At 45.0% G+C, this 121,896-nt stretch overlaps 1 protein-coding gene across 1 annotated transcript; it reads left to right on the forward strand.

Moving 5' to 3' along the window:
* Positions 1 to 31,022: 31,022 nt before the first annotated feature.
* On the forward strand, positions 31,023 to 116,168 carry PTGFRN (prostaglandin F2 receptor inhibitor). Its single transcript, XM_027091127.1, has 9 exons — positions 31,023 to 31,332; positions 60,955 to 61,323; positions 63,942 to 64,355; positions 69,048 to 69,428; positions 79,590 to 80,015; positions 82,955 to 83,374; positions 106,233 to 106,340; positions 110,902 to 111,207; positions 112,698 to 116,168. Exons 1-9 carry the CDS (start codon positions 31,284 to 31,286, stop codon positions 112,862 to 112,864), a joined length of 2,640 nt encoding a protein of 879 aa, XP_026946928.1. The 5' UTR covers positions 31,023 to 31,283; the 3' UTR covers positions 112,865 to 116,168.
* Positions 116,169 to 121,896: the final 5,728 nt, after the last annotated feature.

The raw sequence follows: 121,896 nt of genomic DNA on the forward strand, positions 1-121,896 counted from the left end.
GCTGAGGAGCTGCAAGGGAGTGATAAACCTGCCATGCAATGATGTTATTACTTTAATGGATCCAGGACTGGTTGAGCACTTTATTTCCACCAGGGCTTTTTACGTTGTCTCTTTTTCCCTTTTCACAACATCCAGGTTTCCTCAGACACACCCCCTCCCCTTTATTAAGGAAACTTGTCCCCATTTCTAATCCCACTCTGGTGAAAGGGAAAGGAAGCATTACTTGAGATAATAGGTCTGTCTCCAGAACAAGGTATGTGAGACAATCACACGTGTGAACAGCCCTTCCCGCCAACCTCAAACACTCTTTTTGGTAAAGATTAGAAACCAGAAAAGAATAGGGGGTGTGGAGTGGTAGGGGTTGAGGGAGATCCTCTGGGGAGATTGAAGCTGATTTGTGCAAACGAGCTTGAGGGTTTTCTTAGCATCTGCTAGGGACCTTCTTCCTTGCCAGCAGCTGCCTTCCCTGTCCTTTCTTCTCCCTCCAACCTCGGTGTCCAGTCAACAGCAGCCTCAGGCACCTGCCCCCCACACTCCAGCCATCCCTGCCCTTGGCTGTCTGGGCATCTGTCCTCATTCCTGAAACCAAATGTTTTCTCCAGGTTGGATGTCTGTCTGGCTTTGCGTTGCATGGGGTCCCAGCAGAATCATCCTCACATGAGGATACAGTCAGATCTGGGGTTGTCCCACTGGCAAGTGGGAGGCGGGTGGCAAGAAGGCAGCTGGAGCCTCCTGGGAAAGAGGGGCAAGTCAGCCAGACACACACAGACTTCAGCTCGGGCTCTGACTCAGTGGTGGGAGGAGGGACAGTGTGAAGAGCAGCACAGTGTTGTTGTCACTCAGACTTTTCCCTGTCCCCATGGACTGAGGGTGAGTGGTCTGTATACATGTGAAAAGGGAGAGCCATGCTCTCCCCAGGACAGGTGGCAGGGCACAGAGGAGATGGACGTGGGGCAGCTGGCGTGGGACTCTGGGCATCCACAGGAATGAGCACCAGCTGCGGCATCTGCAGTAGTGGGCACCTTGACCGCCAGCCCCGCACCTTCAGCAGCGGGTGCCCTTCCGTCTTTGGGAGGGATAACCAGTCCCTCCACAGAGGCTGCGGGCCTCCAGCTAGCGTGGTTGCCTTTTTGCCAGCCAGCTGAGGCAGCGAGGACCCCCTCACTTGCCAAATACCCTTGAAGCATCCTAGAAAAAATCAGAGAAGACCTATGAGTGTGGGTCATGGTCAAGCCAGAGGAATTCCTCTGACTTAAGCTTTCTGCCCAGGTTGATGTGGCTTAGATCCACAATATAATCACGAGAGCTAATATTTACTGAATGCTCTGGGCCAGGAATTTTTTTTCTAAGCACTATACATACACTAACTCACGGAGACTTGCAATCACCTGTGAAACAGACACGATTCTTAACTCCACTTGACAGGTGAGATAAGAATATGCTCAAGGTCACGTAGCTAGAAAGTGGCAAAGTCGGGTCTCAACGCAGACAGTTAGAAGCCAGGGCCCACACTCCAGCCTGTCAGAGGGGGGTCTACGCGTTCACTGAATGACACAAATCTCCAACCTTCATCAGATCAGCTTCATTTTCTTCAAAGTGTTTAGGAATTTTTTGAATGCCAATATCATTATATAAATAACATCATAAAAAGCATGTTTAAATGAGAAAAAAAGTCACCAGTAAACTCACCACCCCCGTGCAACCAGTTTTACATATGCGTGTTTCTTCTGTCCATGCACTCACATATTTCACATAGTGAACATACAATTTTGTATTCTGCTTTTGTAAAGTGTAACACTACATTACAAAGATACTTCCATAGGTTATTTTCTTATTTTAATTGCTGTATAGCATTCCTTCAGGTTGCTGTACCGTAACTGACTTAGCCAGTCCCTTGTTTAGGGTATTTAGATTGTTTCCAGCTTGTCCCCATTTCAAAAGGAAGAAACAAAGCAAAACAATCTTTGCTTCCAGTTTTTCCTTTTATTGAGTACTTCAACTGTATTCAGACAGAGAGCTGCTTAATCTGTGCATTTGGAGCCATTTTGATACCCTTTGACCTACCCTCAAGGTTGACTCAAAGGTTAGAAGTGTGTGAGCTGGAAGAATTTCATGAGGTGCTATTCTTTACTGAAGGACCTGGAAGGAATGAAAGAGCGAATGGAATTACACTCAAACTGTTGCTGCCAATGGGCTAGAAGCTGAGCAGGCAGGCAGGGCAGCCAATTTGCAGAAGCAACATTTTTAACTCGGTAACAGATGGCCCACTGGTCAGAGCTCAAAAGACTAAGGCTCCTTAAACCAACAGGATGCAAACATATGACTCAAATGCTCCCACAAGCAGAGGAACTGCCACGGTCCACTTACCAAGGGCCATGACGACGTGTGCAAATGCAAGAGACATGGATTATTTCTCCTCCCCCAGTCTCTGCTATTTCATTTTCCTAGCCTAGATAGAGACTTTCAAAACTCTGAATCACGATGGGCTACATTCCCAACACCATCTGGGCTCAGCCCTTCTGGACTAATGGGAAAACCTCAGAATCTGGTATACACTTAGACCAGATGGGATTCAGCTTAATCCCTGGTAAAATTGATCCATCTTCCCATATCTCCAAAGCTCAATCCTGGGCACTAAGTCAGTCTAGAGAGGAAAGGGGGCCCCTAGAGCAAGGCAACATTCGAGGAGGCATCCCCCCCAGGCGCTGGCCCTGCACGTGAGTGATACTGAGACCGATACCTCCTCAAGCTGTGTGCCCTGGGTACCTCACTTGTCTCACCCTAGTCTGGCCCTAGAGTCACAGCAAGGCTCTGGCTTGATCATTGCCATGCATCTCAAGCCCACTTCCCCATTAGACTGAAAAGCTAGATAAACCTGAGTTCCCAACCTCAGCCAGTAAAAATAAAGAAATAAATAGGCCACATCCACTGAAAGGTAGCAGTAATGGAAGGGGATAGGCTGACAGGCTTTCCATGACCAGTTGGAAAGTGCAAGCCCACGGACTCCAACCAACAGCCAGCCCAGGGTTACTGACAAACAAGAGGACCAGACAGCCCAAAGCATGACCTCAGTGCACACTGGTACTTTTTTTTTTTAAAGATTTAATTTTATTTATTTTTGGCTGCATCTGGTCTTCGTTGCTGCGAGGGCTTTCTCTAGTTGCGGAAAGCGGGGGCTACTCTTCGCTGCGGTGCTCGGGCTTCTCATTGTGTGGCTTCTACTGTTGCAGAGCACCGGCTCTAGACATGCGGGCTTCAGTAGTTGCGGCTCGTGGGCTCTAGAGCTCAGGCTCTGTAGTTGTGGCACATGGGCTCAGTTGCTCCGCAGCATGCGGGATCTTCCCGAACCAGGAATTGAACCCATGTCCCCTGCATTGGCAGGCAGATTCTTATCCACTGCGCCACCAGGGAAGTCCCTGGTACTTGTTTTAAAGCCTGCCAAGAGAATTAACATTTGATAGCTGTGCGTATTCACACTGCTGACTGTTTATTACACAATATTATCCGATATTCTCCTACGCAGAGCAGCAGTATTGGCCCACTGGGTGATTCACAAAGTTCCAACACAAGCCGCCAGAGAAAGGGAGCTATCAAGATTTTGGTGATGAGAGAAATCGTATCACATGGTAACAGAGGAAGGCAGACCGGATATCTTTTCAGGCTGGGTCAAGAAAAAGCTTTGACAGAATGAGACATAATTTTCCTTTATTTGAAATGTTGCAGGTCTACAGATCTCCGTGCAATTTGTTCAGCGGCTGGAACAATGCAATGAGTATTCCAACCCTGAACAGCTGGGAAAGGAGAGAGATGGGAAAAGTGAGGAGGGAACCTGGTGAGTCCCCTCGTGAATAATAAATAGATTCTCTTGGTAACAAAACCACAGAGAGGGTTAGGACCTGCCCAGGTCTAGAGATAACAAGCACCTCTTGCTTGAGTCTCCAGCAGCTTAGATTTCCTCCTGTGCTGCCTTGACCATGCCTCTGCCGGCAGCAAGAAGACCCTTCAAAGATTTCCCGTCGTCTGAGCCAGTGGCCTCCAACATGAGATGTGTGTGCTGATCTGTCAGGGTACAGAAAAAAATACTGGAAGTATCTTTAATAATTATCTGGTCTCTGCCTTAATTCTATCCTTGAAAAGGCTGTATAATGTACATTGTATATTAGTGCAGACATGATGAGTATTCATTTCAAGGAGTGCTCAAAAAAAAAATGTCCTACTCATGTATTGCGTGATCAAAAATGTTCGGAAGCGACTGGTCTAAATGAGAAGATGAAACCCCTTAGCCTGATGTTCAAGGTCCTCTGCAATTTACCTATCTGAGCTCTTGTCCCACTGTTTCACTTCTCCGGCCACCTGCTGCAATAAAATGGATTTGGTCATCCAGAGAGTCCTGGGATTATTTTGGTATTTTTTTGTTTGTTTGGTTTTGCTTTGTAACACTTTCTTGCTTCTTTGTCTCGGCTGGTAGAAAACCAGCAAATGATGTCATGTATACCTGGATACACTGAGCCTCCAACCACTCTACTAAGAGATATTCCAGTCCTTTCCAGGATACTCCTTCCTAAATAGGCTCTCCAAGGGTAACTATTTCCTATGTTCGTAGTTCGCAATGAAACACAGCCTACTGGGGAGAGGTAGTGACTCCGGTGTAATCAAGTCTCAGGAACAAACACTATAACTACTGCCCCCCTCATAGCTGCCCCCACTTGCAGCTTCCCACAATGCTTGGTAGACTGGAGACCATCACATCACTGGAATTATTACTAGCTGTGCACCCAGCTGTGCACACAAGCCTTGGTGATAAGACCTTAGCAATGCAAGGTAAAAATTATTCCAGGTGGTTCAGTATGGAGATCCAGAAAACACTCCCTCCCTCTGTAATTCACTCAGTCAGGGACCCCCCCCCAAAGCAAAACTGATGGGGCCGAGGTTGCTGCATGTGTTTCTGCAGTTCATGCACTGCACGATGGGCCCAGCCATGCAGTGGGTAAAGCCTTCAATCTGTGGACCTTTTCCCAAGGTTTCCCAGGCAGATTGCCTTTTCCAAACATGGCAGCCACAATATCTCCCACCGCTCATGCTCTTCTGACAATGTGACATTATACTCTCCTCCCATCCACTGGTGAGGTCAAGTTCCTCTCCCTTTATTTGGAGATCTTTGGGACTGCTTTGATCTATAGACTAGGGCAGAAATGATGGTGGAGGTCATTTTAAAATGTCATGCACTTCTGCAAAAATCTCCCTAGATATTTCTTCATGATCTGTGGAACCTGCCGTGGTATGGGCCAGGTGAGCTGTGTGGCTGTGGACAAGCTGCCTAAGTTCTTCGAACCTCAATTTCCTCGTCCATAGAATGAGAGTAATATTAATGCCTATTTCATGAGGATTAAAAAAGGCAACCTCTAAAGTGCTTAGTGATATGCCTGGTATATAGTAAGCACTCATGATTAGCCATTATTATTATCAACACCTGGTATTTAGTAGGTGGCCAATTAACATTTGTCCACCAATTAATCAAATTGCGTTGTGCACAGACTGAAAAGATGAAGATGCAATTCCTATCCAAAGGCATGGAAAGCTCCTGGTGCATGTCCTGGTTCTGTTAATGTCTCTAGACTCAAGCCTTCTTTGCATCAGGTGCCCTGTGGGCTTCATCACGTCACATCCCCTCCCCTACTATTCCCCCCCCAACCCGCCCCCCATCTTCTCTGCATTTTGCCTCAAGCCTCCATAGCATGTCTTGACATATGCTTTTGCAATTCTCTCTTCTTTAAAGATGGCTTTCAATTTCTCATTTCTGTTTCAACTAATTTTTGCTGGTACTTCTGTTCTCAACTACAAGAGCGCCCCTTTGGAAGCCTTTCTTGACCTCAAGATTAGATAAAGTCCTCCTCTCCCCCTACCCTATCATGGTGGTAGCTCTCTGTAAAACACCTGCCTGCTAATTTGTGTGTCTCCCCATCACCTGGAAGCAGGATTTACGTACTGCTCACTGTTATATTCCCAGGGGTAAGGAGTGTCTACCCAATACTAGTTACATACAAAACACTTGTTGAACAAATGGTTGCAAATGAATAGTAACTTAAAGAAAGGCTACATAATGTTCAGACTATCATTTTAAGAAAACAGAGAGCTGTATAATACATTTTGAAAAGGTTTCCATCAAAACAGATTCAAATAAATCCTTGGCACTTACGGAGTAAGTAAGCTTCAATTATCTGGAAAAATATTTGCTTGCAATGCTTTAGTAGAAGATGTTAAATAGATGTGAACAGTTTTATTCACCTGTTTTTTAAATAGATAAGCTCTTGGGAGGATGGGGGATGGGAAGAAGAGACCACGTAACTTCCACAGTGCCAGGAATAGAGCCTTGAATACTTACTTGAGCAATGGGTATTTGATTACAGAGTCACAGAAATTTAGAGCAGAAAGGGATCTTGATGACTGACTGAAGGTTGTTTGATTGACAGCTGAACCGTTTAGACCGTGGGGAGTGGACCACAAGACAGCTATCACTGCCCAGGAGAAGAAGGGAATACCTCTTTTGCTCCAAGGATCTGGCCCCAGGTGTCTGCACCAAATGGCTTTCCAGGAACCCCAGCAGTCCCTGCCAACATTGCATTTTCTGGTTCACTGCTGAGGCTTTCTGTGTGGAACACGGAAATATCTGCCATGCTTTTTGTCCAAATGTGATTAGCACAGCATTCTGTAGTATTCCTTCCCAAGGAAAGCACACCCCACCTAACCTGGAAAAACACCCAAATTTTCCACTGTGATAGGATCCACCCGGGTGAGGCTAATGGTGATTTCTAACATAATCGAGGCCACTTTAATTTCTTACGGAAGGCTTTCTACCATTCAAGTCACCAGCTTGGTTTGTGTGGCCAGAACCTGTTGGAGCACTGCATGCTATAACCTGTGCTTCTCTGTATGTTGACTATTATCAACGAACCCAAGACCATGACATGATGGCAATAACTACAGAATGCTGAGTGAGCCTCCTATCTGCCTGGGAAAGCCCTCTTTTAGACAGGATATGACATGCTGGTCTGGGAAATCTTGTATTAATTTTTTTTCTGCCACCACCCAGGATAATACGGAGATAGGCATGTCCGCTCAGAGACTATGCCCGTTGCTTCTAACTCTTACTTAGTTTCTTTCCCCCCAGAAGATACCAGCGCTGACAGTCCTGTCCAATCAAGTCTAGTACAGGTGATTCAAACACACAGTCAAGTTTTAGTACAACACGAAGAGACATGGTGGGGGGGCAAAGAACCTGAGCTCTCTGTCACACAATTCCAAGGAGCACGCTTCACACTCAGCTTCTCCGCCAACAAGCTGGAGTTGGCGATCTCATCGCATTTCTTTGTTCTCTCGGCACAAGTGTAAAATCTCTCACTTTGGGTTCCTAGGTGACTCTCTCGTCCTAGTCTACAGCCCTTTCTCTTAGGCTGTGACCTTGGGGGTTGACTCTCTCCTGGTTAATACCTTACTTCATTTATAGCTAACAAAACATTTTCAAGTACTTTATATCACACGAAACTCAATACTCTTGGGAGGGGGTTAGGCAGTTATTATTGTCCTGTTCTACAAATGAGGAAACTGAGGATCAGAGAGGTCACTGAATGCCAATGGTCACCTGAGTAGGAAAAAGCAAAGGTCCTGACTCCTAGTTTATTGTTCATTTCATCAGAACAAATGAGCATAGGATATAAATAGACTTACCCTAATAGTGTTATTGCTGGCTCTCTGATCTTATTTTGGGGACCCCAGGAAGGCTCACTTGTGCTCATGGACAAGCCCTTCCAACTGCCATGTGACATCCTCCATCCTCCTCTCTCCTTCTCTGGTCCCCATTGGTCCCCTGATGCTCTGCTGTGGATGCCTGCAGAGAGGAACACTGAGCTGGCTACTCCTCAGTGCCAGAGCCACATTCTGGATCAGGTCCACCCTTACACAGTGAGAAGAGGAAGGGGGAGAAGCCAGGAAACATTCCAAAGGCCCCTGCTGTTGTCCTAGGGCAAATGGAGCTGCCACGAGAGAATGGGAAGTGCTGAGACAAGTTTGTGGGGCTGAGGCTTTAGGATGCCTCTTTTTCCCAATAGTCCCTTCTTCCCTGACACTCCTTGACCCTTCATGCAAATAGTCTCCTGGCAGCTTGTCCCTTTAATCCTCAAGATATGCCTAGATATATCTAGATTTCAGTCAGAGCTGGATGAATAAGATCCAGCCAAGCAACTGCCCAGGGTAACAGAACACCACTATTATAAATGGGAACGATTGTCACTTAATTTAGATTTCCCCTGAAGTCATGAGCATAGGCTATGCTTTGGTCTGTCTCCACAAAACACACAGCACCCTTGAGTAGTAAATTGAAAAACACTGTCAAAATAGATAAACAACAAGGTCCTACGGTATAGCACAGAGAACTATATTCAATATCCTGTAATAAACAGTAATGGAAAATACTATGAAAAAGAATATATGTATATAAATATATATAACTGAATCACTTTGCTGTACACCAGAAACTAATATAACATTGTAACTCAACTATACTTCAATTAAAAAAACAAAACAGAACACTCTGCCAAAGTGACCTGTCTCTGCGGATTGTACGCAGAAGTGACACGTACAGGTGCTTGATGCAACCATACCTGAAGCTAGAAGTCACAATTAGGTGAATTCTGAACCTAAATAAGGGAAACATAGTGCTTAATTACATTGTAAACCCTTTCATATTCCCATCATGAAGTTGTCTTGTTTAGAAAATTGTAAAAGAAAATGGAAGTGAGAATAAGAACATCAGAAGATGGAAAATATTTTTCCAGGTTTTTTTTGGTACCCAGACTCTGTTTTGGCCAGTAGGAATAAATTAACAAGAGGATCTGTTTCTATATGCAATTTTTATTAATAGAAGATCAGTTAATTCTTGGAATCCCATGTAAGTGTTGAACAAATATTTAAAAAATAACAATTTGAAGGGTTACCAACTCATTAATCTGCCAGGTGCTCACAGTTTCTGTCTAGCCTTGATCCTAGGGGCCAAATCAGCTCAAACTTCTCCAATCTCACTCGGCATTTGTTTTGCTCTCCTGTGAGATGAAGGAATGAATGCAGAAGCTTAACAAATGTTCGTTAACTGAGTACCTTTAACATCATAGTGCGAGAGTAGCATTGACATATATACACTACCAAATGTAAAACAGATAGCTTAGTGGGAAGCAGCCGCATAGCATGGGGAGATCAGCTCGGTGCTTTGTGACCACCTAGAGGGGTGGGATAGGGAGGGTGGGAGGGAGACGCAAGAGGGAGAGGATAAGGGGATATATGTATACATATAGCTGATTCACTTTGTTATACAGCAGAAACTAACACAACACTGTAAAACAACTATACTCCAATAAAGATGTTAAAAAAATACTATGAATCTTTGAAGTTCTTCCTTGAAAGAAGTAGAGAATCAGCTGGAAAGCAGAAATCTTTACTATGCGAGGGATTTTGCCATGTCAGTTTTGCTGTGGTAATAAGATTTGACGTGAGGAAGTAGTAACTGTTCCATTGTGCTGAGCGGAACCTTACCCAGGCTGGCTGGAATCCTCTCTATTACAGCTCATTTTCTTCTACTTCTTATTTAAATCCAGTTCAGCCACTGTTTAGGAGGAAAGTTGTGGGTGAGACTAGAGACAGATTGAATAATCAGAGGGGATGCTTCCAGAGGCTACCAATTAGGGTCTCCTTAGGGGGTGGTCAGACCCCATAAAAAGTGTGTGTGAATACACACACCCAAATACATGCTCACCTTCCACATATATTAACCTCTAACCCCAGGTTTCTCAAATGGAATGTGCACCCAGATCAACTGGGGGTCCTATAAAAATGCAGATTCTGATTAAATAGGTCTGGGGTGGGGTCTGAGCATCTACACTGCTAATAAGCTTCCAAGTGATGCTGACGCAGCTGGTCCTCAGACTACACTTTGAGTAGCAAGGCTCGTATCCCACATTCTCCGTCTGACACATGAATACAGCATTTCTGATGTTAGGGTCTAGGTACAGGGTGATTCAGGGAGATCAGAGTCTAGAAGATGAGACAGATATACAGGCCAGTGATTACATTATGATGTTATAAGTGTTAGTAAAGGTACATAGGTATGTATAAGTACAGGGGAGAAAGCGACTGAGTAGAGGGGACGAAGACTTGAGAAAAGAAAAGTTCTGGCAGAAATAGATGGATTTCTATCTATGGATTCCCTTAACAGTGTCTAGGAAGGAAATGAGTCTAGTTTGGCAAGACTGTATTTGGCACTTTGGATGGTGACCTCCCTGGGAGCAGTAAAATTTTTTACTCTCTTTTTGTATTCTGTCTAGTACAACACTGGCATATAAGTTCCTCGTAAATGCTCGTTGACTAAATGAATTACTAAATTACTTAATACGTTTCATTTAATTTTTGTTGTAGTAAAATCGACATAAGTTTACCATCTCAACCATTTTAGGTGGACAATTCAGTGGCATTAAGCACACTCACACTGTTGTGCAATCAGCACTAATATCCATTCCAGAACATTTTCATCATCGCAGCTGACACTGTGGATTTATTAACTCTCCATCCCCTCTTCCCCTGGCAACCACCATTCTTCTCTCTGTCTCTATCACTTTGACTACTCTAGGTACCTCATATAAGTAGGATCATAAGATATTGGGCTGGCCAAAAATTCCTTCAGATTTTTTAAGTAAAAATAAAAGACACAGTTTTCATTTACACCAAGAACTTTATTGAACAACGTATTCACCCTTTTGTTCCACTACCTTCTGCCATTTTTCAGGCAACTTCATAATTCCGTCTTCCCAAAACTTTTTATCTTTTTGAGCAAAGAACTGTTCCAGGTGCCTTTTACAGTCTTCCAGGGAATTGAAATTTTTTCCATTAAAAGAGTTTTGTAAAGACCGAAATAAATGGGAATCTAAAGGTACAATGTCTGGTGAATACGGCAGATGAATCAGAACTTCCCAGCCAAGTTGTAACAGTTTTTGCCTGGTCATCAAAGAAACATGCGGTCTTGGGTTATCATGATGGAAGATTATGCATTTTCTGTTGACTAATTCCGGATGCTTTTCATCAAGTGCTGCTTTCAGTTGGTCTAACTGGGAGCAGTACTTGTTGGAATTAATCATTTGGTTTTCTGGAAGGAGCTCATAATAGAGCTCCCTTCCAATCCCACCATATACGCAACATCACCTTCTTTGGATGAAGACTGACCTTTGGTGTGGTTGGTGGTGGTTCATTTCACTTTCACCACAATCTCTTCCATTCCACATTGTTGTACAGTATCCACTTTTCATCGTCCATCACAATTTGTTTTAAAAACGAAATGTTTTCATTACGTTTCAGTAGAGGATCGCATGTGGAAATATGGTCAAGAAGGTTTCTTTCGCGTAACTTATGTGGAACTCAAACATCAAAGTGATGAATGTCACCAAGCTGGTGCAAATGATTTTCAACGCTTGATTTGGATATTTTGAGTATGTCGGCTGTCTCCCACGTGGTATAGCGTTGATTGTTCTCAATTGTTGTTTTGATTTGATCGCTATCAACTTCAATTGGCCCACCCAACTGTGGAACATCGTCCACTGAGAAATCTCCAGCTCGAAATTTTGCAAACCACTTTTGACACGTTCGATCAGTCACAGCACCTTCTCCATACACTGCACAAATCTTTTTGTGCGTTTCAGTTGCGTTTTTACCTTTCTTGAAATAATAAAGCATAATATGCCGAAACCGTTGCTTTTTTCTTCCATCTTCAGTATTAAGATGGCTACACAAAAATTCACCAATTTTGATGTCTTTTTTTAAATGCACGCTGATAAGAAAGCTGTCACATACAATCTAATAAAATTGTTTCAAATGAAGTTAAAGACAAATAAGTGCTACTAGGGCCATCTTACAGAAAAAGCTGAATGAACATTTTAGCCCACCCAGTATTTGTCCTTTTGAGCTGTCTTCTTTCACTGAGCATGATATCGTCAAGGTCCATCCATGTTGAAGCCTATGTCAGGATTCCTTTCCTTTTTAAGGCTAAATAATATTCCGTTGTTTGTATATAACATGTTTTTTTATCCACCCACCTGTCAATGGACGTGTGGGTTGTTTCCACATTTTGGCTATTGTGAATAATGCTGCTGTGAATGCAGGTACACAAACACCTGTAAGAGTACTTGCTTTCAATTTTTTGGGGTAAATACCCAGAAGTGGAATTGCTGGGTGGTATGGTAATTTTTTGAGAAAACTCAAAGTCATTTCATTTAATTTAAAAGTTAAAAATGTAATTAATGCAGGAGATAAGAAATTTAAGCATCTAAATTGCTGGGAGAAAGGGGGAGGGATCTTCAAATCTGGTGATTTGTAAAATGGGTTAGTTTGCTGAACCTCCCCTATGAGATGCTGTGAAGGTGGAGCTGGACGACAGGCTACATGTCACATCGTTTTACCTGGGCTGGATGGACCACTTGGCATGGGGACTGTCAGGCCTTTGTACTCCTTGATCGACCAGCCCAGGCCTTCCAGCAAGTCTCCCTGCCCACCCTGCAGCTGCAGAGAAGAGAGGCCCACTACCTCCCTGCGGGAGAGCCCGGGAAGGTGAAGCCAGCAAGGGTCCTCATGCCAAAGGCAAGATGTCGGCTGCAACTGGTGACACTGGCAGTAACGTTTTCCAGGGAGCCGATCTAACTCCATCAGAGACAGCCAAACCTCAGGGAGCACAGACTGCCCAAAAGCAGAGCGTTCTGAGGGTGTGGCCAAGGCTAAGGCCGGGGTGGGGCTGGTCTGGCAGCTGGAGGCCATTAAAATGTGGCAAAGGCTCCCTTCTTTGTTCTCAGGATCAATTTAAAGTGCTACCAGCCCCTCCGGCAGGGAGTAAATTCCAAGACAGGGACTGCAGACCAAATCCTGACTCTCAAACAGAGGATGCCATTTTAAAAAAGCTATTTATTGAAATAACAGACTTTAAAAAAATCATCCATAATCCTACCCTCCCCCACCAGCAAATTCACTGTTTTCATTTTTCCACGTTCTGCTGCATAGCTAATGCAATTTTTATTGCTCTTTTTACTCAGTCTGTCATGCCTAGATGTCTCTTGTTTCCTCCTCACTTCTGAAGGCAGTTCTCCCCAAATTATTATCACGTTCAGGTTTCTTGGGATTGGGGAGAAGGGTGAGTCTCCGTCCTTCTCTCTGTCTTGTGGCTCACTCCCCTCAACACACACACACACACACACACTCCCTCCAACCCTCCAAGTGCCCTCCTTTCTATTGATGACTCCATGACTCACTCCAGTTTATTGCCCAACTCTTTTGGAAAAGGCACTAGTTAGGAACAGAAATGTGCTTTTTCAGCCTCGTGCCCGTTCCTTTTTTTTTTTTTTTAATATTTATTTATGTATTTACGTATCTTGGCTGTGCCGAGTCTTAGCTGCAACACGGGATCTTCACTGCAGCACGTTTGGCTGTGGCACGCACATGGCGGCTTCTTAGTTGCGGCATGTGGGATCTTGTTCCCCAACCAGGGCTCGAACCTGGCCCCACCGCATTGGGAGTGCGAGTCTTACCCACCGCACCATCAGGGAAATTCTTGTCTTTTTTTTTTTTTTAATTTATTCATTTATTTTTGGCTGTGTGGGTCTTTGTTGCTGCATGCAGGCTTTCTCTGGTTGCGGCGAGCGGGGGCTACTTTCACTGCGGTGCTTAGGCTTCTCCTTGCAGTGGCTTCTCTTGTTGTGGAGCACAGGTTCTAGGCACGCGGGCTTCAGTAGTTGTGGCACGTGGGCTCTAGAGCACAGGTTCAGTAGTTGTGGTGCAGGGGCTTAGTTGCTCGGCGGTCGGTGGGCTCTTCCTGAACCAGGGATCAAACCCGTGTCCCCTGCATTGGCAGGCAGATTCTTAACCACTGCACCACCAGGGAAGTCCCCCACCCCCTGTTCTTGTCTTGAGTCTGCCTAGAGTCGATCATTGCAGAAGGATCGACTGGATTCAGCGCCGTTGACCCACTGGAGACCAGCTCTAGTCTTGCTTCCCTGCTTCAGTATTGTCCATCTTCTTGCCCTGCCCCTGAGTTTTTCTCTCTCTGTCTCTCTATCTCTTTCTTCCTCTCTGCTGATAGCAGCTCTCAGAAACTTCATTTACACTAAGTGACTTAGGAAAGAGTTTCCTAAAGGATTTACTCTATTTGTATACCACCAGAATGCAGTCCATTTTTTTACATCCCTCAAAGTTTTAAAACTATGACTTTGGCATTCCTAGCACAGACAGAGTAAGCTTTAAGGATTGTGGCTCTTTCCAGCATCTCTAAATTAGCACCATTCTGGTTCCTGATAGCAGGGCCATGACATGGGACTTGGCTTTCTCCCAGCAACTTCTGTTTCCCACCTGCTGTGGCCCTGACTCTGACTTGAAAACTTCCCTCAACTCAGGTGGCCCTGATGAGACTCCCTGGCTGCTGTTTCAGCCTTTGCTGTACATCTGGATCTCTAGCTGCTGGGGACCGAACTCTAATTCCCAGGTGCTCGCTTGCTTCAGGTGGTCTTTATTCAGATGAAGCCAGCTGTGCTGACTTAGCAGAAAGCAGCCAAAACTTTATCCTCAGAAACAGGCAGGCAGGGGAAGTTAGGACCCGAGATTAGATTAGAACTTTCTCTCCCCCAGCTGAGCTAACATTTGGGTGTCCTGGATTCCCATCTTGAAAGGTACTTTTTTTTTTTTTTTTGCGGTACGCGGGCCTCTCACTGTTGTGGCCTCTCCCGTTGCGGAGCACAGCCTCCAGACGCGCAGGCTCAGCGGCCATGGCTCACGGGCCCAGCCACTCCGCGGCATGTGGGATCTTCCCGGACCGGGGCACGAACCCGTGTCCCCTGCATCGGCAGGCGGACTCTCAACCACTGCGCCACCAGGGAAGCCCTGAAAGGTACTTTTATCATTGATTGGTTTTCTCCTTTTTAATGAGAAGAACTATGGTCTAGATTAAGTTCAGGGACTTGAAAACCAATATTAGAAAGACTAACAGTGTAACTTTGAAGTCAGAGAGGCCTGTGATTAGATCCTGGCAGTGCCACAGATTAAATCTGTAAGCTTGAAAAACGTGCTTTTCTCTCAGCCTCAAGTTCTGCATCTGTAAAATGGGGTTTGTACTAACTACCTGCTAGGTAGTTAGTACGAACTAACTACTTACTACCTAACTAACTAACTACCATGATATTAAGTTAGTTAGTTAGAACTAACTAACTACCATGATATTAAGTGAGATAATATACATAAATCTCTCAGCACATGAACTAGTTAGCACACAGTGCTTTACAACTGTATTTTTTAAATTACTTACTAACAATGACTGAACATTAGCTATTTTATTAGTACATTAATTTGTATTAATTAGGATACTTTTGACATCAAATAACAAAAATTGCAAACTGACTGGCTTAAAAATTAAGAAGAAAAGTTTTTTCACATAGCAATATGTCTCCAAGGAGGCGGGGAAGTGTTTCCTGGGTTGATTAGTTCAGTGGATCAACCACGTCACCAAGGACCCGGGTAATTTCCCACTTTGTCCCTACCATTCTTATCATACTGGCTTTGTCTGCAAGCCAGCTTTTCTCCCACCTATAACCTGGCTAACACAACCATCATCACAACCAAGCACGGCAGCACCCAAGAAAGAAGACACCATGTGTGTATGTGTTTTGCTTTGTTTTTTTAATAAGAAAAAAGAAACTTCCATTTCTGGCCATCAAGCTGGAGCCAATACTGGAATTGCCTTCTGTCATAAACAGCTATCAAGCTGGATAAAATATAGGAAAAAACTGTTTTCCATCATTGTTCACAAGCAGTGCAGAGTGAGCCCCAAGATAAGGGGAAAAAAATGAGATGAGCCCTACCATTGCTTTGGCTTTCTTCCTGCAGACATTTCTGGATTACAGAGCAGGAGGGGGACCCATGCAGAGCAGGCAGCCACTCTGAGCTTGGGAGACACAATCAGAATTTGGGGATGTGGAGTTTGGAATGGGGGGCAGAGTGCTAGAGAGACTAAAGCTACAGAGAGAAAGAACCCCCCGTGATCTGTTTAAGGGGAAACTTTGGTCTTTGGTCGAATACTAAGCTGTATAAACTCAAGAGTAAAACTGTACAAGGCTGGACAATAAAACAACTCATGAAGCTGCACGACTCCCATTGTTCACACAGGAATGACAGCTGTTTGTGTTCAAGCCAGCTAGAACGGAGAGTGTTCTCTGTATACCTGAGCATTTAGTAGAGATTCCAGAAGGGTCATGCCTTAGCAGTAAGGCTAATAGTAAGGCTAAACTAACCCTAAAGGCTACCTGCCTTAGCAAAGGTTAAAAAATCCTCAAAAGAATCAATCTGTTTTGTAAAAATATGTATGTGTGTGTGTGTGTATATACATATACACACATGCCTCATGCAATATTTAGGACGTACTTGTTCTAAGAAATTGCTCACTCTTTGTCTGAGATTCAAGATTAACTATGTGTTCTGTGTTTTTATTTACTAAATCTGGCAGACAACTCAAGATAAAATGTACATGCATACATCAGCGATATTTCAGGTTAAGTTGCAGACCACTGAAGGCGACTATCACAATAAAGCAAGTCACATGAAATTTTTGTTTCTCAGCCCATATAAAAGTTATGTTTACACTATTCTGTAGTCTGTTAAGTGTGCAATAATGTCATGTCTAAAAATATATATATATACATAACTTAATTTAAAATGCTTTATTGCTAAAAAATGCTATTATCTGAGTCTTTAGCAATTTGCAATCTTTTTGCAATAGTAACATCAAAGACTACTGATCACAGATCACTGTAACAAATATAATAATAATGAAAACTTTTGAAGTATTGTGAGAATTACCAGAATGTGACACAGAGACGCAAAGTGAGAAAATGCTGTTGGAAAAATGGCGCCCATACACTTGCTCAATGCAGCGTTGCCACAAAACTTCAGTATGTAAAAAAATGCAATATCTGTGAAGTGCAGTAAATTGAAGTGCAATAAAGTGAGGTATGTCTGTATTGTGGTTATGGAAGGTGTTGATATCAAGGGAAGCTGGAAGAAGGAGACACAGGAACTCTGTGCTACCTTTGAAACTCTTCTGTAAATCTGAAATTATTTCAAAATAAAAGGCTAAAAAAGTTTATAAAAGACTTTTAATAACATGAGAAAATGCAATGTAAAAAACAGAGGAGGGCTTCCCTGGTGGCGCAGTGGTTGAGGGTCCGCCTGCCGATGCAGGGGACACGGGTTCGTGCCCCGGTCCGGGAAGATCCCACATGCTGCGGAGCGGCTAGGCCAGTGAGCCATGGCCGCTGACCCTGCGCGTCCGGAGCCTGTGCTCCACAACGGGAGAGGCCACAACAGTGAGAGGCCCGAGTACCACAAAAAAAAAAAGAAACAAAAAAACGCAGGAAACAGAGCTGTTTATTCATTATAATATTGTTTATGTATTTTTTTAATGAAATTTATCCTTAAGGGGTAAAAAACATTGAAAGGAAATATACAAATATTAATAGTGGTTATTGCTGGATAATTATATTCTGTGTTGTTTTATTTCCTTTTTTTATACTTTTTAGACTTCCAACTTTTGTATAATAAACATACATTACTTCTAAGAATTAAAAAAAAGTTTTTAATAGTTAAAAAAAAAAAAGAATCAAGCTTATCTGAAGGTAACTTAACTGCCTGCCCATATAAAGCCTATCAATCCTTAAAGGAAGATGACAAAATCCAGATACTCAACAATATAATACCCACAATGCCTAGCATCCAAGTGCTACTGAACATGCAAAGAAGCAGAGAAATGTGCCTCTTAACCAGAAGAAAAAACAGTCTGTAGAAACAGATTAAAAATGACATCAAGGTGGAATTTTCAAAAAAGGAATTTTAGGGACTTCCCTGGCAGTCCAGTGGTTAGGACTCCATGCTTTCACTGCTGGGGCCTGGGTTCAGTCCCTGGTCAGGGAACTAAGATCCTGCAAGCCATGTGGTGTGGCCAAAAGAAAACACAAACAAACAAAAATTTAAACGACTATTATAAATATGTTGAAGAATTCAAGATAGAACATGAAGATAATGAAGCAATAAATGGAAACTGCAAAAATAATGAAAAGAATCCTCTAGAGCTGAAAATACAATATCTGAAATGAAAAATTTGCTGGATGGGCTTACCAGCAAAATCAATACTGCAAAAGAAATGATCAATGAACTTGAAGAGATAGCAATAAAAGCTATCCAAATTGAAGCACAGACAGAATAATGTTTTTCAAACCATGGGCAGAGCCACAGTGACCTATGGGGTAATATCGTGACTAACATACATATAACTGGAGTTCAGAAAGACAAAAAGGGTAGCAGGGGCAAAAAATACATTTGAAAAAATAGTGGCCAAATTTTTTCAAAATTTGATGAAAACCATAAGCCACGGATCTTAAATATTTTAATAAACCCAAGAGAGGATAAATACAAAGAAAATCTCAGCAAAACACATCTTAATAAAATTTCTGAAAACCAGTGATAACGAGGAAATCTTTAAAGTAGCCACAGAAAGAGATATATAGTATACAGGAAAACAAAAATAAGGCTGACAAGGCTGACTTTTTGTCAAGGAAGCCAGAAAAAAATGAATGACATCTTTAAAGTGCTGAAAGAAAATGAAAACTTACAATCTAGAATTCTACATCCAGGGGAAATTGTTCCTTCAAAAAATGAAGACAAAATAAAGATATTTTCAGGCAAATAAAAACTGGAGAATTTATCACCTGCAGTAGTACACTTACAAGAAATATTAAGGAAGTTTTTCAAGTGGAAGGAAAACAATACCATATAGAAATTGGGAACCACACAAGGAAATGAAGAGCTCTGGAAATGTAAGCATGTGGATTAATATGAGACATTTTTCCTTATTTTTAAATTACTTTAAAAGGTAATTGATTGTGTAACCCAAAAATAACAATAATGTAGTCTGAGATTTATAACAAATGTAGAAGAAAATTAATGAAAACAATAGCACAAGGGAGGAGAAAGGGAAATGGAAGTAGTGTTGTAACCTCTTCTATTTATATGAGGCAGGCTGTGACAAGTTAAAGATGCAGACTGTAAACAGAGAAACCACTTTTAAAAAGAATAGCAAAGAGGTATACCTAAAAGCCAAAAGAAAAGATAAAATGGAATACTTAAAAACAAAATAAAACTCAATCCAAATAAAGGCAGGAAAAGAAAAGACCAGTTGAGATGAATAGAAAACAAACAGCATCATAGAATTAAACTCAACCATATTGAAGTTGCATTAAATGTAAATGTTTCAAACAATCCAATTACAAGGCAGAGATTGTCAGGACAGATTAAAAAGCACAACCCAACTAGATACAATCTACTAAACTTGCACTTTAAGTAAAAAGTCACAGATAGGTAAAGGTAAGAGGTGAAAAAGATACACTATGCAAACATGAATCTGAAAAAAATATCTGCAAAACATGTATCTGGTAAAGGACTTGTTTTCAAAACATATATTGAACTTCTATAAGCTATTCATAAGAAGAGAAATAACCCAATTAAAAATGGGCAAACCATTTGAATAGACACTTCACCAAAGAAGATATTCAGATGGCAAATAAACACGTGAAAAGATACTCCACATGATTAGTCACTAGAGATATGCAGATTAAAACCCCGTTAAAATTATACTACAGACCCACTAGGATAGCTTAAGTTAAAAATGTCTGACAATACCAAGTGTTGACAGGGTGTAGAAGAACTGAAACTCTCATATGTTTCTGGTAAGAATGCCAAATAATATATTCCAAAGTGTTATCTGGAAAACAGTTTGGCAGTGCTTTATAAATTTAAACATAAACCTAACATATGATCCAGTAATACCACTCCCAGGCATTTTCCCAAGAGAAAAAAATGTATGTCCACATAAATACTTGCTGGCAAATGTTCATAGTACCTATATTCGTAATAGACAAAAATTTAAAAGAACACAAGTATGCATCAACTGATGGATAACAAATTGTGTTATATCTATAATGGAATACTGCTCAGCAATAAAAATGGATGAACTGCTGATACATATAATAACATGGATGAATCTCAAAAGCATTATGCTATGTGAAAGAATCCAGACATACAAGACTATATCTGTATGATTCAATTTATATGACATTTTAGAGAAGGCAAAACTATAGTGATAGAAACCAGATCAGTGGTTGCCAGGGACAGGGTATAGAGGGAGGAGACTGACCTCAAAGGAGCATGGGAAACTTTTGGGGAGGTAGAAATATTTTTTATTATGATTGTGGTGGTTGTGATTATATGACTGTCTAGATTAGTAAAAACTCATCAAACTGTATATTTAAATTGGTGAATTTTATTATATGTAAATTAACACCTCAATAAAGCTTAAAAGTAATAATAAAAAGAAAATCAAAACAAAACAAAAACCCAGTAATGGTAAGAAAGCTAAAGTGGCTATATTTATATAAGAAAAAGAAGACTTTTCCAAGAACCCCTCCCAGAAGACCTCCTTTAACCTCTCATTGGCCAGAATTTGCTCACGTGTTCATGCTTAAACTAATCACTGACAAGGGAATAGAATTTATGAAGCTTAGCCTTGGAGCTTTAGAGAGCTCATGTTGTAGAGTGATCAGGGGTTACCCGCTGGGCCAGGGGAGGGAGGCAGTCTCCCTTGAGCTATATGGTTCAATAGAAGTGGGTGGACTTCTCAGCAACAGTGAAGTTCTGTTAGAAAAGTGGAAGGGAGGTATATTACTGAGAGTAACTGTAGCAGCTGTAACAAGTAAACCCTCACATTTCAGTGACTGAACACCTTCCAAGCTAATTTCTCCCTAGCATGACAGGACAAGGCAGGTGTTCCTGGTCGCGGGCAGCTTTCCTTCATGTAGAGATTCGGGGACTCATGTTTCTTCCCCATCTCGTGGTTCTGTCACCTTAGGTGTCTGCTTCCACTGAGCAGATGGGGGAAAGAGGCTATAAAGAAGCCACAGAACTACTTCTTAACCTGCTCCCCTCAAAGTTACACATGGAATTTCTGCTCATACTTACTCACATCTAGACGGAAAGGGAGTGGAAATACAGTTCCCGGCAGGAGAGTTGATTCTCAGTGATAACTCCACACGGTGGAATGGGACACACATTCTGGTGGCATCTGGGTGTCTGTCATGGTGGAGGTAGAGGTGGGGGCACTCACCGTTGAGTGACAAACCAACGGCTTCTACCACAGAAATGTGTAATTTACCATTGCTCAGTTATCCCGCAAACAATAGTATTTTTGTCCCCACTTTACCGATGTGGAAAAAGACCCAGAGAGTTTAAATAACTTGGGTCAGGTCAGAGAGCTTTTGTCAGTGGCAGAGCCTGAATGTTTACCTATGTTGTGTGACTCCAGTTCAGGTCTCTTAACTTTTATCATACATCGCCTGAAGAAAACCAGCACCATTGCTTTCTTCATCATTTGATTTTTGGTGCTTCTGGCTTAGATGAGTGTCCAAAGGAAAACTTTTAAGAATGGGCCACACAGATGAGGAGAAGGTGTCTGCCTTACACTCACCAAGTTCTTTTTTGTTTTTGTCATAGTGTCATGGACCATGGAAATGCTACACCAGCCTCTCTTTTCTAGAATAACATTGACCCATGTCTGGGCAAATAAAAGTTTAGTACGAGTAGGTCTGTTCACATAAATCCTAACTCTCTGTTTGGTTTTTTTGTTTGTTTTTTTTGTGTTTTTTTTGCAGTATGCGGGCCTCTCACCGTTGTGGCCTCTCCCACTGCGGAGCACAGGCTCCAGATGTGCAGGCTCAGCGGCCATAGCTCACGGGCCTAGCCACTCTGCGGCATGTGGGATCCTCCCGGGCACGAACCCGTGTCCCCTGCATCGGCAGGCGGACTCTCAACCACTGCGCCACCAGGGAAGCCCCCTAACTCTCTTATTTGGCAGGAATGACTAGTTCTCACGACTCACGTGACAACCCCCCTCCCCACAAAATAACGGGTCTCACGTTTTTTTGTTTTGTTTTGTTTTTAATACTAGCATGCAGTGAGAAGTGGTCAAATCTTATTTTTCTTGTTTTCATCATAATCTTTGACCACCCGTGGCATTCTGTATATCAAATATGTGCCCAAGACAGCAATAGAAGGATGGTCTAGAGGTAGGAAGGGAGCATGGGCAAAGGCAAGGGCTGGCAGAAAGCTTTTCCAGTTTATTAAGATACTAGTACCATTCACACCTCATTTTTTATTAAAAACAAACACAACATTCTTCCTATAGCTGCCACTGTCAGATGAACAGCCTGGTGGAAGGAAATGCTAAATGAGTTCCTTCTGATTCAAAGTCCTTGGTAGTTACCTGCAAATGTGTTTACAGAGGATGAATTTCTTCTCCTAGAAGAGAGAGCCTCACTCGAGCCATTCACCTCTTTAATCAGATCTCAAGAACGTTCCAAGTAAATTTATTTTAAGCAATTTCCTCCTGGAAACCCAGAACAGAGGTGGTCATACCCTCCGTTTGAAGTGCTAATAATTTACACTGTAACTCCAGTTGGCTCCCTTGTCTGCACTTGGCGTACTTGATGAAATCATTTTAATACTCCGTAATCACTTTAATATACTGTGATATCGTGGACAAGTTACTTGGGCTCTCTGGGCCTCAGATGCCTCCTCTGTAAAATGAGGGGGTTAGAGTAGATAGTGGTTTGGGATTATTTTTTCCTCAAATAAAATTTTATGAGGCACTTCAATAGATAAGGGATAAAATTACACTAACAGTTGGAGCGGAAGCATTTACTAAGCAGGCCTGCTATGTGTCGAACACCGTGCTGGGTGCTGGGTGAGTGGAACACAGCTTCTACTCTCATTCTGGTGGGGGAGACAGATGTAAATACAGGACAGTTGTGCAACTATACGGCACATGCATTAAATACAGAGCTAGAGATATGCACAAGGCATGGTGAGGACAGCAGCCTGGGGAAACAGGGAGGGCGGTAGTCATAGTAGATGCCCCGAGACACAGCCCTGGGCCCCTCCCATGGTTTCCATGCAGCCAAGGGGGACAGTTCAGTGCATGCTGCCAGTGGCCCAGCCCAAGCACACCCGTGTTTTTCCACCTGCCTGCATCAGGACTCTGGGCCCAGAAGCTGCAGACAGAGGCGTGGAGGAGTTAATGTCACTGGGGGCCAACCTCAGCTGTTGAGACATGACAATCAGAGGGCCAATGCCTGAGGCTTCTGTTCCTGGGGGACAGTTCTGAGGCACATGGGACACAGATGGCCCCCTGGAGAACACACTCTTTATTCTCTCTCTTTCCTTCCCCGACTTGCCCCCCCGCTCCCTCAGTACTGCTTTCTGAGATCACTTGCCAAATCAGCCACTCACACCCAAGTCAGGGTCTCAGGTTTTGCTTTCAAGGGAACCTAACCTAAGGGGTGGCTACATGTAGCAGTGTGAGAGGCACTGCAGAGGGAGGACAGGATGGCAGCAGAGCAGTTCAGGGCTGGCAGGACCGTCACACTGAGCGGTTGAGCGGTTGCCTGCATAGAATCTGGGGTCACTTACCATCCATCTGCCCAGGACACTCGCAGACCACTCCAACCCTCCAACCCTTGTGTCCTTGGAGAGAGCGAGCTCTTTCTCATATTTGCTAATCAGTGAAGACGAAGGAACAGCACACTTTTCAATGGTTAGCGGAGGAGAGGCCGCTGCCTGCTGCTCTTGGAAACGATGTGCTTTCTCAGGAGCTCCGAAGACTCTGATGGGTTTCAGTGCCCTCTTCATCCCAACAGTACTCCGAGTTCAAGGGTGGCTGACACAGGCGAATCACCTTCCAGCCTTTGCCTGGAAGCAGAGTTCGTTTCTTGTGATTATTACCTCATTGTATTTAATCTGCAAATGAGGAGTTAGAATTTAAAATGTCTCTTGAAGGGCAGGAGGTGTAGAATAGAATTTTACAGTAGGGAGGATAGGAAACTACTTCCTACATTGTGTCACTGCCTGAACAGAATAAAAGAAATGCAAATGAAAAAAGATAAAATGAGGGAAAGGGAAAATTATGGTGGCAAGGGAAGGAGGAGCTGGAAGTGAGGTAATTCAAACTTTATGCTGGGGCTTCTCTGGTGGCGCAGTGGTTGAGAGTCTGCCTGCCGATGCAGGGGACACGGGTTCGTGCCCCGGTCCAGGAGGATCCCACATGCCGCGGAGCGACTAGGCCCGTGAGCCATGGTCGCTGAGCCTGCGCGTCCGGAGCCTGTGTGCTCTGCAACGGGAGAAGCCACAACAGTGAGAGGCCCGCGTACTGCAAAAAAAAAAAAAAATTTATGCTGGAAGTCCTATTCCTTTCTGCTAGAGGAAGGCCACAGATTTGACCATAAGCTTTCTAACCACTACCATGAAAAGGAAAACTGCCAGTTATAATATTTACAAAGTCCATTAGGTAAAAAGAAACCAGTCGCTAAGGAAAAGCACAACTCTTTGTAGTACTGAGACCAGAGTAAAATTTCTCGCTGGGTCCTAAGTAGAGAGGCTGTTGCCTAATGCGATGAAGAGGATCTGTAAACCTGTCCTTAGGACTGTTCCTTAGGACATCCCTCAGTACAGACTGATGGCACATAGTGACAAAATGCAATTCCATGAAAGCACCTTTATGGGGGTGCCGATAGGATATAGCCAGATATCAAGCTCACTGACGGTCTGCTTCCTTCATAATTCAGGGGTAGATCTCAGGGTACCTAAAGAAACGTACCGACTGCATTGACGCCGGTAATCTTCCATAAATACTGCGCTAGCCATCAATCAGCCCACCTGGAGCAGCTTTGACATCCTCCAGTCAGAGGCTGGGGCCACACGAGCACACCCACCACGGCTGGGAAGCAGACCGCCAGGGTTTTCGTGGGCAGGCCGCCAAGATTCTCCTCAGAAAGTAACTTTGCATTCTTTCTAACTTAGAGGCAAATGGGTGATGCATGCCAGCCACAGAGGCTTTACGTCATAAAGCACGGATACAACAATTTCAGGCCAGAAAGAATTACTGAAGCAGGGGCTACAAACCGGCCTCTGCCCCAGGGAAAGGAAAGCCACTCAGTGAAGTATCCCTGACGCTGGCTTGCAAATTGCCATGCCCCATGTACCTTCCAGGAGAGACAAAGTTGCAAAAATGTATCTCTCTGCTCAGTGACTTGCTGAGGGCCATTATGAGCTACAAAATGGATAAAAATGGGGAGATATCTACCAAACATGGTAGCTTGGTTTTGCAATCATTGATCTGAGTCCCCAGCAGTACAGTAGGTAGGTAGCAGGGGTATTATCCTAGTTTTCCATACAGCTTTGACATCTGACCCTGCCCTGTTCTCTAATGCTGCAAGGGCACACACCAGCCCAGCCCAAACAGGTGGAAGTTAAGAAAAGGAAACGGCAGAGACAAAGACTTAACTTTGGAAGAGGAACTAGAAAAGAGAGTTGCCTGGATTTAGATAAATCACACAGTCTTGAGGTTGGAAAGGACTTCCTTTGAAGGCAGCTAGTCCAGTGCCCCACCCAATACAGTAATTCCCCCACGGCCCCCCTTACAGGTAGGCATGTAACCTTTCACTGAATGCTTTTTAGAGAAGAGAGGATAACACCAAGTAACATAGCTCCTCTCATCACTGATGACTAACTGGTAATGACAAATGAGGCCAATTCAGTCTCTTAGCAACTTTTACCCAGTGACTCAACATAACACCCGAAGCAAGTCTATTCCTCCTTTGAAACGCAAAACTTCACCATAATTTGAAGATAACTATTCAGAGCTCCCTGTTGTCTTCTCCAAGTCTTCCAGAAGAACCTATTTCCATATAAGGTAACTCCTCTCTGGATGAGGGTTGCCAGACTTAGCAAATAAAAATGTAGAATGTCCAGCTGAATTTGTGTTGCAGATAAACAAGGAATACTTTTTCAGTTTAAGTATGCTTCATATGATATTTGGGACATATTTATACTGAAAAAGTGTTCTTTGTTTATCTGAAACTCAGGTTCAACTGGGCATCTTGTATTTTAGCTAGTAGCTCTACTCTGGATGCATTTTAGTTTGCAAGTGTTTTTAAGATGTAGTGCCTAGAACTTAAGGCATTGTTCCATTTGAACCCTCAAGCAGAGCTCAAGTTGGGTGAGAAAGGCTGGTGGAGGAATGGTCAGGGGAAGGAAGGGGGACACTCCCACCCCCACCCATGCTTCTGTGTGAAGACTGGGGTACAGTACCTTCCAGGGCACAAGTTCAGGCCAGGTGGGCACCTTTGGGTACCATCACATTCGGCAGCCCTAGCTTTCGGTAAATCATCTCCCCCAACATCCCGAGCTCCCTCTATTTCCAACTTCTGTGATGTGGCTGCACTTCCTTCTTGTAATGGACTCTGCTGTCTCTATTCATTGTCGGAGGTATTTTCAGCCCGGATGATAGTAGTTTGGCACAATACTACACACAATAACCGGTGCCTCTCTAATCTACTTACCTCCCTTTCAATTTCCTTTGCTCTTCTGGCATCAATCTTCTCCCCTTCCTTTAGCATTCCAGGTCTTTTGATACATTAAACTAGATTATAAACTCCTCTAGGGCAAGGGCTATGCATACGCTTAATATAGTCATAATGCCTCACTTTTGTAGAAAGCTTTTATTGCAAAAGACTTGTCTCATTCCATTTTCTTATTTTTCTTCTCACATTTTCACCCCAGTATCCCTGCAAGAGTAAATGCTTGGAAGTCACTTCTGGCCAGGAATCAGGGGCAGTTCCAGGCATCTCAGGACACTTTCCTCACTATCTCCCATTTTGGTCTTTGAGGCCAGAGGTCACAGAGCACAGCCCTCGGCAGGACCATGCTTAACCCATTTCAAACAGATAAGGCCCCTTACTGTTTTTGAAGCTTGTCAGATGGGCATTCCACAACTTCCCTCACGGCTTCACCAGCACCGAATGACTCTCACTCATCAGGAAATGAAGGCTTCCTCTCACCACCCCTCCCTTTTTAACTCTTAATTCCATTCTCTAATTCCATGATTAAATCTTAAATTTCTTTTTGAAATTTAGTAATTACTTAGTAATTACTTTTAGTAATCCCCTGTTTAACTTCAATAGGGGAAATAGACACCTGGAAACAATTCAAGGACAATTTAATGAAATTGATTAGTGTAATGAAATGTTGCCATTGAACACACGCCTTTGCTGGCCATTCTGCTAAAGTAGCATCCAGGTCATCTGGAGAGACACAGAGAGAGACAGAAAGAGAGAGAGAGAGAGAGAGAGAGGGAGTATGGGCTGGTGGAGGTGGCAAAGCTAACACATAAGGTCTGGGTGAATCTTAGGACAATCGGCAAAATCAGCAAATTCATTCCATGGGACCTTTTAACATTTCCATGTTCAACTTTAAACAATGTGATTTTACTGATCTCAGAAGGAAAACCTGTTAGGAGTGAGTCTGTGGGACCCTCATGGAGTTTTCAGGGGTAATGTCTGCAGACAGATCCGTGTAATCAAGAGACAGTAATGGCTGGCTGTTGTGACCAGAGCCTCTGAGGGTCTCTGTGATCTGGTAGGAAACCCGCGGAGGCGGGACTCACCTCCTTGGGGATGGGTGTGGGTCAGAGTTGCTGGAGAGTGAGCCTTCCTGCCCCAGGCAATCTTACAGACTAAGCAAACTGAGAACAGTTCGTTGGGGCAGAAGCCTTACCTGTATAGGGGGTTACTCGCTCTGGCAAATAAATATCTTTCATAATAAAAGTATCATCAGATTCCAGAGTCATGACTTAACAAACTGTGCTGGTCTGCTTCAGGTGCTCTGTTCCTTTAGTTCGAAACATATTTTATCCTTTGGTAGTCAGGGCTATGCAAAGGGTGTGGTGTTATGACCAAGCATCTGGAGTTATTAATTTAGCCTCATTTTCTGCTACAACAACAGCTGTCTTGGGCTGACTTTCATGACACAGTTAACTGCCCACCACCAACAGGCCACCCGTTTTTAGTCCTCAGTCTACTGGCCCTGCCTGGACAGTCTTATTTCTTCTTTCCATTTCAACTAACCACCGTTGTTTCCATGATTGTAAGATGCACCATTAATTTAATAACATCTAGGTGTGGGGAAGGGAGGGGAGAAGAATCACTATCACATTAAATATACAACAGCTATTGTAAGATCACCCCTCCACCTCACAGCTAAAGACCTGTTGATCATTCAAGACTTGGTTCACAGTCATGCCCTCTGAGCTTTTTTGGACAAGCTTCCCCAGGACTGACCACTCCCTTGTGTCACAACTGCAAATGCTGTCACGCCTACTAAGTCAGGATGCACAGACTGTAAGCAGCTCAAGGGCAGGAACTGTTATATTTACCTCTGTATTCCCAGGCTCTAGCCCAGTGCCTAGCATTAATTCATTCTACAAATATGTACTAAAGACCTACCATATGCCAGGCACACACCCAGACTGCACTTTGTTTGTTAAACAGAAGAGTTTTTAGCAAACATCGACTTACATGAGAGATGTAAAATGAGCATGTGACAGTCTCTTCGGCCCTTCCATTATTAGACAGAGATGGGAGCAATGTGTATGTTGTTAGCTTGGGCTGATATAACACATATCATAAACCGGGTGGCTTAAAACAACAGACATTTATGTCTCACAGTTCTGGAGGCTGTGAAGGCCAAGATCAAGGTGCTGGTCCATTTAGTACCTGGTGAGGGAATCTCTTCCTAGTTTGCAGACAGATGCCCTCTTGCTATATCATCACGTAGCATAGGTATAATCTCTCATGTCTCTTCTTATAAGGGCACTAATCCCATGCATGAGGGCCCCATCCTCAGGACCTAATTACTCTCCAAAGTCCCCACTTCCAAACACCATTGGGGATTAGGGCTTCAATATATGAATTTGGGGGGTCCACAGACATTCGGTCCATAGCATGTGCTAAACCAATCGTGACCAAGTGCCAGAATGTGTGCTTCAGACATTAAGCACTGTGCATAGTTAAGAAAGGGAAAGATTTGAGCTTCTGGAGAAGCCAGGCCTTACTCTTCTCTGTAGTTCCAGCATCCCCCAAGGCCTAATATTAGGCTTGCATTTAAGGTTGATGGAATTAAATTGAAAAATTTGCCTGAAAAATTCTATGGGATGGGAAATGGAAAGGAATTGTAGGGTTGGTAAATGGCATGAAAAAAGGCTTGGTGACAAAAATGAATTGAAAAAAAAATTTTTTTGGATTCCCCTGGTGGCGCAGCAGTTAAGAATCCGCAGCGGTTAAGAACCCGCCTCCCAACGCAGGGGACATGGGTTCGATCCCTGGTCCGGGAAGATCCCACATGCCAGCAACTAAGGCCGTGTGCCACAACTACTGAGCCTGCACACCACAACTACTGAAGCCCGTGCGCCTAGAGCCAGTGCTCCGCCAAAGAAGCCACTGCAATGAGAAGCCAGCGCACCTGCACGCATCAGTGAAGACCCCCCAACAAAAATAAAATAAAATAATAAAAAATAAAATTTTTTTATTGTGTTAAAATATATATAACATAGAATCTACCATTTTGACTGTTTTTAAAGTGTACAGTTCAATGGCGTTAAGTACATTCACATTATTGTCCCACCAGGTATGAATTTTTAAGAGTCTCCTGCAGAAGGGTTGATACCTGGCTAAATTTAGGCACTTTTGTTAGTGGAAATAAGAAACACTTGTTAGTGGAAATAATGATTATCAGAGTAAAAGCAATGTTCCTCTCCCCAATTGGGGCAGTTTCCCATTAACATCTGTGATTTGTTTTGCATATATTAATGAAAGGCTGTGGTATTGGGGGGCGGGGGCACCAGTTCTGCTCCCTGTATGTTTGAATTATCCTTGTGAAGTTTTAATCAATGAACACTAATTTTTTTCCCCCAATACTGGGCCTTTTGTATTCAAATCAAAAGCACAAAGCCCCATTATGGGGGGAAAAAAGAATCTTTATTGGCAAACAGTTGTGTCCACTTAAAGCAATAAATAAAAAGTCTAAAGAGTGCATTCCATATGAAGTACTGTAGCTATTAATACACTTGGGTTCCCAGGGTCTGCCCCCCTCCCCCCATGGGTCTATTTGTGGGGAGTGTTAATCAGTGCCATAGGCACCCCTGAGAAGGAAGGAGCTGGGTGAGGAGAGGCGAGGCAGGCCCACCCAGCCTCAGGGCAGTGAGCAGAGCCTGTGAGATCTGGGTTCCGGTCTTGACACTTCGATGTGAATCCCAAGGCAAGGCACCAAACAATACGGCCTCTGCACCTTGGAGGCGAGAATCCGCAGCCTTTAAAGTCCTTTCCTCTCAGGACTTCCCTGGTGGCACAGGGGTTAAGACTCCGATGAAGGGGACCCAGGTTCAGTCCCTGGTGAGGGAACTAGATCCCACATGCATGCCTCAACTAAGAAGCCTGCCTGCTGCAACTAAGACCTGGTGCAACCAAATAAATAACTAAAATAAATAAAGAAATATTTAAAAACAAAGAAAGTCCTTACATCTCTTTCAGTCATATCTGAATAATATTTAGCCAGGTCCAAGCGGCTGGTTGGTGGGGTGCTTAGTTCAGGACAAGTGGGTGAAGGTGCGGGGAGTTAGCTGAGGGAATTGGAGCCCCGCGTGGGTGACTCCAGAGTGGTGGAACGCGGGGTGGCTCGGAATGGAGCTCAAGCGATGGGATTTCCAGATGAGTCTTTCTAAGGCCAACTTTTAAAGGTCGGAGGAAAGTTTGCCGCGGGGCGGGGGCCCCGAGGGGGGAGCTGGGTGGGCTTCGACGTCTCCTCCCCTTTAAGCGGGTGGCCCCGGCCCTGCCTCTGTTACCTGGAGCGGGGAGGGGCTTGGGAAAGTTTGTGTTTGTTGCTGGCAAAGCGCCGGATGGGAGGCGCGGGCGGGCGAGCGCTGCGGTTCCTCCCTCCTGCTTTCGGGAAGCGGTCGGGGCTACACGCTCGGCTCGGCGGGGCGGCCCTGGCGCCCGGCTCCCGGTGCCCGGCCGGCTGGAGGAGGAGGGCGGAGGCGGGCGGGCGGGAGCGGAGCGAGGGGCGCACGTCGGCCCCAGCGCTGGGATTTCTCGGCTCGCGAGGAGAGCGGAGCAGGCGCGCGGCCCAGGCGGAGGAGCGCTGACTCTGGAGCAGCCGGAGCTGGAGGAGGAGGAGGAGGAGAGGCGGCGGGAAAGGAGGAGGAGGGGGAGAGTCGCTCCCGCCCGGCGAGCATGGGGCGCCTGGCGCCGAGGCCTCTGCTGCTGGCGCTCCTGTCGCTGGGTGAGTGCGCGCGGGGCCCGGCGGGGCGCGGGGGGCTCGGCCAGGCGCGGGGGGACCGGTGGGGCGCGGCTGCCGCGCGCGGCCTGGGGCGCCGACGGTGCCGGGGCCACTCCCGGGAGAGCGGGCCGGGATCCGCGGGCGGCGGGGCCCGGCGGGGAGCGGGCGCGAATCGCGCGGGGTGCGAGTCGCCGTGCTCCAGGCCGAGCCTCGCCCGCACATGTGCGGGGGGGGAGTGGCCCCAGGCCGGCTTCCCCGGGCCCTCCCTACCTGTTAGCCTCCCGCGGCCGGCTCACCTTGAACTCCCGGCCCGGAAGGTGCCTGCGGTCCCGGCCCGCGTCCCCGGCTCGGGAGCGGAAATCCGCGGCTTTGATCTGCCCCGCCATGGCCGAGACCGGCCGAACCGCACTCCACACACAGTCCCCCGCGCCGGGCTGCCTTTCCAGGGAAGCGAGAGGATCCGCCAACTTCCTTCTGCGAAGGTCACCGGGTGGCCCCGAGCGCTACAGTAAAAATCGGTGCGCGGGTCCCTCTGTCATGTTAGTTGTGGCTAGCTCTTCTGCCTCAGTCTTCTCCTTCAGCTCCTCTGAAGCTGCCTCGCTGCATATTTGCACACAAAGACCTGGGAACCTTGGCTTCTTCAACTTTTCCTACCTGTTACTTTTTCTCCCTTGCTGTCCCCTGTTTTCCACCCTCTCTCAACCTTGGTGCCTCTTCATTATTTGGCCCAGCGCCCTCCCCCAACCCAAGGAATCTTTGGTGTGATTTTTTTTTTTCCCCTCTCCATCTTCCATTCACCCATACACACAGACACCATCTTCACATCGTATAATATGGTTATATTAATATAACCAAGTAGTTATCAGCCACAGAAATAATCTGCTGATTAAGTGCCCACCATGGATCAGGAAGGCTGACTCTTAAAAGCTTTGCTCTTCCTGAAGCCCTTTGGTCAGTGTCAACCAGAACAGAAGGAATTCTGTGACCTGACCAGGGGTTCTCTTCCACACCGCTAGAGAAGGCAGAGCTGAATCTTTTATAAAGCACATGGTGTGTGGTGTCTGTCCCAGCTGCACCCAGGGTAAATGACTACTCTGCACTTACGGTCAGAGGGTCCCAGTGGAGACCTTCCACAGCCACTCCCGTCCAGCTGGCACCAGGCTCCACACTGTCCCAACTCCCATGACTCCTGCTGCTGGGGGTGGGGGGGCAGGCTTTCTAGCTGCTACTGTGTTTTTTTCCTTCATGTCTGAGGGGTTTTCTGGAACTCCGTCCCTAAAAGAGCTCACCCAGACACATTGCTTTAGCTGCAGCCAGGTGCAGAAAGCTTCCAGATCTTTCACCTAATTTTGTAGCATCTCTTCTGTGGTCCTAGTGCTTTTATTCTCTTCCTTTCACTCTGGGACCCTTGTAAGTTTTCCGTTGGTTGCACACTGCTGGTGGTAGTCCACACCCCGTTGTTACATAATTGGCTGGTGTGTCTGGGTCAAGCAGGGCCACGGCTACTAGTTGCACAGATCGTGCACTGAGTGCACAACTCTAGGAGCTGCTGTTCACTTCGTCCTCTTTGTGAATGGCCCTCCCCAAAGTTGTGCAGTTCACAGCCCCTGTACTAGTTAAGAGGGTGAGGCCAGGTAGAAATTTAAAAGAATGTCCGTGAGTAACTATGGTGAGGGAGAAAAAGGGAGAGGGGGCAAAGAGAGACCAGCAAAAGCAAAAATAGAAGTGGGGAAAGTACAGCTTGGGGAAGTCTCGGAGGTATTCCAGTACATCCTGCCCTGGCTGGACATCTCATGTCAACTACACACAGGCAGTGTGTGTGGTGTCACCAGCCAATGCCTTGTCCCCTAACAGTCCCTGAACTTCATGTTCACCTGATAGCTTGCTGTACCGAATCTCACTTGGTGTGGCTTCCGTGTGACCTCCGGGAGGCCCTCCCTGTGGTACCACTACTCTAGCACTGTACTGATTCCTGAAACCCAATGTGTTGATATGCTAGATCATCTTTGCTCTTGTATTGCAACCTGGGCATGATCTTGCTGTCACTCTCTTTGACCTCTACGTTCACACTGTCGCCCAACTCTGTTCCTTTTCCCATAGTGCAGACTCGCGTCTTCCCTGTCCTTCCTGTATCTAAAGTTACGGTCCTAGCTCGGGTTCTGACAGCTCCCCACACAGATCTGACATCTGTACCTGTTTGACTTCTTCCTCCAGCCTCCCTTCTAAGTTCATCGTTTTCCCGAGGGATCGTTTCTGGAGGTCCCACCTTAGCTCATGAGTCCTTTATGATTTCCTTCTGAGGATGTTCTGCCCCTTGTATTCTCTCCCCTCTAGCCTTCTGTCTGATTCAGATGCTTCATTCTAAGGAACCTGTTTGCTATCCTTTACATAGAATGTATGTGAATCTTCTGGCCTTTCCATTTCTCATGACCTGGGAACGCCTCTCCTGCTTCTCTCCTCTTACCTGTGTATTTCCTTTTCCCCCTAAAACTACTTCCTCCATAAAGCTTCCCTAAATGAGTGTACCTATCACAGTCACAACAGAACCCACTCAGCTTCATAAAGCAGGTTTTCACTTCCATTGCCCATGTCTGACTCATCTCATCCATCCATTTAATACAGCATTTCTTGAATGCCCAGTGTGTCCGTAAGAGTGTCCCGGACAAATGATCAAGACCCAGTGTCTCACTGAGTGGTCAGTGGGGGTGGGCAGACAGTTAATAGAGCAGCCAACTACAAGCCGGAATGAAATACCTGACATACAACCAAGTGCTGGCAGGAAGCAAGGAACAGCATGGTTAATTTTGACTTGGGGTCAGGGTTGACTTTGCTGAAGAGATGACATTTGAGCTGAGCCTTGAGGATAATTAGTATTTTGAAAGAAAGGATGGAAGAGCCTTCCAGGCTCTGGGGAAAGGCATCCAGTGTGGATGAAAGTGCCTGGTTCATTCAAAAAGGGCATGTAAGTTCCATGTAAGTGAAGGTGGGAGGAGGGATACTAGGAGGGCAAACTGGAAAAGTGGGTCTGGGATGGATTCTGAAGGCTATTCTTGCAGTGCTGAAGTCTTCACTATGTGGGTGGGCTTGTTGGCCTGTGGGTGCTGCCACACAGCCTGTGCTTCTCCCATCAGAGCACTTCTTTATCTCTCTGTATATGATTATCTGTTCCTGGTCTAAATCCTCACCCTGATTATATCCCATGGGGCAGGGACCAGGTTGGTATTGTTCACTATAGTATTCCTCTTACTAATCGAGTGTCTGGCACAGAGTCAGGTGTTTCATAAATATTGGCTGACTGAATGAATGCGCGTGTATATCATTTTTCTGTGGGTCATAGGTTGCCATTGAAAATTTGCAGGGTGAGATTGATACAACGTGGTGATGTGTTTGAGGAGGCCAGTCCTAGCGTGGAGCATGAATTAGAGAGGAAGGTATGAAGATTGTGGAGGGGGATGAAGGTTCTCTCTCTCTCTTTTTTTTAAAAAAAATTTATTTATTTATTTGGCTGTGCCGGGCCTTAGTTGCGGCATGTGGGATCTTTGTTGCAGCATGCAGGATCTTTAGTTGCAGCATGTGGGATCTAGTTCCCTGACCAGGGATCGAACCCGGGCCCCCTGCATTGGGAGCGTGGAGTCTTAACCACTGGACCACCAGGGAAGTCACTAAGATACTCTCTTAATGTGTGTCTTTTAAAAAAAATACTTGGAAATCCATCGAAGTAGTTTTTAAACAACAAAAACATTACATCTATGTTTTAAAATCCAAATAACATAGAAGGGTAATGTATTATTGTATTGGGTAGGCTAAATTGCTCTAACAAATGGAATCAAAGAACAGTGGTTCAAACAATGGAAGTGTCTTTCCTAACTCTTCTTGGGGATGTTTCGGATGAAATGGTTGGGTCTGATCACTGTTGCACACAGGCATTCTGGCTCCCAGGCTGATGGGCAGTTCTGCTGTCTTCAGCCCCTAGTTTCTTTTTTTTTTTTCCCCTTAAATTTATTTATTTATTTATGTATGTATGTATGTATGTATGGCTGTGTTGTTTCTGTGCGAGGGCTTTCTCCAGTTGTGGCTCACGGGCCCAGTTGCTCCGTGGCATGTGGGATCTTCCCAGACCAGGGCTCGAACCCGTGTCCCCTGCATTGGCAGGCAGATTCTCAACCACTGCGCCACCAGGGAAGCCCCAGCCCCTAGTTTCTAAGATCACTTGGGTTGTCACCATCGCCCTTCCAGCCCTGTAAAGGGGAAAGAGCATGTAGTCTTCCTGGGCTAAGCCCGGCAGTGGCCTCCATCACTTCTGCACACATTCCATGGCAGAGGATTTAGTCCAGGCCACACTAACTGCAAGGGAAGCCGGGAAATGCAGAGGAATGTGGGAGCCGTGTGCTGGCTACTGTAGAAGAAGAGAAGAACAGATTTGGGGGACAGCTTGCAGTCTCGGTGTCACTTATAAAGGATATAAGGTAAAAGGATGAATGTGCCCACCCTCCCACTGCCCAGGCACAGCCACTCATAGATAAGGTACATGTGTCCGTATACTGATATTTTGTTTGGTCTTTTCTCATAGCTTCTACACAGGGCTCTGCACCTAACAGGCACAGAGTAATAATAGCTGCTATTTATAGTGTGCATACCAAGTGTCAGGCTCTTACGGACATTTTCTTATTGAATTCTCACGGCAACATTTTGAGAAAGGTACTGCTATTTTCTCCATATTACAGATGAGGAAACCGACACCCAGAAAAGTTAAATAACTTGTCCAGAATCATACAGCTACTCCATGGCTGAGCCAGAATTTGATCACAGGACCCAAATTTGGTCTCAACTAAGGAAAGATTGACCGATGTTCACCATCGTCTTATTTTGTGTATCACTCAAGATGAGTTTAGACGAAAAAGTATAATACTGGTTTGAAAGCAGAAGTGCGGTTAAAAAGAGGAAGGTCTGGGGTGAGTGCAGCCCAGGCACGATTCCGGAAGGGAGGGGCAGTGCCAGGATGCACCTCATAGATGTGACAGCTCTGCAACCCCTAAGGCGTCACCACCCCTGCTCTGAGGAAAGGGACCAAATTGCAGCTTCCTCCAGAAAGTGCTGGAGGAGAAAGGCTGGCAGGAGGAACCCCAGTCAATCCATCCAGCGCAACCGTCTTTGAAGTGCTGTGGACTTCAGAGAGTGCTCGGCTCTCATTTTAGCCTTGTTAACAGAATTCCTGTATCTGCCAAGCTGATTAATGCCTGCCCCGGCTGTAATTATTCTTATTAGCCTGCTGAATAGGAACTCTAGTTGTCAGTGATCATTCCTTACAAGGTAGTCGTGCTAGGCGGCATTTATATGTCTATTTTGTTTCTGTGCCGAGCCGCCGAGCTGATTTCTACCCCATAGGTTGAACGTACATTTCCATACTAGTGCAGTGTCTGGCAGTTAAATAAGGTGTGTGCTTGTCTGTCAGCGTGTCTGCGTCTCACTTTATCGAATGAAGTTGGGGGGAGCTGTCAGGGCAGTTCATAGCTATTCTGTTTAATTGCCTTGGTTTCTTAAAGGCAGGGTAGCAAGGCCCTTTGACCCTTCGCTTTGGGAAAATAACTTGAACCGGCAAAAATTCTCTGTAGTTTATCTTCTGGAAAAGGCAAAGCACTGCTGTTGGCACAGTCAGTGCTTTTGAGATCTTGGAATATTTTCCTCCACACCAACTGTAGTCTTTGCGAAGCAACAGAATTAGACCCAGTAGTTAACACTGTCGTGGACCAGCAATGCTATTTCCAGGAGACTAGAGATGCTGGCGCCGTGGGCACATTTGTGTTCTTCAAAGGCTGATTTCTCCACAACACTCCCTGTGTGTTTGTGCAGGATTATGCAGTCACTAAGCAGCCCGATTCAAGTTTAAGTGTGATGTTTGGGGACCTTAATTGCATCCTGCTTTGCACCTTTATAAGTGCCGAATGTGAAAGCATTTGCATCCCTCAGGGTATTTCAGGGGAATGGGGAAACAGTGTTTGGCCACTGTCGCACTGTCTAGGATAAATTTGGCTTAGAACCGTGGAGAACAGAATTGAGCGTAAGGGTTCAAGGCACATTTCAGGATGGGTGCTACCTTGGAATGCTACTGAAATAGAGGCAGTAATGCAGACAGATGGGTCACTTCTCAGACCTTACAAGTGACACCAAGCCAAGAACGTACTAATAATCTTGTTACTTCCTTGTTCTTACTTAGGGCTGGACTGGGCTAGAACCTCCCAGCTTGTGAGCCATGGTAAGGGACCCACATGGGGTTCAGGTGGGTTGTAGGTGTGTCAGAGTTAATTACTGGGTCTCATTCTGTTGCTTCACAAAGACTACAGTTGGTGTGGAGGAAAATATTCCAAGATCTCAAAAGCACTGACTGGGACAACTGACACCCTCAGACCCTGGAGCCCACAGGTCAGAGCAGCCTTGAAACCTGAAGCCCTGTCTACCCTGAGAGCCATACAGCTAGTCCCATTTCCTACGTGTGCTGTGATTGGCTGGAAATCGACAGTTCTGTCTGTCACTTGGGGAACCACAGCCCCTGAACCCCAGCCTGGCCTTAGGATGGGCAGTTTGAAGATGGAAGATGAGAAGCTCAGTGACATGGCGAGTAGCTCATTTTTATTCAGCAAATATTGAGAGAGTGCCTGCAGCTCTGGGCCAAGCATTGTTTTGAGTCCTGGGGATTCTGCGGCGAACAGAGCCAACTCAGATCTGCCCTCCAACGGTGGGACAGGATGCACTAGATGTGTGGTGGATGGTATCCCCGGAAGGTGCAGCACCACCCGGATGATGGAGGCGAGGGTCAAGAGCGAGTTCATGGGAATGCCTGTAGTTGGGGGACAGGAAATGGGAGAGTTCTAGAAGGAGTAGTCACAGGGATGGCAGAAGCACCAGGAGATCACTCTATCAGAAGCCAAGCAGAGATGGATGTAGGTAGATTTGTTAAAGAGGGAATAGTCAAATGCTGCACGAAAACCAGAGAGAGAAAGGGAAGCCTTGGATTTGGAGGCTGTGGAGAGGATGGAAGGGAGAGGTGGAGGGGGATAGGGCAGGAGCTGTGTGCTGAAGGACACATGATTTCTGCAGTGCTCTCAGCCTTTTTAGCCCTGCGAATGGCCGCAGAATCCCCGGACATATCAGCTGGAGGTCATCTATATGTTCCCTTTCATTCTCTGTATACATTTTTGAAAGTTTCCCCCATGTTCTTCTGGGTGTCCTCGTCCACGTTGATTGGTGGAATTAACCTTCTCCCTGACAGCTGCACTGAGGCCTTCAGCTGTCAGTTGGAATCTCCAGCACGGGGACTCCGGGGCAGTTTTATCACCCATCTTTCTCCCATCTTCATCAGCTAAGATTTCAGTAGTTTATATTACAAATAAACCATGACATGTGTGTTTCTAAACTGTTTCTGCTCTTCAAAATCACATATGGAGAGAAAAAATAGGGCTCAGGCTTTGGAATCAGCCCTCCATCTGAGTCCTACCCTTCAGCACCGTGAAACTGGACAGGTTTCTTAACCTCTTGGAACCTCGTTTTCTGCACACGTAAAAAGGGACTGTTACCTCTCTTGCAGGTTTGTCATGAAGATTAAAAATAATGTGTCTAGGAAAATGCGCACATTAAACTTCACGTATGTAAATCCCTCGAACTTTCCTACTCAGAGTGGGGTCTGGGGACTAACACTGTCGGCAGCACCTGGGAAGAATCTCAGGGCCCAGTCCAGTCTGCTGAATCAGAGTCTGTGGTTTAACCATATCCCCAGGGGATTCGAGTGCTAAATTTTGAGAAACGCTTGTCTGGTAGAGTGCTTCACACATGGGTTATGTGGTGGCCTGGGCTTCCTTGGCGAATTTTGAGGCAAAGGCCATGTTTAGAGCGTCAGAACTAGAAGAGAGTGGGACGGGCTGGGCTCTGTGGGAATGTGGTAGGCGGTCAGTTAGCCATGAAGGGTGGGGCTAGCTTAGGTCTGTAGTGGAGGTACTCAGCCTGGTTTCATGACTTTCTTCCACCAGGTTCAGCATCCGGGGAACAAGGCAGGGACGTGGTGTGATCTTGCCGTGAGAGGAGGGGTGCGGGAATCTGTAGAAAGCTCTGACAGCATCATGGAGACAGTTGGCCAAGGAGTCCAGGTGGGACAGGCAGCTGAGAGGCTGGAAGGCCTGGTGAGTCGCAGAAGGTTTGAGGGCCTGGAGGACAGGATGAGGGTAAAAAAGCAGATTCAGAGGCACAAGGGAGTGGGTGGGCCAGAAAGGTAGGAGGTGAGGGTCAAAAGAGGTAACTTCTGAGTCCAGGGTCTTGGAAGTGCCTATCCGAGGGGTAGTAGGCTGGGTGATTAGTAGCCAAAGTTTTCACCTCTCATGTCATTTTCGCCAATTTAACATCTGACTGGGTCTGGCCGAAGGGATTAGGAGACTAAGCAGTGACGTTTTAGAAGCATTAGTCCCAGGTGTTGTAGGGAAAAGGTCTTAACCTGTGACTAGGATGAATGGGAGTTGGGAGCAGGTAGGCCGGGGAGGAGCCAACATGAGGATTATTTCCTCCTTAAGAAATTCCTTCCTGGGACTTTCTGGTGGCACAGTGGTTAAGAACCCGCCTGCCAATGCAGGGGACATGGATTTGATCCCTGATCTGGGAAGATCCCACATGCCGCAGAGCAACTAAGCCCGTGTGCCACAGCTACTGAGCCTGAGCTCTAGAGCCCACGAGCCACAACTGCTCAGCCCGTGTGCCACAACTGCTGAAGCCCTCGCACGTAGAGCCTGTGCTTCACAACAAGAGAAGCCACGGCAATGAGAAGCCCGGGCACCGCAATGAAGGGTAGACCCCACTTGCTGCAGCTAGAGAAAGCCCGCACACAGCAATGAAGACCCAACGACGAAGACCCAACGCAGCCAAAAATAAATAAATTAATAAATTAAAAAAAATTCCTTCCTATCTTTTATATAACACTTATTTGGTGCCAGGCCCTGCATTTTCTATATATTAACTCATTTAGTAGGCTTCATAACCCCATGAGGTAGGTACTGTTAGGACCTCCATTTGATAGAAGAGAAAACTGAGTCATAGAGAGGTGAAGTAACTTGTTCAAAGTCACACAAGTGGTCCAGCTGCTTGGGTTCAAGCCCAGATGGCCTGGTTGCAGAGTCTGGGCTCATAACCACAATACACTAGACTGCTCTCTGTCTTAGTACAGATATTCAAATACATGTTGGAAAACATAGAAAGGGATTGATACAGTTAGTTAAGATGTGATAACATTTGTGTCCTTGTCTTTTAAAACAGGAGGCTGGGATTCTGACCCTTGATCTTCCACTCACTAGTTTTGTGACCTTGAACAAGTTGCTGAATAGCTCTTAGCCTCTGTAAGGTAAGGGGCTGGGCTAGCTGATCCCAAGGCCCCCTTCCATCTCCAGAATTCTTTGAGTTCATGCTGATCCCTGCTGCGGTCCAGATGGGCCGCTTGGTCCAGCCCTGGCTCCTCGCCCATCTTGCCCAGCACTCCTGTGTGCAGCCTGCGCCTTTTGTCTCATCTGCCTGGCACCTCTCTGCAACGGGGCTTTGGTGCCTCTGAGGGCTCTGGGAGCTGTTTGCTGTTCTGTCACTGCAGCAGCAACTACTTCCGCCTCCTAGCCCATCCCGTGTGGTGAAACTGGCATCTTTCCTCACAGTACTCTAGGTTACCGAGGTATCCCCACCACTAACTGCATTTTTTGATGGACCTCTGGGAAAAATCACAAAAACAGTAAAACCAATAAAGCGTTTCTAGATGGCAGACTGTTCCTTATTACTGATTTTTTTTTTTTTTTAAGTAAGTTTCGTTGAGGATATCAGCCACAAGTAACTTGCGGTTGAGTAATCCAGTTTCAGCCCTCAGCGATGTGACTTGTGTTTTCTTCCCCATTCAGCTCTCACGTCGAACCAGTAGACAGTTATGCACCACGGTTCTCCTTTTCCTGACACCCCAAACCACAGCGAGAAGAGACACGGACACCTTTAGCTGGGTCCAAACGTTGACACCACTTTGGATTTTCCGCCTTCCTGTAGAGTAGGAGAGTTGAAATTCCGACGTTGCCCATCAGTAGCCTTAATCGGCTAAGCGATGTGTTCTAGCATTTGGGGACTTCCTTCCTTTTCATTCTCTTAGCCCGAAAGGGGAGGGCGCAAGTGATGTTGGATACATTCACAGTGAAAAGGAAACATTCTGGAACACCTCCATGCTGTTGGTTGTGTGTTACGAGCTCAGTCCTTACTGCATGCCGGCTGCTGCCCAGCCCTCTGGCTACTTTGAGGTGCACCTGTAGATGCTGGTTTTGACCCATGTCTTGGACATGGGTCTTCTGGGGGCTCATCGAGAACACTCTGGGAGTGAATTCTCCACTGCATTTGAGGTGGCTTGCTGTCATATGCTATTCTGGGGGCCAAGGGGTGGATAGTGCTTTATAAATGCACTGCCCCTCTAGGATGTCCTCAGAACAGAATGTTAGCTGATCTGGTGTCTGTCCAGTGTGCTGCTATCGGCTTATGCTGCAGTGAGGAGTTTAAAAAAAGCAAACCCAAACCACTTTTGGCGCAGCTGTTCATGTTTTCCATTTTCTGAAGGCTGGCACATCCATATATTTTCTTATTTATTAGAAGGCATTATAGTCCATCATCTTTGATTGGGAAATCCATACAGTATGTTCCAAGTTAAGACCATAGTACCGTGGCAGGCACTCGGTCACGCTGGTCGAAGTGAACACAGTTGCAAATAAGTACACTGTGCCCAACTATTGATATATGACGTTCCTGCTTTTCCTTGTGGCCTTATTTTTTAGTACTTCAGCAGCAGTTAGAGACCCTTTACCATGTTTCTGACACTGTGAAAGAGGACAAAGGCATTAGGAAATGGAGTCCAAAATGGAAACCGAACCAGTTACAACTGAACAGCAGGATGGGTTGTTGGTGCTTTTTTAAACATCTGAGTGGATGCATTATGGGATTGCTGTGCGTATGGAGCTGTCAGAATTATAGGGATGAAACAGGCCGGGAGCTGCTTTATCGTAAGGCTCCGTGGAGCACATGGGTCTGGAAGGCGGTTTGAGCCAAGAGTAGGAAAAGCGTTTCAGGTAGGAAAATGGCCGGCACCGTTTCTCAGAGGCGGGCGTAAATCAGCGTGCGCGGGATGGTGTTACATTTGGGGATCAGCTGACTTAAGCTGGAACAGTAAGAGAGACCTCAGGGAGTGTGGATATCAAACTCTGGCAGAATCACCCTGAAAGTTGTCAGCAGCGTTGCCGGCACCCACAGAGAAGCTAAGAACCCACACGCGTGAGGCTGGCGAGGTCTGCTGGGGCCCACAGGAAGCTAGCCTGCTAAATTAAGGTGATAAGTCAGGCCATAATCCTATTGTTGGTGGTTTCTTAAGAGGCAAATGGCTCACAAAACCATTGCTGATGTTCCCCTTAGGTAGTTTATCAGAGCATCTCTTCAAAAGACTGTCACCAAATAAGAGACGCATAAGTTTTAGAGGAAGGATGGGGAATTTCTTCTGTGGAAACAAGGTTTATGCAATCATGTGGTCTATTCATCAGAGTCCCACTTTAATAACAGTTTATTCTGCAAACAAGTTTTTTCCGAACATCAATATGAGTCCCAGAAAGCTTTGTGTTGAACCCAGCTTGTAAGTAACTGGGGACAGTGCTTCTGTTACCACAGCTCGGGGGTGTCACAGAGGCAGCAAGGTGGTATATACTGCCCAGTGGTACCCCCCTGTACAGGCCTAACAGGAGTTATCCCACAGCAAGGTATGTTTGGTCCTACGGAAATGGCAATGGTAAAGCAAGCTCTGCCTTCTCTCCAGTGCGTTCATTGACACCATTTGGACCTCAGGGTAAAGAAGCCCATAATTAAGTTTCGATGACTCCGCTTGAAGTCTTCCCAAGCATCCGTCACTCTGTGCCCTTAGAAACAACTATGTCATCTGCATACACGTTGCCCCTCTCGTGTTTATATATTGTCTTGGAGTTACTTCTATTTGTTTGACTCTTTGGAGCCCAGTTCAAGCCTCACTTCCCGGGAGAGGTGAGCACGCATTCTGACCCGGGGGGAGGCTGCCTGTAAGGTAAGCACACAGCTGTGTCCATTCCTTTGTCCTGGGCTCTCGCTGGACCCATCCTTTCAGAGCATGGCCATCGACTTATAATGCTCTGTTTACTAGGTTGAGCGTCTGTCTCACCCCAGACTGTAATCACCATGAAAGCAGGGCCAGGTCTGCTTTTGTTTACCCGAGTGTCTTAGGACTTTGAGTTATTGAATGGTTAAATGATGTGTTTAGAAAACACCTATATATCTCATGTGTACATGTATAATGTATATGACATATACAACGCAGGTATGAAATACATATATGAAGTCTGTATTGTGGGCCTTAAGTCATAAAGGGGACAGAGGTTATCTGTGTGTCCTCACTATCTTTCGTCTGTGTGCGTACTATCTTTTTCTGTTACTACCGTAGTATTTCCGAAGTGATTGCAGGTGCCTTCATTTCTAAGACAGGTTGGTGGGATGGGGTAGGGGAGGAGAAATGGAGTCCACACGTGAAAAGGCAGGGATGAGAAAGTCCTCATTCTTCCTCATGTGATTTTCTCCATTTTCTCTTTGCCAGCACGTGTGGAAGACAAACGACTCATGCTTCTCACTGTTCTCTCTCTACCCCCTCCACCCCTTCCTCCCTTTGTGGGGTCGTCACAGCCTCTCCCATCCCCGACTGGCATCTGCTCCTTCCTGGGCTTCGTGTCAGTGGCTCACAGCGTGGGGAAGCATACTTCTTCGGTTCCAGTGCAGGCTTCACATGCCTGGTGGCTGGGTTCTTGCCATCGCTCTTCTCATAAGTGGCCAGCTCTGGCCACGTCTGCGGGAAGGGGCAGGGGGCTGCTGCCTTGTCTCATGTGCCTTGTCTCACTGTTGGCCTGGGTCGTAACTACTCCTTATTGACTACCCTGTGCCAGGCTTTAGTCTCGAGCTCCGGGCATATGAGGACATAGTCACAGACCCGACTCCTGTAGCTGCCAGTCTCTATGTGGAGGCATGACATATACCCAGGAAAAGAGGTGGCCTCGAAGAAGTGTCTAAGGGGAATCCCCTGGCGGTCCAGCTTCCACTGCAGGGGGCACAGGTGCGATCCCTGGTCGGGGCACTAAGATACTGCAGACTGCGCAGCACAGCCAAAAAACCCAAAAAAACCCAGAAGTGTCTAAGGATTGTTAGAAAAAAAAAATGCTGAAACTTTAATGAAAAAGGAGAGCATTCTGGGCTAGTTTAGACAGAGGTGCTCTTGCAGAAAAGGTGGGACAGCTGACACAATTCTCCATACCTGTTTGTATCACTACTTGTGTCCTCTCTACCTGTATATGCATTTTCTTTAGGCTTTAGTGCTGTGTCTGGATTGGGAAACTTTTGTAAGGATCCAAAACACCCAAGTTGTTGGCTCCTCTAGCCCCAAAGGGTGATAATAAAACGGATGTGGCAGAATGTGGGGTTTGGAGTATCGAGATGATATCACTTCCTGGGGTGCTGAGAACTGGTCTCTTGGTTGATGATGCTGTGCGTTAGGGTTGTTCAAACCGTATGCTTTTCACTTTCTGTGATGAGCTTATCGAAGAGCTTTTTTGAAAATTCATCAGTGAGGGGCAATTCCTGATACAAATGAGATTTAAGTAACTCCCGTTAACCCACTTAGATGATGGTCCAAAGATTAGTTCTGGCTCTAAAATTCCAGTTTGCAGAAGTTCATTGAGATAGGAGTGATCCCAGCCATTGCATCCGCAAGCACGTTGCTGGGCTAGGAGTGTGGTGATGAGCAGCGAGCCCTCTGCCCCGCCATGGAGCTCGCAGTCCCGCGAGGGCGGCGGACAAGCAAATGAGCCTGGGATGGTCACGGTGTCCATGCCGAGTCGATCCTCAGTAGGCACATTCTGAACTCTGCTTGGGGCTGGGGGCGGATCAGGAAAGGTTTCCACAAGATGGCCTTCATTAAGTCTGAGCCATCAGTAGGCTTTGTCTGGTAGAGAAAGCACGGGTTATTTGTTTCAGGCAGAGGGAAGAGCGTGAGTAAATACACCTGTTTACAAAAGCTTGCGTGTGAAGAAAACTTTTTGGTGGCTGGAATGGAGGGTTAAGTCGTAGGGGCTTCAGAGGGAAAGGGTTGAGGCTGGAGAGAGCGTCGTAAGATTGTGAAGAGCCTGGAATATCACCTAAAGGAATTTAAGCCTGATGTCCTGAGTGAATGTCTATTTTTTCTGGTTCTGCCTTCCCTAAGTCCCTCATGTCATTTATTAACTTAATATTGTAAAAGATTCTCATTGTTGGAGGACTCATCTCCTCCCAGCTTTTCTTCTCTCTTTTTTTTTTTTTGTGGGCCTCTCACTGCTGTGGCCTCTCCCGTTGCGGAGCACAGGCTCCGGACGCGCAGGCTCAGCGGCCATGGCTCACGGGCCCAGCCGCTCCGCACCATGTGGGATCTTCCTGGACTGGGGCACGAACCCGTGTCCCCTGCATCGGCAGGCGGACTCTCAACCACTGCGCCACCAGGGAAGCCCTCTTTTTTCTTTTTCTATTGGAGTATAGTTAATTTACAGTGTTGCGTTAGTTTCTGGTGTACAGAAAAGTGATTCAGTTATACATATATAACTTTTTCACGTTCTTTATTATAAGTTATTACAAGATATTGACTATAGTTCCCTGTGCTATACAGTAGGACTTGGTTGTTTGTCTGTTTTGTATGTAGTAGTTTGTATCTGCTAATCGCAGACTCCTAATTTATCCCTCCCCCCACTTTTCTATGAGGCTGCCACACTGTTCCATCGTCCTTAACTTTGACACCTGGCTAGGTGTCGGCTCATCGACTCACCTGATGATGTGGTTCTGCACCCAGTATGTGTGCTGTAAAGAGCTGCTGAGTGAAGGAATGAAATATTGGATCAATGGAGTCAAGGGTCTGTTCCTTGAAGGGCATGTGAACTCAGAGTCTTTTCTTGTTCAAGTCAAACTACCAAACTGTACTCCTCACTGGGCCTCACTGGGGAAGCTGGCATAGACCTCTGTACCACCCATGGCATCTGGCAGTGTGTCTGTAAATATCAAGGGCAGGCTTAAGGCCTTGTTGGGGAGAAAGGATGGACAAGGCAAAGGAAGAGCAGAAAGTGGGCATAGAAAACAGTAAAATTGGGGGAAAGAGGACAAAGTTCCTCAAGGGAAGGAGTCGGGGAGAATTTTACTAACAGCTCAGGTGCGTTCATGCCCAGATGCAAGTTTAAACTCATGTGAAGCTCCCATTCTCCTTCACCTAGACTGAAAGGAGGACCAGGTGTTCACACAGAACTTGGCAGACTCTGCTGGCCTGTTCAAACATGGGGAGGATTGAAAATGGCTGAGTAGTGAGGGGGGCTAGGCAGCGCTGGGGCCTCTAGCAGCTGTTAATTTTATAGAACACTCTAAAATAATCCTTGTGGCTAGATCTTGCCTCCGCTTTTTCTGTCTCTGATCCTTGGACAGAGAATTGTTTGAATCATTTCGTGTTCTGTTGAGTTATTTTGGTTACCCACCGGTACAGATTGGCACGAAGTGGCTTTTGCGTCTTTGTGTTGTTCTTTGGTCACCTGACTTCTCGGAACCTCAGTTTCCTTATTTAATCCTCTCAAGGTTGAGCATTAAATCATGTGAACAGGATTTGAAAACGCTAAAGCCATGCTGTAAATGTAAGGTGGGTTTTGTCACTTACGGAGTCCTCGAGGGCGAAGCTCTCTGCTCCGTACTTGGCTTATGTATCAGTGTTCCGTCAGAGGAGCAGCACCGCTGTGAATATTATGGAATAAGCCATTTAGTAGAGGAATTAGACTACACAGTTTTGGGAGGAGCTGGGGAAATGAAGGTCTGAAAAGGGATCAAGGAAAAGCCACTAGTCGTCCCTCTGAAGCACTGGTGGGGGTGGACAGGCTGTTTCTGGCAGAGGAATCGAGACGCCAGGCAGAGTGGGACTGCGAGTGGGGCACACGGGACTGGGAGGGGGGGCCTGGCATAAGAGTCTGTGTAAGGGTAGTTGCCTATTTATAGCTACCACCTATGAATTTGCAGTCAAGCATCTGGTGGTCTTGGAGCTGAGTCGGTCAGTAAAGATAGCATTTGGGAAGAAACCCAGAGCAGAAAGAAGAGCTAGAACACACTGGAGCCCACCAACACCTGTGCATCTGTCTCTTGCTGCCTTGAACCCTGACGACCACCAGAGCATAATGGCTGTTGCTTCCTTTCCACCTCCCAAATCTCACACACACTTACATCTCTTTTGTCCAACTCTAACCCAGAACTGCACAGGGAGAAGGTTTCCAGGAAGTGTAGTTCCAACTTAGCCATGTTGACTGAATACAAACCTGCACGATTTCATAATGTGGAATTAAGGATTTGGCATGACTGGCCTCCTGGGATCTCTCAAAGGCCATGGAACTGGAGCGACATCCTGGTTAGGTGATCTAGTGCTTCAGTGGTAAGAAGTTCACTTAGTTAATGATCCAGTCTTTAAGAAGTGACTTGCAGCTGTGTTCCTCAGTTGCATCTCCTGTCTTCCTTGCCTTTCCTGTCTGTAGTGCCAGAGGGCATGGTTATCTCAGCAGCAAAAGCTAAGGAAAGTTGCATTGACTGAAGAGCCTGTCAGTTCCCATGGAGCGTGAAGCCTTCTATCACCAAGGTTCTGTTTGACCTGGGGAAACAGATGCTTACTCTCCCTCCTCTCCTGGTATGAAGGCTAAAAGAAGATTTGCAGATATGAATGACTGCAGACCAGAGCCAGAAACTGTCGTGTAAATGTTAAGTGAGAGCAAGGTTTAGATCTCTGTACCTCCCTTCTTCACCCCCATGGTCTGTTAGTCATATTGTCCCTTCCTTGTGTTTCTGCAGCCAGCTCAGGTCAGCAAGGACTCAGGAAGTGCCTTCTATGGTCATCTTAGCTCCTGAGAAAATAACACACTTCGTGAGATTTAATGGCCACACCTGGACCATGTCATCACTCTGAATTCTTTCACCTTTTTTAAAAAAAATTTTTATTTTTTTAAATTATTATTTTTTAATATTTATTTATTTATATTTTAAAATTTTTTTTACTTAAAAATTTTTTTATTTTTATTTACTTTTTTATTTTTTTAATTTTTAAAAAATTTTTAAAAATTAAAAAATTTTTTTATCACCTTTTGATTGTCAACTCTGATATTTCCCTGTGTGACCACAAGTGCTTTGCCTTCCTCCTTTCAGATTCCCTCGTATGTGTTGAACCTATTCTTCATCCTCACTGTGATCCCCCTGACCTTTTTTCCGAAGCCACTTTCACTTCCTGGGCTCTCATCCTGGTGGTCAGCATGCCAGCAGTGAGCTTGTTAAGGACCCTCTGCCACATTTCTTTGCCAGTCCTCGTGTTGTAGTTGAGTAACCCACACCAACCGTAGTCTCTAAGTCTGAGCTTTATCATCTTGCTGGGGAAAATCCTACAACCTGCCCACCTGAGTTTCCTACCAGTTAGGGTGTCTTTACTGCCTCAGTGAACCTTGTGTTAGTTTTGTGATGGTTTTCCACTATATTCCTTCTAATTCTTATTCTAAACCTTGCCCACAATCTCCAGGATCTAAACCCCTCTCTGCTACTTCACTGAGACACTGGAGACCAACCTAAGGTTCCTCAAGCTTTTTGCCTCAAAACCTTGCTATAGTTTTACCCATCCTTTTCTCCTAAATTCTGAAAAAGGTAAGGGCTCCACCTTTGGCTCTTTTTTCCTTTGTATGTATACACTCTGTCCCTATGTGATCCCATGCCACTTGTGGCTTTGAATACCATTTATGTGCTGATGACTCCCCAGTGAATGTCTCTGCTTGGACCTCCCCCCTGAGCGCCAGACACATAAATTTACTGCCTACTCCACTGTACCCCCACTCACGTGTCCAGCAGGCATCTCAGACTTCAAAGGGCTGGAAGAAAACTCTAGCCTTGCCTGATACAAATTCCTTCCTGTCAGTTACGTTCCCCTCTCAGTCAGTGGCTTCACTATGCACCCAGGTGCTCAAGCCAGAGCCTGTATCATACCAGTTCCTGTGTTCCTCACTTTCCACATTCAAAATGGCAGTGTGTCTTTTCGTTTTATATCCAAAATATATCCTGGATCTGACCACTCCTGAGAATCACCACCACTACAAGCTGAGGCCAAACGTCCATCATCTTTTGCTTGGTCTGCCGTAACTTCTTCCATTCTGGTGTCCTTGCTTCCAAATTGGTCCCACAGTAATCCGTCTTTCACACAGCAACCAGTGGGCTTTCTACAATAAAGCAGGCTCTACCATTCCCTAGTTTTATGTGCTTCCTATTTCAACCAGAGTCCAAGGCCTCTGCCCCCTCGTTCATTATAATCCAGTCACACTGATCTCTTCTGCTATCCCTTGAACACCAGGCTTGCTCCATCTTAGTGCTTTTATGTTTGCGGGTCTCTCTGCCTGGAGCAGTCTTACCCCAGAGTTCTACCCCTGCCTCCTTCTCATTCTGGTCTGAACTCATAGGTGACCTGCTCAGAGGGGCCTTTCCTGACCACACTGGCTAAAAGCAGCCCTCCCCCGTCCCCAGTCACCAGCACGTTGGCCTATTTTATCTTGATAGCATTTATCAGCACTCTGGGCTTGTTTCCCCACTCTCCCCTTAACTGGAACACAAGCTTCTTTTGAGCAGGGACTCTTGGCCGAATGTCCGCAGTGCCTAGAAGGTGCTGAGAGGACCAACTGGCTGACTTTCCAGGATAAACTGCCCACTTGTGCCCTTCATCTCCTCTTGCCTGCTTTGGGGTCTTTTCACGGTTGTACGATCTCTTACTTACATCTTGATTATTCCTTTCTCCTGACTGTTACCCTCCAAATCCCATACCACATTACTGCAAATGCGCTTCTGTGGAGGTTACCAGTGGTTGCGTGGTCATCAGTGCAGAAGTCTTTTCGCAGCACCTGTCTGCCTTGACTTTTCTGCAGGTTTGACATGGTTGCTCATTTTTTCCAAACTGAAGCATAATAGGATTCTACTCTAGACATTGTGCAGGATGCAGATAGTATAGGAACCAGGTCTTGCCTTAGGAGCTCGTAGCCTCCCAGGAGCAAGTACATGGGTATGTCCTTAAGTAAAGCAGTAGGTATCACTGCAGCCTTTCCTTCTTGGAATTCTTGCATCCCTTGGCGGCTAGGACGTAAGCCATTTCTGGTTTTCTTCCTAACTGGCTACTATTCCTTTTTGCCTTTTTTCTTCTGCTTGTGTCTTAAATAATAGGAGCTCACTGTGATTTTGTCCCTTTCCCTCTTCTCTGTACTCTGTCCCCCGGTGACCCCGTGGACCTCCACATCGCCCATATCTTCACCAGATCTCCTCTCCAAGCATGTGACTCCACATTTATCTGGGGCTCAGATAGCTTTGGACTGGGGGGTTTCCATGCCTGGCGGACCTTTCAACTTGTCTGAATCTCACTGACTACTTTTCTCCTCTGTGTTTCCTTGGCAGCGCTCAGCTTCCCTTGGCATGTCTCTCATCTCGGGTCTATCAATGGATTCTTCTTCCAGCATGGCTCTTAGAACTGCTGCCTTTCCGTTCCTGCCCTTGCTCTTTTTTTTCTTTTTTTTCCCGTACGTGGGCCTCTTACTGTTGCGGCCTCTCCCGTTGCAGAGCACAGGCTCCGGACGCGCAGGCTCAGCGGCCATGGCTCACGGGCCCAGCCGCTCCGAGGCATGTGGGATCTTCCCGGACCGGGGCATGAAGCCGTGTCCCCTGCATCGGCAGGCGGACTCTCAACCACTGCGCCACCAGGCACTCCCTGCCCTTGCTCTTCTTTTGATTCTTGTACCAACCTTTCCCCCAACCCCTGGCCCCATCATCTCATAGAGGGCTCCCGACTGACCACGCGTGTGTGTGTCCACTCCAGCCTGCTCTTAACTGCACTGCTCTGCTCGCCCTACTCTTCACCACTCCCCACATGTCCCCGCCTAGGCCTTTGCTTATGCTCCTCCCTTTAACTCTGATCATCTTCCTCCGCAGTGTCCCCTGCCCAAACCCTACTCCCCAGCCATTTTTCAAAGGCCCGATTTAAATGTTGACACTGCATGAAGCTTTTCACTAATCCCTTTGGAGGGACGCACCCTCACTTTCTGAGGAACCCCACAGCACTTGCTAGTACCTCTTTTTGGCTACTATATATCGTTTCTCCTGTTAGAGTTTTCACGTGCCCCTTATGACTCAACATACCGTAAGTCCCTTAAAAGAAGGTCGAAGGCTGATTTACCTTCCTCTCTCACATATCATCCAGCACGAGGGCTTCTTACTCAGTAGTTGTTTGTTAAATGAGTCATACTGCATTTGTCTAGTTTATCTCTCTGAGGTCTTAGCTGAACCTTTTTTTAAAAAATGATTCTAAGGCCCGCTCTAGTAGAACCTTATTGGCGTTTGGATGGGATTTTGAAGTACTGCCATATGTGACTTCATTACACATTCTCTGCTGGCTGTAACTTGTTTAATGTGTACATTGCTGCATTTTCATCACTTAGGGACTGTCTAGATGAAAGCCGGCATGATCCCTTCCTGCCAGACCTCTCAGCGGCAGTCCAGCAGAGGAGACAAAGGTTTTGCATTCGTTAAGTCAGATACTGCAATAAAGGCTCTGTGAGAGTTTACAGGTTTAACCTTCTTGTGTATTCACTTCTAAATCACGTGTGGACTGGGAACTTCGTATAGAAATCCATAGGCCCCTGGTCTCTCTTAAAGGCCTTGTAAGGACTGGAGAAGGGGGATTTAGCTGTCATTTTACAAGGCAGAGTGAAATACCACAAGCTCTTCGGTTTCGGTATTTCCGTTCTGCCTGTTCTACTGGATTCAGTAACTTACAATACTTATCTTACAAATGGCTCCGTTTGTAAAATCAGATTGTTTGCTTCTAGGCAGCTCGGTGAGGTGATAAAATTGGAGCAATAATAGGAACAATTGCAAAAATCCTTTGCAGATCTGCTGTACTCTACAGGCCTTGATTTAGAATAATATTGATGATAACCCAGGAAATAAAATCTATTTCCCATGGATCTCATAAGGAGGTGGAAGAGGGTGGATAAATACAGTTTCATCTTCATTAGCTTGTCTCTCTTAATGATTCCTCGTTGTTGCCAATAGTGCTTGTTGAAATAAACATTGCAGGAATAATTGCACTGAAAAACTTGCCCGACTTTTCTTGCCTATCTCCATCCATTCTACATGATGGAAGAAAGTTGAAGGCATTTAATTATTTTCTGGAGGACTTCAGAGGTAGGCAAATAGGAATCTGGAAACAATTACCTCTTGCATGTTAATTATGTGCACCGCTGAAAAGTCAGAGAGGTGGGCTTCCAAAAGTCCTTCCCATATGTTTTTAGAATGAAGTTCTCTTCACCTTTTTTGAACATGAAAGTGTGAGATGTAGAGTTAGTATCACTTAAAATAATGAAGGCAGTCTATCAGAAAAAAATTTTTGAAGAAACTGGAAGTTATTTTTAACAATCCCGTTTCTCTAAAAACGGGATGTCTCTCCTCTAGTTCATGCCAAGAATATATATTTCTTCCCTTAGTAACTCATTTTGGTTACTTTGTTACCTATCTGGTTCACATTGCCCGTGGAGAATTGGAAGTATTTTATAGGGAATTTCAAGCCGTTGCTTCTTCCTACTCAGAGCAAAGACAAAATCAACAGAATATGGTTAGTATCAACAATGCAGTTGAAGACAAAACCAGCCCAGCCCATCTTTGCCTTGACGGTGCAGTGCATGGGCCAGATAAACCTGGGTTGAGTCCCTCACTTCATAGCTGTTACGACCTTCAGCAAGTTATTTAACTTCTCTGAGTCTCAGTTTCCTTGGTTCTGTGATAGGGGTGGTCTGGCATATAAGAGAGATGCAGTACGTTATTATTCCTCCTCTTACTCTATCCTAGCGTTGTGGAGAGAAATTTGATGATGAATCAAAGTGAACACATTACAAAGTAAATACTTGAGAAAAGCTTATATGATTTTAGCTGAAATTACAGATTCTTTGATTAATCAAGTATTTTTTATTGTCCCCCTCTCATTAGTTTGTTATCCACTCTTTCATTTTTATGGTTATTCTAGAGTTTAGAACATACATTGTCGACTTATTAGTGTCTACTGATGGTCCTTTTATCAAATGCAAGACCTTAGAAAACATTTAGGCTCCATTTATTTCACTCTTTCCCTTGCTTTCTGTGCTGTTGTTGTCATATGTTTTAATTATGCATATATTTTAAATTCCAGAAGACATTACTAATATAGTATTACATAGTCACCATTCAGTAGATTTACCCACACAGTTACCCTTTCTGTTGCTCTTTATGCCTCCCTACATTTCCATGATTCCATCTGGGGTCATCTTCCTCCTATTTGAAGAACTCCCTTTAGTATATCATTTTGGTATTTCGTTAGCATTTCTTTTTATTAATTCTCTTTCCCTGATTGAGAGTTGATTGAAAGCATATTGATTTTGCCTTCCTTTGTTAGCGATATCTTTTCTGTGTAGAATTCTCTGTTGGTAGTTACTTTCTTTCATCGCTTTAAAGATGTCATTCCAGGGACTTCCCTGGTGGTACAGTGGTTAAGACTCCCCGCTCCCAGTGCAGGGGGCCCGGGTTTGATCCCTGGTCAGGGAACTAGATCCCACGTGCATGCCGCAACTAAGAGTTCGCATGCCACAACTAAGGAGCCTGCATGCCTCAACTGAGGAGCCCACATGCTGCAACTAAGACCCGGTACAACCAAGTAAATAAATAAATAAAATAAATATTAAAAAAAAAAAAGATGTCATTCCATTGTCTTAAGAGCATTGTTTCTATTGAAAGTCAGGTATCATTGAATTCTTGCTCCCTTCCGTGCCTTTAGCAGTTTTACAATGATGCACCTAGGTGTGGTTTTCTTTGTATTTGTGCTGCTTTAGATATATAGTACTTCTTGAATCTGTGGCATGACGTCTTTTGTCGGTTTAAGAAATACCTTAACCATTATTTCTTCAGAAATTAATTCTAATTCTATCATATTCCTTCTCATCCTGGGACTCTGTTACACGTGTTTGACCTTTTTATCATCTCTCATGTGTCTCTTAGACTCTTTTCTGCATTTTTCATCTTTTTTACACCCTGTGCTTCAGTTTGGATATCTTATACTGACTAATGTTGCATCTAATCTGATATCAAACCCATTTATTGAGTTCTTAATTTTAGATTTTTTTTTTAGTCCTAGGATTTTAATCTGATTATTTTAATAAAGTTAAGAAGTGAAATCCTGTTGTCTATTTCTTTAATAAATTAATCATAGTTATTTTAAAGTCCACGTGTGATAACACCAATATCTGGATCCCTGTGCATCTGTTTCTATTGTCTGGGTTGTTGTCTTTTGTTTTCAGTCATTTGGTGCTGTACGGAATGTCTGGTAGGTTCTAATTGAATATTGAAAAATTGTAGAGGCTCTGTGTGATGTTATCTTCTTCACAAGAAGATTTACGTTTTATTTTTTTATTTTTCTTTCTAGCAGGCTCATACAGTAAGAGAAGCTCACTGTAATCCAGTGAGGAATTGAGATGTTTTGAGACAAGATTTCAGTATTCGTGAGAGCTGGTTGTTTGTTCAGCTTTGCTCTTACTCCAAAGGCATAGCCCTTTCCAGGGCTGTAATTCAGTCTGGGGTGTTTACTATTGTCCACCGTCTTTTGTAAACTCGGAATTCCAATTTTTGTTTCCCCAGTACTGTGAGATGGTCGAAAAATTTGCTTAAGCTCTTAGCCTCTTAATATTTATTTTCTGTTTAACTTCTAGGACACTTACCAATCTTCCCCCACCAACTCCCCCCACCTCAGCCTATGACTTTCTTTTTGTGTTTGTTTGCTTGTTTTAGACTATGACTTTCTTAATGGCCCTGAACTTCAGTTGCCGTCTTCTTGGCCCCATGAGGCATTGGCAGTTCTGAACTACTACCTTTTACTGCACAACTTAAAATGGGCAAATACTTGAAGAGAAAAAGCAGTGCATGTTGTCAGGCCCGCCTTGGGGTGTTTCTCTGATCTTGGCCCCTTAGTCCCGGATACCTGGATTGATCACCAGTGCATTCAATGATCTGTTTCTTGTGTTTTGTCCATCTTTTGTAGTTGTTCTGGGGTGGGGGCAGGGGGCAGGGAGTTGATCTGATACAAGCTAGTCCATCATAGCAGAAAGTATCTCATCTCCATTATTAGTCTTTTGAAATTTATACCTCACTTATCTCCCCTCCTCCCAAAAAACATATTTGAGGCAATTTACAGTGAAATACACACATACATGCAATAAACCTTAAACTAAGGGTAAAGAAATCAAAAGTACAAGGGTGACAGAGAAGGCACAGGAAGGTGTAGAGGTAGAGGAGAGAGATAATTATTAGAAATTTAGATTGTGAATGGTTTCCATATTTCACCATCATATTTCGTACTAGACTTCCTTGAAGCTAAGGTACAAAAGGACACATGAATTTTATATATGTTGGGGAAAACAGGACTTGGAAGTTGGAATACGGGTAAAAGAGATGATGAAGCAGTAACAATTGTATTCAGGGTTGTTTGTGTGTTCTTTGTTTTATTTTGTTTTGGTAGGTTTAGGCAGAAATTTTAAAAACAGGAATTAGGAAGCAGTGCAGGGTTCTGAGACCTATCTAAGAGGGTCTGGGCATCACCAGGGCATGGTGATGTGGTGCTGGGCCACTTAGTAATTGGGATTATGAGAGAGAGGTTTAGCATCAGAGCCTTAATATACTGCACAAAATGTGCTATTAAGGTACCCTAATTTGCATTGAGTATCAGAGGTACTTGGGTTGTGAGAGACGCCTATATAGTTCTTGTTTGCTGGGGAAAGAACACACAATGGTCCATCAACTGGTATTTTTTTCTGGTACTAAATTTTAAGAGACTTTTATCGTATGGATTCTTGCGTCATTGAACAACACAATAGTGGCCTCAATAGTCCTTTTAAAACTAATAAAGAAATGCTTTTCATATAATGGTTTCTTATATTGACCCCTGAAAACAAATTTAAATTGTTTCTTAGTAAAGACATTTTTATAGAAAGCTAACCTAACACAGTTCAGGTGCCAAAGTGTTTGGGACTCTTCATTTGAAATACCGGTAGGATTTGGAAAACCAGAGGAAAATTTTCTTTTTTTCCCCTTAGTCAACTGTTACAAGAGGTTTCAACTAAAATCGGTAATGTGTGGCTTTGCAGATATTCTTTTTGATTTGGAAAGAGCCATATGCTCTGTGTTTTACAAGTTGTGTTTATTTTTTAAATATCATTAGCTGTTATTTAACAATATTAAAGGAAATATGTGCTAAATAGCAGACTGCTGGTAGCAAATTGAAATTCTGTTAACTAAACTTCAGAATCTTGCTTTGCACAGATGAGGGGCCATCCCAGTTCTGCATGTACGGCACTGCTCGGGTTTATATTTTTTTTAGATTAGAATTTGATCTTTCAAGCATCTGTTCCTATCTGCTTGGCTTTTTCCAGTGGCACTGTAACACAGCCTGAGTCGAAGGTACTTCTGCAGGTTGAGTTGAGGCAGGAGTGCCTAAGTGACCCCAGGGGAGATGGGGAAGCCTTCCCACAGGAGGTGGTGCTGCAGCTGCTTCTTGCAAGAGGCTGAGAGATTGCCGGGAGGGCATTCCAGATGAAGGAAGCACAGAAGCAGAGGCTGTGAGGCCCAAGAGAGCATGGCATTTGCAGAGACTGAAGGGCCATTTGTTTTGTTGAAGTCTAAGGACTAAGGGCTGGGAGAATGGTAGCTGATGAAGCTGGAATGGTAGCCATGGACCAGACTATGAAGGATCTTGTGTGTCTTCCATTCGTTCATTTATTTAGCAAGTATTTATTGAACAACTACTATGTACCAGGCCCAGTTCTAGCAGGCACTGGCATTCAGCAGTGAACAAAACAGATAAAAAATCACTGCTCATTTAGACCTTGCATCCTGGTGGGAGAAGGCAGATAATAAATAATAGTAAAACTATAGGGATACACGTAAAGCATATTATTGGTAAGTGATAAGAAGAAAATTTGGCAAGAATGAGGGTGGGTGTGTACAATTTTAAGTGGTCAAGAAAGGCCTCACTAATAAGGCGACACTAGAATGAAATGTGAAGCTGGTGATGGAGTGGGGTTTACGTCTGAGAGTGCTCCAGACCGAGAAAATGTGCAGAAGCCCTAGGTTGGAAGAGGTCTGTCTGCTCGAGAGTCTTAGGAGGAAAGCACGGCTGGAGTGCAGTGGAGGGAGGAGCTTGGAGAAGAAAAGAGGGCCAGGTCCTGTGAGGTCTTGGTGGCCTCTGTGAGGACTTGGCTTTTATCTGAGTGACATGGGGAGTGATTGGAAAGCTTTGAGCAGAGTAAGGATGTAATACACTTAAATTTTTAAAAGATGGCTTGGCTGTGTTGAGAGTGGAGGGCAAGAGCAGAGGGAAGGCAGGCAGCCAGTTGGGAGGCTGTTGCAATAATTCAGGTGAGAGGGAAGGTGGCATGAACCAGGGGCATCGCAGTGGGGGGTCTGGAAGATAGAGTGTATCCTGTAGGTGATGAGGAACCATGAGATACTTCTGACCAGTGAAGTGACGTATGATTTGTGCGTTAAAAAGATGATTTGGGTGACTGTGGAAGCAGGACTGGAGAGCTGACACAAGCAGCTGGCTCAGTTTGCTGAGCTCCACTCACTAAGAATAAAGACAGACACCTTACAAGGAATGTAGCCTCATGCCGAAGGGCCCCGTTGAGCCGGTTGTTAACCCTGGTGAACTTCTTGACAAGGGCTAGAAATTGCAAAGGTTTACGTGTTAGGAAATTCCTTTGTAAACCTGTCAAGGAAGCAAAGTGAATGACTGTGATCAGGTGTATTCTAGAGGCGGCCTGCAAAGCAGGTAACCGCAGACCCTTACTGCGTGCAGGGCCCTGTTGTGAGTGCTCTGTGGCTCAGTTAATCCTTACACAGCCCTAAGGGTGTGTCTCCATTTCACAGATGGAAACTGGGCTCAAGGAGGATAAGCGTTAGGCTGTGCTCCCTCTTACGGGTCTCCACCATGAAGCTTCCTTCTTCTTCTTCTTTTTTTTTAAAAATATTTATTTATTTATTTATTTATTAGGTTGCACCAGGTCTTAGTTGCAGCACATGGGCTCCTTAGTTGTGTCATGTGAACTCTTAGTTGCAGCATGCATGTGGGATCTAGTTCCCTGGCCGGGGATCGAACCCTGGCCCCTGTACTGGGAGCGCGGAGTCTTATCCACTGCACCACCAGGGAAGTCCTGAAGCTTCCTTCTGAAGGGTCTCTCTGGGAGAGTCAGAATTATCCAGTCATCTCTGAAATTAAATGTAAAAAGGATGGCCTGTTTCCTTTGAAATGTAGTGATGATGACCTCACTGCTTGCTGGGTATTATTTCAGTGCCCTGAGTTTCCAGTGACAGAAATTATCCTAAGGAATATAAGTGGGTGTGAGTAGAAGTGCAAGGAATTGAAATGTCCAGGGGAAGACGTGTGCATGTATGTGTGTGTGTGTGAGTGTGTGCACATGTGCATATGTGTTCGTTTGTGTGTATGTGTGTGTGCATATGGAATGATTTAGAAGCTATGGCAGATCTAGTGGCTCAGATGATGCCATCTAGTCATGAGGGCATATGCTCTGCACCTCTTTGGTCCCAGTGTTGACCTGGGTCTCTTCTGCTGTAGATGGCTCCCTCACCTGGTCAGGAGGGCTGCCCACATGCAGCTTCAGAGCAAAGCAGCTCTGTAGTACCCTGATTCCAAAGGAGGTGAAAGTGTCTTCCTGCAGCTTCAGCAAAAATGAGCAAGGAGGACTCTGACCTTGTTTCAGCCCCAGTGTGCATTCCCGGGACCTGGGGTGCAGGGCATTCCTTAGATCATAGACATATCATCCCAATCTCTGCCTTGATATTCACATGGCACTCTCCCTGAGTGCTTGTCTCTGTCCAAATTTCCCCCCTTTTAAGGATACTGGTCGTTGGATTAGGGGCCCACCCTACTCCAGTATGACCTCATTACAGTTTAGCTCATTACATCTGCAACAACCCTATTCCCAAATAAGATCACATTCTGAGGTGCTGGGGGCTAGGACTTCAGCATATGAATGTGGGGGGTGGTGGTAGGGAGACACAATTCAACCCATAACAAATGACAGAAACACAGAACTGAAAATAAATAATAGAAGTTCCATTTTATCGAGCTCTTCCTACATGGCAGAGTCTCAGCTAGCCATTTTATTTCATCAACTCAGTGACTCCTTCTTTCCTCATTTTATAGTAGAGGAAGCCAAAGCTAAGAGAGGTCTCTCAGTTTAAACTTGTCTCCTTGATTTCAGAGCCCATGCTTTCTCCTGTATCTCTTAATGCTGTACCTATTCATAGAACATCAGGAAAGAGCCGTGCAAGTTCATTTGGTCTGAATTGAAATGCTAACACAGATAATAAACACACTGCAAAAAAATGTGCTGAAGTTCATTGCAAAGAAGCAATCTTTTTTTTTTTTTACATCTTTATTGGAGTATAATTGCTTTACAATGGTGTGTTAGTTTCTGCTTCATAACAAAGTGAATCAGTTATACATATACATATGTTCCCATATCTCTTCCCTCTTGCATCTCCCTCTCTCCCACCCTCCCTATCCCACCCCCAAAGAAGCGATCTTAAAGGACACACAGGTGACGGTCCCTAAGGGCCATCCCAGAGGCCTGTGAGGTCTGCACTTGGGGCAGGGAATGCCAGTGAACTCTAGGCTTTGTCCACCAGGCCTCTCATCCCCAGTAAGCCGCTGCATTCCTACCAACGCCCAGCAACCAGCCAGAGCAGGCACTGTCTCCCTTTGTGCTTCCCTATCCTCTTTCTGAATTTAGATCAGGGTGAAGAGTAGAGAGAAGGAAATGAGCCAGAAAATAGAAAATTAATACTTGGTAGAGTCGTCATATTTTAAAATTAATTTATAGGCAATGTCAGATAACCAGAGTTAAATCATTTTATCAGCAGGCTGCTCTAGGATTTAAAAATTGGCAGCCATCGTTGTAAATCAGATCTCAGGACGCCCCGGGGGTGGTCTCTAGGGAAGAATGTTGACATTGGGTGGGAAGAAATGTAAATACTTGATTAGCTGTGTCCTTTTCTTTCACACAAAACCTAAAGTATTTCTGCCTCATGTTGAGTGATCACAGTAGGTTAAATAGTAACAGGAGGGAGAAAGCTATTCAAGTTCATGGTTAGCCTACTTTTAGTGCTTCTCTTCCTCCCTGGATATCCTAGGAGACTGTTGCATGAGAGGTACTCACCGCAGGGGGGTATTCCTGGCTTGGGGTCCTTGGGGTGGGCTCAGCCTTCTTCTGCACAGACACTGGCAGCACGCCGGTCAGTGTCACATTTCCCCAGCTGGTCGATGTCACGTTTCCACCATGTGCCTGGGAGCCGGAGCGCCCACAGTTTTACCACATTTATACTGGGAAGACCTTATTGGATTCAAGCCCTGCCTTTCACCTCTTGTTGTTGCAGCTCTTTGTCGAGGGCGTGTGGTGAGGGTCCCCGCGGGGAGTCTGGTGCGGGTGGTGGGCACTGAACTGGTCATCCCCTGCAACGTCAGCGACTACGACGGCCCCAGCGAGCAGAACTTTGACTGGAGCTTCTTGGCCTCGGGCAGCAGCTTCGTGGAGCTCGCCAGCACTTGGGAGGTGGGCTTCCCCGCCCAGCTGTACCGTGAGCGCCTGCAGAGGGGTGACATCGTGCTGCGGCGGACGGCCAACGACGCCGTGGAACTGCACATAAAGAACGTCCAGCCCTCAGACCAAGGCCACTACAAGTGTTCCACCCCCAGCACGGATGCCACTGTCCAGGGCAACTATGAGGATACAGTGCAAGTTAAAGGTACATCCTCACGGGGGGCGGGGTTGCTGCACTGGAGGACCGGGCTTTCCTCTGCCACTCAGCTCTGCGGGACTGTGCCAGAAACTGAAGTCCTCTGGGTCTCTGTTCCCACCTCTGTCCGATGGAGGAATAATGTCTTACCTGATTAAAGGCAGAGGATGGGCCAGGTGGCCTCTGAGGGCCCTTTCTCTTCACTCCGTTGTGATTGTGAGCCCTCCCGTGGCTGGTGAGTTGAGGCAGAGTGGTATGTGATGGCGACTCCAGCTGTGAGCCAGGTTGCCTGCGCTCAGTAAGTCCCATGGCTCGCTCTCCCACGTGTCAGCTCTGTGGCCGTGGGCATGTCCCATGCCTCAGCTTCCTCCTCTGGAAAACCTTCCGTAAAGGTCGAGGTGAGTTAGGACATGTAAAGCCTCAGAGCAATGCCATAGTAAACACTCAGGTTAGGGACGAGAAGGTGACGGTCATGATGACACTGATGTTCAGGTTTATGGGACTAACAGATACTTAAAAGCTCATGTCTTTCTTTGTACCCTTCATGATTTAGAAGTTGTAGGGGTCATATGTGGAGAAAGAGTGATGTGGTCACTGCAACCTTATTGGCCTGGCTGTGCAAGTAATCACACCTTATGTATCTGGAATGTTTGGGTTTGTTTGTTTTTTCATTTTCCAAGTTCTGTTTGATTAATTCACCCATTCAATTCTCAACCCAATGAAGAAGAGAGGGCAGGGTATTTCCCAAATTTACACATGAGGAAATGGAAGAGCATAGGTTAATGACTTGCCTAAAATCATACAGCTAATTAGTAAATGGGCAAGAGCAAACAATTTTAATTTGGGGCTAGCAAAATAGAAACATTATTAGTGTTGTTATTATTATTACTTAAGTATGCATTTATGTGTATCCTGCCTTGTTCCAAAAAGAATTATATCAGAGTAGTAGTGTAATTAATGATCGGGAAAGCAGAAGATGTACATGATGATATATAAAGAAGGGGTTGATTCAGGCATTCATTCCTTCTGTAATGATTTATGGACTGCTACCATATTGTCCAGATACTGTTCCCCCATTAGACTCATGAGGGAATAAAACAGCCATGCCCATTATGCAGGTATTAAAATGTCCAATCTACCTCTTCCATTACCTCTTCTCATTCCTCTACAAAATCCAAATATGTTTTTGAGAAAAAAGTCCCATAAGACATTCTTGCATTGGAATTAAATAATGCATTGCTCTTGTAGTCATCACACACACGGTACACCTCCACTAGGTCAGATGCACCCTCGTCTCCATGTGTAATTCTCATCTTGAGGAGTTGGAGGCAGCAGGGGGGAACCTACCCCTCCGCCCCCACTGCCCCGTATCTTACTGTTTGTTCTCCAGTCTTTGAAAGACAGGAGTAAGAAGAGGCTTTCCTGGGGTCAGGAAAGCAGATGGATGGCCGTGAAAGAGACTGGCTGGCTGCCCAAGTGGAGCCTCTCGTGGCTGCCATGCATGGTCTAGTGTCTCTCTGGCCTTCAGCTTCATGGGTCTTCAAACTGTATATCCATGGCCTCAGGGATAACTGGTCTTGGGAACTGAGTCATGTTAGCTGGACTCACAGACTGATGTGTATAGTAGAAGGTCATTATATTCATTTGCAATAGAGATAGGTCTTTGTGATGTGTCCTTCTAAACATGTAGCAGTTTTTTTTTCTGTTATTTAGAGTAGTCCCTTCTCAAGGACACTGAATTTGTTTCTGAGTGTAGGATGGCAGGAAAACCCAAGGAGATGATGCACAGTGGTGTTTGGGGATTCTCTCAGCCAGTCCGTAGGCAAGCCTGAGAGGTTGTCCCTGCCCTTTGGTAGGGACCTCCTCGCTGGTTACTTCACGTGTGGCTTCCCTTCCTCAAGAGCAGTCGCCGACACTTCCCTGACCTCAGGCCCCCTTTTTCTGGACTATGGAAGAGCCCAGCTTTTCCCCAGTGGGTCCTAATAGTTAAATAGCTGAGGCGTCAGTTTTCCTGGATGGGTTCCTACCCTGCAGCTACCCTCTGCTCACCCTAGTCATTCTTAGACATTCCCCAGGCCACAAGGCACAGGAAGCTCTCCTGTGCTTTTGTGCTTTGCGGATTACACTGCCTTAACTCCTAGAAGATCCCCCAGGTTCTCTACTCCAGCCTGTGTCCTAACAAAGGAGTGCTGGACAGTAGCGGCTGGTTATTTGATTGTGATTGCTGAGTGCCAAGCACCGTCCTGGGCACCTTCCCTTATAACTGTTTAATTCTCAGTCAACTTCCGGAGATAGGTCTCGTTGTCATCCCTTTTTAGAGTTGAGGAAAACGAGGCATGGAGGGGTAAAGTGACTTGCCTAAGGGTGGCAGAAGTAGAACTCCAAGGCACAGCTCCCCAAAGGGAATTTGCACAACCTAGTTCTAGCCAGGGGTTTTATTAGTGTCTCCTCTTTTTTCGAGTCAGAAAGTTGAGATCATAGGTGAAGCGCAATGGGCAGCCGTGCCCATCTGGGCTTTAGAACAGGGGAGGGGAGGAGGAAATTGTGCCGCAAGCCCCGGACGGTGCTGGGCACTTGCGCAGTGGCTGGGGTGGCGGTGTGCTGACGGCTCCGCTTTCTCCCTGCAGTGCTGCCGGATGCTCTGCGCGTGGCCGCCGGCCCGCAGCCCTCCCCGGGCCCCAGCCTGCGCGAGGGCGAGCCCTTCGAGCTGCGCTGTTCGGCCTCCACCGCGTCGCCGCTGCACACGCACCTGGCGCTGCTTTGGGAGGTGTGGCGCGGCCCCGCCCGCCGGAGCATCCTCTCCTTGACCCACGAGGGCAGGTTGCGGCCCGGCCCCGGCTACGAGCAGCGCTACCGCAGCGGGGACGTGCGCCTGGACACCGTGGGGAGCGACGGGTACCGCCTCTCCGTGTCCCGGGCCCTGGCCTCCGACCAGGGTTCCTACCGGTGCATCGTCAGCGAGTGGATCGGAGAGCAGGGTAGCTGGCAAGAAATTCAAGAAAAAGCCGTGGATGTGGCCACCGTGGTGATCCAGCCAACAGGTGAGCTTCTGGAAATTGCATGTTTTAGACTATATGTTATTCAGGGCAATGTGGTGTAAAGAACTCGGCCGGGAGCCTTTTTCTTCTCTGACAAGATTTCTGCTCCTCCTGGGAGGCCTCGCGTTGACGGGTGAGGGAGTAGGGTGGTGTTAACGGTTTGGGGAGGATGCATTTCTTTTGTGCCAAATGCCGAGACCCCTGGGAAGCTGCAGGTTGCATAAGATACTTTGAGTATTTTGTGACTGAAAGATTAAGGCCTTTTAAGTGCCAGGAGAGGTCCAGCCTGGTGGTCAGAGGGGCTTTGGGGTGGAGCTGCTCCCAGCCCGCTCCCTTGGCTTCATTTTGTTTGGTGTTTCCTAAATCTCTGGATCTGCCCTTCCTCACAGCTGTTGGGGACGTGTCTGGCTCATCCCCAAACCTCTCGTCTGACTTGGGTCCTCTAGACCTGCCTTTCCGGTCCCCTCAGATGTGACATCCCCTTGTAGGTGAGGGATTCCCTAGGGCTGGGCCTCTTCTGATGTCCTCTATGCCACATACCCCAGAAGCATTCAGCCGTGGGGTCTATATGCAAGAAGTTTTTGTCATCTGTGAACGAGCCTTTTCAAAAACAACAAACAAAACCCTTCTTACTCCTGCTAGAGAAGTAATTAAGGAAATGCAAAATACATTTTCGGAAACCCATAAAAATAAAAGAAAAACAAATAGGAAAGAAAAACAGGCCAGTTTCCAACAGGCATCAGTAGAGAACCTACTGTGTGCTCAGTTCTGTCCTGGGCTCTGGGGTCAGAGATGCTTAAGGATCGTTCCCAGGCCTCATGGAGCTTCTGGCTTGGCAGAGAGAAGGTGAAAAGAGCCCATCTCAGGGTGATGTCACTGCTGTGGATGGTTGGATAGACTTGGTTTGCTGAGAGTCTGACATCTCCAGATCTCAGAGTACTCTGCTGCTGTTGCTGCTGCCCCCTGTTCTGTAAACTGGGAAGACCTTGGCTGGACTCATTTCCTGACTATAAACAAGAGTGTGTGGTCGCTCTGTTGCTGAGGTTGGAAGGAAAGCAGGAAACGATACACACGGGGAGTGTTTTTCCTCTGCAGGCTGCATTGTCCTGAGCGCTCTACCCAGCTGGATTTGGGAAAAGCAGCACTGACTGGCCACTGAGTGACCGTGGCCGTCAGTGAGGTTGGAGGTGCTCTTGCCGACAAGAGGGGCTGCAGGTCACACTCAGTCTTGGTTCTCCCGGCTGCAGAAATCACTTTCCGGATGGATTCGGGTCACCTGCCTTTTCGGAAGTGATCTGCCAGGAATCTGACCTAAGAAACCACGGATATTCAGCTTGCATCGAACAACTGTTTTAACGGGGCAGGAGGGTTAAGAATTTCAGCCTGGCAGAGAATTATCTTTTCATACAAGAATCTCAGTTGTAAACGTTTTTTTTTTTTTTTTTCATTTCAAACAAGCCACAAAACCCAGAGTATAGTTATAAGACTTGAACACCCTGCGTCTATTAGGCAGGCGGTAGCATCTGGCTCTCACCTGAGCCTGAGGGCTCGTAGCTTGTTGTGCCATGGGCGTCTTTGACAGTCCTTTGAAGCTCACGAACCTTTTCTCAGAGTTAATATGTTTTAATTCATAAAATCCATGTGGAGGATGACAAAGGAAAACAATTACATTGAAGAGTAATCAAAATATTTTAAGACAAATTTGTTATATAATAATATTTTATTATTGCATTAAATAATAAGATATAGTGGCAGGCCTAACAACTACTGTAATTTCTGATAAGTGATGAATATAAATGATATGTTAAGATATCTGCAACAATTGTCAGGTGATGTGAAAATATCTGTGATGTCTATTGGGAACAAGGTCCCAGGGACAGATAATGCTACACTGGTTTGTGCTTAGTTTCATAATGAGAGGAGCTGCTATGTTTCCCGTAGAGGTTAGTAAAACAAAGACAATTTGTTTTTCCCGTCCATGTCACAGATTCCTTAAATTCTCTTTGTGGACCCCAGGTTAAGAACCACCACACCAGAGTGATGGTCTTTCTCATTTTCAGCACCTGCATTCTCCACAGCTAGCTTTTTTTTTTAAAATTAAAGTGTAGTTGATTTACAATAGTATGTTAGTTTCAAGTGTACAACATAGTGATTCAATAGTTTTATAGATTTTACTCCATTAAAGTTATAAAACATTGGCTATATTTCCCGTGCTGTGTACTACATCCTGTATCTTACTTATTTTATACTTAGTAGTTGTACCTCTTGATCCCCTTCCTCTATCTTGCCCCACCCCCTCCCCCTCTCTCCACTGGTAACCACTGATTTGTTCTCTGTATCTGTGAGTCTGTTTTTGTCCTGTTATATTGATTCGTTTGTTTCATTTTTTAGAGTCCACATATAAGTGAAAACATGCACTATTTGTCTTTTTCTGCCTGACTGACTTCACTAAGGATAATACCCTACAGGTTTTGTTGCAAATGGCATTATTTCATTCTTTTTTGCAGCTGAGTAATAATCCATTGTATTTGTACACCACATCTTCTTTAATCATTCATCTGTTGATGGACCCTTAGGTTGCTTCCATATCTTGGCTATTGTAAATAGTGCTGCTATGAATGTTGTCCATAGCTAGCTTCTTAAGTATTCTTATGGCATTGTTATGATAAATGGCACAAAGCTACTTAAATGGTGGGGCTGTAGGTCATGTAGGTGGCAGTAAACCCCCCTATATTAGGAGTGGTCTGGTTGATGCAGATGTTGGTGTCTAATTTATAGGTTCAGTTACATCCAGTAGGAGAAAGCCTGCATCACTCCAGGCTTAGTCTGAGGTCCCCTCTTGCATGACGAGTCCTTAGAACTGATTCTTTTTTTCCCTTCACCGTGCTTCATCCTGTCCCAGTAGTGAACCCTCCAATCCCATAGAACATGTGACAACTATGCTTAGTGATGTGACAAGATTTTTAGCCACTTGCAGGGAAAAAAAATTAGAAAGTGAACTATACTGCTAAAGAGATGTTTCTGCCAGTATTTCTAAACGCAAGAATCTGTCTTCTCCATGCATACTGTCCACAGCTGCATATTGCCCACTTCTTCTTTCCTCAGCTGGCTCCCTCCTGAGCCTTCTTTTACCCCCAGTAGTGGTGGCCGGCACAGAGGGACTCTGGCAGTATTCTGGGATCCCTGACCACGGTTTGTACGTGGGGAGGTTCAAACCACAGCACAGGCTCAGAGCAGCAGTTTCCATACTGACTCCTCTCAAAAGATATCTCATTATTTTTGGCTCGTTTAAAGGTTGAAGGAGGAGGAGGAATTTGGAAGAAGGTGGGTGGAGGTGAGAAATTAGACTTCAAATTCCTTTTTCTAATACTATGCCCACCTCATTTTCTGTCTTCATCAAGGCAGATGTTGAACTTGGCCTGAAACACTTGGAAATATCATCAGCCTTTGGAAATATTTATATGAAAGTCATTTACTCCAAAGGGCATGGGTTTTGGGGTTGCGTCTTTTCTGAACTGAGTGACAGCCTTTGTCGCTGAGCTGACCCGGGACCGCAGCTGATGCTGAGTGACTCCTGCTGGAAGACCAGGACCGTGCTGTGCGTCCACTTGAATCCCCTGGGAGGTGTCAGCTAGTTATCATCTAAGCAGTTGTTCCTAGAGCATTAGCAGGTGTTGCATGTTTTTCTACTCTGATTACAGATGTTCAACTTCTTTGCACAAAATCCCTTGAATAAACTAAAATGTTTCCGTGTAAAAAGCTTTGACAGGGGAATGCTGAAACCACATCTGCCTGGAGACCGTGACACCAGATCCTTCAGTGCTTCGTCTAAATATAGTCTACTTTTAATTATCCACACAGAGAGGGCAGTGGCATGGGTAATCCAAAATCATTGTGGTTTGGTTTTAGAATATATGCTTTATTCTTGACTTTAAGGCCGGTGTGTGGACCAGAATAAATGATGCTCTAAGTGCATAGCCTTTGGAAGACTTGACTCGTGAGGCATATTGTCTGGTTTCACTTTCCCAGTCCTTCTGTTTAGGATCCTCCCTGCCCCCTTTTACCCAGAAGATGGTTTCACCCTCACTTCCTACTCTCCAGCTCCTGGCCCCCAACTGATAATATGTACCGGCCAGAGCTGAGCTGTCTTTTCTCTGAAAGTCACCCAAGGCCTGTCGTGCATATGGAGAAAGTATAATTTTAGCCTTGTAATGTTCAGCAGACTTGTTTTCAAATGATAGTGTACGTGATAATAGTGTAACACTTAAGAGCAGCGTCCCTAGAGGCAGACAGCCGGGATTTGAATCTTAGCTCTGTTACATATTAGCTGTGGCACCTTGGGCACGTTAGTTAACTTCTCTGTGCTTCAACTGCCTTACCAGTAAAATGGAGATGATAATTGTACTACCTCGTAGGGTTGTTTTGAAGATGAAATTTATAAAGCACTCAGAAGAGTGCCTGGCCTATAGTAAGCATATATATATAAGTGCTTGTTATTGTTTTAATGAAAGAAAAAGAAATATGGTATGTTTCGTTCATTTATTCAATACATTTCTCAAGCACTCAAAACTGTACAAAGCCTTCTAACTTGAATGTTGCCAATAAGAAGGTAAAAGGAGATGACCTAAGGGGACGGGGGTGGAAGCAGCAAATACGACGGAGATTATCTAGATGTCCTTGTTTTCAATTTTCCAGTGCTTCGAGCCGCTGTGGCCAGGAATGTGTCTGTGGCTGAAGGAAAGGAGCTGGACCTGACCTGCAACATTACAACGGACCGAGCGGATGACGTCCGACCCGCGGTGACGTGGTACTTCAGCAGGACGCCTGACAGCACCTTGCCCGGCCCCCATGTGTTGGCTCGGCTGGACCATGATTCCCTGGTGCACAGCTCTCCTCACATGGCCTTGAGTCACGTGGATGCGCGCTCCTACCATTTACTGGTTCGAGATGTCAGCAAAGAAAACGCTGGCTACTATTTCTGCCACGTGGCGCTCTGGACACCCGGGCACAACAGGAGCTGGCATAAGGTGGCAGAGGCCATGTCGGCCCCAGGTGCTGTGGCTGTGACCTGGCTAGGTGAGTGGTTCGGAGGGCTGGCTCTTCACCTCTCTGGCTTAATCCCTCCTCTGGGATACGGAGAGGAGTAAGGGAGCTGCGTGTTCTGCACTGTTTGGGCCTTCTTGATATCAGGACAAGCATACTCTCTCCTGCATAGATCCCAAGCTGGGGGAGAAAGCCAAACTGGCTGAAATAGAATCTGGCAGGCAAGGGAAATGTTTAGATAACGTGGCCTCAGTTGTCTCAGTACCCTCCTCTGAGAGGATATATATTCCTTTTGTTGTCGAGATTTGCAGGGTCGGGGGCCCTGCTGAATGGCTCTTTGAAATAGATCTCTGTTGGAGGGAGAACACTGCCATTCTCCCTTTCCTTTGCCTAGACTCCTAGGTACTCTCTGGCAGGAGCTGGGGCTTTTCTAAAGCCCAGGGAAGAAAAAGAATTCCTTTAGTTAATGGAACACGTTTTTTTCACCGAATGCCCTGGAAGGCCCAAATGAATTTTTTTTTTTTTTACAGATACCAGTTAAATCCAGGGGGCTTCCTGCTTCCCCTGCTCTTTTGGAGGGCTCTCTCCCCATGTCCGATTCCCAAGGGAGGAGCAGAGTGGCCCTCAACTGTTGCCCTCCTTGCCACCCATGTCATTGTTACTTGTCATATATGTGAAGGTCATTGTCACATCCTCTTCTTTTTTTACCAGGCTCACGTTCCCCATCTCTTATTTTCCTGAATGCTTGCCCTCCAGGGCCGACTTTTCCTAATTTTGTTACTATCTTGTAATTAATCGCAAGTGGACTTAGGCAGGATGGGGCCGGGTGGAATGTGGAGTGCTTCGCTTCCCAAGTCCATTACTGCAAAGATGGAGACAGGCCTGCCGGTTAGCCTCTTCCCTGTTTTGAGCTTGGTCTCTCTACTGTCCCCTGACTGTTCCGAGCCCGCATGAAGGCGTTTGGCATTGCTGTATTAGGAGGTAAAACAGATCTTCAAAGGCTCGGAAATCATTTCCTCCTTTGTCTAATGCTAAACGTCCTCCCGCCGTGAGCCCCAACTCATTTCTCAGCTCTTCCTTGTCTCTGCAGTGAAATCTTCTCCTGGGCTAGTGGCACATTCACTGTCTGTTTCTTCCTAATAAGCTGTTATTTGGCAAAGATGGGGAGTTGGCAAGTGGGGACAGAGGGGGCAGGGAGAAGACGAGTCATAAGAGAGTAAGCAGAGGGTCCGTCCAATTCTGAGCGAGACCGGGCGGGGTGTTAGTCATCCCTGGTAGCAAAGTGATTCTTTAATATCTGCAAAGTGAAAGGAGCGGGTTCATCTGGCGAGCTTTTATTCCTGCCGTCTGAACCCCATGCAAGAAACTCATCATGAAGTACTGAACTGGAACAACGTTAGCCCAGCTAGAACTCTCCTTAGCAACCTTCAAAATAAAACAGATGTTGTCAGCACCAGAAGAAGAGTTTTCAGCCCCGGAGCTGAATGTGTCTCACAGCCCTGGTCCTCGGTGCCTTGTGCGGTGCTGTCAGATCCCAGCGCGGATGTTCCGCACCCCTCCCCCACCGACTTAGACGGCCTCTTTGAAGTCCTCACGCGCTGATCCCAGCCTACCCCGGGGGAGAGATGCTGAGACTGTCAGGAAGCAGGAGGGGAACTCGGGGAGGGAATGGGCTCTTTTAGCTGGAAGGGATTTGTTGGTGGCTGTGTTCTCCAGAGAGTGGGAAGAAATAAAGAGACTAAATTGTGGGAAAAGGTTTGGTTATTATTCTGAGGATCCAACACGGTTGTTGCGAAAGCTGTCAGCGTGCTTTTCCCTGGCTGATCTAAGGCCCCAGACCCCGCATCTCTCACAGTTCTTTGCACGTAGTGGGCACTCAGTAAACACTGGCCTGATGGGTAGATAAACCAGCACCAACACGTGGATATGTTAACATATGTGCACAGGAAAAGAAGAATTGCAAAGAAAGCAATAAGTTCAGCTCAGAACATTCAGAGGTACTGCACATGGGCAAACCTGTCAGGAGTGTAAGTGGTATTCTTCTCCTGTCTTCCCCTTAAATCTCTCCTCCTTCCCTGTGCCTGTGCCTCATACCATTACAGCTCCCTGGACAGTTGTCAGGAGGCGAGTCGGGCCTGAGTACAGCAGTAGGCTTTTTCTCCAGGACTTCCCAATTGGATTCTCCGCTCAGCAGTGATCAGGCCCGGCTTGACACTGTGTGATTCTCTCTAGATCTACAACGTGTCTGCGTATGCACGTGGATACCATGCCACATGTAAACTGGGGCCTGCTGAGGCTAACTGAGAGGTGGCAATAAGACAGGAAGTAGTCTGTTTAGATAGGTCATCTTACGTTGCGTGACTGTGGAATGTTGTCACAGAAGAGCTCTTGAGAAAGCCAGTTCCCTGTGCAGGTATTACACAAAATGCTCAATTTTGCTACCTGACATATTAAACATAATAACTACTGTGTACTCAACACTTACTGCGTGCCAGGGACTAGGCCAAGGGCTTTGCACGCATTAAATATTTGATCCCTGCAAACAGTGCGAGTGAGGCACTGTCCCAATCCCCACCTGAAAACCACTGATTTTCATTTTGCTCACAATTTTGAGGGTCAGGAATTAGGGAAGAACTCAATGGGGTTCATCTCTGATGCACATGGTGACAGCTGGGACAGCTAGGGCTGGGGATCCCCTTCCAGATGGCTTTCTCATGCACTTGTCACCACGTTCCAGGGCATCTCTCTCTGTCCCCAAGTGGTGTCTCATCCAGGCCCTGTCCATGTGGCTTGGGTTTCTCATGGCGCCGTCTTCTCAGGACAGTCATTCTTCTTACGTGGCGGCTGGCTGCCAGGAGGCAGGAAGTAGAAGTGCCTGGCTAGTTGAAAGCTGTCCCTGGGACTGGTACAGTGCACCTCCGCTGTCTTCTATTGGTCAGAGCCATCACAGAGTCTGTCCAAGTTCAAGGGGGTAGAGAAAGAGACCCCATCTCTTAATGGGAGACCAGCAAGGTCACATTTCAAAAAGGGCATGTGAGATGGGCAACGTTACTGCATCATCTTTGGAAAGTAGAATCTATGCAGCGGTTAATGCTTGTTCCTTTTATTTCCAAAGAAATGTTTAGAATGGCTTGGACAGAATTATGGCCCTAGGTCAAGTCTGTCCCAAGGATTTTCATCTTGAGGGGAGTCTGTCCCGAGTATTGTCATCCTATGTGGAAATGGTTTGGCTTTGGGGATCAGCTTCACTCCTGAAACTCTAGAAACTCTAGGACTCTAAAGCATAGAGTCCTAAAAGCTGGGTCGTTCTTGTCCTCATTTGCTTGGGTGCACTGAGTAGATGAGGGATTGAAGCTGATTGGGGTCTTCTCACGTTCCATCGTGTTAACCAGAGACATCAGGGCAATGACGTGAATGGGTCTGTCAAGTCCAGGAGCACTTGTAGCAGCTGGGAGGACTATAATTTTTTAGAGGGTAAGAAAAAATCTCTTTACTTAGGATGGATGCCCTACTTTTGAAGGCAAAAAGATTTAAGTTGGGTTGCAAAACGAAGTCCAATTTAAAGCAAGAGGCACAAAAATAAAATCAAGATCAAAAGGGGTAAAAAAAAAAAATCAAAGAATAGGTATTGCAAGATGGTTGGGGTGGATTAGTGACTGCATTTGAGCACTGAATTTGCCTCTGAAGTTTTGGAGAGTTGAGGCAAAAGAGATGGGATTATACAGCCCTCCTCTGATGATGGAAAACAAACAAAAGAGAGACAAACTTTTTCTTGGCACTGAATTTATCATGCGCTTGTTTTATCTAAGGGGCATTCGATGGCATAATGGACAGTGCTTTCAACTGTTCTTTTACAGACGCTCTAAGTGATTGTTCAAATGGATGTTTCTTATATCCACTCCCCATAAAAGCTGAAGGCATAAATCTTAAGTGTGTGAAGGAGTTTTTGTAAGAGACTGAGTTACTGTGGAGGACGAATGTCGCTTTGTGTCGATCCAATTTAGTATATGGCGAAAACTACAGAGAATCGGGAGGAATGGCTGGCTAATCTGCATGTGAAGCCATCTCTCTCTGCTATCAGATGTCTTAAATGAGCCCTTGGCGAGAGTTGGATACTAATCAGTTCATGGTTGAGTTCTCTGCCCGAAGTCCCAGACTGTAGTGGTGTTAATTGGAGAGGGTTCCACGGGCTTCAGATACAGGAGCAGGAAACGGCAGAGCCGAGTGGTGCTACTCGGGCTTAGGCACCTGATTTGCATTCTTCCCCACTTGCGGACCGTCCCCTCTTCCAGCCCTGTGCCAGCGAGGAAGGTAATTATTTTTCTTTAAAAGGAGCTGTTAATCTGCTAAGTACTTGGTAGAGACTTGAGAGTTCTTTGCCGTCTACAGAAGATAAGATTTAGATCTGCAGAATTTTTTTTTCTTTTTTTTTGCGGTACGCGGGCCTCTCACTGTTGTGGCCTCTCCCGCTGCGGAGCACGGGCTCCGGACGCGCAGGCTCAGCGGCCATGGCTCACGGGCCCAGCCGCTCCGTGGCATGTGGGATCCTCCCGGACCGGGGCACGAACCCGCGTCCCCTGCATCGGCAGGCGGACTCTCAACCACTGCGCCACCAGGGGAGCCCCCCAGAGAATATTTAATTGTTGTATACCAATGATGATAGTGGCAACTCTTTGACAATTAGTCAACTCGCTCAGCTGCATGTAAAGTACCTGCCCAGTTCAGGGTAATAAAACTGGCATCGGCAGAAAAAAGGGCCCTCTTCCTCCTGTTTCTTCTGACTCGTGCTTGCAGCCTGTTCATCTAATTAGCTCCCCCAAGTTAACTAAACTTCAAAGGGGGCATTAGAACATGGCCCTGTTGTACACAGTTCAGGATCAGTGCCTCAGCTGTTATCATCCCTCTTGTCTTCTGGGATGGAGCTGGCTTTGAGAAGCATGAATAACTGGGTGTGTAATGAGGTTGTGCAATTCGGCCCTAGTGGGAGCCAGGCCACGGAGCCAAAGCCTCTCCTATGATTCTGCTCCCCCAACCCCACGCGCTGTGCAAGATCTTCGTCTTTGAACTTAACCTCCTTTGGGCTTTGATTTCGGGTTTGGTTTGGTTTGGTTTAGGAAAAGTACGTGAAAATAGTATCTATCATATAAGGTTGTTCTGAAGATTAAACCAGCATGCAAGGAAAGTGTATGGCCTGGTCCCTGGCATACAGGAAGCCCTCCATAAATGCCAGTTATTAGTATCCTTGTACCTTCCTTACAGAATTGTCGTGAGAGTGAATAAATGAGGTAATCTGTGAAATCCCCCGGTTCAGGTCCCTGCATGTGGTAGGCACAAAATACCTGCTTTTACAAATTAGCCAATGATTCGGAACATTTTCATTGTTTCAGAAGTTATAACAAAGGCGTTTAATGACCCATAATCAGAAAACAAAGTCTTTCTTGGTGGGGCTTACAGTATGGGAGGCCGCAGCTGCAGGAGGTGGTGTGTAAATGAGCAGGTCGTCCTGGGAGCTAGATTAGGGAGAGATCCTTGTTTCCTGGAAGGTTAGTGATGTCGTGCCTTAGACTGGCCTCAGTATTCTGTAAAAGGGCTTACGCTGTGGGCGGGTTGTTTGTTTGTGTTAAACTTTTGGAGTAGAAATTTACCCAGAAGTAGAACAAACCACCAGCTTCAACAGTTATCAGTATTTTGCTAATCTTATTTAATCTCTCTTCCCTCCCCTAGACACACACACGTACATACACTCTCTCTCTCTCTTTCTTTCCCCTGCCCCCTCTTTTCTTTTCCTTCTGGAAGAATGTAAAACACATCCCAGACATCATGTCATTTTGCCATTAAATACCTTAGTATGCATCTTTAACTGATAAGCAGTTTTTAAACATAACCACTATTACATTCTTAGATGATTTCTTGATGAGATCAAGCAGAATATAGCAGTAATCAGTAGTGTAACACTTATGCTGAAAATGAGCATTTTTATGCAAAATATTAAATTTAGTCCAGTTCAGCAAGTGTGTTAATGTCTTTTGTGTACAAGGCACTGCATACATAGCACACACAGATGAATCAAACAGTGGGTCCCAGACCCTGAGAAGAGCCCTTCAGAAGGTCCATGAGGCAGACAGACCTGTAACTGAAGTTCAAGGCAATGTTCAAGTAAAGTCCTCAGAGAGCAGGGAACCTGGCGGGTGGTAGGGTGTCTGAATGTTTGCTGAATAAGAAGTAGAGTTGGGACAGGCTGGTGAGTTCACAGGAGGCTTCCTGTTCAGTAGGAGAGGCTACCTGAAGAGGTCTGTGCACGACGGACCTTGAGGAGTACGCCCAGTCTCTGGCAACAAGTTTTAAAATTGTGAAACAACATAAAGGAAGATTTCCATACATGCCCCAAAACATAAAAGAAATAGGCACCCACTCACACGCCTACCATTCTGACGTAGTGGAGTCATGTCTTTTCTAAGAGTGTAAGTCTGAAGGCGACCTCCAAGGCTGCGGGATCGTTCAGATGACCTTTGCACATCCTTTAAATCCCTGGAACTTAGGCCTTGTAAGTCCACAAGAATCCACGTGTTTGTTTTTGCTTTAGGATCCTCCTTTTGCGGGCCTAAGATTTAGTTTGAACAGAGAACAAGGAGACAAACCAGTCAATGAAGAGATTTTGCTCTTCTGCCGAGCTGGCATTCCTGTAACTAGATGCACATGCACTGCAACCCCTGTACTCTCCTTTCTCCACATTTGGATACATAGATTTAAACAGATCCGTCAAGGGGGAGAGGAGGGAGTAGAAGGGGGGAATCGGCTCAGTCATTTACTCAGCGCCTTACTGAGCAGGTGTCCCGGGCGCTGAGGCAGAGGCAACAGGCGGGAAGAAGCAGAGGAGGTGATGAGGGAGTGGTAACAGGCGCCACCGGCACGGAGTCTAGAGCGTGTACAGGAGGGCAGTGGGCGGTGGAGCTGGATAGAGGGCTTAGACTCACACTCTGCAGGGCCTTGAGTGCCAGGCTGGGCCGTGTGTTCTTCACTCAGTAGGTGAGAAAAAAGCCACCCACTGGGAGGCTTCTTGAACAGATGACCTGGCGGTGGTGTGAGCCTAGAGGCAGGTCGGAAGGTTATTATAATAGTCTCGGCTGGTGGCAGAGGGCCAGGACGGGAATGGTGGTCGTGAGGTTTTCACTTCTATGCACAGATATTTATAGAGCACCTACTGTGTGTGAGGCCTGGAATGTGAGAAGTGGAAGAGACGCTGAGGAGGGAGAATGGTGAGACTTAGGCACCGTCTGAAGAGAGTGGGATATGGTACACCTTTCAAGAGGGGGGAGTGGGAGAGTGAACGGTGGGCTGTGGTACCAGGAGTAGCAGTTGGAAAGTTAGGAGGAGGAGCCAGCTGTGTGTGTTTGGAGTGAGGTTTCAGCTGTGTGTGTGTGTGTGTGTGTGTGTGTGTCTGTCTGTCTGTCTGTCTGTTCCTCTGCTTTGGCCCCAGCTGTTTCTTAGACTCCAGGTTCAAACACTGGCACAGAGCTGTGTCCTTAGCATCTTGACTTGGTGTCTCCATTGCATCTCAAGAATAACACATTCACAACCCAATTCACCTCACTCCGGACACACCTCTGCCAGTACACCCCCCACAGCCCCGCCACACATACACGGACTAGGCACCAGTCTAAGCACTTTCACGTGTATTATTTTAACTGTTAATCCTCATGATAACATTATGAGGTGGTTACTGTTATTCTCCCCATTTTTACAGATGAGGCACCAGAGAGGTTAAGTAATCTGCCCAAGGTCACACAGCAAGTGAAGGCAGAGCCAGGATTCAAATACTGTCTGACTTCCAGACCCCTGGCTCCTCACCACTGCTCTTTCTTGCTTCACAGTTTGTTGTTCAGGTTCATGTGGTGACACATGCGAAGGGTCTTCGCGTTGTGCTCGGAATGGAGCGAGCTGCTGGACTCTTGATGATCTGGTGTTCCCGTTTGGTCCTGACAGGACTGAGGAGGGCAGTCTTGCTGTGCGCACAACCAGTTCAAGTCTGTCCTTTCCACATTACATGAACTTGGTTGTCCTTGTCCTCACTCTAGTTGCTGTGCTGAAGTCCCACATGAGGAAAAGGTCTGAAACCCTGGATGCGGGCTAAGTTGGGAATACCTCGTCTTATGCGTGTGATGGTGTAAATACATTTGAGTGTTTGTTCCACAGTCAGCAGTCACTGGAGAGGCAGCGTGTGTGTTGGCACGCTGCCCAGGGCCAGGACACCCCCAAGCTGTATATCTTTGGCACCTTCACCTGTGAAACGAGGTGGCAGATGACATTCTAGCATATTTCTCTGTAATGTCCATATCACTGAGGACATTCTCCCATCAGCTGGCAGAGCTGCGCTGCTTCAACTTTTTTTTTTTTTTTTTTTTTTTTGCGGTACGCGGGCCTCTCACTGCTGTGGCCTCTCCCGTTGCGGAGCACAGGCTCCGGACGCGCAGGCTCAGCGGCCATGGCTCACGGGCCCAGCCGCTCTGCGGCATGTGGGATATTCCCGGACCGGGGCACGAACCCGTGTCCCCTGCATCGGCAGGCGGACTCTCAACCACTGCGCCACCAGGGAAGCCCTGGTTCAGCTTTTTATGGAACAGGGTCCAGGCTCACTTGCAATTAAATGCTTGTGAAGATGACGTTTGAGGGAATTAGGAGTTTGAGTTCTTTCCATTTCCTGGCCACTGAGTCATTCTTGGGGAAGTCATGATGTTATACACTTTGTTAGAAGTATAAATCACAAAACAACAGTTCCTTGACCTCAGCAGTTTATAATTTATATGAGTCATAAATAAAAGCAACGTTAAATAAAACTAAACTGTTTGATGGAGGTGATGTGAATACAGTGTTGGCAAATGGAAAATTCTGTTTAGGTAGAATCATTTGTCTCCTAGCAGGCAAAGCGCTACAGGAGAAAAATGTAGCTTTTTTCCAGAAGTCTTAGTATCCAGGCAGCAAACATTTATTGAGTGACTACTCTATACACGGCTGTATGTTTGAACCTTAGGGACAAGACCTTCAAGCAAGGAGTAGTAACTGCTTTACAACAGTACCTACACGGTTTATGGGAACACAGAGAAAGGGTGTCCAGGAAGGGAGCGCAGAGGAGGTGACACTGAAGAATGAGAGCAAGTTTGCAGGGCAGTCAAGAGGAGAGGCCACCGCTAACAGGTCACCCGGTGGTGCAAGACTGCAGTGACTGGAGAACTTCAGATAACTAGATGTGACATGCAGAGGAGGTATTGGTAGAAGAAAGGAAGCAGTGAAGGGGGTCCTCATACCAGTTCCTGGGAGGCTTTGAAATGTGGAGTTGTAGAAATGGATTAAATGCAAACAGTGAACTTCACAGGAGGAGGGGTTCTATACGAATGAAAAATAACAGGACTGAGACAGTGGCAGTGGGGACACTAGGAGAGCACTCGCTGGCTTCCCTCCCTCCCTCATCAGAATTTACGCCTGGCAGGAAGCAGGATGGTCATAGTGAGCGGGCTTTACTAGAGCCAGGATCACAGTGAGCTGCCTTCAAGGTTGGCAGAATTGAATAGGAGAGTTAACGTGTGTCAGTGAAAAAAATACCGTTTGGGGAGTTGGAGGATGGCCGTCCACAGGAGGAATGATGACCTGAGGGCCTTGCCTTTGGGTCAAAGCCAAGGATGGCAGGAACCCGCAACACGGTGGGTTGACTGGCCGCAAGAGCTAGAATGTACTCTGAGGTTGGGTTTTCCAGTGCTGTGCCAGTGGGGGCTTTGGAGGTCTGTGGGCACTGCTTGGCATGCCAGAGAACGTCTTGGTAGAGCATGGACACCAAACTTCTTAAGAGGTTCTTCTCAGAAGACTCCAACTTCCTGGGGAAACTAACAGCTGGCCTCACCCTCTGGAAAGATCAAGACTCTGAGTGGGGACATTTGGCTTCTGGCCTTGGGAGGTTTTCTTGAGGGGGGACAGTGGGTTTTGCAAGGTTTTGCAGTTGTGCAAGGTTTTGCAGTAACAGACTCTCAGAGGATCCTTCCCATACAACATGAAGACTTCCATTTCTATCACCGTAGCGAATAGAATGGGCATTTAATTGTCAGGACAACAATAGTGCTTATCTTGTTCCTTTTGCTAATTCTTGGTAAATTGCTCTGTCTGATTTGATTTTTTTTTTAATCCTGGCCCTTCTCTCTCTTTCAGAACCAGACTATCAGGTGTACCTGAATGCTTCTAAGGTCCCTGAGTTCTCAGACGACCTCACCGAGCTGGAATGCCGGATAGTGGATGTGGAGAGCACCGAGGCGAGTGTCCGTTTCACGGTGTCCTGGTACCACAGGGTGAACCGGCGCAGCGATGACGTGGTGGCCAGCGAGCTCCTTGCAGTCATGAACGGGGACTGGACGCTGAAGTATGGAGAGAGGAGCAAGCAACGGGCCCACGACGGAGACTTCATTTTTTCTAAGGAGCGTACAGACACGTTCAATTTCCGAATCCAAAGGACTACAGAGGAGGACAGGGGCAGTTACTACTGTGTTGTGTCTGCCTGGACCAAACAGCGTAACAACAGCTGGGTGAAGAGCAAGGACGTCTTCTCCAAACCTGTCAGCATATTTTGGGCATCAGAAGGTAGGCACTTCCTTCTTGTTCATGAACATTTTTGTTTTGTTTTGGCTTAAGTCATCCCACTGTGCATTTTCAGATGCACAGTCACTCTGCAGGTTTCCATGCACACTAGGGATCCAAGAAATTCACACTCCAGTGACTGTGCCTCTTATCCTCAGCACGAACCCCTTTACGATGACGACGTTGAGAAGGGTAAGTCTAACAAGAGGGCTGGGGCTTGGTCGTGGTAGGAGATCATCTTGTAGGAGCTCACAGGGTGCCTGGTGTACGCCATCGACCTATGGCCCCACTGGGTGATCTGAAGCCAAACTTTGCACACGCCTCTGAGAGTGTATCCAGGTCCGTGAGTTCCCGCTGGTTGCAGGCACATTTCAGATGGCCCAGAATGAGCGGGCAGCCCCGGGCCACTGCACCTGCCCCGGAGAGGTCAGTCACCCATTCAGAGAGAGTGTTCCTGGGGAGAGCTGACAAGAACTTAAGAGAAACAGTTTCTTTGATGTGTATCCTCCCCAATGCTCAGAGCCCTGTGTGCCTTGGGATGTCAGACTTGTCAAGTCTTTTATCCCTGGTCTAGTCCGTCACTGCAGGAAGGCCAGGCCTCCCGGGTCCTCCTTTGTGCCCCGGATGTGAAGCACCGTACAGCCCACCACATGGCTTCTGTCGCCTCATTGCCACGCCTCTGAGATCCCCAAACCCCAAACAGGGCCCTCTAGAGCTTGGCAAAATCTCCTGCTTCCTGACCTCATCTCTGAATAGTCCTTTCTCTTCCTCACAGTAAACATGACCCACCTCGCTCTCCCCAAGGACACCATTTCCCCTGGAGCCTTCCCGAGTGGTGGTGTTTTCTTCCCACAGTGTAACCGGGCCTAGATGAGTCAGGTGCCCTCCTCGTCCCTCACTGCAGCCTCCAGGCTCTTTTCCCTCCTCCCTAAAAACATCCAACTTCACATCTCCTGTCATCAGATCATTCCACCTCCTCTCATTGCCGTCACCTGTCAACTCCTGGGTCCTCCTCGCGCATTCTTTGAAGATGCTCAGTTTTGTCTCGCAGCCGCTCTCTGCTTTTCCTGCTGTCTTGCTAGTTTCACTATCTGTATGGGCGCTGGGGCACATTGGCTGCACATTGGAATCACCTGAGGAGCTTTAAAAACATACTGATGCTTGAGTCCCACAAGAGGTTCTGTCTTAATTGGCCTGAGGTTCTGTGTAATCTGGGCATTGGAATTGTCAGATGCGCCCAAGGTGGTTCCCAGGTGCATGTAAGGTTGAGAAACCTTTCATTCTCAGGCCCCTGTCCTCCTTTCTAGTCATTATGACCTCTGTCCTATTTGGTTATTCACTCCCAAGCTCACACCCTGCACTAGACATCTCACTTCTGATGACTGAGAGCTCTCCAGCCTCTCAGTTCCAAACAACCTATCCTGTAAACACACCTATCTTTCTACATCACTCCCACTGTTTCCCACTGGCCTATTTTAGATCTCTTGTTGTGAGTTTTTTTTTTTTTTTAATTAAAGCTAAACTAATCTTGGTCTTGCTTCCCCCTCCATCTGTCTGTTCCCCATACCCCTTGCCCACTCATTTCTGTTCCTTTCCTTTGATAGGCAAAGGATTTGATTCGTGTGTCCTCAGTGTCTCTATTTTCTCTCTTCCTGTTCTCTGTTCTGCTCTAATCTGGCTTTTGCCCCAGCTGTTAAGATGACTAGTGATTGACATATTGCAAAGTCCAGTTGTTAGTCATCTTACTTGACTTAGCAGGACTTAACACAGTTGATCATTCCCTCTTCTTGGAAATACTTCGGCTTTTCCTTGGCTTGTGGGATACTACCCTCTGGGCTTTTCTCCAACCTCGTAAGTCTTCTTCTCAGCCTCCTTTGCTGATTTGTGTTCATTTTCCTGATCCTCGGACATTAGATACCTGAGGGCATAGTCCTTGGACTTTTCTTTTTGTTTAACCTTTAGTGATCTCTTCTAATCTCACAAATTTAAACTCCAAGAAAGAATGTGAATGGCTCAGTGGAACCTCAGGAATCAGTGGTTCTGGAGAGACCCCGTAACATACATGTCCTCCTGATAGGTTTGGAACAACTATTCCCAAAATAACCCCAACATAAAAATTTTGTTTGGCACCAGATGGGTTATAGAATTATCTCATTAAAGGATAAAAGAGTTGTGTTTAATTCATTTATCCATCCGTTCAACAAATATTTAAGTACCTTCCAAGTGCCTGACACTGAGCTATTATAATACAGATGAATTCTAATGTGTATATGCTTAGGGATTATTTTTTTTCTGACGGAGAGGCAGGGAGTCACACACTTTAAGTTAGTAGCCCTGGACACTGGTTCAAAATGTTAATATAGCATCTCTGTGGAAATGACTGGATCTACAAGTGTAAGCTCCAGTCACTTTAGTAATAATCTGTTTTATAATGTTACCATCATATGATGAAACAGAGAGAACCCATTGCTCCCTTGCTCTGCTCTTCCAAGCAGGCTGGTTAGGCTAAGTGTACTTTCCCTGCACCCAGTGGAGCCTCAGAGGGGAGAGGCAAATGGCATTGCCCAGAGCCCTGTCTTCCCCAGTTGACTAGAAGCGAGTTTTCCCTCACACCCTTGGGGGCACCAGCAGCTTCCCAAATCCTCTCTCTGGGTGAAACTTCTCAAGGACTTGAAAATCCATAAAAACAAATTCTCACCCATCCATCCCCTCTTCCCTCACACCCATTAAATCGAATCAGACTGCTCTGCCTCTTCCAGCGTGGGGGATTTCAGCCTGCTTACTGACACACGTGATTACTTTTCTGAGTTTCCAGATTTTCTTAAACGCTACTGTGCGGCAATTTGCAAATAAATTCCTATTTCCCTGACATTGTGCTTTCAGATGCATATCCATTTACCTAATCCTGTTAGAAATCATGTCTTTCTGGTACTTCATTGCAGATTCCGTGCTTGTGGTGAAGGCAAGGCAGCCCAAGCCTTTCTTTGCTGCCGGAAATACATTTGAGATGACTTGCAAAGTGTCTTCCAAAAATATTAAATCGCCACGCTACTCGGTTCTCATCATGGCTGAGAAGCCTGTTGGGGACCTCTCCAGTCCTAACGAAACCAAGTACATCATCTCCCTGGACCAGGATTCTGTGGTGAAGCTGGAGAACTGGACAGATGCATCGCGGGTGGACGGCGTTGTGTTAGAGAAAGTGCAGGAAGATGAATTTCGCTATCGAATGTACCAGACTCAGGTCTCGGATGCAGGGCTATACCGCTGCATGGTGACAGCCTGGTCTCCTGTTAGGGGCAGCCTGTGGCGAGAAGCAGCAACCAGTCTCTCCAATCCTATTGAGATAGACTTCCAAACCTCAGGTGAGCAGGGAACCCTGTTGAATCCTAGATTGAGCTGGAAGGGGCCCTAGGGTTTTGATCCAATGGCTTCATGTTTTTAAACAATTTTACTGAAATATAATTCACATGCCATACAATTTATCCATTTAAATACATAGTTCAGTGGTTTTCAGTATATTCAGAGTTGTGCAACCATCACCACAGTTACTTGTAGAACATTTTCATTACAACCAATAGAAACCTGCACCCTTAGCTGACACCCTTTAGCTCCCCAACCTCCTACCCCCTGACAACCACTAATCTCCTTTCTGTCTCTAGAAACTTGCGTATTCTGGACATTTCACATAAATGGAATGTAATATGTAAGCTTTGTGTCTGGCTTTTCTCACTTTATTTTTTTAACATCTTTATTGGAGTATAATTGCTTTACAATGATGTGTTAGTTTCTGCTTTACAACAAAGTGAATCAGCTGTACATATACATATATCCCCATATCTCCTCCCTCTTGCGTCTCCCTTCCACACTCCCTATCCACCCCTCTAGGTGGTCACAAAGCACCTAGCTGATCTCCCTGTGCTATGTGACTGCTTCCCACTAGCTAGCTATTTTACATTTGGTAGTGTATATATGTCCATGCCACTCTCTCACTTCATCCCAACTCACCCTTCCCCCTCCCCGTGTCCTAGAGTCCATTCTCTATGTCTCCGTCTTTATTCCTGACCTGTCCCTAGGTTCTTTTTTTTAGATTCCATATGTATGTGTTAGCATATGGTATTGCTTTTTCTCTTTCTGACTTACTTCACTCTGTATGACAGTCTCTAGGTCCATCCACCTCACTACAAATAACTCAGTTTCATTTCTTTTTATGGCTGAGTAATATTCCATTGTATATATGTGCCACGTCGTCTTTATCCATTCGTCTGTCGATGGACACTTAGGTTGCTTCCATGTCCTGGCTATTGTAAATAGAGCTGCAATGAATATTGTGGTACATGACTCTTTCTGAATTATGGTTTTCTCAGGGTATATGCCCAGCAGTGGGATTGCTGGGTCATATGGTAGTTCTATTTTTAGTTTTTTAAGGAACCTCCAGTGTTCTCCATAGTGACTGTATCAATTTACATTCCCACCAACAGTGCAGGAGGGTTCCCTTTTCTCCACACCCTCTCCAGCATTTATTGTTTGTAGATGTTTTGATGTTGGCCACACTGACCGGTGTGAGGTGATACCTCATTGTAGTTTTGATTTGCATTTCTCTAATGAGTAGTGATGTTGAGCATTCTTTCACGTGTTTGTTGGCAATCTGTATATCTTCTTTGGAGAAATGTCTATTTAGGTCTTCTGCCCATTTTTGGATTGGGTTAGATGTTGAGCTGCATGAGCTGCTTGTACATTTTGGAGATTAATTCTCTGTCAGTTGCTTCCTTTGCAAATATTTTCTCCCATTCTGAGGATTGTCTTTTCATCTTGTTTATGTTTTCCTTTGCTGTGCAAAAGCTTTTAAGTTTCATTAGGTCCCATTTGTTTCTTTTGGTTTTTATTTCCACTTCTCTAGGAGGTGGGTCAAAAAGGATCTTGCTGTGATTTATGTCAGAGTGTTCTGCCTATGTTTTCCTCTAAGAGTTTGATAGTTTCTGGCCTTACATTTAGGTCTTTAATCCATTTTGAGTTTATTTTTGTGTATGGTGTTAGGGAGTGTTCTAATTTCATTCTTTAATATGTGGCTGTCCAGTTTTCCCAGCACCACTTATTGAAGAGGCTGTCTTTTCTCCATTGTATATTCTTGCCTGCTTTATCAAAAATAAGGTGACCAGGGCTTCCCTGGTGGCGCAGTGGTTGAGAGTCCGCCTGCCGATGCAGGGGACACGGGTTCGTGCCCCGGTCCGGGAAGATCCCACATGCCGCGGAGCAGCTGGGCCCGTGAGCCACGGCCGCTGAGCCTGCGCATCGGGAGCCTGTGCTCCGCAACGGGAGAGGCCACAACAGTGAGAGGCCCGTGTACCGCAAAAAAAAATAATAAGTAAAAAGAAATAAGGTGACCATATGTGCGTGGGTTTATCTCTGGGCTTTCTATCCTGTTCCGTTGATCTATATTTCTGGTTTTGTGCCAGTACTATATTGTCTTGATTACTGTAGCTTTGTCGTATAGCCTGGAGTTTGGGAGCCTGATTCCTCCAGCTCCGTTTTTCTTTCTCAACATTGCTGTGGCTATTCGGGGTCTTTTGTGTTTCTATACAAATTGTGAAATTTTTTGTTCTAGTTCTGTGAAAAATGCCATTGGTAGTTTAATAGGGATTGCATTGAATCTGTAGATTGCTTTGGGTAGTATAGTCATTTTCACAATGTTGATTCTTCCAATCCAAGAACATGGTGTATCTCTCCATGTGTTTGTATCATCTTTAATTTCTTTCATCAGTGTCTTATAGTTTTCTGTATATAGGTCTTTTGTCTCCTTAGGTAAGTTTATTCCTAGGTGTTTTATTCTTTTTGTTGCAGTGGTAAATGGGAGTGTTTCCTTAATCTCTCTTCCAGATTTTTCATCATTAATGTATAGGAATGCAAGAGATTTCTGTGCATTAATTTTGTATCCTGCTACGTTACCAAATTCATTGATTAGCTCTAGTAGTTTTCTTGTAGCATCTTTAGGATTCTCTATGTATAGTATCATGTCATCTGCAAACAGTGACAGCTTTATTTCTTCTTTTCCAATTTGGATTCCTTTTATTTCTTTTTCTTCTCTGATTGCTGTGGGTAAAACTTCCAAAACTATGCTGAATAATAGTGGTGAGAGTGGAGATAGCCTCATCCACCAGAGGGCAGACAGCAGAAGCAAGAAGAACTACAATCCTGCAGCCTGTGGAACAAAAACCACATTCACAGAAAGATAGACAAGATGAAAAGGCAGAGGGCTATGTACCAGATGAAGGAACAAGATAAAACCCCAGAAAAACAACTAAATGAAGTGGAGAAAAAGAATTCAGAATAATGATAGTGAAGATGATGCAGGACCTCGGAAAAAGAATGGAGGCCAAGATCAAGAAGGTGCAAGAAATGTTTAACAAAGACCTAGAAGAATTAAAGAGCAAACAAACAGAGATGAACAATACAAAAACTGAAATGAAAACTACACTAGAAGGAATCAATAGCAGAATAACTGAGGCAGAAGAACGGATAAGTGACCTGGAAGACAGAATGGTAGAATTCACTGCTGTGGAACAGAATAAAGAAAAAAGAATGGAAAGAAATGAAAACAGCCTAAGAGACTTCTGGGACAACATTAAACACAACAACATTCGCATTATAGGGGTCTTAGAAGGAGAAGAAAGAGAGAAAGGACTGAGAAAATATTTGAAGAGATTATAGTCAAAAACTTCTCTAACATGGGAAAGGAAATAGCCACCCAAGTCCAGGGAGCACAGAGAGTCCCATACAGGATAAACCCAAGGAGAAACAGGCCAAGACACATGGTAATCAAATTGATAAAAATTATAGACAAAGAAAAACTATTGAAAGCAGCAAGGGAAAAATGACAAATAACATACAAGGGAACTCCCATAAGGTTAACAGCTGATTTCTCAGCAGAAACTCTACAAGCCAGAAGGGAGTGGCATGATATATTTAAAGTGATGAAAGGCAAGAACCTACAACCAAGGTTACTCTAGGCGGCAAGGATCTCATTCAGATTCGATGGAGAAATCAAAAGCTTTACAGACAAGCAAAAGCTAAGAGAATTCAGCACCACCAAACCAGCTCTACAACAAATGCTAAGGGAACTTCTCTAAGTGGGAAACACAAGAGAAGAAAAAGACCTACAAAAACAAACCCATAACAATTAAGAAAATGGTAATAGGAACATACATATCAATAATTACCTTAAATGTGAACAGTTAAATGCTCCAACCAAAAGACAGAGGCTCGCTGAATGGATACAGAAACAAGGCCCATATATATGCTGTCTACAAGAGACCCACTTCAGACCTAGGGACACATTCAGGCTGAAAGTGAGGGGATGGAAAAAGATATTTCATGCAAATGTAAATCAAAAGAAAGCTGGAGTAGCTATACTCATATCAGATAAAATAGACTTTAAAATAAAGAATGTTACAAGAGATAAGGAAGGATACTACATAATGATCAAGGGATCAATCCAAGAAGAAGATATAACATCATAAATATATACGCTCTGAACATAGGAGCACCTCAATACGCAAGGCAACTGCTAACAGCTATAAAAGAGGAAATCGACAGTAACACAATAATACTGGGGGACTTTAACACCTCACTTACACCAATGGACAGATCATCCAAAATGAAAATAAATAAGGAAACAGAAGCTTTAAATGACACAATAGACCAGATAGATTTAATTGATATTTATAGGACATTCCATCCAAAAACAGCAGATTATATTTTGTTCTCAAGTGCACATGGAACATTCTCCAGGATAGATCACATCTCAGGTCACAAATCAAGCCTCAGTAAATTTAAGAAAATTGAAATCATATCAAGCATCTTTTCAGACCACAACGCTATGAGATTAGAAATCAGTTACAGGGAAAAAAACGTAAAAAATACAAACACATGGAAGCTAAACAGTGCATTACTAAATAAGCAGGAGATCACTGATGAAATCAAAGAGGAAATCAAAAAATACCTAGAGACAAATGACAATGAAAACACAACGATCCAAAATCTATGGGATGCAGCAAAAGCGGTTCTAAGAGAGAAGTTTATAACAATACAAGCCTACATCAAGAAACAAGAAAAATTTCAAATAGTGGTGAGACCGGACAACCTTGTCTTCTTCCTGATCTTAGAGGAAATGGTTTCAGTTTTTCACCATTGAGAGTGGGTTTCTCATATATGGCCCTTATTATGTTGAGGTAAGTTCCCTCTGTGCCAACTTAGTGGAGGGTTTTTATCATAAATGGGTGTTCAATTTTGTCAAAAGCTTTTTCTGCATCTATTGAGATGATCATATGGTTTTTCTCCTTCAATTTGTTACTATGGTTTATCACATTGATTGATTTGCATATATTGAAGAAACCTTGCATTCCTGGGATAAACCTCACTTGATCATGGTGTATGATCCTTTTAATGTGCTGTTAGATTCTGTTTGCTAGTATTTTGTTGAGGATTTTTGCATCTATGTTCATCAGTGATATTGGCCTGTAGTTTTCTTTCTTTGTGATGTCTTTGCCTGGTTTTGGTATCAGGGTGATGGTAGTCTCGTAGAATGAGTTTGGGAGTGTTCCTCCCTCTGCTGTATTTTGGAAGAATTTGAGAAGGATAGATGTTAGCTCTTCTCTAAATGTTTGATAGAATTCACCTGTGAAGCCATCTGGTCCTGGGCTTTTGTTTGTTGGAAGATTTTTTTTTTTTTTTTTTTTTGTGGTACACGGGCCTCTCCCGTTGCGGAGCACAGGCTCCGGACGCGCAGGCTCAGCAGCCATGGCTCATGGGCCCAGTCGCTCCACGGTATGTGGGATCTTCCCAGACCGGGGCACGAACCCGTGTCACCTGCATCGGCAGGCGGACTCTCAACCACTGCGCCACCAGGGAAGCCCGGGGTTTTTTTGTTCTTCTTTCTCTAATTGCTTCAGGTGTAAGGTTAGATTGTTTATTTGAGATGTTTCTTGTTTCTTGAGGTAGGATTGTATTGCTGTAAACTTCCCTCTTAGAACTGCTTTTGCTGCATCCCCTCGTTTTTCACATTAGCATGATGTTTTCAAGAGTTATCCATGTTGCAACATGTATCAGTACTTCATTCTTTTTTAAAATTTATTTTTAATTTTTTGTTGATATATATATATGCATATGTGTACATATATATACTTCAATGTTAGAGAGTTGCAGCTTTTTGTTTAGTACCTAGAGAATGCCAGTACTTTAACACAATATCTTGATAAATGTTGCTCACAGCGTTTTAAAAAGAACAAAAATAAATGTAGTTTCTGTGTCATCTTTGACATGTTATAAATTCACAGTGCTAGCTGTTTTTTTAAGCAGCAGTGTGAGGGAAAAAGCACTGTAAAATGCAGTCCTGGATTTTGTGTTACATGAAAAATGTAATACAATGAAAACTTTAATGTCAAAAGGAACAGTGCTTTAAAGAAAACATATATGAAATAAATGAGGTATAAACTCCATAATGTAGTCAGAAAAAGAAAATATAATTATTTGAATATTGGGGACCTTTTCTTTCAGTTGCAGCTTTTAAGTTTTTAAGTACCTGTGAATCAAATTTACATGTAACTTTCACTTAATGCCATTTTTGTCTTGAGAAGTGCAAAAAAATGCCAGTAAATATCATATTTTCTATATCAGAAAATAAGTTTAGGAATCCCGAAGTGCTTGGGACGTGTTGGCAAGACAATTTTTTTTTTTTTTTTTTTTTGGTCGCTATAGCAAACTGTGCTCTCTCCACATAAACCTATGTAACTCACAACTACAAATACTACTTACTGTTTTTTAAGAAAATCAAACACCAAAAAACCACATATCCCCTTCTTTCTGTACTGTAGCATTTAACGCAAAATAAATTCTCATTAGCACATCATTTTTATGACTGAATAATATTCCATTGTGTGGATATACCACATTTTATTTATCCATTCATCAGCTAATGGGCATTTGAGTGTTTCCAATTCTTGACTATTATGAATACTGCTGCTGTGAACATTTGTGTACAAGTTTTTGTGTGAACATACTACCCTCATTTTTTAAATCAGCTGACACACACCTATATCAAATCCTTCAAGGAACATGGTGGATGGAGTATAAAGATAAGAAGGAATTGAGCCTCCAGAGGGGTTAAATGACTTGCCAAGAGTGGAAGATTCAAAGCTAAGACCCAAGTCTTATCCAGCCTGTGGCTTTCACTCTTTGAGGTCCCTAGGACTGAAGGTGATGGGAACTGTTCTTGGCCCAACTTATCAGAGCAGTATTTCCATACAGGGGATGAGTATCCCAACCTTTTGGGCTATGCTTTACCTTGCTTTTGGACTAGAAAAATATTTCCAATTAGTCCAGTCTCCAGAGCTGTGGTGGTATGGGTGAATATATCTGTCAACCTGTTTTTTTAAGAATAACTATTAGTGGTGTTCACCTATGGGAGGGTTAATTAAAACGAGCATTTTGGTGTCCATTCTGAATGATTTTATCTTTGGTAAGTAAAATGTTTTTATGCTATAAGGTGGAAAGTTCCACTTTTTTTTAATAGCATACATACATATTCTGAAATGGAAATGTTTATCTGTGAAATTCATTAAGCTCCTTTGACAAATCTGTGTGTGTATCTGTGTTTCAGCAGGTAGAGATTTAAAAGTTTTTGATTCCCAATCTTATTTAGAATATCAAAGTGAAGGATCATCACTTTTGAGTTTAATACTGAATGTTTTCACTAAATGTGCCTTGGGTTCCAGTTAGAAGTTTCTGAATATGTAAATTCATACTCACCTGTAAAGATTCAGGTATTAACTGATCAATACAATGAATGCAAGATATTTGTTGAATTTAATTATTACCGTTTATATTAAAGGTAAACTATACCTTAGTAAAGTTTGTTTTCTATTAATATTTTGTATTATTATAAGTTTTCATAGTGTATAATGAAATAATCTTCTGGCATCTAATAATCTCTAAATGTGTAGATTAATTAAGAGTAAATATTGATTTAAACCCTTAGATTTGGAAAGAGCAGAGGAAACACACGCTTCTTTTGTTGTGTATCTATCTGCTTGTTTGTTTTCTAATAATAGCTTTATTGAGATATGGTTAACATACCATAAATTTCACCCATTTAAAGTGTCAATTCAGTGGTTTTTAGTATATTCACAGATATATATTGTACAACCATCAGTAGTATCTAATTCTAGAACTTTTTAATCACTCCAGAAAGCAAATTCTGTACCCATTAGTAGTCACTCCCTCTACTCTCTATTCCTAGCCCCTGGCAACCACTAATCTCCTTTGTATCTTTATAGATTTGCCTTTTTGGACATTTCATATGATTTGAAGCATATACGTGGACTTTTGTGACTGGCTTTTTTGCTTAGCAAAATCTTTTCAAGGTCCATCACATTATACCATGTATCAATCCTTCATTCCTTTTTATGGCTGAATAATATTCCAGTGTGAGGATATACCACACTTTGTTTAGCTGTTCATCAGTTGATAGACCTTTAAATTGTTTCCACCTTTTGGCGATTATGAATAATAATATGCTGACATAAACATTAGCGTACAAATTTTTGTGTGGACATAAGTTTTCATTTCTCACCTAGGAGTGATGCTGGATCATGTGGTAACTCTCTTTAATTCTTTGAGGAACTGCCAAATTGTTTTCCAAACCAGCTGCACCATTTTACATTCCCACCAGCAGTGTGTAAGGTTTCCAATTTCTCCACATTCTCACTAGTTATTATTTTCCATCATTTTTATTATAGCCAACCTAGTGGATGTGAAGTAGTATTTCATTGTGGTTTTAATTTGCGTTTCCTTAATGACTGTTGATGATTAGCAGCTTTTCATATAGTTATTGGTCATATGTGTATCCTCTCTGGAGAAATGTCTATTCAAACCATTCGCCCATTTTTAAGTTGATTTGTCTTTTTATTGTTGGCTAGTAGAGCTTTTCATAGTTTGAATACAAAAGTCCCTTAACAACATATGTGATTTGAAAATATCTTCTCCTACTCTGTAGTCTTTTCACTTTCTTAATTGTGTCCTTTGAAGACCCAAGTTTTTAATTTTGATGAAGTCCAATTTATCTATTTTTTCTTTTTGTTGCTTGTGTTTTTGGTGTCATATCTAAGAAAACATTGCCTAACCCAAGGTCGTGAAGATTTACACCTATGGTTTCCTTTAAGAGTTTTACAGTTTTAGCTCTTACATTTAGGGCTATGATCCATTTTGAGTTAATTTTTGTGTGTGGTATGAAGAAAGGATTCAGCTTTATTCTTTTGCATGGGAATACCTAGTTGTCCTGGCACCATTTGTTGAAAAGTCTGTTCTTTCCCCCATTGACTTGTCTTGGTACACTTGTCAAAAATCATTTAACCATGAATATAAGGGTTTATTTCTGGACTCTCAGTTCTATTCTGTTGATCCTTATGTCTTTTCCTATACCAGAACCACATTGTTAAATTGCTATAGCTTTCTAGCAAGTTTTGAAATCAGTGTAAGCCTTCCAGCTTTGTTCTTTTTCAAAATTGTTTTGGCTATTCTGGGTCCCTTGCATTTCCAGATGAATTTTAGGATCAGTTCATTAATTTCTGCAGAAAAGACAGCTGGGACCTTGATAGGGATTGTGTTGAATCTGTAGATCAGTTTGGAGAGTATTACTACTTAACAATATTGTTTTCTAATCCATGAGCGTGAGATATCTTTCCATTTATTTGGATCTTTTAAAATTGCTGTCAGTGGTGTTTGTAGTTTTCAATGTACAGATGTTGAACTTCTTACATTAAATTTATCCTAGGTATGTTATTCTTTTTGATGCTATCATAAATTAATTGCTTTCCTAATTTCCTTTTCAATTTGTTCATTGCAAGTGTATAGAAACACAATCGACTTTTATAAATTGGTCTTGTATCCTCCAACCTTGCTGCACTTGTTTATTAGTTCTAATAGTTTTTTGTTGTCGTTGACTACTTAGGCTTTTTTTTTATGATATCATTTATATGTGGAATCTAAAAAATAATACAAATGAATCTATATATAAAACAGAAACAGACTCACAGACATAGAAAACAAACTTATGTTTACCAAAGAGGAAAGGGAGAGGGGGAGGGATAAATTAGGAGTATACAATTAATAGATACAAACTATTGATACTATACATAAAATAGATAAGCAACAATGATTTATTATTTAGCATAGGGAACTATAGTCAATATTTTGTAATAACCTATAATGGAAAATAATCTGAAGAAAACATATATAACTGAATCACTTTGTTGTACACCTGAAACTCACAATATTGTGAATCAACTATACTTCAATTTTAAAAAATGCAAAAAAAAAAAAATTAACAAGGAGTAAGTACCAGTCTTCTTCCATAATCTAATAGGCTGCTTTGTGTAGAAACTTCTAGGTATAAGAAAATTGTAACTGAAGTCATTCTTTTAAGTCTTAGAAATGGAATATAAGTGTTTGTCCTTAGCTTTGAAGAGCAGTATAAAACTATGTCCCTGAAAATGGCTTAGTAATAAGATTTATTCATTCAGTTATTCATTCATTCATTCACATTTTAAATTCAACAAATAGTTATTTGGGACATTCTATGTGCGTAACACCATACTAGGGGATGCGGAGGATACAAAGATGTATAAAACAAGATGTCATTCCTCACAGAGTTTACAATCCAGTTGGGAAAATAAAATTTGTGCACAATTAACTAGACTGCAATGTAATATATGACCTAAGGAAATTTTTTCAATTTGATACAACCAACTTCACTGAGCACTTGTGTTCCTATGTTTTACTAGGTCCTAAGAATACAAATATGAATACAACACTTGTAATACAGAAAAAGTCTTGGATTCAAGTTGGTCTTTATAAGGAATGACTGTGTAGCACTTAGAGCTTGAGGAAGAAGCAAGTTTCTTATCATCAGAGGCGTGATTCATAGGCTGGTGGTGACATTTGGCAAATATAGAGAGAAGGACTTAAAACACAAACTGATTGGTCACAGTATTTGACCGTTACATTCTTTCCAATCTTGAGACTTTAAAATTTTGTGCTTCTTTCAAAGGTAGACAGGTGTTTCAGAAATTCTCAAGTCATCACGTGTCTGCTCCAGATTTAGATGGAGTCTTCCTCCTATAGTGGAGTTGAAACATTTCTTTAGAAGTACTAGTACTTGTGGGTTTTTTTTAATATAAATTTATTTATTTATTTTTGGCTGCATTGGGTCTTCGTTCCTGCACACAGGCTTTCTCTAGTTGCGGCGAGCAGGGGCTACTCTTTGTTGCGGTGTGAGGGTTTCTCATTGTGGTGGCTTCCCTTGTTGTGGAGCACAGGCTCTAGGCTCGTGGGCTTCAGTAGTTGTGGCTCGTGGGCTCTACACCGCAGGCTCAGTAGTTGTGGCGCACGGGCATAGTTGCTCCGTGGCATATGGGATCTTCCGGACCAGGGCTCAAACCCGTGTGCCCTGCATTGGCAGGCGGATTCTTAACCACTGTGCCACCAGGGAAGTCCCCTAATCAGTGTTTTTAAACATAGCGAGTCCCATCAGCCCAGAGGACACTGTTTGTGTGGTCATTTTTTTTTTAATTAAAAGTAATTGTATTCTTTTTTCTTTTTTTACAACGGTGTGTTAGTTTCTGCTTTATAACAAAGTGAATCAGTTATACATATACATATGTTCCCATATCTCTTCCCTCTTGCATCTCCCTCCCTCGCACCCTCCCTATCCCACCCCTCTAGGTGGTCACAAAGCACCGAGCTGATCTCCCTGTGCTGTGCGGCTGCTTCCCACTAGCTATCTATTTTACATTTGGTAGTGTATATATGTCCATGCCACTCTCTCACTTTGTCACAGCTTACCCTTCCCCCTCCCCATATCCTCAAGTCCATTCTCTAGTAGGTCTGTGTCTTTATTCCCATCTTACCCCTAGGTTCTTCATGACATTTTCTTTTTTTCTTAGATTCCATATATATGTATTAGCATATAGTATTTGTCTTTCTCTTTCTGATTTACTTCACTCTGTATAACAGACTCTAGGTCCATCCACCTCACTACAAATAACTCAATTTCATTTCTTTGTATGGCTGAGTAATATTCCATTGTATATATGTGCCACATCTTCTTTATCCATTCATCCGATGATGGGCACTTAACTTGTCCTGGCTATTGTAAATAGAGCTGTAGTGAACATTTTGGTACATGACTCTTTTTGAATTATGGTTTTCTCAGGGTATATGCCCAGTAGTGGGATTGCTGAGTCATATGGTAGTTCTATTTGTAGTTTTTTAAGGAACCTCCATACTGTTCTCCATAGTGGCTGTACCAATTCACATTCCCACCAGCAGTGCAAGAGTGTTCCCTTTTCTCCACACCCTCTCCAGCATTTATTGTTTCTAGATATTTTTAAATTATTTATTTATTTATTTATTTATTTATGGCTGTGTTGGGTCTTCATTTCTGTGCGAGGGCTTTCTCTAGTTGCAGCAAGTGGGGGCCACTCTTCATCGCGGTGCGCAGGCCTCTCACTATCGCGGCCTCTCTTGTTGCAGAGCGTAGGCTCAGTAATTGTGGCTCACAGGCCTAGTTGCTCCGCGGCATATGGGATCTTCCCAGACGAGGGCTCGAACCCGTGTCCCCTGCATTGGCAGGCAGATTCTCAACCACTACGCCACCAGGGAAGCCCCTGTTTCTAGATTTTTTGATGATGGCCATTCTGACCGGTGTGAGATGATATCTCATTGTAGTTTTGATTTGCATTTCTCTAATGATTAATGATGTTGAGCATTCTTTCATGTGTTTGTTGGCAGTCTGTATATCTTCTTTGGAAAAATGTCTATTTAGGTCTTCTGCCCATTTTTGGATTGGGTTGTTTGTTTTTTTGTTATTGAGCTGCATGAGCTGCTTGTAAATTTTGGAGATTAATCCTTCGTCAGTTGCTTCATTTGCAAATATTTTCTCCCATTCTGAGGGTTGTCTTTTGGTCTTGTTTATGGTTTCCTTTGCTGTGCAAAAGCTTTGAAGTTTCATTAGGTCCCATTTGTTTATTTTTGTTTTTATTTCCATTTCTCTAGGAGGTGGATCAAAAAGGATCTTGCTATGATTTATGTCAAAGAGGGTTCTGCCTATGTTTTCCTCTAAGAGTTTGATAGTTCATGGCCTTACATTTAGGTCTTTAATCCATTTTGAGATTATTTTTGTGTATGGTGTTATGGAGTGTTCTAATCTCATACTTTTACATGTACCTGTCCAGTTTTCCCAGCACCACTTATTGAAGAGGCTGTCCTTTCTCCACTGTACATTCCTGCCTCCTTTATCAAAGATAAGGTGGCCACATGTGTGTGGGTTTATCTCTGGGCTTTCTATCCTGTTCCATTGATCTATGTTTCTGTTTTTGTGCCAGTACCATACTGTCTTGATTACTGTAGCTTTGTAGTATAGTCTAAAGTCAGGGAGCCTGATTCCTCCAGCTCTGTTTTTTGTTCTCAAGATTGCTTTGGCTATTCGGGATCTTTTGTGTTTCCATACAAATTGTGAAATTTTTTGTTCTAGTTCTGTGAAAAATGCTAGTGGTAGTTTGATAGGGATTGAATTGAATCTGTAGATTGCTTTGGGTAGTAGAGTCATTTTCACATTGTTGATTCTTCCAATCCAAGAACATGGTATATCTCTCCATCTATTTGTATCATCATTAATTTCTTTCATCATTGTCTTATAATTTTCTGCATACAGGTCTTTTGTCTCCTTGTCTTTTCTGCATACAGGTCTTTTGTCTCCGTATTCCTAGATATTTTATTCTTTTTGTTGCAGTGGTAAATGGGAGTGTTTTCTTGATTTCACTTTCAGATTTTTCATCATTAGTGTATAGGAATGCCAGAGATTTTTGTGCATTAATGTTGTATCCTGCTACTTTACCAAAATCATTGATTAGCTCTAGTAGTTGTCTGGTAGCATCTTTAGGATTCTCTATGTATAGTATCATGTCATCTGCAAACAGTGACAGCTTTACTTCTTCTTTTCCGATTTGGATTCCTTTTATTTCCTTTTCTTCTCTGATTGCTGTGGCTAAAACTTCCAAAACTATGTTGAATAAGAGTGGTGAGAGTAGGCAACCTTGTCTTGTTCCTGGTCTTAGTGGAAAGGCTTTCAGTTTTTCACCATTGAGGACAATGTTGGCTGTGGGTTTGTCATATATGGCCTTTATTATGTTGAGGAAAGTTCCCTCTATGCCTACTTTCTGGAGGGTTTTTATCATAAATGGGTGTTGAATTTTGTTGAAAGCTTTCTCTGCATCTATTGAGATGATCATATGGTTTTTCTCCTTCAGTTTGTTAATATGGTGTATCACATTGATTGATTTGCATATATTGAAGAATCCTTACATTCCTGGAATAAACCCCACTTGATCATGATGTATGATCCTCTTCATGTGCTGTTGGATTCTGTTTGCTAGTATTTTGTTGAGGAGTTTTGCATCTATGTTCATCAGTGATATTGGCCTGTAGTTTTCTTTCTTTGTGACATCCTTGTCTGGTTTTGGTATCAGGGTGATGGTAGTCTCGTAGAATGAGTTTGGGAGTGTTCCTCCCTCTGCTATATTTTGGAAGAGTTTGAGAAGGATAGGTGTTAGCTCTTCTCTAAATGTTTGATAGAATTCGCCTGTGAAGCCATCTGGTCCTGGGCTTTTGTTTGTTGGAAGATTTTTAATCACAGTTTCAATTTCAGTGCTTGTGATTGGTCTGTTCATATTTTCTATTTCTTCCTGATTCAGTTTTGGCAGGTTGTGCATTTCTAAGAATTTGTCCATTTCTTCCAGGTTGTCCATTGTATTGGCATAGAGTTGCTTGTAGTAATCTCTCATGATCTTTTGTATTTCTGCAGTGTCAGTTGTTACTTCTCCTTTTTCATTTCTAATTCTATTGATTTGAGTCTTCTCCCTTTTTTTCTTGATGAGTCTGGCTAATGGTTTATCAATTTTGTTTATCTTCTCAAAGAACCAGCTTTTAGTTTTATTGATCTTTGCTTTCGTTTCCTTCATTTCTTTTTCATTTATTTCTGATCTGATCTTTATGATTTCTTTCCTTCTGCTAACTTTGGGGTTTTTTTGTTCTTCTTTCTCTAATTGCTTTAGGTGCAAGTTTATTCGAGATGTTTCCTGTTTCTTAAGGTAGGATTGTATTGCTATAAACTTCCCTCTTAGCACTGCTTTTGCTGCATCCCATAGGTTTTGGGTTGTTGTGTCTCCATTGTTATTTGTTTCTAGGTATTTTTTTTATTTCCTCTTTGATTTCTTCAGTGATCACTTCGTTTTTAAGTAGTGTATTGTTTAGCCTCCATGCGTTTGTATTTTTTACAGATCTTTTCCTGTAATTGATATCTAGTCTCATAGCATTGTGGTTGGAAAAGATACTTGATACAATATAAATTTTCTTAAATTTACCAGGGCTTGATTTGTGACCTGAGATATGATCTATCCTGGAGAATGTTCCATGAGCACTTGAAAAGAATGTGTGTTCTGTTGTTTTTGGATGGAATGGCCTATAAACATCAGTTAAGTCCATCTTATTTAATGTATCATTTAAAGCTTGTGTTTCCTTATTTATTTTCATTTTGGATGATCTGTCCATTGGTGAAAGTGGGGTGGTAAAGTCCCTTCTATGATTGTGTTACTGTCGATTTCCCCTTTTATGGCTGTTAGTATTTGCCTTATGTATTGAGGTGCTCCTATGTTGGGTGCATAAATATTTACAATTGTTCTATCTTCTTCTTGGATCAATCCCTTGATCATTATGTAGTGTCCTTCTTTGTCTCTTCTAATAGTCTTCATTTTAAAGTCTATTTTGTCTGATATGAGAATTGCTACTCCAGCTTTCTTTTGGTTTCCATTTGCATGGAATATCTTTTTCCATCCCCTCACTTTCAGTTTGTATGTGTCTCTAGGTCTGAAGTGGGTCTCTTGTAGACAGCATATATATGTGTCTTGTTTTTATATCCATTCAGCCTATCTGTGTCTTTTGGTGGGAGCATTTATTCCATTTACATTTAAGGTAATTATCGATATGTATGTTCCTATGACCATTTCCTTAATTGTTTTGGGTTTGTTATTGTAGGTCTTTTCCTTCTCTTGTGTTTCTTGCCTAGAGAAGATCCTTGAGTATTTGTTGTAAAGCTGGTTTGGTGGTGCTGAACTCTCTCAGCTTTTGTTTGTCTGTAAAGCTTTTGATTTCTCTATCAAATCTGAATGAGATCCTTGCTGGGTAGAGTAATCTTGGTTGTAGGTTTTTCTCCTTCATCACTTTAAATATGTTCTGCCAGTCCCTTCTGGCTTGCAGAGTTTCTGCTGAAAGATCAGCTGTTAACTTTATGGGGATTGCCTTGTGTGTTATTTGTTTTTTTTCCCTTGCTGCTTTTAATATGTTTTCTTTGTATTTAATTTTTGACATGTTGATTAATATGGGTCTTGGCGTGTTTCTCCTTGGATTTATCCTGTATGGGACTCTCTGTGCTTCCTGGACTTGATTAACTATTTCCTTTCCCATATTAGGGAAGTTTTCAACTATAATCTCTTCAAATTTTTCTCAGTCTCTTTCTTTTTCTCTTCTTCTTCTGGAACCCCTATAATTCGAATGTTGGTGCGTTTAATGTTGTCCCAGAGGTCTCTGAGACTGTCCTCAGTTCTCTTCATTCTTTTTTCTTTATTCTGCTCTGCAGTAGTTATTTCCACTATTTTATCTTCCAGGTCACTTATCCGTTCTTCTGCCTCATTTATTCTGCTATTGATCCCTTCTAGAGTATTTTAAATTTCATTTATTGTGTTGTTCATCATTGCTTGTTTCCTCTTTAGTTCTTCTAGGTCCTTGTTAAATGTTTCTTGCATTTTCTCTATTCTATTTCCAAGATTTTGGATCATCTTTACTATCATTATTCTGAATTCTTTTTCAGGTAGCCTGCCTACTTCCTATTCATTAGTTAGGTCTGGTGGGTTTTTATCTTGCTCCTTCATCTGCTGTGTGTTTCTCTGTCTTCTCATTTTGCTTATCTTACTGTGTTTGGGGTCTCCTTTTTGCAGGCTGCAGGTTCGTAGTTCCCGTTGTTTTTGGTGTCTGTCCCCAGTGGCTAAAGTTGGTTCAGTGGGTTGTGTAGGCTTCCTGGTGGAGGGGACTAGTGCCTGTGTTCTGGTGGATGAGGCTGGATCTTGTCTTTCTGGTGGGCAGGTCCACGTCTGGTGGTGTGTTTTGGGATGTCTGTAGACTTATTATGATTTTAGGCAGCCTCTCTGCTAATGGGTGGGGTTGTATTCCTGTCTTGCTAGTTGTTTGGCATAGGGTGTCCAGCACTGTAGCTTGCTGATCATTGAGTGAAGCTGGGTGCTGGTGTTGAGATGGAGGTCTCTGGGAGATTTTCACCCTTTGATATTACGTGGAGCTGGGAGGTCTCTTGTGGACCAGTGTCCTGAAGTTCACTCTCCCACCTCAGAGGCACAGACAGCACTGACTCCTGGCTGCAGCACCAAGAGCCTTTCATCCACACGGCTCAGAATAAAAGGGAGAAAAAGTAGAAAGAAAGAAAGAAAGAGGATAAAAGAAAATAAAAGAAAGTAAGATAAAATAAAATAAAAAATAATTATTAAGAAAAAATTTTTTAAATAGTAAAAAAAAAACAACAATAAATCAGACGGATAGACCCCTAGGACAAATGGTGAAAGCAAAGCTATACAGACAAAATCTCACACAGAAGCATACATATACACACTCACAAAAAGAGGAAAAGGGGAAAAAATCATAAATCTTGCTCTCAAAGTCCACCTCCTCAATTTGGGATGATTCGTTGTCTATTCATGTTTTCCACAGATGCAGGGTACATCAAGTTGATTGTGGAGCTTTAATCCGCTGCTTCTGAGGCTGCTGGGAGAGATTTCCCTTTCTCTTCTTTGTTCTCACAGCTCCCGCGGCTCAGCTTTGGATTTGGCCCCGCCTCTGCGTGTAGGTCACCGGAGGGCGTCTGTTGTTCGCTCAGACAGGACGGGGTTAAAGGAGCCGCTGATTCGAGGGCTCTGGCTCACTCAGGCCGGGGGGGGGCGGGAGGGGCACGATGTGGGACGAGCCTGCGGTGGCAGAGGCCAGCGTGACGTTGCGCCAGCCTGAGGTGCACCGTGCGTTCTCCCGGGGAAGTTGTCCCTGGATCACGGGACCCTGGCAGTGGTGGGCTGCACAGACTCCCGGGAGGGAAGGTGTGGATGGTGACCTGTGCTCGCACACAGGCTTCTTGGTGGCGGCAGTTCAACCTTAGCGTCTCATGCCCGTCTCTGGGGTCCGCGCTGTTAGCCGCGGCTCGCGCCCGTCTCTGGAGCTCCTTTAAGCGGTGCTCTTAATCCCCTCTCCTCGCACACCAGGAAACAAAGAGGGAAGAAAAAGTCTCTTGCCTCTTCGGCAGGTCCAGACTTTTCCCCGGGCTCCCTCCCAGCTAGCCGTGGTGCACTAACCCCCTGCAGGCTGTGTTCACGCCGCCAACCCACCAACCCCAGTCCTCTCCCGGCGCTCCGACCGAAGCCTGAGCCTCAACTCCCAGCCCCGCCCGCCCCGACGGGTGAGCAGACAAGCCTCTCGGGCTGGTTAGTGCTGGTCGGCACCAATCCTCTGTGCTGGAATCTCTCTGCTTTGCCCTCCGCACCCCTGTTGCTGCGCTCTCCTCCGCGGCTCCGAAGCTCCCCCTCCTCCGCCACCCACAGTCTCCGCCCACAAAGGGGCTTCTAATGTGTGGAAACCTTTCCTCCTTCACAGCTCCCTCCCACTGGTGCAGGTCCCGTCCCTTTCCTTTTGTCTCTGTTTATTCTTTTTTCTTTTGCCCTACCCAGGTACGTGGGGGGTTTCTTGCCTTTTGGGGGGTCTGAGGTCTTCTGCCGGCGTTCAGTGGGTGTTCTGTAGGAGTTGTTCCACGTGTAGATGTATTTCTGATGTATCTGTGGGGAGGAAGGTGATCTCCGCATCTTACTCTTCCGCCATCTTCCCCCCGGCCTACTTAGGCTTTTTAAATATAGGATCATGTGATCTATTGATACAAATAGAGATGGTTTTATTTCTTCTATTCAGTTTTACTAAATGCCTTCTAATTATTTTTCTTGCCTAATTGCCCTGGCTAGAATCTAGTACAGTGGTGAATAGTAGTGACACAAGTGGACATCCTTTTCTTGTTCCTGATCTTAGGGGGAACTTTCCCCATGAAGTATCTTTTACCCTTAAGTATCATGGTCACTGTGGGTTTTTCATAGACACCAAATATTGAGTTGAGGAAATTTTCTTTCATTCCTAATCTGTTGAGTGTTTTTATCACGATGAAGTGTTGGGTGTTGTCAAACGCTTTTTCTGTGACTATTGAGATTCAGATGATTATGTGTGGTTTTTGCCCTCTATCTGTGTATCTGTTTTATTGCCTATAGGATTTTATTCCAGTTTGTTTTACATTTGTTATTTGATGTTTCTTTAAAACTGTGTCTAGAAAGAGGGGAGACATAAAATCTTTCGTATGTATTTCTAGGTGAGGAATGGGAATTGAATCTATTTCTCAGTTCTTTAAATCTCCACATAACAGATGAAATCACTGTAGCTTACAGGTTGAATAGACTGCCTCAGGTTTTTGCTTTGTTTAATCCACGGAGTTGTCATGACCAGTTCACAGTTTAATTAAGAGGAGCTACCATCAAATCCAGCACCCAGCACAATGCCGTAGCCCCGAATAGCTCCAAGGAAACATTGGCTTGATACTGAGAGCCTTTACCTCCTAAAAATTAGCAGCACACGGTAAAACGCATGTAACAAAGAGATCCTTCCTGGTGTCCACCCTTCTGTCCTCTGCTTTCAGGACACTTGCCTCTTGGTATGCGGACTGTATTCCCCAAGGGGTCCTACTGGGTTGTAACTTCTACTGATTCAAAGTATGAGGAGGAATAATATGGTTTAAATGTGATGATGTGAAGGACTTTGGCCTTTTAAAAGAATAATAATAAAGTTTTTCTCCTTAACAGAGAAGTTTGAAAATACAGTAAAATACAAGGAAGAATCGCCCATAATCTTACCAGAGACTGTTAATTGGTGGTATTCGTCTTCCTAGAATTTTTCCCTTGCATGTTTTCTTCATAACTTTGAAATCAGGCTGTATATGCAATTTTATGACCTGCTTTCTGCCCTCCTCCACCATTATAAGATAAGCATTTTCCGTGTTATAAAAAATTCTAGGTAACTACCAACTTTAATGACTACACTTGCTAGAATTTGGTTAACCATTATCCTATTGATGGACATGCAGACAGTCCGTAGTTTTGGCTTTCACAAAAATACTGTCATTTACAACCTTTTTTTAGGGGCGAGAGTTGGAACATGGTTTGTGTCAATGTTTGTGTTTAAATGCTAAGTGGTCCATGTACTCTGCAGACGAGGAATCCAGGGACATGTAGTGACTCTGTTCACTTAAATTATCTGTGCTGTAGTTTGTCATCTGTGAAGTTAACCAGACACATTCCCTCAAGAAAACAGCATTACCACAGAAATTGACCATAATAAAAATATTTCTAAGCCTGGGATAATGACCCACATTAACAGTGAGTTGTTCATTTCGTTCGAAGGAAATCCACTACTGTGAATAGTTCACAATGCAGACTTTTTCCCTGGTCCTTGTCTGCATGGTGAGCATGGCACAAATGCTCTGTTGTTCCCACGGCCATGAGGGGAAATGAGAACAGTAACTTGTGACCTAGAAGGCATTTTGGATTTTTTTGGAAATATAAAGAAAGTGAAATTTGTCCAAATTAGGTAAGGAAATTTGTCCAAATAAGGTAAAGGAAATATGTCCAAATTTCTCTGCTGTTTCAAATTAAGTAAATAAGAACCTAAATCCATTGTGAGGATCTCCTTGTGTTTTATTATCTTGTGTTCTCTTAGAAGGGGTCTGGATACTTTAAGAAAGCCCCATAGTATAGTTCTATTTATAACCATGAAATTTCTAGTCAGAGAAAAAAAATTCAGTCCCCATTGCTCACCATGGTCGCTACTAACCTGTCCTCATGGATGACCATATATGGCATGAAGTCCCCCCAGTCATTACCACTGAGCCAACTCAGAGCAACTGGCTTAATCCTTTCCCACCTCACTGCTATAAACAGAGCAAATCCAGGGTGGTAAGGACCTGAGGGAACCGTGGCTGAGCCGAGTTAATTGAAGGATGTGATGTCTAGAAGTAGGTAAAGTTTCTTTGTCCTTTATGCTTTCATCCCTTTCCCCATGTCCTGGGACTGCCATTCTGTTACGTTCTCCATGCCCTAGACTGAATCTGAGTACTCAGCAGACCCTGCCCAGGGCTGCCTAATGCCTCAAGGTTTCCATGTTCTACAACCGACCTTCACCCTTCTCCCAGCAAAACACGGATTACTCATGGACTCGGTGTTAAGAAAGCCATCTGATGAATTCATCTTACTACTCATGTTGAAATGAAAGTGTAGTCTTTTCAATTTTTTGCCTCATTGGTTCATATGACCTTTTACTGTCTTTCTCACAGTCATTTCTTTTGGATGTTAAAACAAAAAGCACCTTTTCCTTTCTGGTAATCTGATTTTAAAGGTAGTTACACCTGTATTCTTAGCTTCTAGTGAGTTTCAGAATCATTGTCCAGGGCCATCTATCTTTGCTTTCCAGAAAACCCAAGGGAAATCCCCTAGCATTGGTGTTCTGGAATCTTCTTCAGGTTTGCCTATTCCTAGACATTAGGAATTGGCATATGGTAAATATTAAGCTCTTAGGATCAGATTGGCCTAAAGCTATGTAATACTGTCACCTAAAAGTGAGCTGTAAAGGGGTTAAAAACAGAATGCAGTACCTAGCCCTTCTCTCTGCCTAAGGAGGGGATCGGAGCTGCAGATTTCTTGCATACAAGGCATACCTATTTTTTTTTAATTTATTAAGTCATTTATTTGTGCCTAGTTATGAAATAGCACAATAATAATTATGCCTACATTCAAATGCATCCAACTGACTCTATGGTAAATATTATTAACTTCTAGCCCTAAATTCTTTTGACTTAATTCTTCACATTTTCTTGCTCATGCATAGGCTCATTGCCTTACAACTTAGAAACCTGGAACAACTCTGCCTTGCTGTGAGTCAATGATACAATGAGGAGTCAGCATGGTTTGTGTAGAAACATCCTCTGGCCTTTGGAAGAAGGAAAGGGGTCTTTTATAAAAGTAAACTGGGTATCAAGGGAGAGTTTCAGAAAGATATGCAAGACAGATCCTATCTGAGTAGTTTTTATGTTTATTTATTTATTTTTGTAAACTTATTTATTTTTTATTTTTGGCTGCGTTGGGTCTTTGTTGCTGTGCCCGGGCTTTCTCTGGGTGCGGCGAGTGGGGGCTACTCTTCGTTGCGATGCACGGGCTTCTCATTGCAGTGGCTTCTCTTGTTGCGGAGCACAGGCTCTAGGCTCGCGGGCTTCAGTAGTTGTGGCACACGGGCTCAGTAGTGGTGGCTCGCAGGCTCTAGAGCGCAGGCTCATTAGTTGTGGCATGGGCTTAGTTGCTCCGCAGCATGCGGGATCTTCCCAGGCCAGGGCTTGAACCCGTGTTCCCTGCATTGGCAGGTGGATTCTTAACCACTGCGCCACGAGGGAAGTCCCTGGGTAGTTTTTAAAAGGAGTTTCCACGTTTCCTCAGTTTCTCACAGCAGATTGGAATGAATCGCCTTCAGTGCTCCCACCATGCTTTATAGAAATGTCGTCATTGTTGGCATTACTGGATTTCAGCCTCTTAATAGCAGGGCCCGTCGCCAGCACCCAATACAATGAGGCTGCTCACTCTTTCGGGACCAAAAGCATCCCTGATTTAGTCCTGAACCCTCTGGCATCTGAGCCACTCTGGCCTGGAAGTGAACCATGTGCAGCTAGAAACAGCCCAGGCTGTACCAGGATAGGAGGTGGGTGGTCTTCAAATGAGACCATGGTTGTAATCTTAAGATGAAGCTTATATACTTAATACACATGTCTCTCTGAATAGAAGGAAAGCAATCTTAGGACACCTATTTTGTGAATTTCTAGCTCAGTTCCAAGGAAGGGGATCCCACATTTAGATGCCCATTTGCACACCAAGAACAGGATTTAAACAGAAGTGTGAAAGAGGATCACGAAGTGGCATTGCTTTCTTCCAGGTCCTATATTTAATGCCTCTGTGCACTCGGACGCGCCATCAGTCATCCGGGGAGATCTCATCAAATTGTTTTGTATCATCACTGTTGAAGGAGCAGCCCTGGATCCAGGTACTTTTCTCCATCCTTCCGCTTCCCCGTATTTCTTTTTGTAAGTGTTTCTCATATCATCACCACTGTGTTACACAGATGTGGAGGTCAGGGATTGGATTGGCTGTTTATTCCCAAACTGCCTAGCTCGGCAGTATTTAGTAGTTGTTTAATGGATGCAACTATCTGTTTGACGATTTGGAAACACAACCAGACATTTGAATGTGTTCTCAGGGTGATCTAGTGGCCACTTCGGGGGCTGATTCAATCTCGTTTGCAGCCCACTGGCAGAGTCTGGCTCCCTCGCTTTTTGTCTTTCATTCATTCATCCATTCATTCAGCTATTTAGTGAACTCCTATAAACAGGTGCTGTTCTAGTTGCCGGAAATAGAGGAGTGATCAAAATGCACCATGTCTGCCCTCATAGAGCTTGCAGCCTAGTTAAGGAGACAAACAAGAAAGAAATCACCATATGATATAATATCAGATAGCGATTAACACTCTGAAGAAATACAGAGCAGAGGAAATGAGTAGCCAGTAACCACAGGGAGCTATTGTAGTTTAAATTCTTAGGAAATCTTTGTAAATCTTTTCTTTGCAGAGAATACTAGTACTGCCAACAGGATACCTAACAGTTGTGGGCCAGCAGCCTTACACTTTTTCTCCTTGGCCCCCTTAGTACCCGGTGCTGTTCTTCTACTCGTAGACCCTCAGGGTTTGAAAGAACATTAAATGCATGTAGGTGTGTCTCTGTTGCTGAGCAGGACTGTAGCCACCTCTGCCTTCTCCTAAAGCACCCGTGGATACCCTGACTCACCGCCTGGGGGATGCCCGTGCTCTGACCTTGGGTGTCTTTGTACTGCCCACCCCATCATAAGCAGAGCCGTGGCCTCACACAGATCTGTGCCTCAAAAAGGCCAAATTGTGCAGGGTTCACTAAGTTCTGTGCAGAGACCACGGGGTGTGTGGCCCTGGGGTGGAAACTGGAAGCAGATCTACATTCTGTGTTAAGGGCAGGCTGTCAGCAAAGTGAGGGTGGGCTGTATTGGATCTGGTGTGACCAACAGCAGAGGGGCTCGGGCCGCCACCCCCTGAGGTCTGGCTACTGCAGGGACTCCAGTTGAAGGTTCAGGTGCGGCTAGTTCAGGGTCAGCAAACCTTTTCTGTAAAGGGCCCAGGTAGAAAGTATTTTTGGCGCTGTGGGCCAGATGATCTCTACAGCAGCTACTGTACTCTGCTGTTGTAGAGAGAGAGCAGCCGAAGAGAGCAATGTAAACAGATGGGCCTGGCTGTGTTCCAGTGAAACTTTATTTACAAAAACAGGCGGTAGGCTGGATTGGACCTGCAGGCTGTAGTTTCCTGACCCCTGGACGAGTTGATTGATACCGAAATTGACTCTCATAGGGGACTTGAACGTGGTTGAGCTTTAGAGGTAGGAAAAAGGAGAAGAGTTTGTGGAAGATGTAAGGAAAGGCAAAGAAAAACACGCATCCAAAACAACAGAGGGGTCAGCTCTGTCCTGGGGCTTAGGAAGGAGGAGCCTCTAGGTCTTGTTTAAGCCACCACATCTGTGGAGACTGCCGGGAGGGGGCGGTGGGCGGGGCGATCCTTTTCAAAAGTTGGAATAATGTAATACCATTTTTACCCTTAAAGCTCATTTATAAAATTTTTTTAAAAATTGTAAAAGCTCATTTATAGAGATATACAAAAATTAATCATTTAAATGCTCTTTCTCAGGAAATTGATGGGTCACCAACTGTGCCCTTAATATGTCTTTTCCTCCAGTGTAATTGCAGAAGCTATAGGTAGCTGTTATCTTGCAGATCACAATTTTCCAGAACTTTGCACTCTTAGACTGCATGGGTGGAAGATTCTGAATAATTAAGCACAGGTCGTAATTTCGTTTTTCCTCTCGCATCCTGTGGGCTGTGAAGGAATTCTCTTCCGGAAAGGACATGTGGCCCAAGTGGGCCGAGTGCCAAGGCAGGGGGAGGGGCAGGGGGAGACCACGGCCCTTTAGAGGTGGTGTCTTAGGTCAGGTTCCCTAGAAGCAAAGCCTGAGACAAGCGTGCGAGTGATTAATTGAAGATGTGCCCTCAGGAGGCAACAATGAGGGAGTGAGGGAGTCAGGATAGAGCAGGGAAGGAAGCCAGGCAGAGATCTTCAAAACAAGTCTAACTCCCTGTGGGGAGCTCCAGAACATGGGTTGCACCACAGAGTGTGACCTCCTTGAGCTAAGGGACTGGGCTTTTATATCCCCGCCACCCCAGTTTGTCAGTCATTATCCACAGTGAATGGCTGGGGAGGGGTAGTGTTTCTTCACCTCCAGGGGTGGCTCTCCGGGAGGTGGCTTCTGTCAGCTAAGGCCAGTCCTCTGGAGAAGGGTACCGGTGTGAGAGCTTAGCAGCCGGCACCTGCAGCATCTGGGGGCCCAGCGATCCAGCTGTTTGGGGCAGAGCAGCACGAGCATCTGCTGCAGGCGGCAGTACCCTTCCTGTTACAGCATCTCTTAGTACAGACCGTGTATGTTGAACTGTGGTGGTAAGGATGTTCATGGTGGCCAACTATTATTGAGTGCTTACTATATTCCAGGTGCCGTTCTAAGCATTTTATAAAGCTAACTAACTATGGGTGCGATTGTAATTTCCTTTTCCAGATAAGGAAACTAAGTCACAGGGAACTTAAGTGACTCACCCAGGTCACTAGGCTAACAAGAGCCAGTGCTGGGATTCTAGCCCGGGTAGCCTGACCCTGCAGCCTGGCCACCGCACTGTACGGCACAGCGGGACTGGGGTTAGAGTCCGGACACAAGTAATGGGGACACAGCTGTGACTCTTTGCCTTCAGTAACCACCCGGTGCCTGCAGGTGACAGCGACATTGAGCTAGTTTTCACTGAGGACCTGGGAGTGATCTGGGGGCCCACTCTGCCTGGGCACTGTGAGGGTGTGAGGACGTTGACCTCACTCCCTCTGCCCCCAGGGTGTTGGTCTTCTTGCAAGAGATGACCCTCACCCTCGGAACAATCAAATGTTGTGTCAAGGGCCACGGCGGGTCGATGGGGAGGAAAAAATGATATTTTGGTGCCTCAGAGTAGAGGGCTGACATCACATGTAGAGTTGAGATTTGCCTGTGGCCCTTAACATTTTTAGACTGAGTTGAAAAGGAACTACCATTTGAATAATTTTTTAGAAATTCTTGCTTTTGGGGAATTCCCTGGCTGTCCAGTGGTTAGGACTCCACGTTTCCACTGCAGGGTTCGATCCCTGGTTTGGGGAACTAAGATCCCGCGAGCCATGTGATGTGGCCCAAAAAAAAAAATTCCTGCTTCTAGTTTTGCTTATATTCTTTTATTAATATGTAAGAATCTGAATGTAATTTATTTGCCTTATAATATGCTTTTTGAGGTTATTAGTGTATTTTTACTAAATGGATGTTACTTTTTTTTTTTTTTTTTTTTTTTTGCGGTATGCGGGCCTTGCACTGTTGTGACCTCTCCCATTGCGGAGCACAGGCTCCGGACGCGCAGGCTCAGCGGCCATGGCTCACGGGCCCAGCCGCTCCGCGGCATGCGGGACCCTCCCGGACTGGGGCACGAACCCGTGTCCCCTGCATCGGCAGGCGGACTCTCAACCACTGCGCCACCAGGGAAGCCCGGATGTTACTTTTTGTTTAACAAAAATTATGTTATTTAACGTGTACAGAAAGCCCCGTCAAGCGATTGTAAGATAAAGCAGTGTTTGTGGCCTCCCAGTCCTTTCTTGCTTGCTGGGTGACTCTCAGACCTGACACAGCTGGTATCACTTGGTAGCAGTCAAAAGAAGAGGTCAGAGGTTTAGGATGTGCACTCTATTTCCACGTTCTATGAGAACTACCACTTGTGCCAAAGCCGTCTTTCTCTTATGTCCATATTAATTTATGTGAGGCTGTTAGAACCTTAATTTTGCAGAGTACTTTACGATTCCGCAGCATTACTCTCTGGGACTGTTAAACTGTGTTCAATTTTCTCAGCTTGACATTTTTTTCCTCTTGTTTTGAACTTAAGCACTTCAGGGGGAAAAAAAAATCACAGTGAACAATAAAATCTAAACTGTTTACAACTCTCCATTTTGTACGATTCACTTCATGTCCAGGTCATTCCTTATGACTTTCGTGTCCTTCCTGTCGTGGGTTCTTCTGCCTAAAATGCCAAAGGACCCTGCTTTCTTTGGGAGACAGAGCGTTCGATGTCACCACACACGACCAGCCTTTCATCCCGTGTTCTCTGGAGGAGACAGTTTGAGGCTGTGCTCCTTCAGCTGGGTAGTGGCAGTGGCGTGGTGAAGAGGGTACATTCCGGAGCTAGACTCTTGGGTTAAGCCGTGTGCTCTGTGACTTCCTTGCTGTGTGACCTCAGTTATTCGGTCCCGCCACAGAGTGGGAAGTGTGACAGTACCTTCATCATGGGGTGTTGTTGAGAGGATTTGGGGAGACCCAAGGCACGTAGGGCCGTGCTGGCCCACAGTCAGGTTACAGGCATGTTAGCCGTACTTGGTACTTGTGCCTGTGGCCCTGACCCCAGTGTTTTGGCTTGGTCATCCATAGACGACATGGCCTTTGACGTGACCTGGTTTGCGGTGCACTCCTTCGGCCTGGACAAGGCTCCCGTCCTCCTGTCGTCCCTGGATCGGAAGGGGATTGTGAACACGGCCCAGAGGGACTGGAAGAGCGACCTCAGCCTGGAGCGCGTGAGCGTGCTAGAGTTCTTGCTGCAAGTGCATGGCTCCGAGGACCAGGACTTTGGCAACTACTACTGTTCCGTGACTCCGTGGGTGAAGTCACCCACCGGTTCCTGGCAGAAAGAGGCAGAGATCCAGTCCAAGCCCATCTTTATAACTGTGAAGATGGATGGTAAGAATGACACGCAAGTAACCCTCTTGGTGTTTGGGGAATGTCTTCTCTCCACGCTCTGCTGCCGCTGACGGGATCCAGGTTCCCACCCTGTGAGGAATGTGCCTGCTTTCTCTCTAGCCTGGCCCGGGCCTGTACCCAGAAAGAGTACACACAGCCCTTGCTGTTTTCCCAGCTTTGGTATCGTGTGTGCTGGAGCTACCACTGGGAAATGATTTTTAAGACTTACTGGAAAGATTTTCGATGCTTTCTCTAAATTCTGTACACACCCACTTTGCTGTGTCCTCGGGTTGGCACGGATACCACCAGGCAGGGGCAGAGACCAGATCAGGAGAGTGGGTCCAGGTCTCTAGGAGGGGCTGCAGGTGGGTTCCTGCCCCTCTTGTCCTCCTACTGGTTCTGCTTCTTGGTAAAGGGGGTTCCTCCTGGATGGGAGGGGGAGCTCCCAGCCTTGGCCTGCACCGACCACCACAGTCAGCCTAAAGCGCCATGGTCAGTGGGCCCCCTCCCCACGCCTCTGCTCCCTGGCCTCTCAGAGTGTGGGCAGTTGTTCCCTGGTTAACGAGAAACATGTCTTCTCTGCAAAAAGTGTCAGAGTAAACGTTAACTGAAAACACTCATGGAGAGAATTCAAGTCCAGGTGCCACCAAGGATTAAGTAGGAGCCTTTGAGTGTGTTCCCCTGATGATGTGTCAGTTTGGCGGAGACTGGAATTGGAACCCCAGCTCTTCCACAGGTGACTTGGCCTTTCTAATCCTTCGTTTCCTCTCTTATTAAATGGGATAATAATCTCTCCTGGGGCTGTTGTATTAAATGTCAGGCAAACAACCACAGTGCCAGCCTCCACCCAAGGCGTGCTGGTACTTTGGGGGACGGGGACGTGGGATTTGAGGGTGTGGGATCTAAACAGTGTTTGTACATTCCCGCAACTGAGTCATTTATACCATATTTGCCTCTTAGAAATGTCTTGCTTGCAGTCACTCCATATGAAAACCCAGATTTACTAAACAAGTAGGGAGTGATTATTCACTTTGCTAGATAATTTACTATAGTGTTACTTAAAATAGCTCCCCTAGTACACTTCAGTTATCTGATGCATAGAATTGATTTATGTATGGTTTTTTTAAGGACGCATCTGCTACCGAATGTGTGGTGCCCTTATACTGACTTTTAAAAATCAATCTCCTGCCAAAACCCTAAAAAGCAAGTTGACATTCAAAGACATTGAAGGAGAATCTTTTTTTTTTTTTTTTTTTTTCTGGCTTTCTGCTGCCTTCCCGCACAGAACTGGGTGGGGAGACATTTGCTCATTTTTTGGACACGTATGGCCGAGCTGCTCTTGTCTCAAGCACCACGCCAGGTGCCGGGTACAGGATGCATGAGGTCAGATCCCCGGTGGAGACGCCGTGGCGATGGAGAGGGGAGGCGGCGGTCTTCTCCGAGGCCCACCTCGCATCACTGACCCGTTGCCTCTGTTCTTTCCCTCCCAGTGTTGAACGCCTTCAAGTACCCGCTGCTGATCGGCGTTGGCCTGTCCACGGTCATCGGGCTCCTGTCCTGCCTCATCGGGTACTGCAGCTCGCACTGGTGCTGTAAGAAGGAGGTCCAGGAGACCAGGCGGGAGCGCCGCCGGCTCATGTCCATGGAGATGGACTAGCCGGTGCCGGGAAAGGCCGGGATGCAGGGACGTTCGAGGAGCAGTTTGGGCGAGAAGAGGACAGTGATCTTTTAACGTGATGTGTGTTACACTAAAAACCAGTCCTCTCTAATCTCAGGTGGGACTCGGCGCTCTCTCTTTTCTGCATGTCAAGTTCTGAGCGCGGACATGTTTACCAGCACACGGCTCTTCTTCCCACAGCACTTTCTGATAGAACAATCGAGTGTGTGTTTTCCCGACGGCGGCTTTTTAATGGTTAACCTCTGTCTAATTTTTTTCTCCTACTGGTTTATAGATCTCTGGCTTGTGTGTGTTTCTACCTTTTGTTTCGAGGGGTTGTGGTGAGGAAGGGGTGAAGGCGTTCAGAGTTCTTTGTCTCGGGTGAGAACGGAAGGGCCGGCTTCTGAGTCGGAGGCACGTGCTGAGAGAGCTGCTAAAGGCGACCCTCCACCCCTGCCGAGGGACAACACAGACCAGTGCCGAAGGCTAATGTGTGGCTTTTACTACCCTCCCCCACCCCCTATTTTCAGGGGGTTTAGACCACATTTGAAATCTAAACCTGCAGTCCGTAACTTCCTATCGAGCCCAGATGCATTTTGTTCTGGTTGGGTTTTTTGCTTCTCTGCCCCCTTTCCATTTCTTTCGTATCTGCTTTATGTGCGAGTGCTGAAATGGCCCTGGAATTGAGAATTTGGCTCTCCACCAAGCACCTTATCTTGCCACCTTAGCCTTAAGAATGCGTATGAAGAAAAATGCACAGCCACCTCTGTCCAGGGCAGTAAGAAGGCCTGCAAGGAAGAGGAGGTTGGGGACAAGGAAAGGAACAGACAGTCACTTCCGTAGTTCGGAGGCCACCATGCCTCAGGGGGCCCTGGGGATTGCAGAAGGGGGATCCTGGGAGTTAGATGTCTGGAGCTCGTGCCCGGAGGGTCAGTGGTGCCAGGGGTGTGTCAGGCGGAAGAAGCCACCTCTATTCTCTGTCCCGCCCTTTGTGAGAGGCAAAGGCCTTGTGCGTCTGCAGGGGGAACCATGGACACCCCACATCCTTCGTGGGCTGAGTGGGCTCCTTAACGTGGAGGTGAATTGCTGCTTGCAAGACTGACTTCACGGAATCAGAAATTACCTGGAAGAACCGTGCATTTTCTATGACCTTTTCAGTCCTTCAAGTCTTTTTAAAATCCCCTGCAGGGGGTTAGTGAGAAAGGGTATACTTTGTGGTATGTTTGCTTTCCTATGAGGAACACAGAGGAAACCCAGCAATTTATATTGCCATGTGAACAGCCTACAAAGTAGATCTGAGAACAGTCCGTTTTGCCTGATCACTCATACCAGAAGGACAACGGACCCAAAGAGATCTTCCACCCCCCCGAAGTGTCTGCCCCTGCACAGCGCTGGCTTTTCGGAAGCATCTCAGTGGGGTTTCCTGAGGCTCACTGGTGACTCACGCCCCACATTGCAATCCTCTGTGCTTTTATCCTGGCTCTGAAGGATCTAATACTGCTCTGTCTTCCAAAGGGGAAAAAGATCCATTTGTTTTGAGCAATAAAGTAATACAAAATGATGGCCATGCATGTGCAGCTCTTTGTCACAATGGGCCAGACAGCCAACTCCTCGGGCTCACCATCTTCCTTCCCCTCCACTTCCCTCCCTCTGTCACCCACGATTCGTTCTGCACTTATCATCAAGTCACCCCCAGGAGGCAAGTTTCCACCGAATTTTTTCCTTTTGGTTTTGCCCACAGAGGGGACCACTCACGTGATAGAAAATTGCACTAATGGTAGCAGCACAAGTGAATTCCAGGCCTAGCACCTGTGGCGGGAACACGGGCAGCAGGTCCGCCCCACCAGAGCACGGATGACTAGAGGAAGGGATGGAGGCCTTGATAGCACTAGATTTGGGTGTTTCCTGCATGTCATTTCCTAACTGGGCCACTCCAGAGGAGGTGGGTCACAGGTGATTGTGCAAACAGGAAATAGAAACAGGTGCTGTGTTAGGAACAGCCAGTGCCCTTTGAGCCCTTGCAGTTATCATGCCTCCTAAAAGAAGATTCAGGATTGTTATAGTACAGGCCCTTGGTAGGAGGAAAGGGTACTTGGCTTTGGACGTGACCAGGTGGCCCCAGGTGTACGTAAAACCACGGATGGGCCACAACTGACACTTATTGGCAGGAAAGGTAACACGTGCTCACACACTGTACCTTTTCCTTTCAGACTGCTGTTGCAGTTCAAGGCTGGGGTTGTGAAGGCATTGACCGTCCCCTAGCCCCACCCTCTGTCCACTGAGCTGGTACAAAGTGGGGAGAAATCCCAGGGCATTGTACCAAGGGCCTCCTTCCTTCCAGGGGCATAAACTGGCTGGAATGTGTGTCCCGTTCAAAGTGCGAGACGTACTCGGTTGTTGTACCAAATAGGGCCCCCTAAATGCTCTTCTGGAAAAGGTTCCTGCCAGAAGCACTGGTATGAATGGAAGGACGCAGCCACGATTCACACAGATGAAATTGCACCGCTTAACACAAACGATAAAAAGTTTGGCTTTTTTTAATTTTCTAATCATAAACATATCCCCAGAAGGAGCCTAAGCTATGTTCCGATAGAAGCCTCAAAATTACTTTCAGTTGTTTACTTTATAATGTTTACATACACTTTTCACTTTTTTAAAAAAAGAAAATCCAAGCTCTGACTTTTTAACAACTTTTCAGGTTTTTCATGGGACGGTGGAACTCTGACTCACCAACTGGATTTAAATCTTAATTTAGAAGTTTATTTATGTGTGTGTTTTCTCCCCTCCTATCCACGTGGCTTTCCCTAAGATCCTCGTTAAGGTGGCCCCTCCTGCCCAGACCCTTGTCTGTTTTCCCTGGTGGCTCTTGCTTCTTGCTTTGCAGACTGCCTGCAGCCATGATTTTGTCACTGACATCTGTGAGCCAAAGACTGAGCCTCTCTAGCAGGAAAAATAAGCAATACTACACAACTTGCTACTTTCAGAAACTTTTTTTAGCTTCACCGATGACAACAGAGGAAGAAGGGAACTATAGGATTTGGGTAAGTTCTCCTCCGCTGTTTGACCAAATTCTCAGTGATAAATATTGTGTGCAGATAACTAGGAGAAAAAAGTTGACTTTCTTTCTTTTTTAGTGTGGCACATACGGATCTGCTGAATTTTACGTAGACAAAGAAAGGGTCCTGTGTATTTTTGTCCATATCCAATGTTATATGAACTAATTGTATTGTTTTATACTGTGACCACAAAATATTATGCAATGCACCATTTGTTTTTTATTTCATTAAACGAAGTTTAATTTAAATTGAAGTTGTGTGAGGCACTTGATCTCCGCCTCTGTTACCCTTTTATCTCCTCCGCATGAAGGACTGTGACTGAATTCCCGTTGCAACTCGGGCACCTTCTGATCTCTTGGAATCCTATGAAAGCATTGTAGATATTCCAAAGAGAAAAGAAGAAATGGATTTAACAGGATCAGTATTGAGATTCCCACCAAGTGAAAAGGTGAGGGCTAGGATCCTGTCGCTGATGGATGGTCTCTTGGTCTTTCTGTGAATTCCCATGACCTTATAGGACTCCTGTCAGGAAAGAGAGAAGTTAGAGGTTGTTCCTCTCTGCAGATGAGGAAACGCACCCAAGTTCTGTGACCATATCGTGCCTGGGACAGAACGGCTTTTCTGACTCATGACCCGGTCTACAGCCAAACTAGTCCAGAAGGTGCTAGTCCCCGTATTATATAAAAACAGTGCTTTTTCCCCAGGCCGCTGGCTTCAGGGACTTGCACAGGAGGAAGTGCTGGGAACCCCACCTCCCTGCTGGCCCCTGGAGCAGCCGCTCAGCCTCGGCTGGGCTTCCCCACGTGTGTCCCAGGCAGGGACCACCTCACTCGTGAGGTCTTCAGGGGCTGGGTCTGTGTCCCGGTTACTAACCTTGGCCCTGATCCAGGCATGATAGAAGCGACTGGCAGTGTATAAATGCACAGTTAACGTTCTGCCGGGAGAATAGCCCGACACTACACACTTCTCCATGAAGGTGGAGGACTCTGTTCACATCAAAAGGCTGACACAGCCAGAGCTGGTCTTTAGCAGTCCCATTCCTATTGCTGAGCCTGTTCCCGCCTCGGTTTATATTAAAAGTAAAACAGAAATTTGCTTGCGCACCTCCTGTGGCCTAGGCATTGTGCTAAGCACAGAAAACCTGCCACTTACGTCCTTTCCTAGAGGCCTTCGCACCTGCTGTTTGCTCGTTCTAGAAACCTCTTTCCACCTGTTCCAACTCCTACTTCTCCTTCAGGTCCCAGGGAGCCTTTTCTGCCCCTCTAGGCTAGGAGAGGAACCCCTGACAGATGCTCTGGTTGTCTGCAAGTGACCCGAGGGCAGGGACCCCTCACCACTGTGATAATAGCTAACACTAGGATGCTTACATGTGCCGTACACCTGGGCAAGTGCCTCAGGTCACCCTGAGGTGACTACAGCAGAAGACTTCTTACCTGCTCTTCATGTAACTAGATCTTCCAAGTAACAGCCACTCCATGTCCTCTTACCCACAGACCAGTGTGTGTAGCACACTGCTTTAAAATACAGGTTTTAGGGCTTCCCTGGTGGCGCAGTGGTTGAGAGTCCGCCTGCCGTTGCAGGGGATGCGGGTTCGTGCCCCGGTCCAGAAAGATCCCACATGCCGCGGAGCGGCTGGGCCTGTGAGCCATGGCCGCTGAGCCTGCGTGTCCGGAGCCTGTGCTCCGCAGCGGGAGAGGCCGCAACAGAGGCCCGCATACCGCAAAAAAAAAAATACAGGTTTTATTATTATTTAGGTGAGGCAGGGCCAGCAGATCGGGAGATGACTGCCATTGAAAAGACAGTTTGTTACACTCACAGATCCCAAGAGGGAGGGTCATGCCACACAAAAGGGGGCCACACGGGAAAGTACCAGGGTCCCTCAGGCAGCAGAGGGAGCAAGGGTGAAGCATGGGCAATAGTCTTTGTTGGGGTTTTCACAGGAAGGAATGGGCAACTTAGGGTAAGCAGGCTTAGGATTGACTAGTTTGGATAATTTCAGCAGGTTCTGGGGCATAGGGAGTATCCCTAGTTATCTGGTGTGATGAGAAAACAGCTATTTTGAGTTGCTGCCTAGGATTTTACAGTATAATAGCCCTGCTCACAGCCAGAGCCTGGACGTTTAGATGAGGACCTGAGCTTAGGATTCCCACCCCAAGTTCCCACTTTGCTTTTCCTGGGGCACCTTTTAAAATAACCATTTTGAGTTGAGCCTGCAGCCTCTGCCCCAACCATGTTATATGTAATAGGTGCTTGTTACCCTGCTCTTTATCTCCTGCTTGCTGGACACCTGGGACGTCGGAGCACTGCCCTTCCCCCTGCTCAGTGGCAACCCCGACCCTGGTTTCTGGGATCTGTAAGTAACAAATCTTGTGACTTTGTGTAAGTTTATTGAAATTGCAACTTCAAGCAAAATGACCCCGGGGGTTTCACTTCCTCGGGGTGGGAGTTCAGATGCTGAGGGAGCTACTTGCTGACCCCATGTGGGTGGCTGGTGCCTCCTCGTTCAGCAGGTCATAATCCGCATATTCTTAATACACCAGCTATTCCCCTCTCCCCCACCCCGCCAACACATCTGGTTCCTGGCCTTGGGGTGATCAGAGCAGGGAACAGTGGTCCTGAGCATGAGAGCCTGATGGAGGGGGTAGAGGGTGTGTGGACTCCAGATTGGTTGGTTTGCACATGGAAGGCGTGCTTACAGACAAATCGGAATGATTTCCTTTCTCTAGGAACTGGCCAGCCGTGGGAGGGGCAGTCTCTCCAGGATCAGCAAGATCCTAGGTGTCAAAACATCAAAAACCAGAAACAAAATGACATGATTAATATACTCACTGCTTGGGGGCTCATACACCTGGGTGGCTCAGCTCCACTGGGGTTGGGGGGCGGGGGGGGGGGGTGATGCTCATCTGGGTCCTCTCTATTCTGTTTATTCTCCAGCCTATTTGTGCCACCAGTACTGGTTACTATGATTACATCATTTCATTGAATAATATGTAAACCAATGAAATATGAGTGCCAAAGAAAGAGGTGTTGATACAATAAGATGAATTCTCTGGACTAGATAAAGGCAAATCGCTTTTTTTTTTTTTAAAATGCTATCAGTTTAGGTCCAGGCAAAACAACTATAAAAGGTTGAGGGGAGACAAATCATAAAAACATGGGAGGATCTGTACTCCATTGGCTTCACAAGTGTTTTTAAAATTCTTACTACATTTTAAGGGAATCAGACCTGAAAGTTGGGGGACTTCCCTGGCGGTCCAGTAGTTAAGACTTTACCTTCCAGTGCAGGGGGTGTGGGTCCAGTCCCTGGTCGGGGAGCTAAGATCCCACATGCCTCATGACAGAAAAACCAAAACATAAAACAGAAGCAATGTTTTTTTTTTAAGACATTTTTTGGGTTTGTTTTTAAAGAAACTGCATACATCATTGGAGGCGAACAATAATTTAAATACCATGCAGTTTCTGTATGTACAAAACCTAGGCCATAGAAATCCAGTTTTCTGTTTATACTGTCTTCCTCATACAGCCGTTGTCTGGTAAGCAGAACACAGGAGAGTGCTCTGATAAAAAGAAAAACTATGTACAGGCACCCGGGAAGCAACTGGAAAAAAGCAACTGGTTTGGGGATCGACAGACAAATGGGAAGAAAGAGTCATTTAAGGTGACCTTCGCCCACTGGCTGTGCACAGGGAGAGCCTGAAATTCCATTCACCGAAGCACACACCACAGTTTTCATTCAGCAAATATAAATACACGTAAACAGAAGCAAAATCGTAACAAATTCAATAAAGACTTTAAAAAATAAAATAAAATAAAAAATAAAACAGGGCTTCCCTGGTGGCACAGTGCTTGAGAGTCTGCCTGCCGATGCAGGGGACACGGGTGCATGCCCTGGTCCGGGAAGATCCCACATGCCACAGAGCGGCTGGGCCCGTGAGCCATGGCCGCTGAGCCTGCGTGTCCGGAGCCTGTGCTCTGCGATGGGAGAGGCCACAACAGTGAGAGGCCCGCGTACCGCAAAATAAATAAATAAATAAATAAAAATAAAACAAATCTGAAAGTTGTAGCAAAAGACATAGGTTTGCTTTATGCAAAAAAGTGAGGAGACTCCAGACAACAGACCTATACGCAAAGGAAAGACCTGGGCCTGTGTTAAGAGATCGGTGAACAAATATATATGTATATGATTGAGGTGAAAATAAAACTGTTAAGAAATTTAAGTGTCTTTTTATGATTCCTGTCTTCACCTGACTTTTCTGTTAATTGATCAACTAACAGCTCTAATTATGAGTTTCTACTGTTACTGTCCCTATTCTTATAGATGAGGAAATTGAGACTTAAAGAAACTAATTTGCTCGAGATTTGAATGCAGGTCTTTCTGACTCCAAAGTCTGTACGTGTTCTAAATCACTATACCAGCTACAGTGCCTGACTATTTGAGCCATTCAGTATTTTTTGAAGAGATAGAAGGATGAGTAAGAACTGGCCCCTGCCCTTAGGAAATTCATGGTCTTGCAGGAGAGGGAGACATGTAAATCACTTTATTACATATAGTAAGTAAAATTATAGGAGTTCACTGACAGAGATAGAAGAGGGAATGGTGAACTTTCTAAGGTGTCAAGAAAGGTTTCGCATAGGAGGTGCAAACCTAGATTTAAAACTTTTTTAATGAATAGGCATATACCAGGTAGAGCGGGCTCTAAGCAGAGGGGATAGCATATACAAAGTTAAAGAGAGAGGATGGTAAGATACACTCAGAGAAATACAGAGGTTCTGTGTCTGAAGGGTGAGGTGGTAGGAGAGAGTTCTCAAGGGTCAGCTCGTAAAGGTCAAGTCAAGGAGTTTGGACTTGATCGTCTAGAAGTTTGGGGGAGCCATTGAAAACCTTTAATCGGGACAGTGCATGGCTCTGTTTGCACTTTAGATTACTCTGGTGGAAGGGGCCGGGGTGCAGACAAGGTTGGAAGATGAACTGAACTGCATTAATCCAGGTGAAAAATCGCAGCTCTCAATTGCGACAGCAGCAGGTAGAATGCATTCATTAAGGATTTTAGGAAAAACTGGTAGGACTTTATAACTAGATATGGAGTGTGGAGGCCAGCCGTGGGTCTGGGTGGATGCTGGTGCAGTCACCACGGTGGAAAATACCAGTGAAGAAGGAAACAGTGATCTCAGCTTTGGACGCAATTTAAGTTTTCTGCAGGACCTTCAAGTGGGAACGTTCGACACAGCTAGATAATTGGCCTGGAGCTTAAGGGAGAAGTTGCGGGTGGAGACAGATCGGTGATTGTCCTTATACAGGTGGGGCATGAGAGGCGGAAGCAGCGAGGGGAGCAAAGGGCTGATGACAGGAGCCTGGAGAAGGGGTCCACCGAGAAGACGACTGAGAAGGAACTTCCAAAGGGGAGAGAGAAAATCCCGGCCAGAGCGTGGTATCAGAGGTGGTAGTAAAGAATTCCAAGCAGATTTGCCAACGGTCGGTCCTCCCTTGTGCCCCAGAAGGACCAAATCAAGGGAGAGCTGAGCAGTGTCCGCCGCTGTGACCTTGGATGTTTGGGGAGAACCAAGCCCAGATCGTGGTGGGCCGAAGTACCAGCAAGTTAGGAAACCAAGCAGAATACAGAACACCGGGAAACTGTCCCACATTTGAAGAGGGGAAGGAAGAGGGGGCGGTTTGAAACTAGGGTGAAAATGTAGCTATTTAATAGGGTAGGAGGCACCTGAGCTGCGTTATGGGCCAAGGAAGCCATGAGGGGGCAACTGTATCTCAGGGGTCCACCCGTACCCGAAGCCCAGGTAAAGTGAACTTCCTATTCTCCTTCCTTCTTTTCTTTGGGACCTATTCTGAGCCCTCCCTTCCTTTTTTTAAAATCAGAGTTCGTTGTCAGCTACTCCCTAATAGGGAATTTAAGAAGTAGCTCTTCCCAAGGGAGTATTCGGAAACAGCAAATGGCCCGGGAATCCCATCTGTTGCTCTTT

The sequence above is a fragment of the Aethalodelphis obliquidens genome, unplaced genomic scaffold (assembly GCF_003676395.1).
Source record: "Aethalodelphis obliquidens isolate GAN/ISIS:26980383/991018 unplaced genomic scaffold, ASM367639v1 scaffold70, whole genome shotgun sequence".
NCBI classification, from domain to species: Eukaryota; Metazoa; Chordata; class Mammalia; order Artiodactyla; family Delphinidae; genus Aethalodelphis; species Aethalodelphis obliquidens.

What these genes read in the sequence shown, in the direction of transcription:
- PTGFRN (XM_027091127.1), top strand. Translation starts at nt 31,284, where the DNA reads ATGGGGCGCCTGGCGCCGAGGCCTCTGCTGCTGGCGCTCCTGTCGCTG. An exon ending in TGTGGCTGTGACCTGGCTAG is followed by an intron (nt 69,429 to 79,589) that starts GTGAGTGGTTCG and finishes TCTCTCTTTCAG; the next exon opens with AACCAGACTATCAGGTGTAC. An exon ending in AGGAGCAGCCCTGGATCCAG is followed by an intron (nt 106,341 to 110,901) that starts GTACTTTTCTCC and finishes GGTCATCCATAG; the next exon opens with ACGACATGGCCTTTGACGTG.